Raw genomic sequence first — 144179 nt, 5'->3', positions numbered from 1 at the left:
AGCACCACCTATTCCAGGTGAACAGGTTGTGTGTGTGGACAGGAGGGGGGTTGGAGACAATAACTGAGTAAGAGCTTGAGTTAATTCTGCAGTGAAGACACATCTGTGTTATGTCCTTCATTTCCAACTTAGCTCAACCAATGGTCTTTACCGCATCACTCCCTTTATTTGCTTTTCTTTTCACTGCATAACTAAAATGACCTCCCTAACCCAGTGCACTATCACCCATCTTCTCTTCATTCAAATCACTCCTACCAACACACCTTCTTCCTCGAATCCCAGAGACACTAATCCATCTTGCTATTACACCATCACTTTCCCAGCTGTGTGGAGCAGCTGTTATTGCTGTGTAAGAATTGTGCAGGAGGGGTGGCTGTTGAGGCCAATGTCTATCCTCCATCAGTGCTCTGGACTGCAGGCATCAGGGAGCTTCAGGGTGAAATCTATGCTATGCTCTGGTTGTTGTTGGGTTAAAAACATGTTGTATTTAAATAAAGGAATTTAATTGTTAAATATAAGCTCCTGCTTTAATGAGAAGACCCATATATCATTAATCACACACACAAGTTCTAATTTACTCCCATATGGCCTCGCTTTCCCCTTCCCTGTCTTCTTCACCCTTCTCTTCACCCCCCCCTCCCCCGGCCCCCCGCATCTTGCTTCAATGATATTTGTCTTCCTTTTACAATGTAATCTTCTCAGACCAGGGACCCAGTATTTATACATGTCTGCAAGCTCAGTGTCTGCCATTTAACTAGCAATGAATAAATAAATAAATAATAGTGACAGATAAAAGGATTACTGGTATATTATTAAAAGGCTGTTCTAAAAGATTACCAAGAGCGAATTAATACATTGGTGTCCAAGCCTTGAAGTCAGAGGGTGATGTGTTGGCAGAAAGAGTCCAAGATAGAACACTGAAGGTCTGATCAGCACATCCAGCAGCTGATAGTTGCAGGCTATCGGGGGTAGGATGGACTGCCATACTTGGAAAGAAGTTAAAGGATTCAGAGGAGGAAGCCCATCTCAAGTGAAAGGGAGAAAGAATTGTTTGGGGAGTTGGTTGAAAGAGATTACGGAATAAGTAGAAATGAACTGACTTCTCCCTCATTTCTTTTTTCTTATTTGTATTGCAGTAGCACCACGGAGCTCCAGTCATGAGAGCCTGAATCAACCTTTAAACATTGGTAGAATCGTTCGGCCAAAAATGTCACCAACTTTAACTTTGTTTTGTTTTCTTATATTTTACTCTGCTAATAATGAAGTACAAAATAACAGAAGAGCCTAAAAAGGCATTCAAATGAGGCTGAAACATTTGTCTACACGTTGCTCTGATCACCGATTTGTATAAATAACACTGAACTATCGCCAAGAATTGTGACCCTATGTCACTGGGGAACAAATCATGACCTCTAGGCCCCAATTCAGCCAAGCAGTTAAGCATGTGCATAATTTAAAAGACGTGCTTAGGTCCTATTGAAATCGTTGGGTGTTATGCACATGCTTATGTGCTTTTCTGAATCAGGGCCTTAGCCCCTGGAGGGAGCAGGGGACATTGTCCCGTGAAAAGTTTAGGGAGATGCATTGTGTTTCACCTAAACATAATCCCTCTCCAAGTGGCCTGATGTGCAGGGAGATTATGCATTGTACTTTTGGATGGTGTACTCAGTCCCCTCTGTGGGCTTGGATAGGGGGAAAGGTCTATGGCTCTATATCCCCCATGCAAGGCAATGTGCCTTACAGGGGAAAACACTCCTTCAAGCATAAGGACTGCAAAGATGTTAGACCTTTACACAGACTGTGAAAAGGGGAGGAGGCTCCATCTTCACCTCATCTTCTAGATAGTACCTGAGTATAAGGTCCAGTCACACAATACAGACCTCCGCCTATCCGTATCATTTTCTTCTATTAATTAACATTGCTCCAAACTCTGTCTTAACAACAATTATTAAATTAAGTAATTTGCAATGAATCAGTGGACATTGAGCAGATTCCCATTAACATAAAAAAAGATTAATCAGCCAACAAAACGTACTTTGAAATCACATTGCTTATAAGTGCAATGAATTTTAGTATGCAGATGAAAGGACAGTATACAATGTTGATTATTCATTCTCCTGACCAATTTTAATCTTTTGAAAAAATGATCTGAAGTCTTACTTCTACCTCTGCCTTTGGAATTATGGGGACATCATCAATTATGCTTGTAAAGAATATTTTTCAGGGGATTTTTAAGGTTCTGATGAAAGCTCTTGATTCTTTATAACAGACAACAAAGACTTTCAAATATAGTTCTCAGCTTTTCCTGAATACAGGAGATCACCCTTAATTTTTAATCCAAATTGACCTCTGTCCCACACTAGTCTAGCCTTATTTTACATTTGTTGATAAATTACTGTCATAAAAAATTCTGCACTGTGAAACAGAGATTACAGAAAAAGTTATTTTTGCTAAAAGATATCCATGCATCATTTAAAGAAGTCTTCAAGAATTGTTTACTTGTGTACCTAATTTTTGTATTAGTTTATGTTTGGGTGGAGAGGTGGTGATCATTTTATTCCTAAAACTTTGAGCATGGAAATTTCTAAATTAAGGCTTAGATTTCGTAAGGAGCATAATGCAAATCTTACTGGGTACCTCACTCCTGTAGGATCCTTTGAAAATCCAAACTCAATATATTAGGCATGGCATTATTGGTGCAAAGGGCATTCCCTTAACAGAGAGTGGGAATACATCTACAACCAGTAACATTTAACATAATGGTAAACAGATAAAATAAAATGCTTTGATTGTGTTCATTGGTCTGCCGTACCTAACATAAACATAAGAACATATGAATGGGCCATATTGGGTCAGACCAATGGTTCATCTATCCTTGTATTCTGTCTTCTGACCATGGCCAGTGCCTGATCCTTCAGAGAGAATGAACAGAACAGGGCAATTATTGAATGATCCATCCCCTATCATCCAGTCCTAGCTCATGGCAGGCAGAGCTTTAGGGACACCAAGAGCATGGGGTTGCATCCCTAATAGCCATTGATGGATCTCTCCTCCATGAACTTCTCTAATTCTTTTTTGAACCCAGTTATAATTTTGGCCTTGAAACATCCCTTGGCAACAAGTTCCACAGGTTGACTGTGTGTTGCATGGAGAAGTACTTCCTTTTAAACATGCTTCCTATTAATTTCATTGGGTGACCTCAGGTTCTTGTGTTTTGTGAAGGGATAAGTAACACTTCCCTATTCTTTTTCTTCACTCCATTCATGATTTTATAGACTTCTGTCATATGTCACCTCAGTTGTCTCTTTTCTAAAATGAACAATTCCTGTTTTTTAATCTCTCCTCATATTGAAGCTGTTCCATACCCCTAATAATTTTTATTGCCCTACTCTGTACCTTTTCCAATTCTAGTAATTTTTTGAGCTAGGACGACCAGAACTGCATGCAATATTCAAGGTGTGGGTGTACCATGGATTTTTATATAGTGGCATTATGATATTTTCTGTCTTCTTATTTGTCCCTTTTCTAATAGTTTCTAACATTCTGATAGTTTTTTTCCTGCTGCTGCATTGAGCAAATGTTTCCAGAGAACTATCCACAATGATTCCAAGATATCTTTCTTGAGTAGTAACAGCTTATTTAGACAGCATTATTTTGTGTGTATATTTGGGATTATGTTTTCCAATGTGCATTACTTTTCACTTATCAACATTGAATTTCATCTGCCATTTTGTTGCCCAGTCATCCAGTTTTGTGAGATCCCTTTGTAACTGTTGGCAGTCAGAATTGGATTTAGCTGTCTTGACTAATTTTGTATAGTCTGAAAATTTGGCCACCTCATTGTTCACCCCTTTTTCCAGATCATTTATGAATCTGTTGAACAGCAGAGGTCCCAACACAGATTCCTGGGGGCTCTCACTATTTACCTTGCTCCATTGTTAAAGCTGACCATTTATTCCTGTCCTTTGTTTCCTATCTTTTAACCAGACACTGATCCATGAGAGGACCATCTCTCTTATCTCATGACTGCTTATTTTGCTTAAGAGCCTTTAATGTGAATGTATATGGCAGATTACTAGAGCTGGGCTCTATCTTCAAAGTTCTGATCTGAATCTAAACTTTTTCAAAGTTCTGGGCAATAGTGATCAAGTGTTTTGAATCAGGATCATGTCTATTATTTGTATCTTCAAAGCATTGTACATGTGAGCATGGTCTAATTTATTCTCACAAATAGCTATGGTCCTGACATTTTATATAGGCAAGTTTTTATTGTCTTAAAATCAACTCTGGTGTCAATGTCAATGGCTTTATACCATCACTGAATCTGGCCCACTATCTCCATTTTATAGATGTCAAAAATGATGAAGAGAAGGTAAGTGAATTGTCCAAGACCAGAGAGATGAGTCATTGTCAGAGATGGAACTTCTTATCTTGATCATGGACCACTAGACCAGCCTTGCTGCAGATATTAATATTATTAGTATTTGTCCTAACATTTTATGGTTTGGCTGCTCCTGTAAGAAGGTTCATTATGTAGTACAGTCAACTTCAGACATTCAAAAATTGCTAGTCGAGTCCTCCAAAATCATAACATGGCAACCAAAGTAAGCAGGGGCCTGTACAGGAATTTAGATTTGACCACGTTTGGAGGGGCATGTTCTGTGCCCCTGCCGCAGCCCTTTGGCTGGAGTTCTCTCTCCCTGCTGCAGCTCTGGGACCGGAGGAGCTTGCTCTCCCCACCACAGCTCTAGGGCCAGAGTTCTGTGCCCCTGCCAATTATTGGGGGCTCATGCCCCTGCTTACTCCCACTTGTGCACACCCTGAAAGTAAGAAGGTTTGGTAAAAAGTGTAAGTTTCCTTAAAACATGCACATTTGGATAGATTACAAGAGAAAGCACCTTCCCACTTAAAGGGCTATTAGTAGAACTCTGATATAACATAGGCAATATCTGTTGCTAAGATGTGGAATAAGATAGAAAGGATCAGTTGTAATGGGATTTATCTTGTAATATCAAGATTAATTAAAGGTGATTTAAATACATGGAAGATATATGAGGTTTGCTAATAATAGCAGTGATACTAACTATGGAGTTGTTTTTTCACGGCATCAGGATTGATTTTTTAAAAAATGTTTAATTCTATTCTTGAAAATTGGGATAAGGATGATTTATATTATAGATTCACAGTTAATGAACCTAATGAGGTATAACCTGGTATAGGATTTCTTCCTTTTCACATGAATAATTTCATATGAAATGTTAAAGCATATAAATGACAGATGTTTGGAGGTAACTGTTAAATTGTTTAATTGCATGTTGGAATAAATGTTGAATCCATGCCTTTTGGAAGAATGCAGCAGAGAATGTACGTCTATTGCCAACTCTTTGATCTTTCCAACACTTTTTATCCCTCAAGCTAATTACAAAGGAGGACAAAATGTTCATTGTGAACAATTTGTCCAAGAGATGCAGCCCTTTTTTTCTGATTATGAATTACCAGTGAATAGACTTTGATTTCCACAAATTTATCTGCTATTCAGAATTGTTCAATGAACACTTTATACAAGTGAATTACAGTAAAGGCTGTTCACAAGCTATTCATTTAGGGTGAAATTCACCTTTGTGCAGAGAGGCAGCACAAGCCTATGTATGTCTTAAGTTCCATTTGGGCCTTTAGTAAAACCTAAGTGAAGCATGGACCTTGTGCTGGCCCTCTGTACAGGGATGAAGTTCATCCTTAGACAATATTGGACTATTTGCTACTCATTATTTTATGGTTAATGATTGGTCACCAAGTCCCATTATATTGTTTCTACTCCTTGTTTGGATGACAGAGACCTTTATAAACAGGAGAAGGTTCACAGATAGATTCTTGAACCGAAGAAGTATGTCATTTATTCACTGCTTCAGTTGAATGATCAGTCCTCTGAAAGAGAGTACAGGTTAAATGTAAGCACACACCCACATTCAAGTGCTCCCCTTAAGTACATTGTTACAAAGTTATTCATTATATATTGTATAAACACTTTTTCTGCCTAACACTAAGATTAGTTTGCTGACTCTGTTGTTTCCCTGACTGGACTGCTGACCAAGATGTTCACCTGGTGGAACTGCTGACCCAGTTGTTCACCTGATCAGGTTTTCACCTGGCCATTCTTCCTACCTGATAGACAAGGAGGCATCTTTTCACATGTCCCAACACCTAAAATGTATATTCTACATATCACATCCTACAGAAGGAAAACCAAGGTTTGCTTCACAAACACGTTTACAAGAGTAAGTATTCATGAGATTTTTGCATTGTGTGAATAAAATATCATCCCTAGGAACTGAAAGTCTTTTTGTTCTGAGACTGTTAAGTTGTCAGTGTAATATGAATGGGTGGTCTTAGCATCTATACACAAAATGCACCAGCAGCATAGCTGGAACTGGTGGCTCCCTTATTGATACTTTCATAGATTGACAAGACGGTGGAAGCTGAGCTTAACTGTGATCCATATGAAGGGTCCATCCAAAACAGACCTGGAAGACTTGGGCAGGCCAGAAAGGGAAAACAAATACAGCTGTTGCCCATGCTATACTTCTATCAATCTGGCACTTTTCAAAATCACCAAATTCATTTTGGGAAAAAATAAGTTTCTGCATTGCTAAATGTTCTGCAACAGGTGAGCTGCCTAAAGCATACTCATGATTACTTATCATCCTGGCATCAACGTGAATTAGAAGTGCCCAGTATCCAGGTGGCACTATCACCCTCTGTGACTGCTATACCCCTTAAGTCTCATCTCAGCAAAGAAGAAAAGAAAGTGTGTTGGGGGGGAGGAGTTTTTACTACACTCTGTCCCAGAATTTCAGAGAAAACTATGCTTCTACAGAGAGAGATGTATGTATAGTCCCCTGCAGGAAAATATGGCAGTGTTCTTGCTTCATGCTACATGTAAACGCATGCAGAAACTGATAATATCTTTTAATCATGAAACAGTATTAACTAGATTCAGTGGGCTTGTTTCTCATTTATACTAAGGCTACTTCACACGCATTTTCAGGCCCCTTAACACTGCCAGAGCAATGTAAAGTATCCTTTCAAAAAATGAGAATCAGGTTCAGTATATCAATACAAAAATCAGAAGAACAAATCTATACTGACATACTTCTTTCAGTTTAATGTGATAAGTACTATATATTGAACACAATATTTGGCCATAAAACAGGGCATTTAAGCAGACTTTTTATATATTATGCCCTTTGGATTGCCAAACAATGTCCATTTAGTTAAGGCAAGATTATGCAACCTAAAACACTTTTGCACTTTTGCAATTAGTGGACACACCCACTCCTGCTATCTGCCCAGGCTTGGGAACAACTGAAGAAGAGGTTGTTCCACTTAAAAAACCCATCCCAAGCTTTTCAGTGAACCCAGTGCATATCAGGACAGGACTTAGCCAGGAAAGGAGTTTTGGGGTCAGATCCTTAGCTAATAGAAATCAGTATAGCTCTCTTCAAGCTATCAGCTTCTACCAGCTGAGGATCTGGTCCTTGGAGTTTAATGAGGCTAGTGTGGATAATCACATGGGGGCAAATCTAGTCCTTTCTCCATGGCTATGCAGGGCCCTTGTGCTGTGGATGAAGTATGGTTCCACTTTGCAAGGGTTTTCTGGATGGGGTGGGCAACATTTGGCTCTGCTCCGCAAAAGCCCCCTGTGATACCTCGGGGGAATAAACTTCTGTGAGGATCCTTCTGTCCCTATAAGTGCCCTATAAGCTCTGCAGCTGCTCCATAGCCTGCAGGGAAAGATTTTTTCTTCACTAGGCCATTGTACATCTCCCCAGTGTCCAGTCTGACTTCTCAGGCTGAGGGCTGTATTCTGGATTTGGTCCATGGTTCTATCACTCAGCCAGTATAGTTCACAGTCATGTGCATTACTATCAAGTCTCTTAGTGTATGTCTACACTGCAAAAAAAACAAAAAACAAAAAACAAAAAAACCCCTTCAGCTCTGAGTCTGAATCTGGGTCTACAGACTCGATCTCATAAAGCTTAAGCCTGGGTTCTGAAGTCTATTCTTCTCCCCAGTCTGCAGAGCCCAAGCTCAGAACTCCACATGGCTATTTTTAGTGCCATAGCACAAGCTCTTGATCCTGGTTCAGTAGACCATGGCTCTGAGCCTTTCTGCCATGTTTTTTGGTTTGGGTTTTTTTTTGTTTGTTTATTTGCAGTGTAGACATACAAAGTATTTATAGTACTTGAAATGCAACAAGAACCTCACTGTGCTTCAGCCACTTCTACTTCCTGCCCCGTTAGGCTTTCTGCAGAGGGGCTGTGAGGAGGGAGATGTAGGGAACCAGCAATACCAGCTCTATGCCACACTGGGGGTATCCCCAACCAAGGAGTTAGACAGTCTCCTGAGTAGCACAAAAGTAACAGAACAAGCCAATAAATCTGGTCCAAAGATTTTCCAGGGCTCAGAAATACTTTTTATTATTTTATTTTATTTTATTTTAGTAAGACAGTTACCCCTGAGCTTAGGGTCCAGCTGCAGGTCTAAACTTTGAGCCTCAGACCATTGCTTTTAAATACAAACATATAGTATATTTCTCTGGGGTAGATGTTGATGGCAACACTAGGCTGTTCTGTGTGACCCTCCAGGGGTTCCTTCCTATGATGGCTTTAACAACCAGAATGGTTATCTTTTCCCTTTCTACCTTGGTTTCTCTAGATTTATCTGTTGTCAGTGGCATGTGTTGTGTCAATGAGTTTTCCAATTTGCCACTGTTTGTGCAACACTCATATCTGGTCTATTGCATTGTAGGTGCTTAGATCTCATGGTGACAGCTGCTAGATAAGAAGACCAGAAGACAGCACCCTCTTGTTTCTTGATGCCCCATGCAAATCCCATTTAATGAGACTTCACCTCAACTATATGAATTTAATCTATTGCAAGTACTCTTCATGTTTCAATGAGTGACAGAAATATGAAAAATAAAAAATATATATTAGTGAGATATTAGTTATTAAAATATATATAACATTGCTTATGTTTGTGGAAAATGTTTCTTCATATGGGGATAAACTATGTTTCTCACAGTATGAAATTGTGATCAGTCAAGATTGAGAGAACACATCTTGTTATTACTTGACGGAAAAAGTTTACATACATCTATTGCATGTACAGTATTTACATTATTTTTTTCTTGAAGCAAAAATTAGGCATGATATATTTTACTGCTCATTGGAAACTTGTATCTCCTGAAATATATTGTATAATTCTATATTTTAAAGTGAACTAAGAAGTCAAAATTTAAATTGGTAGTTTTACAGTACCTTTACATAATAATCTCTTGAGTATGTGTAGATTTGAGGCTTGAGTGGATACGGTATTTAAGGAGAATAGCACAAGTCATTTTTTATAGTGGTTCCATATTTCCAGGGCTTGCAAAATTGTCTTCTGTGACACTGGATTATTATTGTCTGCAGCTGCAAATGTTTTATGCAACTTTAATGCAACACCCAAGGCCTGAGAAGCAGAAATTGCAACAACCTGAGAATGTGTATAATCACTGTCCAGAGTGAGATACTACAGTAAGACGGACCAAATTGAGAATCTGATACCAAAGCGTATAGAGCATCTTCAATTCACATTGAAGTGTGTTGTTAAAGTTCAGGAAACTTTTATTTCCATTATTTTTCATTCTTTACTTCTTGGTTACAGCTGAGTTCAGTAGTGAAACTGATAAGCTACAATGAAGGTGGCTTTGTTGGCAGTCATATTAGACATTGGTCATACAGAAACTCTCAAAAAAGAGCCCAGTTTCACTTTACTACTGACAGTGAGATCTCAGGCTGTGGAATTCTCTAGGGAAGTGATGGAATCCTGTCACCTGAGACTCTTAAAACTAGACAGGACAAAACACTAGAAAATGTTTTGTAGGATGGAAAAATGGACTAAATGATCGAATGTCTTTTTTCTATCTAGATTTCCAGAAATCAGTTTGGGTGCAGAGAGAAGTTTTCATAAGGATTAAAACTTTTGAATGCTTATCCATCCCCAACATCTAAATCTTTTGAATATAGCTCATCAAAACACAGAATTTCCTTTTGTGGAAAATTCCAACTTTTTCAAATTTGTTGTCAGACTGCATCAAAACAAAAAGAAAAACAAAAAAGTCAAAATTCCAGCGAAACAAAATTTAAAAAAAAAATCAGATAAAATCAAAATGTTTCATTTCAATTTTTTTTATTTTATATTGTAATCTATAATCCTAAAATAACATAAATTTCCAAATATAAAGCCATTCTAAGATGAAAAATCAAAATGTTCCATTTCCAAAAATGATAAAACACTCACAGTGAAGTCCCGGTCCATCATTGGGCCTTCCTGGCACTACACTTATACAAATAAGAAATTATAATTATTATAATGCTTCATTTTGTTTATTTTTTTCCAACACAAAATTTTGCCAAATCAACATGTTCCCGCAGAATGTTTTGATTTAATCAAAATATCATTTTCTGATGGAAAAATGTTTGCTTGGAAAATATTTGACCATCACTGCTTTTCAAATGAACCTAAGCTGAACCTGTTCAGCCTTCCTCTACTGTGTGCACTAGCCAGCTGCCAGTTCTTTGACCCAGTCTACACTAGAAAATTAGGTCGGTTTAGCTATGTTGGTCAGGGGTCTGAGCAATCCACACCCGCGAGCAGCATTGTTAAGCCGACACTAGTACGCATGTAGACAGCACTAGGGCAACGGAAGAATTCTTCTGTCAACCTAACTACTACCTCTAAGGGAGGTGGATTACCCATGCCAATAGAATAACCCCTCCTGTTGGCATAGGTAGTGGGGCATAGCTACAGGGGCACTTCTCCACCATTGCATTTTAAATGTAGACATATCCCCATTTGTCTGAGGAAGTCAGTGTATCTAGGCTAAGGACAGCATTATCAAGTGCTATATGTTGCCAATTGCACCTATGCAAACTGATGGCTTAGTTTTCATCAGTCCTTGACACAGCCTTGTGTATACATTTAAAACCTCTTTTTCTTCTTCACTAACTTTCTGTATAAGGTTTACAAATGTAAAACTTTCCATTTATTGCTTGCTCCTTCACTGGCAGGCTTTGGCCTGTGGGTGGTTTCTTAAGTGCTTCACTGCTTTTCAAAATGACTGTGGTTTAGTCTTACCATGGCAAGGGAATCTATAGAGAATAATAATGAGTTCTTTTCTGCATTAAGCAAAGGACTGAAACATGTTGATAACATACATTACAAGTATTCAGCATTTATAATGAAAGAGTTTAGGATGAATAACACATGCAGTGAGGCAACAATGCTAATTCTGCTCTTGATTTTCTGAAAGACTGATTTGAATACATGAGGCAACAGCTGCCTGGTCAAATACCTTCAAAAATCAGGCTAGTATTATTAATCAGAGCTTTCAATGAAGTGCATCATATTATAGCACCATGAAGCTGTCACCATTCCCCAGTGTATTACTCTAAATGCTGTTCAGACATGACTTGCTCCTGCGAAATTCTTCAGTTTCCTGCAGTAAAGAAAATGAAACCCAGGTGGGTAGTGTGAATGAGCTGGCAACTCTTTAAATCAGCTAGGCATGAACTACTTATAAGACCGGACATTCCTCCAGTTGCTGCCACAATTAAAAACAAAAGTTTTTGTTATAACGAGACACCCACATAATTTCTGGCTGTCAAGAAACTGACATATTTTGACAATTAAACTAAAATATATGCTTACAAGAAAAAAAATAAGAAAACTGAAACTTCTCTTGTCAAAGAACTGTTTTTCTCCTCAAAATGTATTATACCAAAAAACAGGCTGTACTGTGATAACTTTAATAGAAAATATTAGACTTGCTCAGAATGTAACAGCAATGATATTGTCTCTCCCCAAGGTACATAAAGCTGTGAAGGGACGGAAATACTCACCATCTGCTTTTTGCATATGCTTTGTTTAGTATGTAGATTGGTGATGGGAAAATCTCAGAAGGTTCCAGTGCCTTATTTTCATTTGTATTAACTATCCTAGGGTCATTGGAGGGACATGAGCACTGGTATCACCAGCATATGGCATTTTCATATTTAAATATATGAAGAAATTTTTCATCAGGTGAGAAGGTCATTAAGATTGGAAATGCATTGCACCACAGTGAGGAAGGGACAGGGAGGGTTGCAAAAATCTCATGTATTCACCTCAGTAGAGTTACTTGGGACGTTCATGGGCATATGGGAAATTTCTAGCTCCTATGCTGGGTCTTCTCTCTGATTATTGCCCTGAAGTATGGTTCTGGGTGGAAAAACATAGCACTACATTGTTGAAAGCTCCATCTTTTATTAAGCCAGCCCATCTCTTGGGATTTTCATGGTGAGATTTAAAATCTTATGGTACTTAAAAAAATAAAATAAAATAATTTAAAAACTAAAAAACAGGAATAGTCCTAGTGCTCTGGACAACATTCACTTTCTCAGGGAAACAGGGTGTATTATCCAAGGATGTGCTCATACCATTGTAACATACAAAGTGGCTGCTTTGTTCACCTACATAGTCCCTGCATGGACCATTTTCTAATTTACAAATTTGTGAAGTGTCCTGGAAAACCTAGGCCTTAAAAAGCATTGCACCAAAATAAAATTCCATTCCATTCTGGTGTTCATTGTTTGTGTGAGAGAAATGGTACTGCTACTATCCAAGCTATGACACACCATTCTAAATTAAAACACTGCAGATACCTCCTTTCGTGTTGTGAAGTCTGAGGTATCTCATCTGCATTGTTGTGGCCTCTGCTCAGCACTGATTGATTTGTAATCCAAAGGCTGGTGTCAGGACTCAAACAACAACATTAGTAAATTACTTCGGAGTCTAATAAGCCAGCGTGAATTTACCTGCATTATAGCAATCAGTAACCATGAATGTTAATAACCTAAACCTCAATGAATTTTGTTGTTGTCATAAATATAAAGGGAAGGGTAAACCCCTTTAAAATCCCTCCTGGCCAGAGGAAAACTCCTCTCACCTGTAAAGGGTTAAGAAGCTAAAGGTAACCTCGCTGGCACCTGACCAAAATGACCAATGAGGAGACAAGATACTTTCAAAAGCTGGGAGGAGGGAGAGAAACAAAGGGGTCTGTGTCTGTCTGTATGCTGCTTTTGCTGGGGATAGACCAGGAATAGAGTCTTAGAACTTTAGTAAGTAATCTAGCTAGGTATGTGTTAGATTATGATTTCTTTAAATGGCTGAGAAAAGAACTGTGCTGAATAGAATGACTATTCCTGTCTGTATGTCTTTTTTGTAACTTAAGGTTTTGCCTAGAGGGATTCTCTATGTTTTGAATCTAATTACCCTGTAAGGTATCTACCATCCTGATTTTACAGAGGTGATTTCTTTACTTCTATTTCTATTAAAAGTCTTCTTGTAAGAAAACTGAATGCTTTTTCATTGTTCTCAGATCCAAGGGTTTGGGTCTGTGGTCACCTATGCAAATGGGTGAGGATTTTTACCAAACCTTCCCCAGGAAGTGGGGTGCAAGGGTTGGGAGGATTTGGGGGGGAAAGGCGTGTCCAAACTATGTTTCCAAGTAAACCCAGTTAGAGCTTGGTGGTGGCAGTGGAGATCCAGGGACAAAGGATAAAATTAATTTGTACCTTGAGGAAGTTTTAACCTAAGCTGGTGAAAGTAAGCTTAGGAGGTTTTCATGCATTCTGTACCCTAGATCTCAGAGTGGGGGAGGAACTTTGACAGTTGTATACTAATGAATTTATTTACAGTGTTGTCAAAAAAATAGGAATGTTAGGCTGTGGGATTGCACTCTGTTCATGTAGAGACCTATCCGACAGCCCTTACACATGTGAATAGTTCCACTGAGGTAAGTGGGACTAGTCCTGTCGGTAAGAGCTGCAACATCAGTTCTATGATCCTGATCAACTTCGTGTGACTTTTCTGTCCTAGGATAGTATGATAATATATCTCAAATACTTGCAAGGGAATGTCATTGGGACTGCTGTGTTTCCTGTGTTGGTAACAGACAGAAAAGTTTACATTTGCTTTTAAAAGCAGGAAATCCAACCTCACAGACTTGGACTAGCAAAGGCAAGACTAAGTATGCAATAGACAGTGGAGAGCACAAACATAGCTCATCAGTTGAGGATAGCCTGTTGGAGACTATTAACTCCTGTAAATAAACTGGATTTAGTGCTGAGACACTGACATCTGGTAAAGATGAAATAATTCTGTTCTTATGCTTTACATTTATATGAACATTAAATAAATATGCAACTGTCAATTGTGAAAATAACAAAACAAGTAAAGTCTTGGCAAGCTAGGTTAGTAAGTGACTGTAGGTGGAATAGACCACTGAGAGAAGAATGATTTTGTTTTAGTGTTATTGTATGCTTCATTTCACATGGAATATTATTTTTTTAAAAAACAAACATTATTCTGCTATGACAAGTCAAATGTGCATTTAAAGCACATTAAAAAGCACCAAGCACCACTCTAAGGATAACATTTGTTAAGAAGCTTTACTTTTTCGTTCCTTAAATTATTGAATAATCTCATTCTGAGATAAAACTATTAATCAAACTCTGAGTCAGCAACTCCTCCATACTGCAAACTCCACAAGGACAACTCCGTGACAGCCTCAAGGTCAGCAAACTTGATTGTCTCCATCAGTCCGTTCGCTGCAACTCAGAAATGTCAATCTTCCCAAAGACTCATTTAACACATATCCCCGCACACTCACTGACTGCTTTTAATGTTCACAACATCTGTTGTCAACAATGAAAAATAAACGGAAATGAGTTTTGATTTGCATCCTTTTATAATAAGCCATTCCAAGCACGTTTTGTCTCTCCTCCCTATGCTGACGGCACTGGCATTTGGACATTTATTTGTTGTTTCTTTTTGTTCAACAAACCTGATTGTTCTCCTCCTTCCTACCCTTCTCTTTATGAGTTAGGTCCCCTAAATCTCTGAAAGTGATGTCTAAACACAACTTGTTAAAGATAGCAAACTGTGTGGTATCTCTTGAGGATACGGCAATGAGGTTTGCAAAAAGGGTGCTTCAGGTAACTATCTAGGGTAATAAACCTCAGCCTAAGTCATCTTTCTGAATTAGACACCGTTAAAGATGAGATAAGTGACTCTCCAGTAATATCAATTTCAGACTAGCAAAGTGGAAGACTGAGGAACATGTGGTGTAGTGCACTAGGAATCAGGCTTTCTTACAGCTGTGGGTCTGTAAAATAGAGATAATAATACATATCATACATGCAAGTCTTAATTCATGTTTGTAAAATGCTATGAAATTATTACTATTTATTATTTGTACTGAGGTAGCACAAGATCAGGGTTCTATCATGCTAGGTGCTGTGCATACATAACAAAAAAACAGTCCCTGCTGGGGAGAGCTTCCAAACGTAATTGTAAAACAAGATAAAACACGTGGATATAACAAACAGACGGGGAAGGGAGTACAAGGTAACAATGAGACAACGGTGGTCAACATGAAAAGCAAAGGACACACCACCACCATTGTCAAGGTTTCAGAGGCATTGAGGTAGAGGAGAGATTTCAGGAGGGAATTTAAAGACGATGAGTTGGCTTTGCGGTGTTTCCCGGGAGCTCCTCCCAAGCGCAAGGGGTGATATGGAAGAAAGCACAAATGTGCCTGTTTGACACTGTAGCAAATTTATGAAGGCCAGCATCACTGGCAGAGTGGTGGTGGGAGTTGAGGTCTTTTATTAAATCCCTTGATGACCCGTGCTAGAGAAGTATAAAGTGCTATTGTAAAGGTATAGGAACCTAGGTTGCTTGAATTCTGGCAAATTATTCTGAGGCTATGTCTACACTACCACTTATGTCAGCAAAACGTATGTCACTCAGGGGTGTGAAAAAAACACACCCCTGAGTGACAAAAGTTACACTGATATAAGTGCTGGTGTGGACAGTGCTATGTCAGTGGGAAAGCTTCTCCTGCCAGCATAGCAACTGCTGCTTGTTGCAGGTGGTTTAATTATGTCGAGAGCTCTCTCTTGTCAGTATAGAGCAGTTACATGGGAGATCTTACAGGGGCGCAGCTGCATCGGTACAGCTGTGCCACTGTAAGCTCGCTAGTGTAGACATGGCCTAAGTCTGACCCAGAAAAAAGAGTCCATAATTTCTAAATTACATCAGCAGCTTGCTATTATTGGGACCCATGCTAATTAAAAAAAAAACCTATATATGAATACCTCTTATACTCCTTGGGTGAAATTCTGGCTCCACTGGTAGCAAAACTCCCATTGACTTCCCTGGGACCAGAATTTTGCCCCATTTTATTTGTACTTCAGTTATGTTTTCATTTTGTGTGTACTGATATATTTTAATACTTGCATCTCTATGCTACTACCTAAAAATCATTTCATATTTTTTAAGGACTAGAGCTTCTGCTGCATTCCAAATTAAAATACCAGGGCAAGAATATGTTTCTTTCTTGTAGTTTGTAAAACTAAGTGTAGAGAGATCAAAGAAAAAACAGTAGTTCACATGTATTTCAAAATTTAGAGGAAATACTATGTGTAAGGATTAGAATTGAGATCATTACGGAAAACTTATGCAAGGGAATGTGTGTGTATTTATTATTTAAAATGGAAGCCAGATCAAGACATCTTGTCTCTGAAAGGAATTTGAATAATACAATATGTTCCTCAAATTCTTGGGAAGCTAGAGAGTGGCAGTTATCACTGATGTAGCATTTGTCATAATGCGCACAAGGCTTTCCTATTGTCACTTGGTTAGCATCATTTGTCCTTTCAGCTGCAGAGTATGCACTGCTATTCATATCTTTTCAGGTTCCTTTGGCACATCTGTAATTATAATCCTTATTAGGGTTGGTAATGAGCTTGAATCTCACTAATGACTTTGAAATGATCTGCCTAAGCTCCCAGCCCCCTCTCATCAGTTGCTAGATTTGGAAAGCTAACCCTCTCCCTTCTTCTCTGCACCACATGTCTGTACCAGAAGACAGCAAAGGGAGGTTGTGGGGAGATATGTGTGTTGGTGTGTGTTGAATTTAATTCCGTTGTCAATGGTGACAAAGAATTTTTGTTACTATGACACCAAGGTACCGAGTACTGAATCATTTAGTATAGATCACTCTAAAGAAGGGCTGGCATTCAAATACTAGATCCAGCCAGCAAACCAAAGAGACCCACCAGGTGCTTATTGCCTAATCCCAGTGCCTGTATTAATGTGGAAAACAGAGATGTAAGGCCAAATAAAGCTCCTTAGAAGGGGAGCTTTGCTGAATTGGGGAAAAGTATAGCACCCTACATGGGGTCCTGGAGAAATGATATCTGTAAGATCCATATGCTAGAAAGATGTCTCCAGGGGAACTGCAGGGTGCATGCTCACCGGTGGCCCTTCTGACATCTCTTCTAAAGAAGAGTGTTAGAGTGCTACAGTGGGGCCTTACCCCCATCCTAGCATACCTATCTATAACTCTGGCCAGAGCTCTGCCTGGTCTTCACCTTGGGCTCTTGTACACAAGCAACCAAATTCTGGCTGCTTCTTGTCCCAAAACTAAGCTTTGCACCTTCATTCTTTTGAAGAACCAGAACCACAGACAAAGGAAGGAAAAGGCATATTTAAGAACTTTTTATTTTATGCATAATCCTTGGGGTTTGGTGCTCTGGGAAGGCACAGAGGCAGTTAAATGGCAGAATTTCTCCATTTGTTTCTACTCATAGGGCCAAAATCAGTCCTGGTATAAAGAGATTAAATGCTCTGTTTTGAAATTGCACCTGCTTTGTATCAAAGGCTGTATTTAATTAACAGTTCTTTGCTTACCTGCCTCTCTGGGTTATTGTGATGCTTAGTTAATAAATATTTTAAAGCACTTTGATAGCTTTGGATGGAGTGCAAAGTATTATCTAAAGGTATAGGTACTTAAACTTTCACATTTACAATGGGCAGGATCAAAATGTATGAGATGTGCTAAACCCTCATTCTTCAGTGCATAAACCAACTGTCAGTTTGCTGGGGATAGGAAAAAATTTCCCTCATGGGCAGGTAAAATACTACATTATGAGGGTATTTACACCTCCATTGAAACTAATGATTCTGGCAGGTGTCAGAGACAAGATACCAGACCAGATGTACTAATGTGTTATGGAAATTCCTGCATTCCTATTTTTTATTATTCTAGCCCTGATAGCCAGTACAGAAATAGGCCTTTAAATAAAAAGTGTTTATAGACAATCATTCTCACATCCTCTCCACTGTCTTATTGCCTGCTATTTTCAGAAGGAATGCTGAGCACAGTGTATGACTATATCAGCTTCTTTCTTCCCCAGTAGTGTTTGGTGAATAAGTATGGCAGCATCAGAGGGTAATCCCCACAGATGAGCTACCTTTCCTGATTCTCTTGTATTGAATTAATTTTGAACACTATTTTAAATATTTTATAAAAATGGCTGACTCTCACTTTATGCTGTATCTGTTTTTATCAATTCTAATGAGAGGATTATAATTTTAATTTAATTTTCAGATCAGGAAATGCAAAACCATCCTGATAAATGACTCTTCAGTTTCTTTATTGGATTCAGAACTGAAAATCAAACTATTAGGAATGCAATCTGAACCACGCTAGCTTTAGGAAATGTAGATAGTGTCATTCTTCTAGCATCTTTCATCTCACAATCTCAAATAGCTTTATACACATTCATTTGACATCACAACTTCCTATGAGGTAGAATAAATATTACTGCTTCCATTTTGCAGCCGTGGAAACTGAGGCATAGAGCAGTTTAATTGACTTGCCAAAGGTGAGAAAGCAGTTAAGAGGCAAAGCAAAGCACAGAAGCTAAATCTCCTGATTATTAGAAACAATAAACACTTAGAGAATTCAGACAGGAAAAATGGGGTTAATTCCCCAGTGAGTTAGTATATTAATATTTCATACATTACATATCCTGAGTGAAAATATTAGAGATGGACTAACTCCACTAAGTTCAGAACTGGATCTTGCCAAACGTTACGCAAATTTAAGGCTGTTCAGCGCTGGGTATTTATTTCAGCTCATGACAGAGATGGGGCTCAGCCACAAATTACAAACAAAGAATTGGATTTCAATCCAAACTTCGGTGAAGTTTGGATCTGGAGTTTTGGTTGAGAGCCGTCTCTAGAAAATTCATTGTTACATTTAGAATAGTCCTTTCCATGACCTAGTGAACCTTACAGAAAAACATGACTCTATTTGACACAATCTACAGATTTTGCTTCCCCAAGACAAAGGAATGGAATTGTCAAGGTGAGCCTTAGGAAGCGTTTATTATAATCCTCATAGTTGGTACAAACAGACAAAGGCCTAAGCCCAGATCCTCAAAGATATTTAGGTGCCTTTCTCCCATTGAAATAAATCTGCACCTAAATACCTTTTGAGGATCTGGGCCCTAGTGTGGATTTAAACTATATTGGGCCAGGATCTATGAAAAATATAGAGCCCAATAGTGTCATGGCAAATCACAAATCTTGGAAACCCAGCAGAATATTGTGCATATCCCAGCTGAATAGGAGACATATGACTCCTGACTGCTGCTTGCAGTTCCCCACTTCCTTCAGGTCACATCATCACCTGAGAGGTTGACAACACCATACAACCAGCTTACCTCCTATGCTGTCAGGCAACTATCAACCATTCACTGTGTTGTCTGCTGCTAAGTGCTGTAATAGGACCCTCTCTGACTTAACCCCCCCCCCGCCCCGCTTTTATCATGATATCATTTTTTCTATCTAGAAAACTCCAGGCACACCTATGGTGTGATAGAAATATAATTCCATCATCATAATAATCATCCTTGTGCATCTTTCAGTACTACCCATTTCAATATCCACAGTGATGGTGCTTCGGCCACTTCCATTCCACTATCCAACTGCATTTATGCTTGAGAACTGCCTCCTGCTACCTAGCCTGATACCCATGGGCTTGATCCAAAGCCCACAAAAGTCAATAGGGGGGTTGGGATCAAGTCCTAGATGTGAAGGGAAATAGGAGAGGGAGAAAGGCCCTGCCCTTGCATCATGTCCACAAAAATATACTGGCTAAATGCCTCTTTATTTTTAATCATCACATTCACATTTTTTCTACAACTTTCTCAAAAGCACCTGCCTCCCATCCCACGCTGAGGAAAGCAAAAGGTAGGTGACATGTATTGCAGGTGGATAAATGCAGCATCAAGCACAGAGAAGCTTCACTCTGCTCTTCATGTCTGCTGCAGAATAAAAGTGGTCGCTGCAGATGGGCTAAGGAGAGAAATGTAACAGCTGATGGCTGTGGAAGAATGAAACGAGAAGCTGATTGAGATTACACGTTCCTGCAGCTGGTGCGGCAATTAGGTTATGCTGGTGGCTCTTTTTAATGGAGGTGGAAAATCTGCATGAACTACAGCTGCTGTTTCATCGGGTGCCATTGCAGTTTTGTGTGTACTGCTGCCATAAATGTAATAGCCACCCTGCCAAGGAGGCTTCCATGACTTCTGAAGCTCCTCTTATCTTTGTTGCTACTTCTGTCTTCCCCTATGTTCCCCAATTCTGTGTCTGTGACTGCAATGCTTGCTTCATTTTCATTCATATGCTGCAGGTACCATAAGTGCAGTATTTGCCGTCTTGATTGCAGCCCCTGATGTTGCCTCTGTAGCTTCCAGCCCTGCCATACCCAACTATGCCCCTATTGTTTCTATTTTGCAGCATTTCCCAGAGCTTACTTTGCTGTTTCATCTCTTAAACAGAAGGAAGTCTTTGGGGTGTACTGCTTTGTTATACCATGAGAAAGGAGGGTTCTTCTTTCCTTAGCTTGTATTTTCCCATACTGTGCATCTCCTTTGCACTTACTGAACATTTTGATGTTGTACAACTTACATCTGCAGTCTCTATACTTCATCCTCTTTTATATATGTGGTCAGATCTAGGATACTAACTGCTTTAACTGGGAATACGATATTATTCACTCTCTATTGCTAATTTGACTTTAATTTCCAATGAAGTCTTGAATAATAAACCTTTGACACATACTATTTCTTTTCCAAATTGCCAATACTCAAACATCCCCTGGCTACAGTTTCAGGGGGAAAAATTACATCATGCCTTTAAATATCTTGGCAGACAACGAAGATGTCAAAATCATATCAGTCACACTGTGTCATACAGTGCTTGAAACTATCCTTCATAATGGGTGACTATCGGGCCAAAGGAGGGGCTCGGATATACTCAATGAAGCCACACCAGGTGTATAAGTATAACCGGTTTTATTGCCAAAGTATAATAAGCTTCCTAGCCTTCACGCATTACTAAATATGTGCTTTCCAGCAACCAAGCAAGAATCAATGCTTATGCCCCTTCTGCTACAGACAGTCCTGGACCCTCCAGCCTTGTCCTTGAGGGCTCATAGCAGGCACTGCTCCAGCATGGGGAATTTCTGGGCACCCACAAGGCCAAGGTCTGCAGGTTAGACTGTTCGTCTAAAGCAATTCTCATAGCCGTTTTTATCATCATCTCTTTTTCAGGAGGTGTATACATCCACAAGCACTCTTGCTTTCTATTCCCACACTTAACACTCTTGGGCCCTGCTTATCTCTTCACTTGTTTATCCAGTTGGAGTGGTTGCAAGCCAGCCCAGCTTGTGGTCAAAGCCAGTTCACTATGAGCTCCACCTGAACCATTTTGTAACAACAGGCCAAGGTAACAGTGACGTAACTAAGATGAACTGGTTGAAGTAAAATTTTTTTCCCTGAAAATGGCTCATTGAAACTAAGGGCTATACCAGTGCAGCTGCGGTGCTGTAGCATTTTAGTGAAGACACTACTATGCCTACAGAAGAGTTTCTCCCATCAGTATAGTTAATCCACCTCTGGAAGAGGTGGCAGCTATGTCAACGGCAGACATCCTCCCATCAACATAGCGCTGTCTACACCTGGAGTTAGGTCATTATAACTATGTTGCTCAGGGATGTGGATTTTTCACATTAGTGAGTGATGTAATTATACTGATGTAAGTTTGTAGTGTAGACCTGGTCTCAGTCATGCCTTGTCCATATCCTGCACCCTGGACCAATAAGAATTGTCCAGTGTTTCCATATATACAACAGTTCTTTTTCTGATACAGTTTGAAATGGTTTGAGGAGCAGAATATCTGCCATTTCCTCAGTGAAACTCTTAGGAAATGTTTTTCTGATCCACTTTAAACTTACTCTGCCCGGCTTCTTCATTGCTTCTAATTATGCCTAGGATCATCCAAGACAATGCCTCTCCTCCCTTGGTTCTTAATCTTTCAAATACTTGCACTTAAAATAATCAAGTATTTTGGTTTCTGACAAAGATGGACTCTGGAAGAAGTCAGGCAGAGTCCACAGGGAGAGGGGTTTCAGAGGTGTAAAGCTCCTACAAAGCCTAGTCTCCTAGGGGCTCCCACAGCAGCCATCACTGCACCAAAACATGAGTGACACTGGCTAGGCAACTGAGGTCAGAGTATACAGGGACTATGCGGATTAGTTCATCTCCTGGGAAGACTCCACTGGCAGGAATCCTTTGAAAATCCAATCACCACACATTTTTTGAATGTGACTATATCTATTGGAATTGGCTGTGACATGCAAACTCTACTACCACACATCCAAGAACCAGGTGGGCCAGGCCATCTTAGAGGTAACATTTTCTGAGATACGAAACAGAGACATATTCTTACAATGGGCGTTGAGTATGTGTCAGGATTGGGCCCAAGAAACCAGAACTGGATGCAGAGGCTATAAGAGTTACAAAAAAGGACAAGTCATTTTGGGTGAGACAACAGGAGACACATTAAATGAACCTGTTTTTCAAAAAAGTGCTGGGTGTCCGCCTTCTAACAATCAGACTCTTTGAAGGGTCTCAAGTTGGACACTCAAAAAATTGAGATACTCAGTACCCCTGGTGTGACCCTAAGAGCATCCCAGTGACAGAGGGCAAAGGGCTCAGTGGTATCAGATAATAAGTTTCAGGTGGTCTGACCAGTTCTGTGTACCCCAATTCATTTATGCCATAATCTGTACCTAATCGGTGTAATGTAAGGTATCATTGGAAAACCAAAAACACACTAATCATTAGTATTCTTGTATGGTATACGTGTGGCAAATGCCAACATGACCGTACAAATATGGAGGAAATATGGCACTAAAATGTGTTTGAACCAGAGGAGTCTGGGGGGTGGTAAACAGTCCGATGAAGTGAGCTGTAGCTCACGAAAGCTTATGCTCAAATAAATTGGTTAGTCTCTAAGGTGCCACAAGTACTCCTGTTCTGTTTGCGGATACAGATTAACCCGGCTGCTACTCTGAAACCTGTCCTTTTCCAGACAAAGGAAAGGCTGATGCCTGTTCAGGTGCCATTACGGATGCTTGGCAATCACAGTCAAGTGTCTATTCATTGGCATATTGGAGGCTGCAGGGACAGATCAATTTACAGTGTAGAAAGCACCAACAGGGAAGAACCCAGCATGGAACCTTCTCCATCAGACTCCATAGCACCTTTCCTCACAGCAGGGGCACTGGACTTTGAGAAGGATACATTTCAAAAATTCACTGGACTGTAAAAGAGAGGGGCAAAGAAGCCCAGGTTATCTTTCACCTAAGAAGACAAAGGAACTGAGCAGTTTGGACTTTGTGGGAGATCCTGATCAAAGATGTGGTCAGTCATCTTGCTGGAAGGATGTGTAGTAAGAATCTTATCTTGAACCTAGATTTCAGGTTAACCACGAGAAAGCATTTTTCAGTTTTAGTTGCTTGTAACCACTTCTGACTTTATCCCTCACAACTGAACTCCCTTAAAATCCACATTCTTTTTGTAAATAAACTCGTTTTACTTTTGATCTAAACCAACCCAGTTCTGGCTTTGAATTGAAGTGATTGTTAACTCCAATTAAACCACAAACTGCTGTGTTTTTGTCTCTTTAAAGGCACAACAGACCTTATAACTTCCCTAAATGTTCCAGTAGAGGCAGACAGTTTTGGGGAAATTCAGGACTAGGGGTGTGTTGGGGCCGTTTGTCTGGTAGTAACCAAGTCTGGTGGAGACCAGAGTGTCGCTGTGTTGTAACAAACAGGCTTCTGGAGTCAGAGTTGCTGAACCAGGGCTGCTTATCACACAGACAATCAGTGCACGCTTGTATGCTGGCCAGGAAGCTACAACAGCAGGGCATTTTAAGGCACACAAGGTTACAGGGCAAGCAGTGGCCCAACCTCTCAATGGTCTGGCTTGCACCCCAAAATGTAACAACTGGTCACTTTTTAAAATCTTGGCCAGTTGGATTTTGAGTGGAGACCAGATAGAGAAGCTGCTGCTTGATGAAGGTATTGAACTGGTAGCTGGAGTCCTGAAAGAGGAATTATCTTCATAATGCTTTGCTGTGGCTCTGCTGCCTTTATTCAAGAGCAGGGATTGGTAACCTTTGGCACACAGCCCGCCAGGGTAAGCCCCCTGGAGGGCTCGGCCAGTTTGTAAGCCCCCTGGAGGGCTCGGACAGCATCTGCAGGTTTGGACGATCGCAGCTCCCACTGGCCGCGGTTCGCCACTCCAGGCCAATGGGGACTACGGGAAGCAGCACGGGCCGAGGATGTGTTGGCTGCTGCTTCCCACAGCCCCTATTGGCCTAGAGCAGTGAACTTCAGCCAGTGGGAGCTGCAATCGGCTAAACCTGCGGATGTGGCAAGTAAACAAACCGGCCCGGCCCGCCAGGGGGCTTACCCTGGAGGGCCATGTGCCAAAGGTTGCCGATCCCAGCTTTAGAATGAAAAGCAATCTGTCCCTCTCTGGACACCTCCCTCTCCCCACAAAATCAACCCAACTGCTGATTCCTCTCTCTCTCTCTTCCTAACAAGTCCTCTTCTTACAATCTCTTTTTACCTCCTAAACTACCAAATCCTTTTTATTCAAAAGATCAAATGGAAAATATTCCTAGAAATCTCCATGCACCAAATGAGAATACAATATGCTCCAAACAAGTTTAACTTGTACTAGGTATTGGGAAGCAACAAATCTAAATAAGACCACAGAAGGCCACATAAAATGTCTGACAAGGACTAAAGAAACCAAAGGTAAAAAGTTATATGATTTTCAACAGAAAAATCATCATTATAAAACTATAAGCTTTTCTGCTTTGATTAAATCTTAATGCAACTAAGATAATTATATTCCTCTGTTGAAAAAATAAAACACGGTTGAGAAATTAACAGAGTGCATTTGAATGTGAACATATATTAGACTTAGTCTGATCCAAGAGCTTATTTGTTCTCTGTCTTTCTTGCATTTTATTATGAAATGTAATTATCTGCTGGTCATCCTTGTATTTGATTAATCGTCTACGTTTTGAAGAAAAGTGCTTTCTGACAAACAAAAGTAAAATCTGGCATTCAGTGAACCTTTGTATTCTTGAAAGAGAGTCTATGATATATAATGAGATCACTGAAGTCTGTAACTTAAAGCATGACGAAGGGCAGAAAAGGGACCATAGAAATGGACATTTTGGTGTTCCTTCATTATTCCTGAGCAATCAAATCTCCATCCTATCCTCATAATTAACACCACATGTAATATAATATTTCTTTCTAATTACCACACCACCATGTACGTTATTCCATAGGTGGCTATCTACATTATGAGATTCTAATATTTGTCTTCCTCTGAAATATCAGATATTGACCACTGCTAAAGGGAGGAAGCTAGAATACCTAAATGAGCAGTGTTGTCCTGTATTGCAAAACTAAAGCAGTGCTCCTAAAGCATTAAGGAAACCTAAGTAACTCATACCTATTCCTGAAATATCTCCAAAAAATGGAGCAGAATGAAAAGTCCCATCACTTCCCTTCCTGGTGGTAAAATACCAGAAAATCTATGGTTAAATGGACATAATGCTAACTATCTTTTATGCCTTTTTGCAAGGATGCTAAGAGTAACACATACTAAAAATGTGCTTATTGTACCAGCTTATTATAATGGGAGAGGCTGGATGCTCTTATAAGGGTATTTTAGAGAACTGTGCTTATTCTGAACAAGCAAAGTTGTTCCTTACAAGGTGCTTGAGACCAGAGGAAACAGAGGGTGGTAAAACATACAGTATCTCCATACTGGCAGGCATTCATAATGGATTCCTAAGAATATGTATTTTAGAAACCACTTATGAGACAAAAGTGCAATTTAAAACAATTGTCTTATTTTTATGCATTTATGAGTTGAAAAAGGAGAGTACATCCTGTATTGTAGCCTCACATAGTTGCTACATAACGCCAACTAGTTAGGAGAACACAGCTGGAAATATCAGTGGCATTTTGCTCTTATCAAAAGTATATTATCTTGTAATAAATATCCTTAGAGAAGTGATTGTTCACTTCCTTAGGGGAGTCTTGTTGTTAATAAGAGAAAGTCCCTTTTAAACTGTGTCTGGAAAGAACATTTGGTTAATTCCCTTTGGTGCTAAGAGAACTTACAGTTAATTTGCAGGAGGTAAAACAAAATGAAAATAAAATGGTTAAACACACAACTAATTACATAAAATGAGCTAACTTTGCTGTTGTTGATATAGCTCCCCCTAGTCAAACTCCCTGACTGCCTCTCACATGCTGAGGAACAAATGATAACATAAGGTCAAGAAAGCAACATCTTTTTGCAGACAGATAAACTCACTTTTTTCTCATGCCATTAAACTAACTGAAAGGATGTGGCATGACACTTCACAATTGTTAAAAGCCAGGTCATTTGTGCAGTGGATCATCTGCTGAAAAGAAGTTTTCAAAGCACTAATTTATTATTTCCACCCCGCACTTCTTTCTGACTAAAAGCTAGTCCGATTATTTAGGGGTCCTCATTGTAAATCTTAGCAGCTAATAACAGTCCGTGTTGCCTTCCTGAGGTTCTCTGCACTGATCTGCCTGTGGGAATCCGCCATTTCTGTCATTTTGCCGCCTCACTTTCCAAAAGCAAGGCATTAAGAAAAGCAAAAACAGTCTATCGGTCATTTGTAAAATTAATTGTAACATTCAAAGGGATACATTTCCCAAGTTCATACATATATATATACTGTGAACAAAGACACTTAGCAGTTCATGACATAGGAAAAACTGGATGCCTGGGTGCCTTCCCCAACAGTTGTCAAATGCAGCTGCCACGGTAACCCTGCTAGTGCTTCAACAAAAACCGCTCAAGGGGAGGCCAAATAGCTAGAGCTGGGGCTTACAAGACATGTTTACAAGGGTTTTTTTTCAACTGACCCCTGCAGGGGACCCTGCAGGTAAGATGCCTCCTACCCGCACTGATATATATACAGGCAAGTCATCACAAAGCCAGATAATGCAGTGATGTCTCTAACTTAATCCCAGCAGACTTTATCAGAATCAGAGCAAGGTGGCATGCCAAACTGGGAGGCAATTAGGTGCAGCTGAGCCTTGTTAGCCTCAGAACCTTTAAAAGCCTGAGCTGGCATTAAGGAAGAGAAAGTTAGTTGTCTATAAGCCAGGACAGGGAGACAGAAAAGTGCTTTGTTTATTGATTTGTGTTTATAGATAGTTGGCGGTTGGGTTGGTTGTTTTGTTTCAAATTAATGTTTAAGGAATGGGTCAGAGACAGTGACTGGTTTTGAGTCATTTTAGTTGCACTAGACTAATTTAAAATAAACCTAAAAACCCATAGAGGGGTTTTCTGCTTAACCTAGGTCTCCTGTGAAGTTTTCCTTCAAACAGACCTTATCCCTGCAACCAAGCTAAATGACTGAGAATTCATGATGGAGGAGATGAAAATTAGGGGGAACAACAAAACAAACATTAATTAGCTCCAGAGCCTAACTGAAATAAAGAACTACTCCTCAGTTCTACCCCTAACAGTATGATCTGGGGACTTATTATTCCCCCTCCCAGGATAATAATCCATTAATATTTTCTATTCCATCCAGATCATATTTGTAATATTTATTGTCACCCCATGGTGACCAATCTAAATAAAGCATATTTAAAAAACAGCATATTTAATACAAAATTAAATGCTCATTATCATAAAATGACTTTGTTTGTTTTTGTGCTTTGAGTAAGCCAACAGCCCAAATGCCATGGTTTGAGATTTATATGAAAATACTCTGGTCTGTGGACTGTCTGTATCAGCTTTATTTCTGAGTACTCCAAGCCTTATTACAACGTTTCCCTTCACAAGCATTTCCTATTGTTTGGTCTATGGGGGACATAACATAAAATTAGCTTTTACCAAATTGTCGATCTAATTAGACTGCAATAAAAATTCCCTCAGGGAGAAGCAGAGGAGCTGAACAAACTGCACAAAAAAGTTCCCACAATGAAACCACATGAGACAGAAATAGTCTTCCACAGACAGCGTTTACTTCGTTGGTGTAAGACGAGTTCCAGTATATCATTGTTCAAATTGTTTCCCAGTCAGCACTTAGAGAGAAAGTATTGTGTTTTGCCATGTCCTTCGCAAAGCTAGTCTGATCTTGATCTTTAGATGGTGGTAACACTAATAAAACAAGAATCTAACCATAACAGAGAATTAAAAGGCTAGCAGACTCTTAAGGTTCTCATAGAATATCAGGGTTAGAAGGGACCTCAGGAGGTCAACTAGTTCAACCCCCTGCTCAAAGCAGGGCCAATCTCCACTTTCTGCTCCAGATCCCTAAAGGGCTCTCTCAAGGATTGAACTCACAAGCCTGGGTTTAGCAGGCCAATGCTCAAATCCAGGGGAGGGATAGTTCAGTGGTTTGAGCATTGGCCTGCTAAACCCAGGGTTGTGAGTTTAATCCTTGAGGGGGCTATTTAGGGATCTGGGGCAGAAGTGGGGATTGGTCCTGCTTTGAGCAGGGGGTTGGACTAGATAACCTCCTGAGGTCCCTTCCAACCGTGATATGCTATGAATCCCTTTATGTTGTTCATAGTGTTGGAATACCCTCTTTAATCTCTTTGAACTTTTGTCCCTGATATACAGAGAATATATGAGTTAATTGTTTTTGACTGCCCAGTTTTTCCAGTCAGACAGTAGTTAGCTGTCACAAGCGTTGAAAACACATATGCTGACCTCCAATATACACATTCCTGTGATTTTAACAGATCCCCTATGACCCATTGTTCTTTACCATTATGGAGTTCATTTTGGAGTTATGGAGTTCAGGAAGTGGATATTGTCCGTCTCCCCAACAGCAGCTCCAGGACCAATGGAATATTATAGGAATTGCCCACTAGGGATAAGTGAACTTTGCAAATGTCTAATACTAACTATCATCCCAGCTGATCCCAAAGTATATGACAAATTCGACATCCATGTGTGCCATTGCAACTGCTACTGCAATGTAGCCAGCTTTGGGGTGATATGAGGTCAGGTGTCAAATAACTCACCTCAATACTACACAACAGGTGAAGAATATTTATTTTATCGGGGGGCGGGGTGTGTGTGTATGTGAGAGAGAGAGAGAGAGGGGGTTGTTATGATTTTTTTAAAAAATGAGCTATAGTTGAATAGTACCATATCCAACTGAAACTGCAGGGAGAATTTAGGTAGACAGAATACAATTACCCAAATTAGAATTTTGCAAGAACACTAAAGTGAAATCCCCATCTTACCTAAAGGCCACAGCCTCCAGCAGTACAGTGATCCTAAACATTATTCCTGGGGCATTTGGTTCAGAAAAAAGTGCCAGCTACTGAACCACCAGCACCATTTTCTGCAGCACAAAGGTTTAACAACAGTTGCTGCCCCAACAAGCTTATAGTCTAAATAGTCTTTATCATATTTGGACTTATTTGAAGACAGCAGCCTAGCATAGAAGAGAAAAATGAAAGGTCATCAGTCACATGGTCTTACACAGTACTTAAGCGGTCCCTTCTGCATAAGTCTCATTTGCCATTTAGAAAATATAACTTTTAGAAAATAAATTCAGTTTTGTGGCTAATATGCAATGTATCTTGTATGAGATTTGATTGCAGCGCAAGTGTGGCACAAGTCAGACTTAATACAAAGTGTTCTATTCAGCTAAAATAATTTCTAAACAGAGAAAAAGAATCACATTCAAAGTTTGATGGCACATAAAAATGTAATCAATAGATGTTTAAATGAGTGTGCCATTACACATGAACAGTCAGATGGCTTTGGGGTTTTTTTTTTTAAACAAAAACCTGTTTAAGGACGTAACTTTAATATAAGTCTATTCTTTATATTAGACATGGACTAGTCTGGAATATCTGGCCCCATCAGGTATGTCACACTACTCTAGACTGTCATGTCACTCACCTCTACAGTAAATCTGAGACTGAGTGACTTCAAGGTGGTGGCACCCACTGATTCTTAAGAGGTTGCGGTGCTCAACATCTCTAACTTGCGAACAATGCTCTTGATACCCCCATGTTTGAAGGTACCTTTCTAGTTTATCTATCCCAGTTGAACAGTTATTTCCTTTATAATAAGATTACGCTTTCAGAGGTATCTTCTGAAGGTTTTCCTCAGTTACCTGCTGAACTCATAACATAGATGTGAATGCAGCAACATTGTGTATAGAGACTTGGATGCATCCCAACTTATTTTGATTATTTATTGTACTTTGTGGGGAGGAGAAAAATCAAATCATCTGTCTTTCTTTCATGTAAGATAGAGGGGAAAGGAACCACAAAAGGTGGACCCCACTAGCTTCCTCTACTGTATATAGAATGTGAAATAAGATAGTCCTCAGATACTATCATGCTGGGCCCCTTAGAAATAGACGGATGGATAGAGAGACAGATATTTACTGTTTGTAACTGTTGAATTTTCCATGGGGGTCACTTTATTTATAATATTATGGAAAAGTGGAAAGCTCCTTTCATCCATGTGACAGCCCACATTTGTACTCCTTATTAATGCATACATTCATTAAATAAATAAAAGTTTTTACAATATGCCAACTCCTTGTTCTTACTGCCATTGAATTCTGTGAGTAAAAACTGTGTCATTGTGTTGATTTTTAATACAATAATGATGAGTGAGTAATTGGGCAACTGAATTAATTATGCTTTAATAGGCTAGTCACAGTGATGAAGCATCCAAACACATAAACTGCGTCTCTGAAGAAGGATCATCATTTGGATTACTCCATGTAGTCTATTAAACATATTACCTCTTTCCTGATAGTTCAAAAGTCATCTTTAGCAACCATACAGCTAACAGGTTTCAGAGTAGCAGCCGTGTTAGTCTGTATCCGTAAAAAGAAAAGGAGTACTTGTGGCACCTTAGAGATGAACAAATTTATTAGAGCATAAGCTTTCGTGAGCTACAGCTCACTTCATCAGTACTTCTATATTCTTGGCAATTGCATTCCTGGTGATTTGATGTGGAGTCCTGTTTAGTATTGCTCTGTAGGCCTGATCCAAAACCCACTGAAGTAAATTATATCAGACCCTTAATACATTTCTTCTTCACAAAGAGGATACCAATTCCTTTGAATTATATGGGGTTCTTATTCCCTGCTGCCTTTGTTGCTTACAGTGTGCTACCAGGATAATGAAAAGGGGTACTTGTGGCACCTTAGAGACTAACCAATTTATTTGAGCATAAGCTTTCGTGAGCTACAGCTCACTTCATCGGATGCGACATCCGATGAAGTGAGCTGTAGCTCACGAAAGCTCATGCTCAAATAAATTGGTTAGTCTCTAAGGTGCCACAAGTACTCCTTTTCTTTTTGCGAATACAGACTAACACGGCTGCTACTCTAAAACCTACCAGGATAATGTTAAGGATATTTAGATTAGACTTTGGGCTGTCTTTGAAACATTTTCCCTGGCCCTTTTGGGAGTGTTTTCCTTGGTTCACTTGTTCACAAAGTATTCTCTTAGGCAATCTCTCACTAACCTTGCAGATTTTGTGGCTCATCTCACTGTCAATAGAACCCTTCTGGGTAGTAAAAGAATCTCATACTTTCCTCTTATGGTGAGTACACTTGGGATTTTATTCACAGATTCCGTTACAGAAAGGACATGCCTCATGATCTGTGAGGCTGCAATCCAAAGGGAAATTTACAAATCCAGTATTAGACTAACACTCTACCATTCCCAAGACATCCAGACTCGAGACAGAGCAACTAAGATGACAGAACCACAAGGCTACTGTAGGTGTTCTTAGGTGGAGAGTAGTTGTGAGGGGTACAATTTAAAAAAAAACATTTAACAGATTTATTGTTGTTTAAATGTTTGTATTGCTTCTGCTTCTCCTACATCCAGCCCAGGAAGAAAGTGAAATTGTCCAAAGACAGTAACTCATAACACAGATCAAAAGTATCAGGCAATGCAAGAGAGAGATTGTTCTCATGAGATTCCCAGCATTGGGAATTGGGTTCTAATATGGTTCAATTTAAACATATTGAATATTTAACAGAAACAAACTCTCACACTTTTGAGCATAGCACAATCTAGGTTGGTAGCAGCAGATATAACAGCTTGTGGTCTCAGTACTTATCCAGACCCAAAATTGTTTGGCTAAAATCCCCAAAGAAGAACAAACTTAGTTATTCAACAGAACATTTTTAATATAGTGTGTGTGTAGTAAGATCCTTAAAAGAAGCTATGTCTACATGGCCCCACAGTTCAGTCTATGCGGGTGTGAATTGCAGCTTGCACTAGCATGCTACACTGTAACTCCCCCAAGTGGATGCTGCATGCACAAACTAGGTACCCCTAGTTCATGTTAATATAGTCCTCTTTAAACAGGACTGTGCTAATGCAAACTAGGTACTTTTTAGTTTGCACCCATAGGGTCCATGTGGGGGAGTTGCAGCTCAGCACACTAGTGCAGACACTGCAATTTACACACCTGTAGTCCAAACTGCAAAGCTGTGTAGAAAAGCCCAGGGACTACAAAGGGAATATAAATAAGAGTCCAGGCAGGCCTTTCAGTAATTGTATGCAGATTTATTAGCCTGGAGCCACTCCTGGTACCACCTACCACTTTCTCCACAGAGGAAAATGACTAATGAGCAAACACAGTGATTCAAGGCTGAGGAACCAGACTTCTCCTTAACATTCATTCATATGAATTCAGGTTCACCATAATGCACACCTGGTCATTAAAATGTGCACTCCATGGGCTTAGACTATCTGGTGTGCCTAAGCTCTGCTCAGCATATCTGATGCAGGGGGCAGGGAGAGCATAGGCTTTCTGCCACAATTTGCTCCCATGACCAAAGGAGACAGAACAGAGGCAGCCCTCAGCATAAGTTAGAGTATTAGCCTAGGCCTAGGATTACCAGACTGCAGCACTACCCCTCCCAACCAGGCATGCCCCATAAAACACACTATGTCAGGGGTGGGCAACCTGTGGCTCCGGAGCAACATATGGCTTTTCAGAAGTTAATATGCAGCTCCTTGTATAGGCACCAACTCCAGGGCTGGAGCTGCAGGTGCCAACTTTCCAGTGTGCCAGGGGTTGCTCAGTGCTCAACCCTCAGCTCTGCCCCAGGCTCTGCCCCCACTCCACCCCTTCCTGCCCCCTCCCCTGAGCCTGCATTGCCCTTGCTCCTCCCCCCTCCCTCCCAGAGCCTCCTGCACACCACGAAACAGCTGATTGGGAGGTGCGGGAAGGGAGGGAGGGGGAGGCGCTGATTGGCAGGGCTGCCGGTGATGGGAGGCACTGGGAGCAGGGTGGGGGAGCTGATGTATTACTGTGGCTCTTTGGCAATGTACATTAGTAAACTCTTGCTCCTTCTCAGGCTCAGGTTGGCCACTCCTGCACTAGGAGGATAGGATGGAGATTTGTTAGTCTCTCAGGTGCCACAAGCACTCCTTGTTCTTTTATTAAGGAAATTGGTAATTGTGCCCAGACAAGCATAGGGACGAAGGGGGGCATTCCTTAAACCCAATGACCCTGAAAGAGAGAGAAAGAGTGAGCCAGACTGGATTGCTAGGAGAATAGAAACAGATTCTGTTCTGTTTGAAAGAGAGAGACTATCCAATTTAGCTTGTAATGAAGGAGAAGATTAGCTAAGACTAAAGACAGGCCTACACTACAAACTTTTGTCAGCATAGCTCTGTATACAGAAGGTCATCAATGCACCAATGTTTATCACGCATCAATTTCCTGTGTGAGAAGTACATAAACAGGGGGAATAGATTTAAAAGAAGAACAAGCTTGCAAGGAACTGTTCATCTCTAACAGAGTTCATTGTTATCAGTGCTTTTATAATAGGAAATATTTATTTTGAGTAGCAGTGAGTTCTTTTATTGCCTCACCAAAGCAATATAAAAGCATTAAAGATAGGCCCAAAACAGCAAAGTTTGATTCCAGATATAAATTATACCCACATTTGAGGATACTCATATCTCTAAAATGTCTTGGACCATGTTTGTGGACCATGATATATGAAGCAATATTTACAATGCAATGCAATATTGATCAGAATATAACCCACTTTGGAGGAGACAATTCATGCCCCCTTAGCTGATAAAACAAAACATTCTTAATGCCAACATCTAATACAGCCTGGTTAGAAGGCATTTTCTGGGCTTCAGTCATTAAGCACAGCTAATAATGTTATTTAGTGTACTAATAATACTTACCACCTTTCGTCAAAAGATCTCAAAGCACTTTAAAAAGATGGGTAAGTACCATTATCCCCATTTTGCAAATGGAGTCCAGGGAGGTAAAGTGCCTTACTGAAAACCACAAAACATGTCACTAGCAGAGTCAGGCCTTGATTCCGGTCTCATGAATCCCAGAGCTACACACTTTTCAGAGTAACAGCCGTGTTAGTCTGTATTCGCAAAAAGAAAAGGAGTACTTCTGGCACCTTAGAGACTAACCAATTTATTTGAGAATGAGCTTTCGTGAGCTACAGCTCACTTCATCGGATGCATACTCCTGTTCCCACTGTCTCCTCAACAAACAGTTCTCTTTTATTTCCTGATATTTACATTATCTTTAGAAAAACAAATAAAAATAAATAAAGCTCTGAAAAGACCATGCAAACGTTCCTGGGATACAATGGCTACTAAGATTGCAGAAGGTCAAAGTAGATGATCAATGGTCCATTCTGGCCTTGGAATCTATATGGAGGCTGCTTTACTCTAATGGGAAACAAGAACCCAAAACTGAAAAAAAAAGAAATCCATTCAGACATTTGTAGAACCAGTCATTTTGTGGAGTTCTGTAAATGCAGCCTCATCATAACTGGTTAGGTAATACAGCACCTGGTGGTGATGATTTGCTAATTATATTTCAGTTGTGAAAAATTATATATAATTAGCAGGAAAGTATTCACCATAATTGCAGTGTCAACTGCATAGTCTTGATGCCTGTCCCAGAAAAGCTAAATGTAGTGATGAATTTTCACAGAACAGCTTTCCAGATTTCTGCAACAAGCCATCTAACATGCTTACAGGTGTAATGAGCAACCAAATAATTGCAATGATTTGAAATTTGTTAACATGGCATCTGCTGAGATCACTCTCTGTTTCTAATTGCAATTAGCAAGCCTTTTTTTGACTTAGTCAGTTTCCAGTTCCAATGGGTTACTTGCTCTAATCTTTCATTGTTATTGCTCTTCCTTTTTCAGATTCATTTCTTTTGAATTTGATCCTTGGGATAATTGATTGAGGCTGTCCGCTCACTTGAAAGATGGTTAATTTTAAAGGCTGCTAGGCAGTCTGTCTAGAAGAAAAGCCTGGAGTCCAGATTCAAAGCCTCTGTTCCTAGCATCACTGCTGATTTGTTTCTTAGTTCACCCATCAGTTCAACCGTCTCTAAAAGGTGTTAATACTTCCTTGTCCCACAGGGGCTCTGTGAATCTTAATAGTGGTCAAATTTCTTTATGGCACTTGCATGACATAGAAAGTATTATTGTGCTTGTTGACTGACAGGGGTACGTTTCATACCTCATATCATGTTCTTCATTGGATGGTTAGACATTGAAGACCAGCACAGTAAGGTCATATCTACACTAGAAACTTTACCAGTAGCAACTTTAGTGGCATACAGCTGCCAGCACTGCAATGTCACTAGAGCATATACACACTTGGCTGCCTTTACTGCGTCTCCTAGATGCAAGAGATTCTGTTAGTGAAAAGGACATGGCACATAGGTAGGCTGAGGGTTGGCATCCAACTATACCTCATTGCTTTTGGGGATATTTTGGAAGTCCATTGCAGGATCCAGCACTCCTCTCAGGGAACTGTGGGAGTTTGACTCCCATGGTTCCTCACACTTGTTTTCAACCTTTTTAAACCATCTCATTGGTAGAAGCCTGGATGCCAAAGAGATCACAGAATTTTTGTGTCTGTTCTACAGACAACGCACCTGACCTTCTGTATTTGCAGAACTTCAGCAACTCTAACAGCGTCTGGGCATGCAACAATGAAAATGAGAAAACTGAGGAAGAGTGGGATGGTGGCAAGGAATGAAAATCGCCAGGTGCTGATGACATTCACTGACCAGCTCTATATAGTGGAATGGCATTTCTGGGCCAATGAAACAAGCAACAAGTGGTGTGACCAGATTGTGATACAAATGTGGGATGACCAACAGTAGCTGCAGAACATTTGCATATGGGAGACCACATTCCTGAAGTTGTGTCCCGAGCTCATCCCAGCCCCCAGTGCAGAGACACCAAACCGAGACAGTGAAGAAACAGCTGGCGGATATGCTGTGACAACTTGCAAAACCAGATTGCTATCAGTCAGTGGCAATCTGTTTGGTGTTGGGAAGTCTCCAGTGGAAGTTGTCATCATCCAGGTATGCAAGGTCATTAAGTATGTCCTGCTGCAGAGAAATGTGATTCTGAGCAATCTGTAGCAAATAATTAATGTGTTAGATGCAATAGGCTTCTTGAACTATGGTGTGGCAATAGACAGTCCACACATCCTGATTCTGGTCTCCTCCCCACCTAACACACACACACACACCTTGCTCTGGAGTATATAAACAAAAATGGATACTTTTGTGTGGTTATGCAAGTGTTTGTGTATCACCAGAGAGATGGCATTTATTTTCTCTCACAAAATTGTGGGGACTGATAATGAGAGGATGGATTGAAGATCAATCTCAACATCAGGTTGCTGTCTTTTAAATGAAAGAGAACTGTGCTGCCTCATCCATTATCATTCTGTACATGCCCTTTTTGGAGTGTATGTGAAGCAAAGCTTTTAGAGCAAATTCGCCAATAAGCATTAAGCATGTGTATTTGGATTTAATATAAGAACACAAAGAAAGCTTGATTGCTAATGGAAACAAGCTGATTATAAACTCAGAATTCATTTCTCGGCAGTTGATGACAGTGTGATATCACTAATCTAGGGCACTGTGTACCTGCAAAGTTCTTCAGGGTAATTATTCACTTATTAATGAAAGGCACAGCTTACTTTTTAAGAAGTAATTTGATTCAAATCTCACAACTCACAATCATTTGAATAGCGGCAAAAGCAACATTATAAGGTATTTCCACGTGAAATCCATTTGGATCTCAATAAAGTAATAAAGAGACTATTTTACAGAAAAGCTAGAGCTGCTGCTGATACTAAAACAAATCCCCTTGTTAGCACAGACTAGTCAAAGGGTACCCTTCAAAGTTTATTTAAAGCTATTTCCACTTATGTTATCAAAGCACACACAATATCTGCATTAAATAACCCAAATCCATGTTTACGTGGTATTTAGAAATAAATGGGGTGTTTTTCTTCTTTCTTACGTTACATGTTCAGATCCTGTCCTATCGGGAAGGCTCTATGATGGCTCGATGATACTATTACAAGTATCAAAAGAGTGAAAACTGAGCAGTTGAAAGGGGAAACAAGTTTTTAGTCATACAGTTTAAATCTCTATATTTTAATTTGTTTTTTTGTTAACGGCTATTAATTTAAATAACTAATTAACTCTTTGGTGAATTGATGTGCTTGTCAGCAACCTCATATTTCAATCTGGGTGTGAAAGTTTATAATATATGTTTTCTGATATCCCCAAACAAGACTTTCTAGCAAAACCAGGAAATATCAGCACTGGCATTCCTGGTATTTCAATGATAAAACCAAGAAAGAAAGAAAAACCTTTGCAGAAACTCCTTTCTGGTGCTTTTTATATAAGGTTATGTTGAAAGTAGGGAATGGCTGCCATCAAGGGGTTTGGATTTTAGATTCACAATCAATCATAGTTCTCATTAAAGTCAATGGTTGTGCTAAGCATTCTTTCCAGACCGTCAGAAGGTGCAATTAAGCCCCCCGTATGTAATAAAAATGGCTGCAAAAAAATGGAAATTACTGCCCAAGACACTAGGTCTCATGGCAGGTCAGGACAAGACAGTGTGGATTGAGCAGGTTCCCTGGTCGCAAATGCAGGGGGATAGAAAAATGGGTTGCAGTTTGTGTGTGTGGAGGGAGAAAGCCTCCAGAGGAGTTGTGAGTGTGATCCAGAGAGGAAGCAAGGAAACAAAGCTTTATTGGGCAAGGAGCTTGTTGGAGTTGCAGATTTGGTGATTTCTGTCCAGAGTTGTTTGTTTCTTCTGTGTTCAGGGAAACAGGATTTGAATACATATTTGTAAATAAACAAGACTTTACCAAGGATTTTCCTGACTTGCATCCCTGATTTCTCCTCCTAGTGGAAAAAACCCTGCAAGGCTCCAAATATTGGGCCAACCACATAGGCTAAAGGGGCAACAATGTCATGAAGAATTTCAAAAAGTCACAAGCCCAATATTTTTAGAAATACTTTGGTCTGCGTCTGACATGGTCATTTCTTTTACCTTAATGGTGGCCTCCAATGTCCCAATCTTGTGCTAATCCTGACTCTAGAAGGGATCTAGATATTATGTGTAGGTGAAAGACCACCCTTATAATGTTGAGGGAAATAATTTCCCGATCTCAACTGGGGAGCAGTATGAAGATAAATAGACGTCGTGATTTTGTTCTTGAACTTGTAACTCTTTTTGCACAGAAGTGCTTAATGAAACTAAGAATTAAAAATTGTTAAACAGGGAATGTTTTCTGATAGTGAAATATGTTTGGCAGTGGAACCCTATCCTTAGGAACTTTTAAAACAAGATTAGAGAAAACACTAGAATGTGTGCAGTAGGGAATGATTCTGCATTGGCAAAGGCATTGACTGGGAGATCTAGATTTTGACCCAGTAGGGTCAAAACCTCTGGCAGGTACTGCACTTACACAGACATCTACAGGCAGGGACATATGCAACTGAGTTACATGAATGCTTTTGCAGCCACTCATGAACCAACAATAGAGAGGATCCAGTCAATTCCCCCCCAGCTCCCCAGTCTTGTATCCCAGAACTGTACTCTCTTGCACTGGTCAGAAGCCTGTCCAGTATAAATTCATTACACTGTCTGCCCCTCCCTCAATCTGAAGAGATTACACACTAGCCTTTGTAAACTGAGCTGAGATTTCCCAAACAAACACACTTTTAAGTAAAACATAAAACAGATTTATTGACTATAGAAATATAGATTTTAATTAATTATAAGTAGCAGGCTTGGAATCAGAGTTGGTTACTTAAGAAACAAAAATAAATTCATAGTCTGAGTTCTACAAACTAAACAGGATTTGAATCAAGAGTGTCTCACCCTGACAGATGGTACAAACAGATCACAGATCCTCAATAACAGGCTGGAACCTGTTATTGTCTCAGGCCACCCTCCCCCAGTTCAAAGTCTTTGTCCTCCAGACATGTTTCCAGGTGTTGAGTTGTGGGGGGAGTGAGGCCAAGTGATGATGATACTTCCTCTCTTTTATAGTTTTTTCCAGCTTGTTGGAAAGATCTTTACTGTGAGATGGGTTAGTCATTATCCACTGGTCAAACAGTCTCTGTTGTCTACATGTTCTCTCTGAGAAGTCTCCATTGTATGCAGTTCCTAAGATAGAAGATTATTTTGTTGATGGGTGTTGATGCTCCATTGATGTACCTGTTCCCAACCTCACAACATATTACAGTAAAACACACACATAGCAAGACTTAATAACTTCACATACAATGATAGCACATACAATCCAACAGGATATTAATGTTCAAAAGATCAAGACTTTTAAAATGATACCTAATAAGGCATACTTTGTAGAAAACATATCATAATTGTATTATATTCTTTGCCAGAAGCTGGGAATGGGTGACAGGGGATGGATCACTTGATGATTACCTGTTCTGTTCATTCCCTCTGGGGCACCTGGCATTGGCCACTGTTGGAAGACAGGATACTGGGCTAGATGTACCTTTAGTCTGACCCATAATGGCGATTCTTATGTTCTTATGACAGTGGTGAATATGGGTGTTCCAGGGTGCTCCTTGGAGGTACGGAGTGTCACAGTCCCCATTAGGCTCCTCTGACAATCTCAGTCTATTTGGAAACAACATTGAAAACATATGTTTCTCCCTTTGTGTATGAGGGGGTTTGGTTCTGCTTTGTTTTAGTTTTATTGCTAAAGATATTTGCATGAAGACGGGATTTATATTTCTTGGTTCATTTCCTCTTGCTGCTTATTCCACACTTGAAGTCATAATCTTCTGAACATGCTATCCCAGTCATGTCTGCAACTAACTGTGATGTTGCAAGCAGAGGATTATGGCTTCAAGGGAGGAATAAGCAGACAGAACAGATAAAAGCTTACAAAACAAAGATCCTGGTTACATGAAAACATATCTTGTGTGTGTGTTTTAATAAAGCAAGGGAAGAGAAACACAAAAGGGGCAAGAGGCCCATCTCATCAGAGATGGGATGTGATCATGGTCTTAATAGTCATTGGGTTAGAGAAGAAGAGAGTGAGAATGATTCTGTAGTCCAGTGGTTCGGGCATCATAGGAGATGCAAGGTCCAGTCCCCCTGTTCCAATCACTCTTTCATCATTTATCCACAGTGGAACAGCTTCAACAGGAGAGACTGAGAGAGCCCCACATCAGAATATCCCATTGCTCAGTGGTTAGAGCACTCTCATGAGAGACCCCTTTGTTCAAATCCTTTGTCTCCCTCTGGCAGCAAGAGGGGAATTGAACCTGAGTCTCACACTTTCCGGCTAAGTGCTTTAACTGCTGGGGTAAAAGTTAGAATGTGGGCACATCCTCTTCCTCTGGCTGGCTTTTGAATGGGATTCAATGTGGTAGGTGCCCTCTGAGCATGCTTACCAGATTGGGCCCCACATGCGATTTAGGCAACCACACACCTGCCTTTCCTGGTTTGTGGATTGCTGTGGGAGGGAGATGGGCATCCAGGAGCCAAGAGGGAGGCAGTAGTGTGCATGCCCAAATGCAGAAACATAGATGCCTAGGGAACTTTTACCTTGAAAAACCTAGGCACCTACAGAATTTGGTGGGAGTTTTGTGGAATACAGTAGAGCCAAAACTGGGATTTAGGTGCCTAAATTTGAGGCTTACGTGACTACATATTTTTGTTGATCTCACCCAGAGTCCCTGTCTAAGCTTCTCAGGGCAACAGGATGGTGAGAGTTTGGAGAGGGGAAGGGGATGTTCTGCCCCAGGTTGCCCCAATACAGAATATTTAGGCCATAATTCCCAAATTAATTTAATTTAATCCACCACCCTAATTACAAATAATACAGGCCACCCACCAAAATATTAATTTAGGACAGCCCTTCCTCTCTCCAGAGCTGAACAACTGTTGTCCCCAGGATGGTCCCATCTATTGCTGCTCCAAGAGTAGCTCTGGGACCAACCCTGTTCCTCTGTGCTCAGAGAGGAAGTTCAGATGCCCAGGAGCTGACTTGTTTTCCATGAGAGGAGAGTGGAGTCAGAGGGAGTAGGCTAAGCAGCCATATTTTTCACAAGAGAGAAGGGGGTGGAGTATTTCAGTCTGAGTGGGATTCAACTGCTCAGGGCTTCCTTCACTGCTACTATTCCTTCCCCTCTGTGAAAATAAAGTGGACCCATCTGCTCCTTCTCTCCTCACCCCCTTCCCGCCTCAAAATCCTGTCAGTCCCTGGACTCCCTCCCTGTGATGGTTCTCTCTCCTCCTTGGAGAGGCAGTGCAGAAGAGAGCGGGGAACCCAGAGCTGATGGAGAAGGGTCTCCTCCTTTCCTCAACCTCCCAGCCAGCTGCTGCCCCATGTAGTGAAAAACACCCTGCCTTAATATGTGGGGCAACAGCACAGGGAGGCGGAGTCAGCTCTAACACAAACTGCATGAGGCAGAACATAGAGAAGTCTGATTTACAGACTGGTGAATTAGTGTATGCTGGTGTACTTTACAGCCACAGGGCTGGAATCACTCTTTGCCCAAAGCTGAGCACAGGATTAGAGGCAAAAGCTAGGTCTGGCTGTCAACAGCCCCACTGCACCATTTTAGCAGTCAGGAATACCTGGAACATAGAAATGACCCAACAATACCACAATGACCAAAAACAGTCCTGCCATGTTCCCTGTACCTGGGGTTCCTGTGCGGGTGGCAAAAAGCCAACTACGCTGGCCACACAATGCCTATCAGGGCCTTCCCTTATGTCAGGAGAATGTATTGGGGGACTGTTATAGCTTTTTTATGCTGGCTCAAGAAAGTAATCTTGGGACATTGATAAATCAGTCCCAAAGCACCTGATTTTCTTTTCACTCATACTGGGTTTTAATGTGTATCATTCCTTTGACCTCTGCGGAGTTACTCCTGCTTTTAAGTGAGATCAGTGGGGACAGGGGCAGAAGCCTGGATTGTAGCAAGAAAAATAGCAGGAGGGTGTATGATAAAGCAGCTCCACCATCACAACATTGCACACCTTACATTCTCCTTTTGGATGGTTCTCCTGTTATACTTTAGCCTTTTGACCCCTCAGAGTTAATGTTACAGCAGCTACTATTCATTCCCACTAACTTACTGATATGTAACTTACATCACCTCTGAACTTGGCCTAGAAACTGGAAGGCATCAGCAGCTCTTTAATATTATTTAGACTGTCAGCTCTTCAGGTGAAGGACTGTCTTTTGTTGTGTGTTTGTACAGCCCCTAACACAACTGTGCCCCGATCCTTGACTGGGGTTCTTAGGTGCTACTGCAAAACAAATAATATAATATCAACAATGCAAAAAAAAATCCTCATTTTTCTGTTTTAAAAATTTAGCCTAAGGGAAGGTTGTAGCATGCCACTTACAAACCCTAGCTTTGCCTCATTCAGGATATTCTCTTAGCTGAAATTTCAGCGTGACTTGTTCCTTGCAATGTTTATTTTTGCTCATCATCTCTCTACAACAATTTTGGCATATGCAAGCAACTCCTACAAAAAACCAGGTGCATGGACTGGCAGCTTTCCTGCTAAAAGGGATTCAGTCAGATGTTTCTGCCACTTGTGAACTGGCTGCCCAATCTCAGCCAGTTCCTATGAATGTACTTATCATGCTCTATTTCAAAAAGCCAAAACAAAATAGTTCAAGTTGATTGTGTCTAAAAATTCTGATGCCATCATTTTTCTTCCCCTGCTAGGCACCATTATGAATGTCATGATTTCTCTGGCTCTCCATTTTACATTGACTCAAGGGGCTAGATTCAGGTCTCAGTTACTTTGGTGTAAATTTGGAGTAACTCCTTCAATCTTATTCTACAGAAACTGAGTTCAACGTCTGTCCCATAAAGTCTGAAATGCAAATAGGTAACTATTAATTTATGATTTTTTATCTATGACATATTGTATTTCCTACACATTGAAGTTCTCCTCCTGCTCCCTGAAGTGTGTTTCAGAGGTAGCCACTTATGGAGACTACATGGATGTATAGCTTCTTCCATGTGCCATGGGAGAAGGTTTCCAGGATGAACTGACTCCATAGATCAGTCTGAGAGGCCCTCCTCAGTTGTGAGGAGCAAACGCATTTCCTGAAAGGACTGTAAACACCAGTCCTTACCCCTAGGTTGTACCCTTGTGCCTAGATGTTCCATTGCAGAGGACTTTGCCTTTCATTCATTCTGTTAGCCACTTCTTCAGCTACAATGGTCAGTTTGAGCCAGTTCCTTCTCTTCATTGCCTTACTGGCTCTTCTGTGCTTCAGCCCTCTGGCTAAGTCATGCACAGTTGAGCCCCTTCCAGGGTTTAGTCCTGAAAAGCTCCTTTGCCTCTCCTGGGCTCAGCTTCACACCCACAAGGTCTTTCACCCCTCCTGTGCTCAACTCCAAACAGTAAGTCCTTTGCTTCTCCTGGGCTTGACTCCGATCCTTCCCCCTTTGTCAGGGTGCCAGCCACCCAGGCTTTTCCCTGCAGGGAGTCTTAAGTATGCTTTAACCTTACTTTCCACCCCTCATGGGCTTCTATCTCATTCCCTAGTTTTCATAGACCTTATTAGCACAGGGATCCCTACCACTCTAGAATCTGCACCACAGGAGATAACCCTACTCCTGTAACTCTATCCTGGCTCAGCCAGACCCAACTTGTCAGATCTTCCTCCAGATCCTTTATCAGGGAGAGAAAACTCTCCTTAGCTACTTTCTCCTGGCTCTCCTCCTGAACTACTATTAATAATTCTTCCTCTTCTTGGGTTTTGTAGAGTAATAGACTCACTTCCAGAGTCTATGACCACCATGCACAGAACTTCTAATCTTGTTCATGGTTTAGAATCTCACATCTTTTCTGGTATACTTAAATAATTGCAGAAGAATTTTTTTTTTACTGGGCCCCATTCCTTTGTATTCTTGATAGAAGTTGCAAGGAAACTTTTATTATTTTAAGACCTCCGAGTTTCCTCCTGAACTGGGTTCTCTCTCAGCTCCTTATACTATCTAGCTCTTTCTCTGCTGGCTAGAAGGCATTCAGTTAATCATATCCCAGCTATAAAGCATCCCTAATTAATTTTTCTCTCTTGCATTACAGGTGATGAGGATTAGGCCCTTTCACGGGGACAAAACAAAGAAGACTCATGGAGCTTGTAGAAGGATTGGTCCTGTTCCACTGGTTCCTCCAGAGAAAAGGACCATAGTCTGATGAGAAAAGACCTATTAAAAATGTGAAAAGATTCAAAAATGAAATAAAATGCCATACTGAATGAAATCAGAAAGCTAAAAATGAGATTCATCACATTTCATCTTTATTTCCTTTCCTTCTAAACTTAATTGGACACATTCTAAACATAATTGGATTGGAGCTCATAATTTCACACATTTAACAACTAGACAAATATCACTCAATCCCACTGCATTGAATGAGAGCACTTGAGTACAAGATGGAAAGGGTCAGGTGTGGCATTTGCAGCAGCCTGCACACAAAAGCATTCAAATTGGGAGCAGAGAAAAACAGCAACCCCACATGAGCTCATACAGACACTATAGACTGCAGTTCTGGACTGATTAGGTGGGATCAGGTTCTTCTAAATTCATAGCTTGAGATTCCAAAGCTAGAAGGGACCATTGTGATCATCTAGTCTGACCGTCCATGTAACACAAGCCACAGAACTTCCCCCAAATAATTCCTAGACCATATTTTTTAGAAAAACATCCAATCTTGATTTTTAAAATTGCCAGTGATAGAGAATCTACCTTGGTAAATTGTTCTCATGGTTAATTAACCTCATACATTTAAAAATGCATATATTTTTTTTCCAGACTGAATTTGCCTAGCTTCAACTTCCAGCCATTGGATTGTATGATACCTTTTTCTGTTAGATTGAAAAGCCAATTATCAAATGTTTGTTTCCCATGTAGGTGCTTATAGACTGTAATGAAGTCATCCCTGACCCTTGGTTTTGTTAAGCTAAATAATGAGCTCCCTGAATCTATCACTGTAAGGCAGTGGTTTGCAAACTGTGGGTCGCAACCCAGTACCGGGTCACAGAATGTAAGGCACTGGGTCGCGGCGGCTCTGGTCAGCACCGCTAACTGGTCCATTAAAATTCCTATCGGCGGTGCTGCCTGGCTAAGGCAGACTAGTCACTACCTGTTCCGACACCGCTCTGCGCCCTGGAAGTGGCCAGCAGCAGGTCCGGCTCCAAGGCAGGGGGCCCAGAGGGCTCTGCGCACTGTCCCTACCCTGAGCACTGGCTGGCGGGGCAGTGCCTGCAGGCGAGAGCTGGGCTGAGCCACTTGTACACCTCTGCCTAGAAGCCAGACCTGCTGCTGGCTGCTTCCAGGGCGCAGCATGGACTGTGGTGCCAGGAAAGGCAGGAAGCCTGCCTTAGCACCCCTGCTGCACTGCTGACTGGGAGCCGCCTGAGGTAAGCCCACACCCCAATCCCCTACCCCAGTCCTGAACCTCCCAAACCTGGAGCACCCTCCTGCACCCTGAACCTTTCATCCCCACCCCCAGCCCAGAGCCCTTATCCCCTCCCACACTACAATCCCCTGCTGCAGTCCAAAGCCCCCCTCTCACATCCTCAACCCTTCATTCCCAGCCCTACCCTGCAGCCCTCACCCCTGCTCCCCAACCCTCTGCCCCGAGCCCCTCCCACACCCCTCATCCCCAGCTCTGTTGGGTCATGGGCATCAACAATTTTCTTTAACTGTGTCACCAGAAAAAAAGTTTGAAAACCACGGCTGTGTAAGGCATGTTTTCTAATCCTTTAATATTTTTGTGGTTCTTCTCTGAACCCTCTCCAGTTTTTCAGCATCTTTCTTAAATTGTGGACATCAAAACTAGACACAATATTCCAGCAGTTGTCAGACCAGTGCTAAATTCAGAGACAAAATAACCTCTATATTACTTGAAAGTCCCCTCTGTATGCATTTGCTCTGTCACAATAGGAGCTCATGTTCAGAGGATTATCCACCATGACCGCAAAATCTTTTTCAGAATCACTACTTCCTGAATAGGCTCCCTGCTCCTGTAAGAACGGATTACTTGACACAGATTAGATTACCCTACTTTAATTGTTTTATGTAGAGGCTGATACGGGCCAATAAACAGTAAAACAATAATGTGCCCAGGATTGATCTCAGACTGACAGGCCTATGATTATCTGTGTCATCTCCTTTACCCTTTTTAAATATTAGCATAATGTTAGCCTTCTTCCAATCTACTGAAATTTCCTCAGTGTTCCAAGATTTATTGAACCTTAACAGTCCAGTGAGTTAGTCAGCCAGCTCTTTTAAAACTCTTGTATTCAAGTGAGCTATACCTGCTAATATTAATATGACTACTAGTGGAATGGAAAGAGTTTTATTCTCAAAACATGAGATAACTACATCATTTGTTTTTCCCCAAATACAGAACAGAAATATGTATTGAACACTTCTGCCATTTCTGAATTATTACTGGTAATTCTACAATTTTCATCTAATAATAAACAAATAAAATTGTTGGTATTCATTTTGCTCCTAATATACTTTTTAAAATCCACCTCATAGTCCTTAACTCTGCTGGTTATAGATTTCTTTTCCTTGTGTCCTGTGCTCCTAGCTTCATAACGATAATTGTTTTATATCTGATAGTATATTATATCTGCCTTCACTTCCCCCTCTAAATCAGGTCATTTTTTTAACCAATTGTGAGACTGTGGCTTTTAGGGCATCTAGTAAGTGTTCTTAAACCATTCCCAATTATCATTCACATTTTTCTTATTAAATTCTTCCTCCCAGCTGATTTGGCTTATTATTGTTTACAGCTTTATTAAACTGAGCTTTTTAAGGCATCAAGTTTGTGTGTGTATATATATGTGTGTATATATACTGTTCTAGACTTTTTTCTGTTTTCTCACAACAAATGTGATCAAGTCATAATCACTTGTTCCTAAGCTACCATAAATGTTTAGTTCTGTGATGGTTCCTTTTTATCTGCCAAGATTAGGAGTAATACAGAAGCCCCCTGTGTTAGTTGTAACATGTTTTGAACTAGTAAATTGTCATCTATATTAATATTTAGAAATTCCAAGGATGTTTTAATATAGGCAGCATAAGACCTCCAGCATACATCCTTCTGATTAAAGTCACCCATGATCATGAAGCTTTTTTCCCCCTGCATTTTATAGATAGATGTATAAGTAAGCTGTCATCCTATTTCCGAGTGTGATTTGGTGGTCTGTAGCAGACACCAACTAATACACCATCTTGTGTTTTATCTGTTAGGACATTGATCTGTAAGCATCAAGATCATTTTCTTCAAGTTACCAGTGATTCGGAAACAGGTAATGCAGCTTTGACATAGAATGCCATTCCCCCACCCCTTTTCCCCACTGAATCCTTCCTAAATAGGTTATAACCATTGATTCTTAACATTTCAACCATGCCAATTATCCTACTAGGTGTCAGTTATATCAACTAGATAAAATGTTTGCTCAGTACTGAGTGATTCCATTTCCTATTGTGTGTTACCTAGTATTTTTATATAGGCTCCTACTATTTGTATATAGGCAATTAAAGAATTTCTTTTTTTCACCTCCTTTGGTTTCCTGATTAATTTTGTTCTCAATCTCTCAATTTTGTGTTAAATGATTGCTCCTGTCTTCCTTGTTTTTACCCTTCATTTCTGTTATTAGTTTAAAACCCTCCTGACTACTTTAACTATCCTGTACCCAAAAAGATTGGTTCCCTTTCTACTGTGGCATAGGCCATCCAAACTATACAGCCCCATTTTCCCACAGAAGATGGACCAATGTTCCAAAAAGCCAAAACACTACATCCTATATCAGTTACCTAGCAAGCAGTATACTTACCAGATTTTCTGCTTTCTGTCTTCTTTCAGTTTTGGAACAGGAATGATGTTAGAGATGATCTCTTGGACAATCTTCTTCTTCTTCAGCACACTTATGCATTCTTTGAAGTTCCCTATTATCTGTAAGATATCCTGTGCCTCAGTGTCATTAATGCTAATATTGAACCATCACCAAAGCATGCTTGCTCATCGACTTCAGAAGTCTATCCAGTCTTAGAGTGATGTCTTGTGTCTTAGCTCTGGGAAGACAGCTCACCATCTCGTTGTCCACCTGTCCCTTACAGAATGTTCTTTTGATTCTTTGGAGTGTTGAATGACCAACAAGGATCATCTATCTTCCTAGATCAGTTGGACAACTCTTTGTGGGCAAATCTGATTTTCTTACAGGTTGTGCCAAGCTTCCATCCATAGGTACATCTCTCCAGTCTCTTGGAACAGCTCGATCTTGAGAGGTATCTTCCATAGTTTCCACAATAAGGACATGGTACTGATTGGAAACTTCTAACTGTGTGGAATTTCTACTGGTCCTCTTCTATCTGGTGGTCACAGCCTGCCCATTCTCATCTGTCTCTAGCCATGTAGAATGCTGTCATGACCTCTTGTCTCTGGTGGTTATGAACTGTCAGCCCTCTTTTCTTCTTTTTCAGTGCTTACCCAGATAGTCGGCCGTAGTGATCATTCGCCATTTAGTCAGTTCCTGCATAATCACAAAGGCTTGACGGCCTGAGAGTCCAACATCGGAACAGACTCAATGAACCCATGTAATAGGGGGTCTAACCTTCCTAGTCCTACATGATATTTCCTATTTATAACTCCAAAGTTCATATTAGCCCTTTGGGTGACAGTGTGGCACTGGTGCTCATGTTCAGCTGATTGTTCACCATAACCCCAAAGTCTTTTACAGAGTTCCTGCTTCGTAGGATAGAGTCCCCCATCCTGCAGGTGTTGCCTACATTCTTTGTTCCTGGATGTATGATCTTACATATAGTTGTATTAGAAAACATAACCTTTGCTTGTGTCCTGTTTCCCAAGCAATCCAGATTGCTCTGTATCAGTGATCTGTCCTCTTCTTTATTTACTGCTTCCCCCAGATTTTGCATCATATGCAAGCTTTATCAGTAATGATTTTATGTTTTATTCTAGATAATTGATAAAAATATTAATTAGCATATAACCAAGAACAAATCCCGATATGGGATTCCACTAGAAGCACACTCACTTGAATGACAATTCCCTGTTTACCATTATATTTTGAGGCAATATTTGAGACCATTTATTATTGGTCTAGTTTCTTAATCAAAATGTCATATGATATCAAGTCAAATGCCTTCCAGACGTTTAAGTATATTATATCACCACTATTACCTTTATTAATGGACCTTGTAATCTCACCAAAAAAATCAAGTTAGTTTGACAAGATCTATTTTCTATAAATCCATGTTGATTTTACCTTGATTACAGGTTATGCAGACATCACTAAGAGAGCAACACAGAAGCAGTCCACGTGGAGAAAAGCAGAGTAGATCATTATCGTGCGCGCAGCATACCTTTTATGGGGTAGCGGTGGCAAAATGATGTGGTCCTAGGTGAGCAAAGGAGGAAAAGGGACTTTACTGCAAAGTGACATCACTTGAGAAATATTAGTTGTAGCCTGTGCCCACAATCCAGCGTGGAATGGTGAGAAGACAACAATAACCTTATTTTTGAATCTGTTCTGTTCTGTACACTCTGCTCTTTGCCATGAACCAGCAGGTCAGTGCAACTGCTGTGATTACAGTTCAGAACAGAGAGATAAAGTCCAAAGAAACTAATGAAGTACTAAGGCTATGTCTGCTGCCTCATCTCCAGTGCAACAAAAGAAGGTTCAGGGTAGCAACAGATGTTATTGCATTGGAAATAAGGATTGTGATTGTGATTACGGCATCGGACTGGGATTTGGCGATCAAATACTTTCCCAATTCTGATACATATTGTGTGACCTTGGACAAGCATGTAACCTCCCAGTGTTTCAGTTTCCTCATGCATAAAATTAGGTTAACGATATTTAACTATATTACAGGGACATTGTGGTACAACACTAATAATTTGTTTTAAATCACATTGGTATCCTTTGATGGTAACTGCTACACATGGGCAAAACTATTATGTTCATCTGGTCAACTGAGAGTATTCCTGGTTAAACCACCTTTTTCCTCCCCCACAAAGATAAATTAAAAAATTTAAAAAGTTAGAGACTTATTAACAGTGCCTCATCCTCTGTGGAGAAAAACAGCAGAAGCAGCTAAAGTTAAAAGACTAGTAACAGAGCTGGTTGAATAACTCATTGTGAATTTTTTCTTGTCATGAAAAATTTGTTAATTGCTGCTGTTTCTGCTAATATATTTGTTATTCATAAGTATTCATCCAATAATTGGCATGGACAAATGTCTTATTGGTGAACTGTTCACTTTGACCATTCACTATGTGACTGGTTACCTAATCACTTGGTGTCACTCTCTGACTGAATGATTGAAATCTTTTAAACAAATAAATAACTAATCATTAATCATAAATAGTGAATAATGCACATGTTGGTATGTATTATTTCAATCATGATGCTAAACTTTTTGAAACTTTTTGGAAATAACTAACATGTCTATGAATACTTTGTGTCCATCCCAATCCTTGCAGACAACAAATAATATGACATCATAAACGACTGTGAACCCAACATACTGCTTTTATTCAACAAAATATTCACAAATATCTTGCTGATATTATTCAAGCAGCTCCAGTTAGTAGCCTACTACTGTTGAATTATCAGTGCTCCTGTCTGAAGTTTTCCTATACACTAGTGTTTACAGCTGATGGAGATTCTCTTGCAATCTAAGTGGTAGGGCAGCTGCTTTTGAGTCCCTTGTTCAGGCCCCAGCAGCTAGTATCAGCTGAAGTAGGCTCTTACCAAATTGTCAAGCAATAAAAACAGGGGTAATATGCTGGCTCCATTGACATTAATAGCAAAATTCCCATTGGTTTCAATGGGACCAGGATTTCACCCCAAAGGTATTCAGCCAGCAGGGGTTTGGCTGGTCATATTAATACAAAGGGCATAAAGCAAACAAAGTCATTTGTGCCATTCTCTTATCTGGATTGGTGGAATTTATCCTGTCTAAGAATCAAAAAGGACTACTATAACAGCACATTTGAAAATAAAAATAACCACAGCTTTAACATTACAAATAGAATAATTGAAATGTAGGGCTGGAAGGGACCTTGAGACGGCATCAAGTCCAGCCCACTGTACAGACCTAGACCATTCCTGGCAGGTGTCTGTCCAACCCATTCTTAAAAACCTCCAGCGATGGGGATTCCACAATCTTCTTTGGAAGCCTATCCCAGAGTTTACCTACAGTTATAGTTAGAATTTTGTTCCTAATATCTAATCTAAATCTCCCTTGCTGAAGATTAAGCCCATTACTTCTTGTCCTACTTTCAGTGGACATGGAGGACAATTGATCAGCATCCCCTCTATAACAGCTCTTAACATATTTGAAACCATTACCAGGTCCCCCTCAGTCTTCTCTTCACGAGACTAAACATGCCCAGGTTTTTTCACCTTTCCTCATAAGTCAGATAATTGTATGTGATTTGCACTGGATATTTGCAAGTGCTTTCCAGTCTGAAAAGAGAGGGTTAATAAGAGCACTCAAGCTTAAAATCATTATAATTTACAGTAAAACATGTTTCTTTATTATAGCCTACAGAAACTATCTTGCAAGTTATTGTCATAAATTCTGACTGTACTAAATTGATATTGTCTGCTCTTGACTTTTTTATATATAATTAAAGAGAAAGAAAACACATTTGGAGACATTTGATGGCTCTTATTAGATTTTAAACCAGTTCGGCAGCTGATGTAAATCAGCCTAACTTCACTGGAATCAGTGTAACTGAATTTATTTACACCAGTTGAGCATCTAACTATGACTGGAAAAAGGCTAATGTAGTGCCAATCTTTAAAAAAGGGAAGAAGGAGGATCCTGGGAACTACAGGCCAGTCAGCCTCACCTCAGTCCCTGGAAAAATCATGGAGCAGGTCCTCAAAGAATCAATCCTGAAGCACTTACATGAGAGGAAAGTGATCAGGAACAGTCAGCATGGATTCACCAAGGGAAGGTCATGCCTGACTAATCTAATCGCCTTTTATGATGAGATTACTGGTTCTGTGGATGAAGGGAAAGCAGTGGATGTATTGTTTCTTGACTTTAGCAAAGCTTTTGACACTGTCTCCCACAGTATTCTTGTCAGCAAGTTAAGGAAGTATGGGCTAGATGAATGCACTATAAGGTGGGTAGAAAGCTGGCTAGATTGTCGGGCTCAACGGGTAGTGATCAATGGCTCCATGTCTAGTTGGCAGCCGGTGTCAAGTGGAGTGCCCCAGGGGTCGGTCCTGGGGCCGGTTTTGTTCAATATCTTCATAAATGATCTGGAGGATGGTGTGGATTGCACTCTCAGCAAATTTGCAGATGATACTAAACTGGGAGGAGTGGTAGATACGCTGGAGGGGAGGGATAGGATACAGAAGGACCTAGACAAATTGGAGGATTGGGCCAAAAGAAATCTGATGAGGTTCAATAAGGATAAGTGCAGGGTCCTGCACTTAGGATGGAAGAATCCAATGCACCGCTACAGACTAGGGACCGAATGGCTAGGCAGCAGTTCTGCGGAAAAGGACCTAGGGGTGACAGTGGACGAGAAGCTGGATATGAGTCAACAGTGTGCCCTTGTTGCCAAGAAGGCCAATGGCATTTTGGGATGTATAAGTAGGGGCATAGCGAGCAGATCGAGGGACGTGATCGTTCCCCTCTATTCGACACTGGTGAGGCCTCATCTGGAGTACTGTGTCCAGTTTTGGGCCCCACACTACAAGAAGGATGTGGATAAATTGGAGAGAGTCCAGCGAAGGGCAACAAAAATGATTAGGGGTCTAGAGCACATGACTTATGAGGAGAGGCTGAGGGAGCTGGGATTGTTTAGTCTGCAGAAGAGAAGAATGAGGGGGGATTTGATAGCTGCTTTCAACTACCTGAATGGGGGTTCCAAAGAGGATGGCTCTAGACTGTTCTCAATGGTAGCAGATGACAGAACAAGGAGTAATGGTCTCAAGTTGCAGTGGGGGCGGTTTAGGTTGGATATTAGGAAAAACTTTTTCACTAAGAGGGTGGTGAAACACTGGAATGCGTTACCTAGGGAGGTGGTAGAATCTCCTTCCTTAGAGGTTTTTAAGGTCAGGCTTGACAAAGCCCTGGCTGGGATGATTTAACTGGGAATTGGTCCTGCTTCGAGCAGGGGGTTGGACTAGATGACCTTCTGGGGTCCCTTCCAACCCTGATATTCTATGATTCTATGATATTCCAGGGTGAAATCCAGACCTGTGAGGGATTGTTTCACCCCTGCCCAGCACCTTGGGTGCCTCATAAGCTTTGCCGCTATAGCTCCCACCTGGGATGCTCACAAACAGACTCCCAGCATGCAGGTCACACCTTGCATATCTGTGTATAGCCAAAGCCTGGTCCAGCAACTCTGACCCCAACATCCTGTCAGTAACACACCAGCCATACCTTGACTTCCAGCACCATTGGTTACTACTTGCAGGGTGACCCCAACATACTCCCAGTCATAACTTTTCCCCCAAAATTATGTGTTCTTCACTGTCTAGCCCTCTCCTGGACAGTTTAGGTATTTTAGGTCTGTTGACCTATGACGAAACAATATCCAACAGTTTGCCACTTTAAATGGAGTTTCCATGCAGCCCATTTCAACCGCAGCACTGGATTAGTTTTAATTAAAGAATAAAGTAAGTTTCTTGAACTACGAAGAGAGAGATTTTAAGTGAATACAAGTATAAGACAAAGTCAGAAATGGTTACAAGAGAAATAAAGATTAAACTCTTCTTAGTATGAAAACTTAACAAACTAGACTTGGTTCAAGGTGAAATCCCTTACCACATGTTCCCAGTAACACAGCTGACCAAATTCTCAGGCCAGGATCTGCTCCTGAAGTCCAAAGGCTGGGGTTTTTGTTGAGGGGTTTTGTTGTTTTGTTTTTTTGGTTAGGTGAAAGAGAGAGGGATGGGTAGGGCTTCCCTTCATATTTTAAATCCAGTCTCCCTTTGAAATGGGGTCTCCTAAGGCTTACCTATCACAGCAAAGTTTATTCAATCAGTAAAGAAGGTGTCATTTAGTCTGGGGGTGAAGGTGCCCCATTGTCTTTCTTCTCCTCTGTGTATACTTTCATTAATTGATCATGCAAAAACCATAGCGTAGGATGATGAGGAATCACAAAGGTAAGTACATAGCTGAACATTTCCATGACACACTGACATAGATTTAGCTATAGACTCTGAAGTGTCTTGTCTCCCTCTTGCTGTCTCAAGGACCTTGTTTACTATTTATATATAAATGGAGATAAACGTTGTTTAAGATAGACCTGCTTGACCACTTCTGCCTACTCAGAGCTATGTGGGTTTCAAAATGTGCTACCAACATCATTCATGGGAAATTCACAGCTTTACATATAATGTCGCTATATACATTTCACCATGATATAGTTGACCAGTGAGTCATTAGTTTTCAAATGATACCTCATGGCATATTTTGTACAAAGATGATTACAGTAGTGTGTAGGATGAGAATACAGAGGTGTATATTGTCACACTAACCCAATAATGTGTTTTCACCAGCAGAACACTGGGACCTCTTTGTTCCCTAACGTCTGTTTTGAAGATGGGCTAATGTCCAGTTTAATCCACTGACTGCCAAGAATATCCTGCACAGCAGCCCACAATACATGAAATACTTTGCACCAAGCTGGATTGCACTGCAGTCTATCAGTGTGTTATTCCCTGTGTTTGCCCCTACTATCCTCTTTGTGCAAAAACAAACAGAATTTATGAACTGTAGTTTCTTATTTTTAATTGGTTGGTATTAACAACTGTTCCATTGAATGCATGTGAAATGTAAGTAGACATTTATGAGTTTTGTTTTAAAATCCATTTAAAACTGTAGACTAATTTAAACAGCACTTAACCATAGAGCGCCCACACATTTTCTCTCTAGATTATGAGTATTGTTAAACAGAAAAGTTCAAGATACAAATAATATGTCTATATCTAACAATGATATTTGAACTCCTCTAAGGTCATCCATCTGAAGATCTTGATGTCTTTTACAATCCATAATTAATTTAGTTTCACAATACCGCTAAGACAGGCTAGATATAATTTAGCTCCATTTTACAAAGAGGGAAATGAAGATAGAGTGGGCAAGATTATGTCTCTGGTTATGCAGCCATGCCAGAGTGGAAGACACAGTTTCTCTGTACTGAGTTCTACAGCTTCTTTTCTGGTGCAATGAAGCTGTCTTGATTGAACAAGTCCAGCTTCTTGTGTTACATATAACTAAGAAGGGGTTTTGACTTCTCAATCTGTCTTCCCAGCCTTGAGGTACTCAGACATTATAGGGTTTAAAATACCCCGATAGAATCAAAGTTCCCAATCCTGGAATCCACATGCAATCAAAACTCTCAGTCAAGAAAACAATAGTTTTGCCTGTGGAAGGTATAGAGCTGGGCAAATCATTTTTGACAAATAATTTATTCAACAAGTTTATACTCTTTTTCTGTTTGTGAATTGTTGACAAACGCTGTGACTTCTTTATTTTTTGAGAGCTTCAAAATTATTTGCCAATCATTTTCTGGATAATTCTTAGTTTGCAGCTTGTTTGTAAGCAGTTTACTGAATTATTTGACATTTGAAATTCAAGCAGTGTTTATTAGACCAATGCCAGTTTGTCACATGGTATGTATCTCTTCCCTGATTGGATGAGCATAATTATTAGAATCAGGTTTCCGGAGCACATGCTCATCATTACATATTCTAAATTTGCTTTCTGTTCATATTCTGCAATGTTTGCTTAAAAATCAGTATTTCAACAAACATTACATCCAGCAATCTCATTCACTAATATACACAGACAATTAACACAGAAAAGTTGGAGACCTAAAGAAAGTGAATTCACAGACAAATATTGTTTGCCATATCCACCCAGCTCTAGAAATGAGTATGGAATTAGAGTCTAAATCAGTACAGTGAATTGATCAGAAATCAGTCAGTCATGTGGGTTTCCAATATGCAAATATTCAGCCATCTTATACCCACGCAAAAATCATCTTTGCTTCTTCTACATTCTTTCATGGATTCTACTGATAGAATCATTTTTACCCAATATGTACATCCCTCTTCTTTGAACGATGTAGTTATCTGGAATATCAGTTCAAGTCTTTGGTCTTTCACTCTTGATGTTTACCACCCACTTTCTGTCAGTAATTGAGACCTGTCTGTTTCCAGAATGAATTAACTTTTATAAATAAAATAAAGATGTACTGATATTTTTTCATGGTCCACTTGATGGCATGGAGCCATAGAAACCAAGGAAAGCAAGACTGAATCCAGCCTCTGATTGTATTTATTTGACCCACAGCTCAAAAGGGCCGTCCTGAAAAAATAAGCAGTAAGGCAGTGCAAGGACTGTGCTTTGGTTGATGACTATGGTGATAATAAGTTTCCCAGCTGTTTCAGACCAGAATGTAAATGTAAAAAGAAAAAACTATCAATCCCCATCCAGGTGTGCCTGTCATAAACTAAAGCACAAGCAACACATCTACAGCTGGCATATTGGGTGGTATCTTTTCAAATGCCAGGCTCCTACTGGAGCTGGCCATTTATGTGGTGTTGCTCAGATGGGAAGAAGCCCTGGATGCTGCAATTTTGGGCAGTTGTGCTCCAAACAACATTAAGCTAACCAGCCACCCCCCACTCCATCTTACCTGATATATTATGCATGCTGATAAACTAACATTACGGTCCTATGTTACCACCACTACCACCTGGAATAAATTTTAGTCATCTTAATAAGTTCAAGTTAACAAGGCCAAAACCACTGCCCAGCAATGTGTGTGTTTGTTTTTCCCCAGCAATACAGCGTTTTAGAGCTGTCCAGAGTATTCCACACTGAAAGAAATAACTGTTGAATTTCACCCTCTTGATGATTTTAAGCCAGGCCAACACATTGTGGAGGAAGAGGGTCCTGAATCATTACTGGCAGTGTGTAAATCATAGCCCTTGTTTTGCTTACTTCAGACCTGACTTGAAAATTGTGATCTGTTAATTTTGTTACTTCAGTGTGTGGCTACGGCTCAGCTAATAGTCTATTGATTCTATTACATGTGCAGCATTTGGAATGGGTTATTACATGGCGTTTGGCCTTTGATATGCTAGTTCATCATTGGGATTTACTTCTGATTGACGGGATCTCTGAATTCAGTGTTCATGCTTGGGCTTTCAAGTCTTGTTTTTATCAGCTTGGAGTGGTGACAGTGACATATAAAATGGAAATGAATTATTGTCACTTGTGTGCTGTTTTATTCCTACTCATTAAACTCTCCATGTTTTAATGTGTTTATTAAGGCTGCAGCCATCAGTAATAAAATTCACATTGCACACTTACTTAAAGATGGCCTTGTCCACCAACATTGGGCCAAATTCCGCCTCCACTTACTCTTGATTTACATTGGTATAACTCCCTTGGCCCACTCTCTTTTAAAAACTGCACCACAGGCTTAAATGGAGTTACTCCAACTATCCTCTGATGTACCGTGAGTCAAATTTGGCTCCAGAGACTAAATTATGCTGTGGTGTAAATAGTGATGTAATTTCCATGTTTAGTGTAAATTAGAAAATAGGATATAGTTCCAAAATAGTTGTACCAATTTGGAATGGTGCAGTAGTGCCTACTTTAGTTAGGTGCTCAAAAGCTGGTAGGGAGACATAGCTGGAAATCATGGTGTGGTCTATCAAAAAGAGGTCATACCAGTGGCTTATCAGTGGAATCCTGCAGTGATGCAACCTGTCAAAAGGTGACTAACAGTAGGGAGTAAGATAAAGCAATCCTGACACACATACTTTGGGGGTAATTCTGCCATTTGTTTCAGAGGTGTAATTCATATTTGGTCTGAATCTTTAGATTTTACACAGCTGTAACTCCACTGCCTTACTGGGAGGAATCAAGCCTACTGATATCAGTAGATAATGCAACTTAGGGAGGAACTGGGCCCTTGTAGTTAAATCTGAATTGTGGCAGCATTCCAACTCTTCCAACAGTGCACATAAAGTATTACATAGGCCTCCAGTGATCCTGTGTAACGCAGTTTTGTTCTCTACGGGGTTCCTTTAAATGGTAACGCTTGAATAGTTGTAATAGTTGATTTTTTTTCTCTCTCTCTCTTTTTACCTTGTTTCCTCTGGATTCAGCTGCTTTGCCAGGAGTACCATGAACGGTGTCATTTTTGCTGCTGTTGTAGGTTGTTGTTGTTTTCCAGATAACCAATTATTGAGCCATCTCATACCCACAAATAGAAAATTTCCCTTTGTTTCCTCTCTATTCTTTCATGTATTCCACTCATTGACGTTAGACAATATCACACCTATGAATGTGTACATGCCTTTTCTTTAGAGTATGTAATTATTTGGAATATCAGTTGATTGCCTTGGCTTTTCACCTCCAATGTTTGCAGTCTACTTTCTCTTAGTAATTGAACCTTGTCTGTTTCCAGTGTATATTAGTTTTTAAAAATGAAAGCGTAGAGAGACATTGATATTTGTGCATGGACTATTTGTTGGCATGTGAGGAGATGAACCATAGCATTTGAGGAAAGCAAAACTGATGGCCTATCCCAGGGCATAAAGAGAGTTCTTAGCTAGGCAACACAAGTGATATCCCTTAAAGATATCCCAGAATGCATCATTCTGTGCCATCACTGATAGCATAGTTTGCTGAGTTTACATTTTACAAAATATATTATGAATAGAAATATTTTCATGGGTTCGTTTAATTGCAATAAAAATTATAATGATGATGATGTAAAGCTTACACCGCAGGATTGGAAACCTGAACACAGCAGCCTTATGTTAGCCAAGAAATTGTAAGGTGAAATGGGAAAATTATAATATTACAGCAAGAGAAATGTTAAATTTTTGTGTTAAATGTTTGAAGTTAACTGTTGGTTAGGAACCTTTTGTACTTGAAGGGGGTTAATTATTACAATACTGTTAATTATTAGGATACTAGTCTGGGGTGGGGGGGTATTTACTTATTTGTATCCCACCTCCTACCCCCCTCAGGCCAGTGTACTAATTATATATAGCTGTAGCATATTGTGCACGATTTCTTCAGATAAAGTTTCCAATTTAACCTACTTCTGAGTTCTTGGTTAGGTACAGAGTCTGTTAATTGAATTGCTGTAGTTTAATGATGTCCCCTGATGGGATGAGAGAAACCACAGTAAGGTCTGCAGCAGCTGTAGGGTTTTCTTTACATGCATCTACTCCATGCTGTAGGAACATGTACTTTAGATTTATAATCTCATTCTTTCCCACGGGAAAGAAAAAGACTTGAACACTGGGGACATCAAGTATCAGGAAAAGGCTTCTTAAAGGAAAGGGCCAACATTTTCAAGAGTCACTAGTAAATTTGATTGAAAACCACTGTTTCTCTCCCTGCTGAGTGTAATTTTAAGATAGAAATATACACTGAGGTGTGTTCCTAGTAGAAGAGTGTAACAGGGTGGCTCGCCCTGTGGGCTGGAGAGGGTGGGGCTAAACCAAGCCTGATTCCAGGATGAGCCCCACCTGAGAGGAATCAGGTGATGTCAGTGTGAAAAGGAGCAGGAAGCTGCAGTGAAAGGGGAAAAGATCAGGAAGTTGTGGCAGAGTTTGCAGACAGTAAGGAAAGCTCTCTAGATAGAGAAGCCTTGGAGAGAGCCTGACCAAGTAGCAGAGGGACTGCAAAGGTTCCAGACAGGAGGAGGAGAAACCTTGAGTTTTATGGACTTATGAATGGACTTTGCATTGGTGTTTTAGTTAGTTTATTTTATATTAATAAACCTAGTCTCTAAGGAGGGGTATCTTTTGACCAAGAAAAAGTCTGAAGTGAAGTTTATTTGAATGGTCCAAGAGGGGAAACTGAGGGGGGCTACCTGTAGCATGACTTATGCAATGGCAACGGTGCATGGGCGATAGCTGGACCAGTTGCAAAGAACATAAGTAGAAAGTGCTTTGCCTGTTCGTTCTCATGCTGTATTGTTTCATGGTACATTTAGAAATCCTTTTTCAATCATTGGGTGTGAGTCACTTTTCCTACGTATTTACTAGCCTGTACTACTTTGATTTGCCATGTGAGTCAGCATATGTTTATGTAAGCAGAGAGCTTTTTTCATTATACCCCTTCCAGAGTGTAATGTGCTTCTTAAAAAACAAAGATTATAGAATCATCGGGAAGGGACCTTGAAAGGTCATCTAGTCCAGCTACCCAGGCTGAGGCAGTACCACATATACTTAGATCATCTCTGACAGGTGTTTGTCTAACCTGTTCTTAAAAGCCTCTGAGAGGATTCCACAACCTCCCTTGCAAGCCTATTCCAGTACTTAACTATCCTTTTGGTTAGAAAGTTTATCTTAAGACCTAATTTAAATCCCTTTGCTGCAGATTAAGTCAATTACTTCTTGTCCTACTTTCAGGGACGTGGAGAACAATTGATCACGGTCCTCTTATAATAGTCGTAAACATACCTGAAGACTCTAATCAGGTCCTCCCTCCATCTTCTTTTCTAAAGATTAAACATGCCCAATTTTTTTAACCTTTCCTCAGAGGTTAGGTTTTTTTAAACCTTTTAACATTATGGTTGCTCTCCTCTGAACTTTGTCCAATTTATCCATGTCTTTCTGACACAGTACTCCATCTGAGCCCTCACCTATGCTAAGTAGAGTGGGACTATTACATCCTGTGCTTTACATGCAACACTCCTGTTAATACACTCCAGAATATAGGTTGCTTTCACACCTGCACCACATAGTTAGCTCATATCTAACTTCTGATATTTATAATCCCCACATCTTTTTCAGCCATATTACTGCTGAGCCAGTTACTCTGCATTTTGTATTTTTGCATTTGATTTTTCTTTCCTAAGTTTAGTACTTTGCACAGGTCTATATTGATGACTAATTGTTTATTGTCTGCAACACTAATATGGAACAAAACTAGGATGTTCATTTTATTGATAACTTAAAAAAAACCCTAAAATATCCACTAATAATATCTGGACCTCTTCTTACCACTTTGTATTTTATTTCAGTCCTAAATACATTTGTCCTTACATATTTCCCCATGGGGAATGTCATACTAGCTTGAGAGTAGAGTTAGCTGAAAAATTCTATACTAAGCTTTATCCATTGGAACTGAAATGTTTCATAGAAATGTGGCAGGTTCAATGGAATTTTCCTCTGAAAGGTTTCTCAGGACCAGGATGGAATATATGAGAGAGAGAGAGAGAGAGAACCTAGAATAGCCAACAGTCCAGTGATTAGGGCACTGACTTGAGATCTGGGAGACCCAGTTCAAGTCCCTTCACCAAATCAGGGGACCTTCCAGACTAGTGCCCTAACCACCAGACCAATAGCTATTCTCATGTGGTAGTGGCGAGTTTCTTTCTCTCTCCATCCCTGTTTTTTACAAAAAAAATTCAAAAGATCTTGGCTTCCTTCTGCACCAGAATGAACCCAAATTCTGCAACTTGAATTTTTTCACCAAACTCAGTTATTGTTTTCCAGTGAGCCCTGCAGTCCTACTTGATAGGCCAGTGCAATATATTAGATTGTTGCAGAAGTGCTATATAAATTAGAGATGCATACATATGTAAAAAGTTAGATAATAGATAAGGTGCCAGTAGATGATACTCAAGAATATGTGGCATGTCTTCTGGGTTTTTTTGGGACTAATAGAACTTCGTTTTGTGCCCTGCAAAAAGCTTATTTTGTGTAGCTATTTAGATGGAGCTCTTAACACAGATAAGTTAGCTTAAGTCAAGTGATACTGCTGTTCTAAGTTTTCTAATCTTGTGTATGCAATAAAGTGACTATTCTTCGTGCTCTGTTTGGTAATTTCATCCAGAATAGCTGCTATTCATAGTCAAGAGTTACTCCACACTCAAGGTAGATCTTGCGGTGCCTTCTACTGGACCATCCAGTTAGCTTTTCTAACTGCTTGATAATAACTTCAATTGTTCCTATTTATTAATTCCATTTTAAGAAGGGAAAATATTGTAGCTCAAAACTTTGAGGGCTCCCATATTTTTATCATATACTGGATTGCCAGACGTGGTTAACGCAAACAAGTGAAGCCATGCAAATCAGCACCTGGTCAGCCACCTTTTAGAGACTCTCCAAAGACCGATTCTATACCCTGTTTTATATCAACTTGCAGGAAAGCAAGGAAGTTTTTAATGCTTCAGTTGGCAGCAGACTAACTGCTTAGAGCAGCAAAGACTCCTGTGGCACCTTATAGACTAACAGATGTATTGGAGCATAAGTTTTCATTTGTGAATACCCACTTCGTCAGATGCATGTATTCACCCACAAAAGCTTATGCTGCAATACATCTGTTAGTCTATAAGGTGCCACAGGACTCTTAGTCTGGATCTGTAAAAGCGGCAAACACGGCTACCCCTCTGATACTTAACTGCTTAGAGTAACAATAACTAATTATTTGTGTATGATACTCTAGGAAGAGGATGAAAGAAAATATTATTTAACAAATGGTTAAAATTAAGCTTCAGGTTTTGCAACCTTTCAAAAGGATTCAAAAAGTCATTTTCATTTACAAGTCTTATCTCCCTCCCAGAAACGTAAACCTATATGATTAATAAGGGTGATTTGGGGCCATACCAAGGGTTACAATGTGCTAATTTATACTGGCTCCCAATAGCACTAAAGCAGCCATTACAGCAGCTTGTGGTTCAGATGGGTATAAGGGAGCAACAACCATGCCCATACATTAGCTTTTGGAAGGAAGGATGACATAGGAGCTGCTATGGTGGCTCGATGCCATTCAAGGATTCTCCTATGGTAGGGAAATACTCCAGAGTCCAGTTATAACAGCATTAAGGCAGCTTTTTGGGATGGCACAAAGCTACTCCAATGTATAAAAGAATCAGGCCCATTTATTCTGAAATTGTTTTAGAATATTTTCAATTGCCTTGTTGTTTTAATTTGTAGAACAATGAAGTCTGAGCATGATCCCTCTCCCACTGGAATCAATGAGAGTCTTGCCATAGACTTCATGGAAGTCTTCAGTGTCAGACTTTGTGTTCAAATATTCAACAAGGATTCAACACATGATAAATCTGTCTACTTACAGTATACCAGGAATAGCGGCCTTTTCTTATTCAGGCTGATAAAATTCAGCACAATGCAAAGCTTCTTAAGTACCAGTCTTATTTCTTCCACTACAAAGAAATAAATTTCAGCCAAAACAGGCATCAAAAAGTAATTCTTTTGGTATTTCTTGAATAAAAGACGATTTCTAATCAGAGGAAAGTGCAGTCATCCATGTGCAGAGTGAGACGGCTAAGGAATTAAATTAAAGGAGGCCCACCATGCAAATGTTTTTCCCTTTAGGCAGTGTTGTCACATCCCAGGGGGAGAAGGTGTGAGGCACAGATCCACATGAAAGCGAAGGACATTTCTGATACGCAGCTATAAATCTTCAATAGTTATAAAACGTGTGTAAGATCTGTAAACACAAGCACATCAGAAGAATAGGAAAAAGCCCCCACTAGATCCATTCAAATCTGAGGATTTTTAGACTATGCATTTACTAAATCAATATGCAGTATCTGGTTAATAGCCAGTATTATGGACTGTTGGCGATTAATATGGGGACTGTCTGCCTTCTGCCAATTCTGAGCAGTTCATTATTAATGTGTGTTTTTAAAACAATTGTAAATGTGCCCAGAGGCTTATGCACATGTTTTGTACATGCAGGTATCATAAAGAATTATGATAATCTTTCATAATAATACATTTTAGTGCACTATTGTAAAAAGACTTTATTTTGGTCATTGGCTAAACATCTACTGAACAACAAACATCCGTTTCTGCAGCACCGACATTTCCCTTGAAGGCCTCCCACTCCAGAACTGACCCGTCTACTTCCCACTTAGCAATCTATTAGAAATCTGATAACTAACACAACCTACTTGGTAACAGGATGGTTCTAAGGCAATATTTCAGACAACTGGGCACATTAAATACTATGCTGTGCCTATTTATCAAGTAGGTACAGAGAAAATCCTTAGGAAAATTGTATTTCATTTTATCGTTTTATTAGTATTTATTAGCTTAGCCACATCGCGGATAAGATCTTTGTGGCAAAGACCATGTCTACCTAGGTGTTTATATAGCACCTAGCACAATGAGATCCTTATCCTCACTGGGGCTTTTCAGCACAACCACAATACAAATAATGAATATTAACCCTGACTCAATCACTTGCTGAATGTGAATCTTGAAATACAAACTTTTTTGGTGTTAATATATATGCCTGAACTCCCCATCCACTGAATATTTTTAGAATAAGTAACAAATATTGGATTAGGCAAATGAGTCAGGATTGCTCATAAGAGTTAGCGTTTGTGGATCAGGATGCTAAGTATTTTCACACTAAGAAATAAAGTCAGTTTTATAAAGCATATGCCAACTCTATTTTATTTGCTCATCCATATGTTTGTTTTGTTTTTCTTCTGTACTAGCTGCCATGATATTATTTATGTTAAATACACCCATGGGTTTGCTTTGTATTTCTCCGCCTACTACTGCAATAGAAAGTCATTTTTCTAGCTCGTCAGACACCTGGTTAGTTATACTGCTGGGGTTTCCTAGTTAATTTTATTGTAACTTAAACTTTTATTTAAACGATTACAAGCTTAACTACGCCTTGCCCTCTGCAAGCATTCAGAGGGACAAGACAGGGCATGAGGAATCTTCCTCCCTTACACCCCGCACAATGGTGGGGCATAATTGGAGTCCTTGAAGTCAGAGAGCACAGCGTCTGTCCTTGTCTGGTACTGCATCTTGTGTTAGACTTCCCTGGGGGATGGGGGAGACCATATACTTGTTATGCTTATAAGAAGCACACAGGATCTTTTTCAGGGCAAAAGGCAATACACCACATTTATTGGAAATACAACAATTAGCATATACATTCAATCTCACACACACACACACACACACAGAGTTGATGTTATAGTTACCAGCCCAGAGTCCGGATCAATCTAGTGGCCAGCTAGGTTGATCACGGGTAGGTAGGAGCCAGGTTCTGTCGGTCGCGACTTGATGCTCTGGGAAAGTCTTGGAAGGACAAACCCAAAGTTTAATGGCAAAACACCCTGTTTATATAGTGATCTTCCTTCACCGGGACTGATGAGTTTTGCACTGTCATGCTGTAATCAATTGCCATTTGAAGAGTGTTTGTTCTTCTCATCCTTTATCTTGTTCTTTCATCAGTCTCTCAGGGAATTACCCCATGCTAGTTTTGACTACAGCTATCTTGTCCCCATTGATGGGTGCCTGCCACAGATTTTAGAGTCCTCAATCTGCCCTCCTCTGACATCTCAAGAGGGGCGTGTTGCAATCTCCTGGCGCCTTTACATCCATCCTCGATTCCTCCCTAGAACTTCTGGTCAGGTGATGGTCTTCACACTTATCTCCTAACACACACATTCCTCATTCACACACAGAACAGGATTGATTTACACAGAGCATTTGAACAGGAACATCAAATTGCAATGCAGGAAAAAACAATAATTGCATTCTCTTACTTATTTCAAAAATGCTAAACCTACAACAAAGTGGTGACACTAAAGTTCTGTGACTGCCTTGAAATCAGCATCAGACAAAAGATTCTGGCTGACGCATCTTTACCAGTGGCACACTAGGCCATTCCTGTCTGCTTTCAGAAAGGGTGGCTGGCAGGAAATGATTAAATCATACATCAACACATTTAATGCATGGTACATTGTTATTCTTTCTCCTTCATTCTAAATTACACAAAATACAAACATAAAATCCTTCTACTACATACTGACCCATATCAAAGACAGACTCTATATCCCTGCTCCCCCTGTGCCTCTGGAGGTGTTGGACCAGACTCTCCTCTCATTTGTACTGGAGAAACCCCACTGAAGTCAGTGACATTCCACTGCTAAAAAAAGAGACTGAGATCAGAATCCATGTGGTACAATGGGCCAGATATTTCCCTCTACTGGTGCTGAGACTGGCAAAGGGACTGAGAAGGGAGACAGTGCACCTCCCCTATTCCAGGGCAGTTTGGCTGCCAGCACAGATTAAAGGAGCCTGGAAAGCTGACCTAAATATCACCCCAACTGCAAAACTCTCCACAGGGAGTTGCACCACTGCAGAAGAGTAGAGTAAAATCCTTTCAATGTCCACTCCACCCCAGCATGCCCCCTGTACAGGGAATATTTCCTGGAGACCAACAGCTGGTTCATGGCCCCTTTTCGCCAGTGCATACAGGGCAGGGATGAATTCCCCAATGTCTCTGGGAGATTCCTGGGGTGGTGTGACACAGTGGCCCTGCCTTCCTACGCAGGATTATTCCTTAAAGACAAAATAGCTCCATGGCTTTCCTACCTTCTCATGTTCTCTCTCTCTCTTTCTCTCTCTCTCTCATATATGTAATATAAAATCAATTCCAAAAGCCTAACCATAAATTTCTACCTATTGCTCTGATGACAAACACTTCACACATAGAAAAGGAGTACTTGTGGCACCTTAGGGACTAACCAATTTATTTGAGCATAAGCTTTCGTGAGCTACAGCTTACTTCATCAGATGCATAAAAGTGGAAAATGCAGTGAGGATATTTTTATACACACAGACCATGAAAAAATGGGTGTTTATCACTTCAAAAGGTTTTCTCTCTCCCCACCCCACTCTCCTGCTGGTAATAGCATCCGATGAAGTGAGCTGTAGCTCACGAAAGCTTATGCTCAGATAAATTGGTTAGTCTCTAAGGTGCCACAAGTCCTCCTTTTTTTGTGTGTGAATACAGACTAATACGGTTGCTACTCTGAAACTTCACAAATAAACACCCTGTCTTGCATTGTTGCCCGGTGTTAGTTATTTCGGGACCAGTATTAAATGTTAACAACAGCTAGAAAATATATATCCTTGGCTTTGTGGGGAATAACAGAGGTTAAAGGACTGTAGTAATTATGGACAGGGAGAAAGAAATCCAAATTACAAGTTTCTGTAAATCACCTCTGTGAAATATTGTTTTTCTGCACGCAGTCTCCTAATAATATATCCATTGACATTGCCAAGCTGTGTAAAGCTTTGTGCCCTAATTTTTCTTGACTACAAGATTATCTGCAGTAAATTGCAAGAATCATTGTATAACCATTTAGCTATAAATCTTTTTCAAGGTTTATAGATTAATCACAATCCTTTTCGGCGTTGGGATCAAAATGGGGTTTGTAACGTGGGAAGAAATGTAATGATGATGATTTATTATGAACTATTATTTGAAATGCATCACAGTTTGTTAAAAGCAGATGTATCCCCAGGTCATTTCACACCACTGCATGAAAACTTGTGGGAGGAGTACATATAGGAGGAATCCTCAGAGGTTGTCACGGTGGATGATGCAGATCTGCATCTGCTATAGATCAAACTCAATCCCCCTTACCCTTTGCTCATCCCTCCTTACACATAGATCTTCATGGGTCTATGGATTGGGGCACATCCACATGAAGGAAGAATCCCTGTGCATGCAGACCTATGGGGCAAGATATGGTCCTTTATTAAGGCCTGATCCAACATCCACTAAAGTCCATACAAGGTTTTCCATTGATTTCAATGGGCTTTAGATCAGTTCCTTAGGTTATGTCTACACAGCAAAGAAAAACCTGCAGCTGGCCCATGCCAGCTGACTTGAGCTCACAGGTGCGCAGGCTGCAGGGACATTCCATTGCTGTGTAGAATTCCAAGCTGGAGCCTGGGCTCTAGGGCCCTGCAGGGTGGGAGGGTCTTTGCTATGTAGACATACCCTTAGTTACCAGTCACCCTGTTCACTAGCACTGGGTAACAATGGAATTATCTCCTCCCATTAAGTCTGTGGAAGCTTAGTATTTGTGTTCCATGGTAGTAGGACTTGACACTGGATGACCAGGCAATCTAAATGCTAATACTACAGACCCTATTCTGTTGGGACAGGAATCCAAACATTCTGATGCTTATCTGAACTATCCAAATGACTTGGGGCTGCAAAATTGAACTGGGAGTCTCATGAGAACAGTCTTTTTGCAGTATTTTTGCTCTTCTGCTTATGATCCCAACCTAGATCCAAGAGTGGGAAATTTGGGGAAAAACAAATTTTAAAAAAGTTCAATTTTTTTCAAACTGAAAAAAATGGTCAATTCAGTTTGTGTTGAGGGCAAAAATTTAAGATGGTTCTCATTTTATTCGAACTTGGGTCTAATCCTGTACCCCTTACTTAGCTCAAAGATTCACCTAAGTCTCGGGTGCAGGATCAAGTTGATCCATCCCCTGCTGCTGATGTATACAAAATGGTCTGGATTCGAAATTTTCAGAAAGAATGGGTTGCCACTCTGTTGTTTCCCATTGCTTTTTATTTGTGTCACAAAAAACAACATATAAAATTAGTTGGTGATACATAGATTAAGTCCTTTGTTTTGAAAGCTACAGTGGATTTTATATGTACAGAGAGAGAGAAAGGGAGAAAGCATAGATGAGGCAAATAATCAATTGAAAGCACACACCAGGAGAATTCAAATTTAAAAGTCTTAGTATCCAATATTAAACTAGTTTTATGCTAGTGTAAAGCCACTTATTTCAATAATGCTGGTGTAAAACTGGAGTAATAGGGAAGCGAAGCAGTCTTTGCACCTGATTTTGCACTGCCTTCATTTTGTGTTGTCACTTATACTTGTGCAAAGTAAGTGTAAAATCCCTGTTAAGTGTTAACATTGTGTAAAACAGAAGCTACCTTATCAGAATGGTAGCTTTTTTCCCTGTGTACTGGTGTAAATAATGACAAAAAGTGTAAGGTAATGAAGAATCAGGCTCGTAGACACTAGAAAATTTTGTATTTATTTAATTTCTTTTAACCTAAAGCTTCTTTCCCTTGAACTGAAGGGTAATATATTTCACATATTGTGAATTACAGCAACATTACTGTAGTGAAAATTGCACAACATTAATCCATTCCTTGGCAACAATCACAGCAAGAATGAGAAACTGTGCTGTAAACATATGTAACTCATTCCTGTTACAAACTGAAGAATGTCTCCTCAGGGTCCTCCTCAGGTGGCACAATCCAAAGACACTTCAGTGGTTCTGTTTTATGAAAGACTGCAGGAGAAAAAAACTCAAACAAAGTATTTCCATACTTAACTTTTAATTATGCCAGTTATTGCATTGCTACTGTTACTCCAAATGATTTGACTAGTAGGAGAACAACAAAGCTTAGTTTAGGCATGCAGTCTGGAAATAGCTGTACGATTGCACACAATGTGGCATATCAGAAGATTGTTTTCAAAATGAAGTACTAGCCTTGATTATTTTGCTTTTACTTCAGTACCTATAATGAGACACTGGCTAGGGCAGAGGACTGGGAATCAAGACTCTGTCACTCTATTTCCAACTCTGCACTATCTACCTGTGTTATGCTCTCTGTGTGACTGTGGCAAGACACAAAAGGTGAAATCCTTGTGTCAGTGACAAAACTCCCCTTGATTTCAATGAGGCCAGATTTTCGCCCAACCTTTGTTTACATACAGGTGATCACAATATTTATGGGTTGATACCTTTTCAGCAAATACTTCTGAGTAGCAAATTCTGAATCACAGACATCAGGATTGTTCCAAGAATGATTTTCTAACAAATGCATATACTTAACTTTAAACATGTAAGTCGTCCCACTGACTTCACTGGACTATTCAGGTGCTTACAATTAAACATATGTTTAAGTGCTGTGTTGGCTTAGGGCCTAAATGTCTCTACTATTTTAAATACCTTTTATGTTACAAAACCCAATATATTAAACTTATTTAGCTCAGTTTATTTTTTTAACGTTAAGCCATGTTACCTACAGTTAACATTAAAAGCATCTAAATATATGTCTATGTTATACTGATATTCTCTTTTTAAGCTAATAGATTTAAATACTTTAGAAAAATTCTAATAAATAATAATATTTAATCATATTAAAAATAATTCACATTTGGGCTGATGTGAATAACAAGCTCAAGCTCAAGCCTAATTTAATTTAATTAATGGAAAAGCCAGCTAAACCTTAATTATAATGTTCTTAGAGTATTCTAAAACATAAATTAAGTGATACTAATGATAAAAATATAGTACAAGTTTATTTATTACATTTTCTTTATTTCAATCTTCTTTTAAGTGGAATTTAATTTAATTTTAGCAAAATAGATAATTTTTTTTTCAAATAAATATCCCCTTTAAGAACAATAACTTTTAAATTGCTAATTAACTGGCAGTATTCTTTTTTGACAGACCCCAGAATTAAGACTGGAAGATAACGAAGAATTCTACCTGCATTAGCAGTCCAATTATACTGTCTAGAGTTTTGAGATTCTAAATGATGAGACAGAAGTTGTTCACTGCAAGTGACTTTGACTAATGTCAGCCTTGGGACATATTTCTTCACCACTGTTCTGTATGAATAGCGTCTCAGAGGTTTTGTTGCTATTCCAAGTTCTGCAACTAGCCTCACTAAAAGGGTCAAGGCAGGTAAATGTGACCCTCATAACAACATGGCAATTTCTATACTAATGCCAGTGGTTATCTTCTTTCCATGTTGGTGTTTTTTCGAGTCAGGGAGGGAGAATCTGTTTTCCTTTTAATGAAGAAAAGACTTACATATAAATCCCTATTCACACAAGTGGAAGGAATGCATATAAATGTTCTGAAGGGTGATGTGAACCATTTAGAGATTTATGACAGCATTATTATTTGTATTATGTTACAGTTAGGAGTCCCAGACAAGATCAAGGACCCATTGTGCTAGACGCTGTAAAAACAAATAATGCCACAAAGAATTTACAGTCTAAATAAACAAGACAGACAAAGGGTGAGAGGGGAAACCAAGGCACAGAGAGGTGAAGTGATTTGCCCAAGGTCACACAACTGATCAGTGACTGAGCCAGTAATAGAATGCAGGTCACCTGACCTCTAAGCCAGCACCCAATCCACTGTTAGACCTTGTTGCCCTTGGAATCCTGTACTTATTAAAATCAGTGGCACTTACTATAGATTTACCCTGGTGCAACTGGAAGAATTTAGCATCCCCATTAAAATATGATTCTCATGTTATTTAGCTCTTGATAATACCTGTAGGCAGCAGTAAAGTAAGCTGCATGTATATGATATTTCTTGAGTATCATATATAATATTGTACATGCAACATTTTCCTGATGAATTAAAGAAAGAGTCTTTCGTTTACTAAATTTCATTTAAAATTAGGATGATCAGAGATTTTGAGGACTCTAACCTAATACATATTATTCCACAGGTAATAAGATCCCATAACTCGCTGATAACAGAGGATGGTGAGGTATTTCCTGTATGAAATCAAACAGACTACTACAGTCGTATTTTCTAAAAGTGCCTGGTGAATTGAGCATGGATCTCACTGGAATTTATGGGTAAATCCATCCAGGCTACTGTAAATTGGGAGTAACTCCATTTACTTCAAGCCAGTGAAGTTACAGCAATATGAAGCTTCTGTAAAATCAGAATCTGGCATCTAACCTTTAGATATTAACCCAGTCCATGAAGCCTGCAGCACAAGTGTCACTTATTAATGAATATAATTTTGTTTTCAATGGACTCTGTAGTGGGATTTTTGTACCCTACTACTCCCACCCACATGCCAAATACACACACGCTTCATTTCTCACTTCACATTTTTGTTTCAGAAGAAGGAAGGTGAAAGAAAGGAAGTCTTTCTAAAAGACATGGCAAGTTCAACAACAAGTTTTTAGGCATGATGCAGAAGTCACTGGGTAAAATCCTATGGCCTGTGATAAACGCAAGGTCAGACTAGAGATCACAGTTGGTCCCTTGTGTCCTTAAACTCTACAAATCTATGAACGTGTTCTATGTGGGTCTCAGTTTGTGGCTTACAGCCTGATTCTCTTCTCACATGATGTCCATGAGATCAGAACAGTGCCCTTAGAGTTTGGGTAGCAATGGTTAGCAGTCTATTAGCCTCCTGCCTTTGTTCAGAGTCATGAAGAGCAGCGTTTCGATAAGTGGGTGGGTAAAGAAGAATGCCTGATACGGGAAAATCTTTTGAAGTTATTTCAGGATGAAATGGCACTTAAATAGGTCACCTTCTGCCAGCTGAGACTGCTGTCATTCAGTTTTTGGATTATGCCTGCAAGGTTATTTCTTGAGGCAGATGGAAACAGCTGGCAGGAGCTGGAATATTGCATCTTTTTATTTTTCTGTGACTGCTAGGTGTCAAAGTTTGACTCAGACTCATAATTTATCAGACCACTCTGTTTTATTAGCAAAGCTGCTCTGCTAATACATTTAAAAGGGAGCCCCCCGAGTGGGGCTTGTGTCTCTTAATTTATACAGTTTTTTGGAGAACAAGTTACAGAGAAGTTACAGACAAAAGAAGAAAAAGATTTTAGTCACCACCCTTCGAGATCCCTGAGACCAGTCACGTATCTTCAATTACCTGCCACCTTTAACAATCTCCTTTAACAGCTTCCAGTTAACTTAACTAATTGCCCTTCACACCTTCCATTCTGATGCCTGCTTCTTAGACGTGCTGGCTCTATCTTAATTGCTTCTCCATTCAAAAGCTAACTGTCCCTACGTGTGCTCCCTCAGATACTTTGTAACATGTTTTGGCATGCCCTCTCATATACAATGTATCCAGCATGTCCCCTTATACAACCTTATACTTATACAATGTTATACTTCCACATAGGAAAACATGAGAGCGAGACCTCTAGGTATGGAAACTGTTCCCAGAGCAATACAATGGGGTATCATCATAAGGATACAGCATACACAGAAGGAAGGGGGTTTTAGCATCTGTTTCAGAGGCTCATAGTGTACAAGCCAAGAGTCTTGGATGCTGGTAATCAAGTATAAAAATGGATATCAGTTGCTAGCATCAGTTTTGATTGGAGGACACCATCTGAATAGTAATCAAGTTTTGTTTCCTTCCAGCAATAAGGTGGTGTAAAAAATCAATGAATTGGCAGTTATTACATTTGACCTTGGTGCATGAAATAATGAGGGCTCTTTTACTTTGTTTAACTTGAAATTTTCACATAACAGTGTGGTGTAGAGGTTAACTCTGCAATGTGATACAGGAGACCTGTGTTCTATTCATCTCATTTCATCTTTCTGTGCCTCAGTTCCCTATGAATGTTTGTGAGGCACAAAGATACTATGGAAATCAGTACCATATAAACACATACATAAATAAACCTAAATCTCATCTCAAACTGGTGTAAACCAGAAGTGACTCAATTGAAGTCAATGTAGTTATACTTGTGTCAAAGCAGTGTGACAACAGAATCAGATCCTTTTCTTTGTAATGTTATTTAAGATCCTCAGATGGAAGCTCTACAAAATCACACTAAGACATATACACAGTTTAGTACAAGGAGATGGATTATATGGGTATTAATATATTGCTATAAGTTAGTCAATTTTCCTCTGTTTTAGACCTTATTTGTAATTGCATTGAAATCCATGGGACGGCACCAGTGCACAGTGAATTATCTCTGAGGAGCATTTGACCCATTGTACTTGCACACCAAACTCATGGAGTGGAAAGGAGTGGACAGTACCAGTTCCAGGCTACATGGGAGTTTGCATGCAGTGTTGTAGCTGTATTGGTCCCAGAATATTACTGATACAAGGTGAATGAAGTAATATCTTATATTAGATCAACTTCTGTTGGTGAGGGATCTCGAAAGCTTGTCTCTCTCACCAACAGAAGTTGGTCCAATAAAAGATATTACCTCACCCACCTCGTCTTTCTCCATGGGAGTTTGGCAGTTAAGTGCCCTTAGCAGTCTGTGATTCACAGCAGATTTCAGGCACATACAAATAGTTCAAAAACATTTGCTAGAAGGGCAGATTGTGTGGATTTTGGAGACTGAACAAGCAATGGTCCTTTTAACTAGAGCTGCTTGATTAATAGTTATTAAAGTCTATTGGCACTTAAATAATTCGTTATTCTGTTTGGAATGAGATAAAGGTCAGAGGACTAGGAACAAGGAAGGAGTTGAGTCGAGGTGTCTTCCAACATCCATTGCACTGCAGACAAAATTACCCTGGCTTCTAGCAAGATGCACTCTGTGCTCAAACTCCTATGAAGTGGGAATTATCCATCCTGATGCTGGAATGGTAAAGACATGTTGAGTTCATCAGTGCATATGCAAACTGGTGTGTTAGCAGAAAAACACTTCAGTTAGGAGAGATGCTTGCTTGCATATTTCAAGCTACAGCTAGAAATTCTCCACAGCATGCACTTTTAATTATTATGTGCTTTATTAATTGTTACTGTTATTGATCAAGTTGTTGCCGGTAAATCCGGCTGCTTTATAAAGTACCAACCTTCTGCAGTTGAGATGTGTTGGCATCAATTAATGGATGCCTGGAGTAAAGATGTAATTTTACAAGAGATGTCACTTACGGGGACTGATTGCATATGATTATCTCCTGCTGCTCTTCGGTTCAAAAATAGCAAGAAAAGCTGATTTCCTTATAACATTCAGAGATGTGTTGTTATCGGCTAATGATTCAGAATTCAATAGAACCCGTTGTGTTCCTCCAAGAGACATTAGGGACGCAAAGATGAAGTCTATTCTTGCATCAATTTTCTGATAAAAGGCAGATTCAAAAACCAAATAAAAATAACAAATGAATATAAAGAAAGAATGAAAGAAAATTGAATGATTAACACATAGCTGCAGACCTAGTAACTTCAAAATAGGATTAGAGATTTTTATGAGATCTACGATTTTCAAGAAAATTATTAGCAATTAGACAATGCAGCAAGTTGCCAAATTAATCCAGTTACTTCACTGATTTAGACATTACATTAAAAATAAATAAACAGGATTTACAATTTAGTTGGACAACAATAAATTTATAACATTCAAAGTAACAGAATCTTTGAGATACCCACAGCTCCCAGTAAGAATCAATCTATCAACTTTTAGCACTTTGTCACTGCCTGAGCTTCTTAATTCTCTTGTGTCAAATTTTTATTTTGTTTCAATACCACAGGAGTTGGGACTATTAAGTTACATCTTTGACTGTGCTATTGTCTTGCTTAGAGGCCTTGGCCCACTTCATTTCTCTCTGCCTCAATTTCCCTGTCTATAACATATATATAATCCTTACCTATCTAAAATGAATGGGCTTTTGTAAGGTGCTTTGAGATCCTCAGATGAAAGGCACTGTAGAAGTGCAAAATATTATTAGGGAAGGATAGAATTTCTACAGTGTCCCCAAGCATCATCATCAGAGCATCCCAAATGAATGAAATTCTCCCAACATGAACCTCACCCAACTCAGAGCTACAGTGGGCACATTTAAAATATTTATTTCCGGTGTTGAGATCTTATTGTTCCAGTGGTATTCAACATTGACGTATAGTCACTATTGTTGAAATAGGGAACATCTCTAATACAGGAATTAATTTCTTAAGTGTGCCCATTGTAAATACAGTATCCAGCTCCCACAATATTACCCAAGCTTCCATACTTTATCTAAAAAAGCCCAAGCCTGCTTCTTGTCAACAGGAGAGAGAGAGAGAGAGATCATTGCTGTCATTTCTATTTGTGGGAGATGCTCAGATACAAGAGTGATTGATCCGTAAGAACCTAGATAAAGACTAAGCCAAAGAAAACATCAAATAAAATATTACACTTCAAAGTGAAACACAACGTACAGCTGAAAGACCAGATGATGAAAACAACAATACAGTCTCAAAAGTACTATAGCTGTCATGTTGGATAAAGACCATCATAATTCAGAATAACTGGGCTACATCAACAATGGGCCATATAAATGCTCAGAGAAAACATAGGAATCCTAAACCCTTAACAAACCACAATGGTAACTGCACTACCATGGAGTCCATCTGAAACTAGATTCTGTTACCCTTCAAAACTTACATCCCACTCACAAAGTTGGTAACATATTTTGACTGGTAGAAAAATAACTCCAATTATATGTCCTTTCATGGTAAGGACCTGATTGTAAACCCCTTATTCTCATTGGTGAGATGTTTCTTACATGAGTCATCACACTGATTTCAAGTGAAAGGAGGTTAAGAGGGTTTAGTTACCTGACAAGTGTGATGTTAGGTAACTAAACACATGTTAGGTAACATCAGAGTTGGCAGCAGCAAGGGCTGGGTTCAATATCTAGGGGATCCATTCCAATAACACAATGCAAACCGGCTCGAGCCCCCACCCAGTGACCTGGGACAAATATATACCACCCCCCGCTGGGCACCTTCAAGAGGCAATACTTCCCCTCTCGCAAGCACATAGTCTGAGTGTAGCAAAAAGCCTTTTAATAACAGAGAGAAACAATGTGGCATTATGTTGGGGAGACACCACCAACAGGATTCATAACACAACCCATGAGCAAAAAAAACCCACCCCAAGCAGATTGGGGCATGCCCCTTTCCCTCGGGTTCTTGAGTCCCAGCACCCAAACGTCTCTTGAGTCCAGCAATCCACAAATCACCCAAAGTCCAAAAAGTCCAGCCCCAGAGTTCAAAAGTTCATCTGCATAGTGTTACTCCCCAGTCTGGCTAAAATGTGCCTGTGTGTGGGGGAAAGGGGTAAGGGGCACCTTACGTGTCCTGAAGCTGGCTGCCCCACAGGGCTCTGCTCTGCTACGCTGTCTCCTGAACGGCTCTGCTCCACCACGACCGGCTCCGCTCTGCACAGCTCGCCGTCTCACGAACAGCTCTGCTCAGCTCGCCGTCTCACGAACGGCTCCGCTCCACCACGACCGGCTCTGCTCTGCACAGCTCGCTGTCTCACGAACAGCTCTGCTCAGCTTGCTGTCTCATGAACGGCTCCGCTCTGCACAGCTCGCCGTCTCACGAACACACCACTGTCTCACGAACGGCTCCACTCCACCACGACCGGCTCTGCTCTGCACAGCTCGCTGTCTCACGAACAGCTCTGCTCAGCTCACTGTCTCACGAACGGCTCTGCTCAGCTAGCCGTCTCACGAACACACCGCTGTCTCACGAACAGCTCCGCTCTGCCAGCCTATCCACAAACAGCACCACTGCACTCTAGATCTTCCAGCTCCCCACTACTTGACATAGTGCTCAGTGATTTCAGCTCTTAGTGATTTCAGCTCATAGTAGTGGGGGCCTTAGTGCTGGTGCACCATAAGGCCAAAGTGAATGCAGCACAGTACCTGTAGCAAGACTCTTAATAGACCCAAAATTAGCTCTGACATTCCACAGTGGAGAGAGACAGAGGTGCAATTGGTGCTTCAGGCCCTCATAAAGGGGCCCACACCACCAGGTACTAATACCTGTCTCAAGTCTCTCTCCCTTCACAGAGTTTTGGAACCCATGTCCCTTGCCTAGCGAGTGCTACTCAGTTGATGGTGAGTCCCTCCATCATAACAAAAGGCCAAGTACAGTTCCAAGCACAGTTCCCATAATCAGGGTAATAACAATTTACTCTTCCTGCCCCAATAACAAAGACACTGGGGATCCCACAACAGCCAAAGTGACCATTTGGGCAGTTATGGCCTCATTCAAACCCAATCTGAAAATCACTTCACCTATTTCCATTTTTAAGTATTTTCCTTATCAGAATAATCAGAGAAGAAGGAAGGAGAGATTGAAAACATGCACCAACACACCATAGAATGTGATCCTAGAGCAATAAACCTCTGTTATTGCTTGGCTCTCAGGGCCTTTTTCCAACATACTTTTGTTGCCTGTTTGATGCTCTCCTATCATGTATAGAAACCCCACTCCATATCCTAACACCAACATATGCAACAGTGATAGCCGCCAACAAAGTCATCACAACATCATGCTTAAGTTTATCTTCTTTAAACAAGAAAGCTGAGTCCTAAAGACTGGCTGCTTTTGTTTTCTTAAATGATGTCAGTGTTGCTGCATCAGTTTACACCAGGAGGAAACGTAGCCCTTTTTTAATTAGTTAACATTTGACACTGAAGACATTAGCCAGGTCACATTTTTTTTTCATTTACAATTGTGCGCCCAAAATTAATTGTACTCATATGTTTTTGTGGTTAATCAATTGGCAGAGATTTTATTGGATGCTAAAGAACTTGTCTCGTGCATGTTGCTCTAGTAATTGCAACAATGCAGTCAGCTAGCATAATGAAGTCATTATAGTGCATATACTGTACTATAGTTATCATTAATTGTACTTTACATCAGATGGTCCACGGAAATTCTGACTCACAAAGGTGGATGCTTTCTTTCTATCTTTGAAAATGTTGTCTTGTGTCATAATCCAAACAATTTCTCACTTCTTACTGGAAATTTCAGAATTCCTTTTCTTACTTTTCTATAAATTGAAAAATGCAGTTGCTGACATAGGGAATATGCAAAGCATTTATTCACAGAGCTCAGAATTAGTTTTATGTGTGTTATGCAAAGTGCCTTCTTTTGCAATTTAGCATTTTGACTGTGTGGCCTACATAACCAAATGTGTCATTTGTTATATTGTGTTTTACATATTAACTACTGACGATCCAGATTAGAGGAAAAACAAGAGTATCATGTAGGTCTTGTTCAAGTCCTCAATCACATTGGCAGTTTACATCCAGTTAGTGGCCAAATTCTGTTGGGTTTTCTTCCACAACATTTTGAAGATTCAAACTTTCTATTCTATCCTGACAGATAACAGTCTTGCCAATCTCTGATCATCTCCAATCTTGATCACTACAACCACTTTTCTGTCTGACCTCCCTGATGCACATAATGCTTGATTGCTTCTAAGTCCCTCTAATCCATCCAAACGGTGGGCCACTAAAACAATCTTCTTAGTCTGCTGATCTGACTACCATCAACTCCTCTTTGTAAATCTCCACTAGGACTGATTGTGAGAATTGTGAGTAGCTACAACTCCAATTTACTTCACTGGCAGTCACAAGAGGCTCAGCAACTCTGCAGATCAGGCCCAAGGTGCCTCATATTGCACACTCAAAAACTGAGAAACCCAAGATTAGAGGATGCTTATGAAAATATATGTCTTATCCCTACTATGTCTCAATTTCACGTTCTGTAAAATTGGCAGTATAATATTTTCATATCTCACAGTCATATTCTGAAACAGAATTAGTATCTGTTAAGTGTTTTGGCATCTTTGGATACAAAGTATTATTTGCAAAGTATTTAAATCAAGAATTAACTATACGCAAACGGTATGCAAAAGTGAGGTGTAATGTTAGACTCTTTCTCCAGACAAAGCCCTGGTCTACACTGCGTGGGGGAATCCATCTAAATTACGCAACTTCGGGTATGTGAATAACGTAGGTGAAGTTGACGTACTTAGATTGACTTACCGTGGTGTCTTCACCGCAGTGAGTCGACTGCTGCCCCTCCCCCGTCAACTCCGCTTGCGTGTCTCGCAGCACTGGAGTACAGGAGTTGATGGGAGACCACTCGGGGGTCAATTTATCGCTTGTGATCTAGATGCAATAAATCAATCCCCGCTGGATCGATCGCTGCCCGCCAATCCGGCAGGCAGTGAAGACATACCCTGAGATACTCTAGTCTTACATAATGAGCAGTGGCACATAGTTCCACAAGCATAATTTGCTGTACTATTCAAAAACAAATATTGCATACAGCTTCACATAACATATACACTTATTCATCTCTTACGAAAGCCCCAGAGGAAATCCTTCATGTTTAACATTAATATTATTCACAAGAATGTAATAAGTTAGCAAAGAACATAATGAGAAGTGTAAGCCAGAAGTGAAACAGGAAAAAAGCATGGGGTTAGGGTGGGCTAGATAAACTACAGTAGAACTGGGTCTCTTATTTTTATTTCTCTCTCTCTGGGATGCTTTTAGAACAGACAATTCATTAAGCTTTCCCTCTTATAACTCTCATCACAGTTAATACACCAGCAATCTCAAAGGAAAGAAATGTATTATATAGCATAAGTGTACAAGTGCCCTTAAGGTCAAAGTTTTTTAAAATCACTACTCTATGTTCTTGGAGCCTGCTTTGTTCTCAGAATTCAAAGGTATTCCTACTCCAGATTAGGGTTGGCCAGAAAACAAGAATTCTGATTCATGAAAAATGTTGAGGTGTCAACATTTGGTTTCATTCTGCGTCAGAATAAAAATTTGACCTTTTGAAATTTTTAATGAGAAAGAGAGTCCCTATCCAGAATAGTCTGATTGGGAGTAGGTATTTGAGCCTGGGTCTCTCACATCCCAAGTGAGATCCTGGGTCTCTCACATCCCTAACCACCAGGCTATTAGATATTCTTGGGTATCTTGCTCTTTCTCCTTCAATCCTCTACCCAAGAAAACCTCCTAATGAAAATTTCATCAAAACTCATTTGTTTTCATAAAAAGTTTCAGTTTTGACAAACTGGCATTTTCTGATTGAAAACAAGTTTTATCAAAAAAATTTCCAACCAGCTCCACTCCAGATGCTTCTCATTTATCCATTTCAGACTCCTGCCTTCCTCTTTACTGAGTAATGCTGCTGTTTTGATATTGATCCTATGTCTACGAAAAGATCTTCTGCCTAAACTACTTATGTCTGACCTATAGTTGTGGTCAAACCTAAAAAGGAGGGTGAAATTATGACCTGTTAAAATCAATGGCATCAGGATAGGATTTCACCTGAGGTACATATTTAGCCAAATGCTCAGCTGATGTATATTTCCGTAGCTCCACCTGCTGAGGATCTGGCCCAATGTTGTTTGCTGAACAGAAAATCAAGCAACCAGGCTGTCTTTGGTCAACAGTGTTTATGGGAAAATAGGAGCTTCTTGCCATAGCCAGTATCTAGGGTGACCAGATAGCACGTGTGAAAAATAGGAACCGGGGAGAAGTAATAGGCAACTATATAAGACAAAAGCCTGAATATCCAGACTGTCCCTATAAAATCAGGACATCTGGTCACCCTACCAGTATCATAACAGTCAGTCAAGACAACTAGCATGAGTCACATTCCTTGATCTTTACCTCTAGAAATATAGACACATTTTTCCATTGTTCCCTTTTTATGCATGTATGTGATTTTCCACATATGGTACTAGGAGCTAAAATTTCTCAAAGATAACCTTTAATCTCTAACATAAACCTATCCTAATAAGATGGAGGGATGGTCTTCTGGTTTAGACATAAGACCAGGAAGTCAGGAGATCTGGAGTCTATATCTGGCTCTTCCACACACACTACCTGTGTGATCTTGCTCAGATTATTTCATCTCTTTGTGAACTTGAAGCTAATAGTCTCCCACCCAACAGGGCTGTTGTGAGGCTTAATACATCAGTTTTTTCAGGGTGTTCCTATCCAATAGAGATGAGTATCATAGGAAATGAAGTGGGTTGACTGCACTGAAAATAAATAATCATCCATGTGCGAAAAACCAAACAAATGCTTCTAGCAGTGATAATTAGAAGCCATAAAGTATTTATCAAGATCCAATTGTTCCCAGAGTTGAGGGAGTTTGAATCTAGGGGTGTTCATTCAGGTCTGATTTTCAATTTTAACACTCCAGCAGCACTAGGGCTCCCTTCCCGTGAATGTCTTATGTACCTAAAAGTTCACGCTACAGGGTTTCAGCCTGCCACATGAAGGGGTTGTGAAGGGATTCCCCTCTCCCCCTCAATGTATTCTTGGGTTTCTTCATTTGCTTGCTTTTGATCTCCTTTGTGTCAAGCATAAGGGATGGCCACAGCTGGAGATGGGACATTGGGTTGGGAAGGCCATGGCTCTGAAGTGGCACTGAACATTCTCTCTTTCAGGTGGTTGGCTGCTAGTTCTTGCTCATGTGCTTAGGTCCTAACTGATCACCATATGTGGTGTAGAGAGAATTCCCCTCTCTTCCCGCAAGTCAGATTGGCAGGGACTTTGGGCTTTTTTTTTAATCTTCCTCTACAATGTATGCATCCAGGTGACTTGCCAAGATTATCTGTGTATATCTCTCTCAATCATTTCCCTGCTGTTCTGAGGCCTTGGCACCAATGCACCACAGTCCCGCCAGTTCTCTGCCTGTGGAACATAATAGTCTAGTCTCCCGAGGGCTGTAATACTTAGGCCTAATTTTGGTTGTGGGGCTAAGTGTTCAGGTGCTGGGTGGTGTTTTTGGCACGTGGCATGCAGGAAATCAGACTAGACAATGTCATTTCCAGTTGTTTTCCAAGCTCTCCAAAGCATATCTGGCTCAATTTTTTCTATTTGTTTTCCAAGTCCATTTTGATCACTTTAAAAACAGTGGCCTAGATGCCGAGTTGTGCCTGACTAGTGCTCAGCACAATTTGAATCAGGATGTAAGGGGGGATCCAATCAATCTTTATACTCTCCTAGTTCTTGGTCAATCTGTCTTGGGAAGCAGCAAGCTTCTGACTCTGATGTGGGTTTTGTGGTGGATAATCAGCTGAACATGAGCTCCCAGGATAATGCTGTGACCAAAAGTGCTAATGAGGTTAACACAGGAATATCAAGTATTTATTATTTGTATTATTGTAGTGCCTCGGTGCCCCAGTCCTGTTATTGGTGGTTGTTCTTTAGGAAGTTCCAGTCATCCAATCAGGGAGCAAATGTAATCCACACACCTTCTGGGAGTGGTGTTCTGTCCCATCTAGTGGCACTGAGAGCACTTAAAGAGAGAGATAAAATGAGTTTGCTCTACAGTCTTAGCTAACAGCCAGTTGGCTTTTACCTAATGCAGTAGAGGCTCATGAACTAAGCTCCAGAGGTCCCCGGTTCCATCCTGCCTGCCAACGACCGGGGTCTGTTGGCATTACACAAACACAATGCCATGTTACTTTAGATGGCCAATTACATGCCAGGAATTACAAAGTGCAAATAAGTGAAATGAATATACACGCCCTTTCTGTTGAAATTGTTTACATAAATTACCCGTGAATATTTAGGAATATTTCTGCAAATGTAAGGGCTGCTTCAGAAACAAATAACTGACCAACTCCAGAATTAGCATTTGCAGATAGCAGCACAACAATAAGGAATGAGCTATAAGGTCCAGTTTTCCAATGTGGAGGCCTTAAGTGAATTTATATTTACATATCATAATCACCCCTAATATAGTCCCTATTCTAGCTTCCTCTTCTGAAAGCCTCCTACTGAAAATAACTTGATGCTCTTTATGTAAAAGTAAACTGCTCCGGAGGCAGAGGCCAACAGTCAGGATAGGTATGTGGATTTACATATTCTGCTTACTCTGATCCAGCAACTGCAAAGAAATTCAGCAGACAGGCATGGTGTCTCTGCCTATCTGTCTCTGCTTGACCCGAGTTTGACTTTGGAGCTGCAGCAGGCCAAAGTAAAGAGGTATTAACAGCTGGAACAGGTAGTGCAGAAAGAATTAGAAAGAAAATGACTGATTAAACTATTGATCAGCCTCTCTGTTTAAACTAATATACTGCTACATGTAGAATTAAACCACAGAAACTGAATTCCAATGAGGTGAAAGGTCCAATTCAAACACACAGTAACCAAGGAGATTTAGAGTTCAGGAAGATCAGGGTCAGGGAAGAGAAACTTGAGGCCAAGCTTGGAAGTACGGGATTGTGAAATTGGAGAAGGATCTGTTTGTAGTGGGAGGAGATGGGGCATGTGAAATGTTCAGACACATTTCTGATATACCTTTTCTATATTCTGGAGTTCTCCCTTCACTAGAAATCATAAGCAGATTCAGTAGAATTAGGAGTGCTGGGACACCCAGCATTTCCACTGTGGCTTGTACTTATAAAGCAGATATGTTGATGGTCCTAAGCCTTTATATAGTTAATCCCCATTCTGGTTCCACAGCTCATCTTTCCTGTCTATATTCAAATACTTCTTAAAGGCTCACTTCTTTTGCGATGCCCACAAGAAATAAGTTAATGTTCTTTTTTAAAATGCCAAGTTACTACTACTACTGGGTTTCCCACTGTCTCCTGACTTTTCTGCATCTGTCTTTTAGACAGTAAGCTCTTTAAGCCTGGGGCTCCCTTGAATCTAGTACAGTGTAAAGCACATTGTTGACAAATAAATAATAAGACTTAATAATCCCTCCCTGCTGACAACCATTAGCGTACTGAGTTCTACTATTCCACAGGCTCTCAAACTTTTTCATAGTGTGCACCACCTCTTAAACAGAGAAATCCCATTCACAGTTGTGAAGATCCTCTTCCAATCACGCTCAAATAAAAACAATTGCTTATATGGAAAAGTAACATTCGAAAAGCATTAAATTTACTCTAGCTATCCTTTAAGGTACTTCAGGAGCTGAAACTGGAATAGAACTAGCACCTTATGACTAGTGAGTTCACCACAGACTGCCAGGAAGGGGTCTATGGACTACAGCTGGCAACCAGTGTACTACTGCACATGATTAATAATTTATCTGAGGAGAGTTCTGAGACAAGTCCTTTATTTTCCCTACACCTCCACCCATTATCTATCCATCTAGCCTACAGAGTTGAAGACTGCAGGATACTCTAGAAATCACAAAACCATATTGCTGCTGTAGCACATGGATGTTGTTCATCTTTATAATTTTGCTAAACAGTTAATATTGAAGTTGGTCCTCATTAGGTGGAAAAACTCAGGAAGAATCACTTTCTATAAATATGAATCTAACCTTACTGAGTACATTTCTTAATTAATGTTACATTAACTGGTTGATGATATCTGGTCAACTAAATTAGCTGATCTGAATGTAATTAAAACTTCAGTAGGTGGTGGGCTCCCATTTACTGTCATGACCTGTTTCCTGTGGAAAAAAACAACAACAATGCAAAACAAAATATATTTCAGACTTACCTCTGTGTTCTTTCAATTGGTGCTCACTTTAATTAATGGAAGGTTAAAATAATACAGCAATGATCAGTTTATTTGATTTTTAAGCATGTGACATAGAGTCTTTGTTCATTATGAGGATACTTATTAAAGCAGTTTGATAATAATTCTTTTTGTGCAGAGGACTCAGCAGAGCACTCTGTCATCTATATCATGAAAGACAGAACAAACAGGAACCAGGAATCTTGGGAGAGGAGGGGAACTTTGTTTAAATTCCAGGGGCTTCCTGTTTTCTGTTGGGTCATAAATATGGTGATCAGAGACACTCTCAAACCCCATTTATGTGAAACTCTCAATACAAACAAACTAAAGCAAAAGTATTCAAACTTTTTTGGAACCAAGCATAATTTTGGTTTGGTTCTTAGTGTTTTTATCTAATTTAACTAATTCGTCCTCTCTGTTTTAAATACCACTGGTGTTTTGTCCTTGTTGACTCTGCGGATCTAACTCTTTCACTATTTGACATTAAAAGTTCCATTTGTAATAGAAGTAAAATTCACACCAGAATCTGGAGGTGATTACTGCATTTTGAGTGACCACAGTGATACAGAAACACTCTGCTTTTCTTGTCTTGTCTTGTAACATATGATCTGTTTAGTGCCATATGATCTAAATGCAGTGCAGACATAAGCGCTGCCCTCAAGAAGTTTACAGTCTAAACAACAAATAAAACAACAGGGCAATCAGAGATATCAAGGGCCTGATGCAAAGTTTACCAAGTCAGTGGAAAGACTCCCATTACCTTTGGTGAGCAATGAGCAGATCTACACTAGAAGCGCTACAGCAGTGCAGCTGCTCTGTGTCTGGTGAAGACACTCTATACCAACAGGAGAGTGCTCTCCCATCAGCATAATTACACCACCTCCACAAGAGGCAGAAGCTATGTTGATGGGAGATCACCGGTGTGGACAGCACTTAGGTTGCTTAACTTGTGCCACTTCGGGGGGGAAGAGGGGTGTCTGTGTGTCTTTTTCACACCCTGACCAACGTAAGTTAGATCAACTTAAGCGGTAGTGTAGACCTGCCCTTTGACTCAGAGTCTAAAAGTTGACCTGAGTGAATGCTGCAAACAATTTTCTGTGAATATTAACTTGATTTTAAGTGAATTTGTTCCAAATATTTATTCCCCTTTAGTGGTTACTGTCTGCAAATATGGTAGCCAATATGGTTACAAAACATTACAAAAGAATATTCACAGAAGGAAAATTTTGAAATCATCATAAGAATGAGGACTTGCACCAGCAGCCTGATTCTCACAGATTCACCCATCCAATCAGGAAAAAGAAACATACCATGTATGCCATGTGTCTAGTCAAACAGCTTGCATTTTGAATATCAAATGTTCATGCTCATCTGCTTGTAAATAAGCTACAGATCAACAATTATTTGGTGAATCATTTTAAATAATAAATCTGTGAACAATCATGATCTGGCTGTGTATAATTTGCAAATAGAACAGGAGGGGTATTTGTTGAGAACATCATTTGTTGTGTAAATTATTTGTTGTTTATTTACCCTACTTTACTTAGGACTTTGTTAAATAGGGTCTGCTCCTGTCAAGTGCTGTGCGTAAATTGCTGAGTACCCTCTAGCTGTTGAGAATTGAATGGTTTTGATGTATGTCTATCTATCTATAGGTTTCAGAGTAACAGCCGTGTTAGTCTGTATTCGCAAAAAGAAAAGGAGTACTTGTGGCACCTTAGAGACTAACCAATTTATTTGAGCATGAGCTTTCGTGAGCTACAGCTCACTTCATCGGATGCATACTGTGGAAACTGCAGAAGACATTATATACGCAGAGACCATGAAACAATACCTCCTCCCACCCCACTCTCCGGCTGGTAATAGCTTATCTAAAGTGATCATCAAGTTGGGCCATTTCCAGCACAAATCCAGGTTTTCTCACCCTCCGCCCCTCCCCCCACACACACACAAACTCACTCTCCTGCTGGCAATAGCCCATCCAAAGTGACCACTCTCTTCACAATGTGTATGATAATCAAGGTGGACCATTTCCTGCACAAATCCAGGTTCTCTCACCCCCCTCCAAAAACACACACACACACAAACTCACTCTCCTGTTGGTAATAGCTTATCCAAAGTGACCACTCTCCCTACAATGTGCATGATAATCAAGGTGGGCCATTTCCAGCACAAATCCAGGTTTTCTCACCCCCCCACCCCCATACACACACAAGCTCACTCTCCTGCTGGTAATAGCTCATCCAAAGTGACCACTCTCCCTACATGATTTCCATGATTTCAACATTTTCCATCCCACCATCAACCTCAGCCTGGTCCAGTCCACACAAGAGATCCACTTCCTAGACACTACAGTGCTAATAAACAATGGTCACATCAACACCACCCTATACCGGAAACCTACTGACCGCTATTCCTACCTACATGCCTCCAGCTTTCACCCTGACCACACCACACGATCCATCGTCTACAGCCAAGCTCTGCGATACAACCGCATTTGCTCCAACCCCTCAGACAGAGACAAACACCTACAAGATCTCTATCAAGCATTCTTACAACTATAATACCCACCTGCGGAAGTGAAGAAACAGATTGATAGAGCCAAAAGAGTTCCCAGAAGTCACCTACTACAGGACAGGCCTAACAAAGAAAATAACAGAACGCCACTAGCCGTCACCTTCAGCCCCCAACTAAAACCCCTCCAACGCATTATTAAGGATCTACAACCTATCCTGAAGGATGACCCAACACTCTCACAAATCTTGGGAGACAGGCCAGTCCTTGCCTACAGACAGCCCCCCAACCTGAAGCAAATACTCACCAACAACCACATACCACACAACAGAACCAGTAACCCAGGAACCTATCCTTGCAACAAAGCCCGTTGCCAACTGTGCCCACATATCTATTCAGGGGACACCATCACAGGGCCTAATAACATCAGCCACACTATCAGAGGCTCGTTCACCTGCACATCCACCAATGTGATATATGCCATCATGTGCCAGCAATGCCCCTCTGCCATGTACATTGGTCAAACTGGACAGTCTCTACGTAAAAGAATAAATGGACACAAATCAGACGTCAAGAATTATAACATTCATAAACCAGTCGGAGAACACTTCAATCTCTCTGGTCACGCAAGCACAGACATGAAGGTCGCTATCTTGCAACAAAAAAGCTTCAAATCCAGACTCCAGCGAGAAACTGCTGAACTGGAATTCATTTGCAAATTGGATACTATTAATTTAGGCTTAAATAGAGACTGGGAGTGGCTAAGTCATTATGCAAGGTAGCCTATTTCCCCTTGTTTTTTCCTAACCCCCCCCCCCAGACGTTCTGGTTAAACTTGGATTTATGCTGGAAATGGCCCACCTTGATTGTCATGCACATTGTGGGGAGAGTGGTCAGTTTGGATGGGCTATTACCAGCAGGAGAGTGAGTTTGGGGGGGGGGGGGGGCGGAGGGTGAGAAAACCTGGATTTGTGCTGGAAATGGCCCAACTTGATGATCACTTTAGATAAGCTATTACCAGCCGGAGAGTGGGGTGGGAGGAGGTATTGTTTCATGGTCTCTGTGTATATAATGTCTTCTGCAGTTTCCACAGTATGCATCCGATGAAGTGAGCTGTAGCTCATGAAAGCTTATGCTCAAATAAATTGGTTAGTCTCTAAGGTGCCACAAGTACTCCTTTTCTTTTTATCTATCTATAGTATTTAAGGAGTGTTATTCTCCCTAGCATCCAGTTGTCATCTAAAACTATGGGTCCCTGATTTGCTTGTATTTGGTAGATATAACTGGGCTATATGGTTATAAGAGAGGTTGTTTTCTTTCTTTTTGTATGTTGGAGAAAGGCACAAGTGAACCTAGGTCCTGATCCAATATCCACTGAAGCCAATGGAAAGATTTCCATTGACTTCATTGAGTGTTGGATCAGGACCCTGGCCATAAAGTGGCTGGGTATGGAGAAATGTAGGTGCCTCCAGACATGTTAGTCTCCATGTTAGTGCCTCCAGAATTGCTAACCTCTTCAAAAGGGATGGGGTGATGTGGCCTGAGGGTGAGGTGCAGTGAGGCCAGTGGAGCTAGGGAAGCGTGGGAAAGGAGAGCAAGGGCTACCTTTCCCTAAAGTGACAGGGCTATTGCTAAAGCACGGCCCATCTGCACATGCCACAGGGCCTGATCCTAAGCTCATTAAGGTAAATGGAAAGGCTCCTATTTCATTAAGTGGGTTTCGGATCAAACTTATAATGTAGTCCTGTGTCTGTCCTGTAACTGGACCCATATGTTCCCAAACACCCAGAGAAACTGAACTGTATTCTGTATAGAAGACAATAGGTCTGTACCAGCTTCTCGCATAAGAAGCGCTGGTCCTTAGCTTATTAACTAACCCATCAGTAAACAATGTTAAAGGTCTTTTTTCCAAGATCACTGAGTGTATCTCTTAAATAAAATTGCTGGCTTTTTTATTCCAATGCACTAAATCAGGGATCGGCAACCTTTGGCACGCAGCCCAGCAGGGAAATCCACTGGTGGGCCTGGCCGGTTTGTTTACCTGCAGCGTCCGCAGGTTTGACCAATCACAGCTCCCACTGGCAGCGGTTCACCGTTCCAGGCCAATGGGAGCTACAGGAAGCGGCGCGGGCGAGGGACGCATGCCAAACATTGCCAATCCCTGCACTAAACTATAAGATCAGTTTAAAGTGTGATGCTCATGCACTGTATCTTGCCAGACAGAAGTTTATTATTAAAATATTATCCCAAAAGATATTAGGAATTATGTATATTTTCATTTATAAATGGTGTTTCCCGCTAAAGATAATTTAAAATGTATCTGTGAGTGAGTGAGCGAACGAACGAAAGAAATTGCAAAAACAGTTTGTTCAAGAAACATGGGTAAAATACTGTAAATCACTTTCTTAATAACCATTATTTCCAGAGAACAATCATAACTTGGCTGACCATAGCACACCATAGTGCCCTGTGTTTGTCTCTTCAAGCACATGTAGGTTAAGCCAGAGATCTCAAAAATACTAGGTTATGGGACAGTGGTTCTCGAAATTATAGCTTTTTAAATTAACATTCCTTTGGCCTTAAAATTCCATTTACTGCCCTGCAAGATGAACACTATTGAATTACATTCAGTTCCTGCAGCAAAGACATTCTTTTTCTGAAAGACTGGTGGAATTTTAAGGCTCCCAGATTATAGCTAAGAAAATAAATCATGCATAAATGTTCCATTTTGTAACATTCTGTCTAAAGCTGTCTGTATACTCAGTGATTGGTCAATATGAGTGGATCATAGCAGATCCAATTATTAACCGAAAATACAGAGAGTGTGTAACAGGATGGCTTGCCCCTATCATGGTCTGGGGCCACCCAACCCTGTTCAATTATCAGACCCAACTGGAAAATGGGCAGGTGTTTTCTATAAAGGATGGAGAGAGCACTGTTAGGAGGAGAGCTGCAGGAGCCAGGTTGATTCTTGTGACTGCCCTGGAGTAAAAAGAATGGTAGAGAGTGAAAGGCCCCGTGTCCCTGCAGCCTGTGTTGACTGGGGAATAAGCATTCAGGTATTGCTATTCCACCTGAAATAGCACCCACAATTTGACATTCATTCCACATTATCAAAGCTCTTTAAACATAAAATATTAAGAATTCCATACAATGAAAACAACATGGACCCCATTTCCATGGAAGAGGCAGGTATTCCAACTTTTGGAGGCTCGCCACCTCAAAATCCCATCTTTTATAGTCAGTTGTATCATTGATCACCTTCGCAATAATCGTTTAGTTTGAGTTATAGGTTATCTTCCACACGAGCAAATAAAAGGAACTTAGTGTAATAAACTGACTAGTGTGAAAGGCCACTGTCCTTTACTGGAAACATTAAGAACTGCTTGGTTGTGTTTCACAGAACCTGTATTGCTAGTTGCTGACAGTTTCTCCTTTAGCTAACATTATAAGGATCCATGCTTTCCTTGCAGTAAGATCTGAGTTCCATCCCTTCTGCTGCCGTGAAGTTCTGCGTAGCTATAATGTGCAGCATAGTGACAACTATGAAGTGGTAGAGGGCCATGGACTTGTTACAATATGCTGGTGCCAGAGTACAAACACATTTATACAAAATAGTAAACTTAGGTCAGAAACTGAATGTTGCTGCCTTTGTGTGGCAGAGCCTTAACTCATTTGTCCTGCTGTAAGGGTCACTGCACTGTGCTCTCAATTTACAAGGGAGTACAAACCTACACAATTTCTCAAAATGACAGAAGGAATTGTTACACCAGAAGGATTAAGTACTGAAGTTTTGTAACTGTCTACAGAAGGAAGAAAATGGAATCACTGCATTCTTCCCTGTATGCACTTTATGATAACTCATTTGTAGGTACCTGATGACTAAAAGTATAAATATATTAGCCAGTTCTTCATATTAAATCCTTTTAAAGCCACTATACACTATGTGGCTTTTCAAATGAATTATCCTGAGCCATGGCCATAGTCATGTTCTAAGAGTCACAGATTTCTGAGTTTACACCAGGGAGAGCTACTTGCTGGCAAATTAGAAGCATCCTTACGTGTTTTCGCTTTCTTGTTTCTTTCTCAGTTTGGGCACGATGTCTTCCCAGCATTATTGATGGGCTGTGTGACTGACATCTGCTGAGGAAATCAACGGAGACTTGCTTCCTATAAATGACAGGTAAGCACATCAAAAGCTCTGATTGGGCCAAACTCAGCTGTCAGAGGGAAACAAACTCCCACAGTGAATTGTAAACTAAACATGATAGATTTCTGCAGACATTTTTAATCCAAACTGCTACTACTTTGACTCTGTAACCAAACAGATTCAGATTTTGATATGAAAACCAGAACAACTAGAGGTGTGTGTGTGTGTTTGTGTTTGTGTGTGTGTGTCTTTCTCCTCCACTGGCATTGTCAAGCTGTACAAAAATTATGAGCCATATTGTGGAATGCACAGAGCACAGATCTGCGGGATGGTATATGCAAAAACTGGCTTAAAACTCTTCTTTACACTCCATTGATCTCAGAGCAACCTCTGTTCAAACCTGTCCTCCCTCACTCCCTCCCTGGGCAATTAAAGCAGATGAATTACAATAGCTACAAAAAGCCACAAGAAACTGAAAACACATCTGAAGTTTGGCATGATAAACAGGCATTCTGGCCACACTTTCTTTTCTCCAGCCACAATCCCCTTTCTCTGCTATAGCAATAGGGAGGTAGAGTGGCATAAAAGCCTGTACACTGGGCTGTATGTTACCAAAGGATCACACTTTACCTTGAGGTGGGTTGATCTTGTAACAAACATTAAAAAATCAGTCAGGCTCTCCAAATTAATGAAACTGCTTTCCAAAATAACACGAGATTTTAAAAATAACATGCTTTAGTTTGTGGTTGTTATTATTTATTATTTAAGCCTCTAGTTTCTGGAACTTCAGGGTATACTCAGGTTTTTCTCTGCACCCATGAGGGCTAGAAACTCACTTTTAAAAAAATGTAAGCTGAAATTCTCATGCAATCAGTTGCCTCCAGGAGCTGGGGCTTTAAGAAAAACATGAACTAGCATGACACTTATGATAAAATCATGAGAGTTACCCACACTGTTGTTTCAGAACCACGTAAGCCAACTTTAAGACTACATGAATGTGGTCTGCTGCAAATCAGCCTTCCTGCACCAGAGGCTCAGAGCTTTGGGGTTTCTTCATTATGTTTACTTCCTCCATGCCATAAATTTGCAGGCAATGACTAGGTCACTTCCCCATGGAGTGACTCCCCCTCACATTCAGTCTCAGAGACTGGCAGATTCCTCAACAAAGACGTTGATACAATAGTCACACAACAGTGTGAGGGACAGAGGCAAGTTGCAAACAGATGCACTGACATTGTTATCCAATAGAAAATGAGCCAAATTCATCCCTATTGTTAACTCCACTGTGCGGATCATTTTGAAGAGGAGTAAATATGTTGTTTTCTTACCCCTATATTCCTGCTTTTTGAAGAATGGAGGATGATTTCCAAGTTGCCATGTATTCTTGAATCTGGTATATGCTGTGCTCTTAGGAAGTTGTTCTAAGTGGTATGGAGTTTATTGTGTTAGAAAGCAAGCAAGTTGTGACAGCTGCCAAATGAAAATTTTCGCTGGTGCTCACAGGGTTCACATGTCCAGTCAGTTTCATGCACTGTTTAACACAACAGGCAAGCCCAGCAAGGCAGAGAATATCTGAAAATCACTTACCAACTCTCCCAGACATGGATTTAGATTTCCTGCTTAACATGACATCTTTGTTTGGGAAATAAAGTCTGAAAATAAAAAGAAAATTTTCAGTATAGGCTAAGGGTCTGATCCTGTAAACACTTAATAACAGACATTGAGCCAGATCCTCAGTTGGTGTAAATCAGTATAGTTCCATTGGAGTAAATAGAGCTATGGCAGTTTACACTAGCTGAGGATTTGCCCCAGAATTCTTGCTACTGCAAATAGTCTACATTGAGGCCAATCGGAGCTATGGGTTCTCAGCATGTCTGAAAATCAGGCCGTTCCATTCATACCTAAGTGCCCAACTATATACTTAGACACCCACATTTGAAGATTATGTCTTTGGTGATTAGACAGATTGGTCATGAGTAATGAGGGCCTAACAGGGCTATCCCACCTGTTAAATCTCCTCTCCTTTACTTCTTTAAACAGACAAAACTTCAGTCTGACAGCTACCTTTCTTTCCCCTCTTCTCTCAGGCTGCACAATGGAGAAAACGGCAGGGATGAGCAGAAGGAAGAAAGGGAGGAAGGGGCAGAGGCATCTAGTTTCTTCAGTGCTGCAAGATAGACTGCAGCCAAGGGAGGGAGAGAGCAGGAGTGTCTGGCACCTTCAGTACAGCAGCATCACAGAGTACAGGCAGGGAAAAGGAGCAGGTGAGTTTGGTAGCCTCCAGCCCATAAGAAACCTTCTCCTTTCATTGAAAGTATAGAGCAGCCCTGAGATCACTGCATACTCACAGGCTGCTTTCAGTCCTCTTTGAAGCTAAAGAAAGTTAATGCCAGAGTATGAGCACAGGAGGAGCCTCAATGCAGAACTCAGTCCCCTCCTCAAGTGGAGCCCAACTGGGGGATAGTAAAGGCAGAGGAGTGAGGAGCTGGCCAGGGAGGCAACAGTTACAGGCCTGTGACCTGGAGAAAGGATGGGAAAGGAAAAGCGGGAAGCAGAGCTCAGGGGCAGGGGCCTTCTGCTTTTCAGGAGAAGCAGGGGGAGCAATGTGGAAGCTATAGTAGAGAAGGATTGTGGGGATGGCCCTAGATCAGCTAGCATGGTGGCTGATTTTGTTGGAAGATCTTTTTGTGTGGGAAGGAGCGTAAAAAGAAAAAGTGTAGTGGAGTATCTAATTATCTATTTGCTAATCCCAGGCCCAACACTTATTTGGGGCATCAGCCATTGCTGTGACCAGGATACATTTAGCAAATTCAAGAAAGTAGGCAAAGATTTACTGGCGTGTCACAGGGGAAATGTTCAAAAACTAAGTCTATGAACTAATGTCAGGAAGATGTAGGGAAACCCCAGCACCAGCTCCAAATAAATTATTATGTGAGCATTCTGCAATTTAGCCAGTTGGCTCTCAGAGCATGACTGGAAGCAGAATCAGATTAAGATGCTCTAGGCGTGTATATTTCAAGGACCCCAGCTTCTGGAGACATGATTATTTTACATTAAAATAACAGCTTTTATTTTTAAGAAGTAAGTTTCTATGCCTGATCTTTGGGAAGAAAAGCCTTAAAATATGACCCATGTGTAACCACTACAGTGACGGTTGCCTGATACAATAGCTCTGAGTGGAACTGCCCCATACATCTCAATGGGGTGTTAACTCTAAGACCCACTACTTTGGGATCCTCACCAGTACCACCCGCAGAGGATTCTATGTAGCCAGAGGAGAAGAGTGCATTGGGTCTGTCCCACCCACCCAAACAGATACAGTCTAGCTACTTGGGGGAGTGGGGAGGAGGCGAGAGGCATCCCTGCCTTTCTGAGGCTCTCTGCTGCCACCTCTGCAACTGCTAATGGGAAGAGAGGCCCCTGGTTTCACTTCTGGGGAAAGAAAGGGGCCTTTGCCTCCACCTCTGCTTCTCTGTCAAGAGAAAGCAGGCCCACTGCCACCACCTCTTCAAATAGCACATGGGGTCATGGCACAGTAGGGCACCCTGTGTCTTGGTATGCACAGGGCCCCAGATTGCCTTCATAGTAGGGGAGAAATGATTCTAGTATGCCTTTGTAGACTCCTGTTCTTCATCTGATTCAATACCAGGTGGGTCTCCTCTCACAGATTATAATAGCTTTAAGGTTGCTCTAAACTGCACCATCTACAACTGTCCCATGGCCCATTCTAATGGCTTGAGTCACTGGGGTACAGGAAAGCACCAGACTTTTCTCCAGACAATACCCCCTTCGTGTTGGGCAAAGAGGAGAGGTGGTATAGGAGTCCTAATCCTAAATACACAAGGATTCTCCTACCCAGGAAGTTTCCTTCATCAGCTGGACCACCACAAGAGACCTAAAATCTCCAATGGAGAAAGGAATCTGGCCTTTGATTTTCAGTGTGTTTGGGGTGGACTGTTAAAAAAATTAGGTTGCTTTCTTAATGCTCTCTCATACAATTGTCATGAAATGTATTATAAAATGAAGATATAGGGACAGATCCTTAGCTGGGGAAAACCAGCTGGGTGAAGCAGTGCCAGTGTGCAACATCTGACCTATATTCCCATCTTGGGAGACAAGAAAAGACATTTCACCAGGAGAATAACCATCTCAAAGTAGCAGACATTCTTCTTGGCTTTCTAAATGGATTGCAGTCCCTCCTCAGCTTGACTGGATTTAGATAGCACACTCCCTCTCTGTTAATGGCGGTCTTGGCTCCTTAACTCCATGCTAGGGATGTACAGTACAAGAGTACACCAAAATAATCCACTTAGCATTCACCAGCCCACTGCAATTATGCCATTGCTTTGCTAATTATGCTGGCAGAGAGCTTGCTAATGTCTCCTCCATCTCTATTTGAGTATTTAAACATTTTAATGAATATGTTATTTAGTGTAATAAAGCCAGAGTTTCGTATTAAATTAATAGAGCAGTGCAACCAAGAATCCCATAAAAGCAATTTACTCTTGCTTTCCATGCAACTGATCTCCTAGTACCACCGGTTTGGCCATTTGAATTCTACACTGTCCCATGGACACTATATAAATACTATTCAATTACAAATGGCTATCATATTCAAGTGAATTTGATTTTTTTCCCTTCTTTCAGCCAATCACTTCAAACAGCAGTTGGTACTTGGATCTCTGTTGATTTCATTCCTGGATTTGTTTTCCTTGAGGTTATTACTTTTCATTTTTTAATACAGATACAAGATGTATCAATGTGTTTTCAGTGCTACTGTAAATAATCTTATCAGGCAGCCAAGTGCTTTCCCAAGTGCTAAGCTTGGGTAAACAGGCTTACACTGTTTCTCCAAGGGGCATGGAATCCTCCCCACTGGGCTGTGAAGAGTCTAAAATTCAGCTGTTAATAGTAGCCTCCCATGCACCTGCTCCAACCACCATAACATTCCTCTGAGCTGATGCAAATAGAATCCTGGGGATGATCCTGCAAGTTGCCGAGAATCTGAGTGAAGTCTATGGGAATGGTGGGTATTGATCCTGTCCCAGGAGATACTGCACACCTTGCAGGATCAGGTCTCTGCATAGCACATGTGTGAACTCATGATATGTACCCCTGCATGCTGTCCTCTATCCTATCACAATGGAATTGCACCATTTCACTGCTTCTTTGGCATTCTCACCTATGCAAGAAGAGACAAAAGTTTCCACCGTAGGAAAAGAAATAAAACAACTCCCTCTTCCCCCAGTGTTGTGTATAACTGGTGAAAAGTTCACATGAAAATTTGTACCATTTTGTTTCTGTTGATTTTGTGCCCTATAGATTTCACTTTTCACTATAAAATGAAATGGCTATTTTCAAACTGCAAAGATGGACAAATGCAAATGCTGAATTTCAAATGAGAGATTCTGAAGCCCTGTTTTGCTCAGAATTGGCTGGGCTTTCACTGGGAAAGATGTGTGCGTGGAAAAGGAGCGGTCATCTTCAAAGCAAAGAATTTAAGAAACATAGCAAAATTCTCAGAAAATTGACTCATATTTGAGTTTTTAAATAATGAAAAATGCCTCCACTTTTGGGGGGGAAGGTAATTTTTGTGTTTAAACACTTACTGCATCTCCACTGAGAACTGATAATACCAACTCTGCAATAGCTTTCAAAGCTTTCACAGCTCTGTGGTGACATAAAAATCAATGTTATGTCTGGAGTCCAGGGATCTGGAATAGATCTGAAGTCTTTGGCCCAGATGCATCCTCAAGGCTGGCTTTTGTCTAAACAGATCCTGCTGGAAAGTCAGCTGGCATGAGGAAGATGCTGTGAAGAAAAGCAAACACACCCTCTTTTATGGCACGTATGGGGGGGTCCTAACTACATCTAAGGGGAGTGATGTAATTGTTGGTATCTTATTATAATTGAAAGTTGCTTCACCAGTGGAAATCCTAAAGAAGATCAGGTGGCTGCAACACCCCTGCTGAGTGTATCTGAAAAGCAGATTACTTTTATTTTGGTGATTAAATATGGATATTGGTACCTAAAGTTAGGTCCCAAATTTGGAAATTGTTGGCCTTATTCGATTCTGCTTACTGTGGTGTCATGAGAGTTTTTCTACCTACAACTCTGCTGAAATAGTTTTGTGATCTGGAGAAATTATCCCTAAGGTCTAGACAGAGAACAAGTGTTTAATTCTCTTCCCTGTGCAAAGCTCTGAGAACATGGTAACTTTTCCAGGGAATTCCACAGAAAGGGAGGGACAGAATCGTACTCTCCTCTAAGCTATAGGCTGCTGTCAGAACCAATCCATGGCAGCGGTAGCCTCCACAGCTGCCACACACCTCTAACCCAGGAGAGTGTTTGTCTAGTGGATACGCTGTGTTCCAGCCCCACTGGCTATGTCCCCACCTTATCGTTGGTATTCTGCTCCGCAGCATGCGGATAGTTCAACTACCTCAGGAGTGGGTTTTCCACACCTTGTTGTTCACATGCAGCAGAAATCCTCCAGCTCCTCCGCTTTCAGGCCGCTCTACAGACCTCATTTTGTGCTGGAAGATTTTCCCCCAAGATTGGACCTAACTTCACTTGTGCTGCAGATCAGATTTGAATGCTTAGTGCCACTCTCTGAGAAGAAGGTAGAACCCAGAGGTAGTTTCCACTTCAAACAACTAAATTTGGTTTCTTCTATTGTTGGGTACAGCATTAGCTGTCTGAAATGGAAACTCTTCGACATGAACAAAAAGGAAGTAAAACTTAAAAATCTACTTCCTGAGCCAATGCGAGAAACAAAAAGCTATATGTTTCACCTTGCATATTGCTGTTACGCTGTGAGTACCTTTCCCAGGCCTGAAGAAGAGCTCTATGTGGCTTGAAAGCTTGCCTTGCTCACCAACAGAAGTTGGTCCAATAAAAAATATTTCCTCACCCACCTTGCCTCTCTAATATCCTGGGTCTGACAGGGCTAAAATTACACTGCATACATATCTACTAGTATGTAAGCTGTTTGGGATAGGGACTGTGTTTGTATAATGTGTTACAGACATGGTCGTCCCTAGGGTGGTGCAGGGCCTGGGACGATGCCCCACCTGCCACCGGCCCAGGTTCAGCCCCCACTCCACCCCTTCCCCCAAACCGCCGCCTCCCCTCTTCTTGCCCTGCCCTGCCCTGCCCCCCCGCTCCACCCCCATTCCACCCCTTTCCCCAAGCCCCACCCCGTCTCTTTCCGGCTTCCACCCCCTCCCCCAAGTGACTCTGAAAGCCAGCAGGTCACGCTCATTGCTGCTGGCACCAGCCTCCTGCTAACCTGCCAGGCCTCCCAGGACCCCACGTCCCAAAACACAGGGCACCCCAAAGTGCAGGGCCTGGGGCGGTTGCCCCAGTCCGTCCTATGGACAGGACAGTTCTGATAACAGAACAGGGTCCTGTTCCATGACTGGGGCTCCTAAGCACTACAATAATACAAATAATAATTCCACATAGAAACAAAATCCTCTTTCATTTACTTCATTCAAGCTTTGGGTCCCATAATCAGTCCCGGCACCAACTATGCATTAGCCAAGGGGAAAGGGATAGATGGAAGAAGTTAGGCAGCTCGTGTGCTAAAACCACGTATCATGCCCTCCAGGGCTAGTCTACATTTAAAAGTTTGGTGGCATAGCTATGTCAGTTAGGCATGTGAAAAAATCACATCCTTAAACAACATAATGATGTGGACAAAAGCCTTGGTGTAGATGCAGTTATACTTGGGTGGGGTGGGGGAGTCCTTTGCTGATATTGTTTATTTCATTTGGTATAAGCTGCATCTCCAATAGAAGAGTTTGCCAGTATAGCTTTACCGGCAAACCCTCTCTAGTGTAGATAAGACCTAACATTATTTCATTATTTCCTTGCATGACCACATCTGTCTGTCTGTGCCACATGTTGTCTCTTGTCTTATACTTGTAATCTCTTTGAGGGCAGAGACCATTTGTTTGTTCTGTGTCCAAGTCACTACCACAATATAAAAAAATTATTATAATTCTAGTTTCTATGATTCCAGCTTTCTACCCTGAATGAACAAATGCAATGAACAAAACTCTGACTTAAACCCTCATTTACTCACTGGCATACTTGTGAAGCGTGTGTGTCTATGCACATTTGAAATAGAGTCCCTGGTGGATGATTTACAAAAAGTGCGTCCATATACATAAATTTTACTATCATCTGAATCAATATGCAATCCAGTCTACTGCTAAATCCTTTCCACTTTTATTTTGTATGAATTTATTACTCTTCACACAGTGCTCTGAAGTTTAAGTCAGGGGCTGCATCTTGATTACTCTAATTACTCTGCATTCTGAAAGCGGTGTACTCGCACCAACTGAGCTAAACGTGCGTCAGTTACTATCCTAAATCCCCCTACTTTAAGGGGTTTACAGACACTATCCCATCATAACCTGCTCCTAGCTGATTTTCAATAAACAGGAGGACTGCTTTTCCACCTCATTTCTCTTCCATTAATACTCAGTGACTTCAATGGGAATATTAGACATGCAAGGAATGCAGGATCACCCTGAGGCATCAACCTGAGAATGATTTTTTTTCAGTGAGTTTGAAGGTTTTTGTTTTGTTTTTCCTTTGCTTTTTAAAGTTACAAGGCTGCAAATAAAACCAGGTGTTTAGATGTTTTCTCCACCCCTCTGGAGACGAAGGCAAGTGATTAATTCAAAACATAACAATATCTTATATTTCTATAGCACCTTTCATTGCAAAAAGCACCAATCCCAAAGCACTTAACAACCTAAATAAAGTAGGCATCATTACAATTCAGTATTTGCCATTCATCAGGGATTGTAATACTATAGCTCCAGTTTTAACTATAGGATAATTATTGCAGATACCTAGAGTAATGAATGTTGAGTTTTCAATGACAGACTGTTTGTGGGTGTGCAGAATGTGAACCAATTGTCCCAAAGCTAAAACGTAGCCACCTGGGGTGGAACACATCATCTGTTCAACAGCACACAGGAAAACTATGCAACAGTTGAAAAGAGGCATTGAAAATTACCACATCCATTTGCAACTGAAAGATAAATTTTAGGTGTCTGAACTGGAACTAGGCCAGAAATGCTGACATTAACAACCTCTTCTCTAATGAAAAGTGATATGGGTTCTTTAATAGTTGCAAATAATCAGGACTTTTGTTTTAAATATCATCTGAAAAAATGATTTTGTCCAGTGCCCCTTCTGGTACCCTACCAGGGCACTGACTCCAATCTGGGTCAATGGATTCAGTACCCCTTAATAAGTCACTAAAGCAACACCTTCAGTTATCTTTAGAGATTTCCATCTCCTAGTACTGACAGGTCAGCTCCTGCTTAGTTTCGCGAGATCTAACGAGACCACAGTCCATGGTACTGCTGCCAAGGATATTAGAATCATTTGGTGTTTCTAGAAAAAGTGAGTTTGCTGAGGTAGGCAAAGTTTCTTAAAAGTTATAGTAAGTTCTTGCCAAAGACATTTATCAGAGCTTGTAAAAATGGATAAATGTGCATTTACACAATGGAGTGAAATACAGTAGCTTCAGAAAGAATAATTGTCTTGAACAGTGCCTTAAAAATTGTCTGAAAATGCATATACTTACCTGAGAGACTAGAATAACATTTTAGAAATCTGCAGCAATATATCTATGCACTAATGCTCAAATGTAAAGGGGGAGTACATTGAACTTGAGTGTGACTCTAGCACAATGATGCACAGTGGGTCCATGACAAAAACCCTAAGAGCTAGTTGACCACAACTTCCGAGACATCCTTCTCTTTCTCTCATTGCCGGAGCTTAGAGAAGCAAGAACAGTAACTGCCTGAATGATCAACTAGCATCGGCAGTGAAAGATAAAAATCTGTTAACTGTTTTAACCATGAAAGATTCATTCATACTGTGATAATGTTTAGGTGGGATTACAATGCAGAACAAAAAGATGGGAGAAGAGGTCCAGTTGCAGCTATCTTGTCAGTATTATTAAGCATCAAATATTCATGCTAGCTGTCCCTCTTTATTTTTCTAGGCTGCAAGTGGATGCTGTCATCTAGCATCCCTACTCATAGAACATTTGATCCTTCACATCAGGCTACTCTAAATGGCTGCTAACTTCTGCTGTTTGTTCTGCAGGACAAATTTATTGTGATGTAAGTCTCTGGGTCAGATTCTTAGATACACACACAGTGCAGGTCAGGGAGTGCCATGATAATGGTGCTGCTTGGTTTCTTCCATCATGCACAATGCATTAGAACAGTTTCAGGGCTCCTTCCAAGTCACGTCACAAGACACTGAATAACCAGCCCAGGATCAGGGAAGCACGATGCCATCTCAACCACATCAGCTTCCCCTCTACACTGGCAGCAAGGATGTAGGTGACATATGACTCCCTGTATGTCACTGAATGATCATGCTTCTTTAGTGATCTTTCCATGGCCTCTTAGCAAGTGTTTGTAGCCATAACACACTGGCAGTGTGGCACATAGTGATCATGGTATGACATCACATGACACCAATGTGATGCTGAAGCGTTTTATTTTATTTAAAGTGGATTTAGTAATGTTTTATTACAACACCATGGGTTCAGCTCTGGTGGCTGCAGTTTAAAGCTCAACAGAATTAAAGTCACCTCCCCTTCTTGCTTCAGTTTAAGAGCCTCTAGGAACACACGGAGACTAAGGATATTGACCACACATACATTTACAAGTACAAGATCTAGTCTGTTTTATAAGTTTTATTAAAGTTATAATTCAAGTTATGATTACCCATGCATACAGAAATCCTATAAAGACCTATGCACAAGTTACAAATATTGTCATACTCACATCCTTAATAATATTCTTAGGGTCTGATGGATGCTTTACCAATTGATCATCAGTAGAGGGTGGGTTTCTGCTGGAGTTTTCCCATAGGGAACTCATTTTACTCAGTCTGGGAGCCATCTTTTATCTTGTGATTCTGACTACACCTAACACTCTGCGCATGTATGGGAAGGTATCCACCCTCTTTTTCCTTATTTGTATTGTGTCCCGCAAGAATATTGTGGTACCCCATTATTCATAGGTTGCGTGTAGTTCCTTTTATTCTCATTAACATTGACACACAACCTGTACTCTGTGGTTAAGGCATGTGTTAGAAAAAAAAGTGTCTCCAGGGCATTTTGTGATAAAAAAAAATAATCTTTTGCAATACCACCCATTGGTATATCTTTTCCCGTAATCTTGTGGCATGAGGTTATCCTTTGGTCACTTACTTATTTCAAGCATTTCTTAACTCAAAGGCCTAGTATGGCTAAGCTAAAATCTTACAGACCTCAGCCTGTAAGATATTTAATGCATACTTCGATATTTACTTAGATATTTAATGCAAACCTATTCCTTCTAACTACTGATCAATCTTATACTTCAATAATCCTACAATTTAAATCTATTCAACACACAATGATTATGTCTGACATGACATATTAGTTAATAATAACATCCCACAATAAATGAATTATAAAATGAAATAATTGGCTACAATGCCAACACTTTCTGGTCATGACTCCACATCAAGTTGTGGTGGCAATGCACAAGCCTCAAGTAATTTTGGGGATACCAATGTCCCAGCAAACCAAACAATAATGCAGCTTGAAAACTGGGATTTTTTTTTTTGTGTGAAAAAGTTATCTTGTTTTTCATGAAAATTTTGAAATTCAGAAAATTTCTGCCAGCTCTAAAGCTGGTTGAAAAACACCCATTTGCTTTAACTATGTCAACCTATGCAATGATGTATTTAGCACTGAAAATATGGCATACTTTGTTTGCCTCGCTCTTATAATAATTTATGCCCTGTAACAAATTTTAATAGGTTTGAGGGTAAAATGGGTGGGAATTAGAGAAAGTCTGGTGCTTCATAAATGAATAATGCAATTTGCACAAAATACCAACTTTGGCCAAAATAAGGAATGCACATTTTTAGTGAAGTGGAGGGAAAAAATAGCAATTAGCAGTCCAATTATTAATCATAGCTACATTAATCATCCTTCCAGTAGAGCAAGCAAGAAATGAATAAGATGAATTACTGATTGTAACATATGAAATGTGTTAATATCTGTTTGGTTGAGTTTGGAGCTTAAACCTTAATTCCACCAGCCAGGCCAAATTCTGACAGTCATTGGTGTAATGAATTACCATGCAGATTGGCTGTTATAATTCTTGCTTAATGTTCAGTAGATGTTTTAATAAAGGCTGGAAAACTGCCAAAAATTCTCTGGAGTTGGGTTAAAAAAAAAATCTGAATCAACAAGGAATTATTTCAAATACACTTGAATTGAAATACTGCAGCTTGTTGGGAGAAAATGCTTTGCTCACACCTAAACTCAGTGACAACAGACCCATAGCCTGGAAAGAAATCTGTTTAGTGGTCTTTCTCTAAGCACTTGAAAACCTCTTTGCTCTTTTGTCTTGACTCCTGTTTTCAGAAATAAGGTTACAGAGAAGAAAGATTAATACATTCACATGATCTTTGGCTCTGGTTTTAGAAAACTCAAAAAGAATAAATCTTCGTCATTAATAGAGCAAACAAAAGATTAAAGGTAAGCTGATTATTGCTGCTGCAAATGAGATATTCTTTTGTTTCACCAAATTCTTAAAGGAGCACAGATAAGCCTCTTCCTGTGCTGAAAGGTCAGTGTAACAAGATATCTTGTTTACCTCGCAGAGTGGTGAAAGCTGGTGCTTGGATGTAGTAATTTGTTTTGAGAAAGATGGTGTGTACTGATATTCAAAACATAATTGAGAATTTTAATAGTGCAGGAAGCACTGACTTCTCTGTTTAGTAAACAATCAGATTGCATCTGAAATTTATGAGAACAAAAGGAAATGTGCCACCTTCTAATGACACCCCTGCTTGTCTCATTACTCCTTGGTTACCCAGTCTGCAAAATTAGCACTGATATGGGTCATGCCTCCAGGCAAACATAGTACACTCCATCAACTATTCTTCACAAGAGTATAGTAGTTAAGTGGATGTATCATGCTGGGCACCCTTCTGAGTTCTAGAATAATCGTAGAGAGGTTTCTAATTTGGTTTCTCTGGATTCCATTAGGATACAGCCCTTTACAGTTTTGTTTGGTGAAGTACTTCACAAGGTTGTTTGCTCCGCATTCCTTACAAATAGAAAAACAATTGTTTCCCTGTCAGTGGCTAGAGTAGAGAATGTTGCCATAATATTTCACACACACACACATTTATAGTTTCATTACATTTTGAGAATGTTCATTTATCCAATTTCTACATGTGTCTGGATTTGTGTGTTTTAAATAACAGCTTGTCAGTTATGACTTCCCTGACTAAAGAACAGATAACACAGTATTTATTTGAGATGTTAATTGGACCCTGCCAAATAGTTGGGCTTGAAATTTGATCTATTGTACCATAAGGCTCAAATCCTGTATTGATTTACACTTTACTGCGTGCATGGTGTGTAAAACATGGCAAAAATAGGCCATAAACTGTTAAAATTATGTGAGACATGTCTCTTGCATTCTAAACATCTTTTTTTAATTGACCATTTTTCTACTTAGAAATGTTTTAAACTTAGCAACAACTGGCACCTGCAATCCAGAACTATAGCCTTGCAATATTTTTTGTCATTAGGATTGGAATATAGCTAGTGAGCAGAAGGAGCAGAAGGTGACTAAAAAAACATAACATCCAGATATGTGTTGATACAACTAATAATGACATTTAAAGAGGCAATGCATAGATGTAAGGCAAGTATTTATTAAATCATCTATTCTGAGCTCTGTATAACACAGCTCATTGAATTTCAGCCTGGCTGAATTGAGCCGAATAACTTGGCTGAAGCATATCATCCATGAAAGCATCTGCACAAAGGTACAAAAAATGTATCCTTACCTGGTGAATAATTGCTTTGTGAATTAATAACAATTAAAGAAATTTTAAAATCTTCTCTAAACTACTAAGCTTTGTTCTGATTCTTTGCTGCACTTCACTCAACTTGGACAGTTAAAGTAGATTGATCCTTTTTGCTTTTATTTCTAGTCAGCTTCACTTTCTCAATATCGTTAGTTGGACCATGTTATTGTGTTTGGGTTGCAGAGACTGAAGAGAAATCTTTGTTATTTAAATCTATTGACATTTTTAAAACATTCATGAAAACCTCCTTTTGTTTTTTGTTTTTTACTAGATTTGTAAAATCATTATTTCTAACAAAAACAAACAAACCTCCACTACATTTTGGACTCAGTCTAAGTTGACATTTTGTCCCTTTAATGAAGCTTTTCTGAAACAAGGCAATAAACAGTCTTTTGCCAGGTTGACATTTTTTTCCCAAAATAGAAGAGGTGGGAGGGAAATAAGTATTTGCAGAATTACAAAGGACAAAACTGGTTTGGAAAGAAATGTTACTTCCAAGCTTTTTAGAGAGTGTTACAAACATCGGAGAGAAAAAAATATATTCTATCAAAATGTTCTTAACAATGTCCTGTTACACTGGCTCACGCTGAAGACAATTAGCTACACTGTTGGCCTGGCAATACCTGCATACAGCCAGGTGGGTTGTCCATGTGGCTTTGTTCAACTCCTGGGCCCAATCTCCTACTCCGAAGGGTGGTATGGAAACAGTGGGGAGATTCTGCTTTTAGTTACACAGGTGTAAATCTGGAGTAACTCGACTGAATTTGTTGGATTTACTCCACATTTAGCCTGATGTCACTGAGTTTGGATTTGGTCCCGTGTACTCAGCCTGTAGGAGCCAGAGAGCAAAAGGATTGCCTTCAAGGTCCAGGCTGAGGTGGGGAATATTGGCTATTTGGAGGTCTATGATTTTTGATGGCCTATCAAGGTGTGTCCTTTCTGAGAGTGGTCTGCCTAGGACAGGGGTTATAGAGCAATGAACTACAAGTCATGGGTATACATGAGTAACTCTCTGCAATCAGAAGCCTTAAGTCAACAAAGCATTTAAGCACACACTTAATTCCTCTCCCCCTCCCCCCACACCCTCCTGGACTGCCCTGGGTGACTGCATAGGGGAAGGCAGCCAAGCTTTGTGTGGTTCTCACTTAGACTCAGGAGGAAGCAGTCGAGCTCCTATCCTTCTTGCTCTGCAGCAGGGAAGCTGGCAAAGGAGAAACCAGAGCCACTCTGTCCTCCCACCCCTGCGTTGCAGCAGGCAGCCAGTAGAGTTGCTGATGATGAGCTGCAGAAGGGAAGGAACAGCAGCAACTGCTCAAAGCATTCCTGGCTCAGACCAAAGCTACTCCTGGGGCTTCTGGGGAAGCTGTGGGAAGTACTGGGGCAAGGAAGTGCCCTTTGCCTCCTCCCTGTTGCAATGAGGCTGAATCAAACACTCTGTTTAAAAATTGTAGGTTCAGGAAGTAGGTTCAGGAAGCTTATTTTCAATTCATAATCAAATACAGATGTTCTTCTTAAATGATTTGTCCCTGAGGACCACCATTTAGAACCTTGAGGGCCTCAAGCAGATTGGACACCACTGTTCTATTCATTGCTGTGTTACGCTATACGGTTCTAAATCATCACATACTTGAGATCTCTTTGCAGGTTACAAATTCCCAAATGTCACTACTTTAAATTTCAGCATATGAATAGTCTTAGTGCTAAATCCAACTTTTAAAAAGAGAGAAAAAATCAACACCTATATCCCATTCCCTCTCTGACAACTTCTGTCAGGTTGTTATATTTGCTACATGTTGTTCAAGACTGATCACAGCATAGACCGGTAGGAAATATCTGTCTATCTGTCTGTCTGATTCTATCTGTGTGTGTTTATGTTGCATTAATCACTGTTGCAATGCACATACAGCCACGTCCACAGGGACTAGCAGCGGGAGGCAGCTCATCCATCAGAACACACCAATGCAATATTGAAAGCTATCCTGTTGTAAATTGGTGCCACACATAAACTGAATTAAAACCTGTAGGCATGGGGTCTGCTATTACTGATCTAAAGATATACAAAAAACAGACATACAACTTTGTTGCAACAAAAGCACCTGCAACTAAGGTACTTACTGATCATGGAAACTCTATACTCTAAGAACCAGATCTTCAGCCTCTTTGTACTACCTCAGCAGATGACAATTCCTCCCACAGCTGGGGAATTCTCAAATCTCATCAGCTGCCCCTGCCTCGCAACATAGGGGTAAAAACAAGTAGGAAAGGAGCTCCGCTTTGCTCCAATGTGCCAGTTTTCATCCAATGTGCGGTCTCAAAGAGACCATAGCCAGCTCTCATAAATTAGAGCACCCCTGTGTTTATGGATGTCAATAAGCTGCATTTCTAAACACAGACAATGAGATGGTCAGTGGTCCACATTACCATGTTAGGGAATGTCTATCTGGTCAAGAATTTAAACATTTGAAATGAAGTTAATTTAACACCCAAAGACCAGCTTTCCCACAGTGGACAATCATGGGAAAGTCACCAATGGCACATTTACAGACATTTAGGACCAAATTCTTTTTGGGTGTAAAGGGGAGCAGCACCATTTCAATGAAGTATTTTCTATTTATACTAATAAAGAATTTGGCCTATATTGTGTTTGTATACATTCAAAAGACTAGTTGGGGGCTAGAGTGTGGGAGGAAAGTTCTAGAAATGGGGGAGGATAATTATCACTGTATATAGAAGAGAAAAAAGAAAAGGAGTACTTGTGGCACCTTAGAGACTAACCAATTTATTTGAGCTACATGCATCCGATGAAGTGAGCTGTAGCTCACGAAAGCTAAAGTTCAAATAAATTGGTTAGTCTCTAAGGTGCCACAAGTACTCCTTTTCTTTTTGCGAATACAGACTAACACGGCTGCTACTCTGAAACCTGTCATAGAAGAGAAACTATTTTATACATATGATCCAGTGGTACTTTGTTGAAAGGCAGATGTAGCTTCCTGCTTTGTGACAATGGACTCACATACCTTCAAGATGAAACAAAGTACAGAGGATAATGTAGGCTATGATGTGGAAGTTCCCTGGGCCCAAATCTTTAAAGGTATCTGGGCACCTAACTCCCACTGAAATCAATGAGAATCTGGGCAAAGATCCTTGAAGCACAGCGGGGAATAGGTGTTTCAGGCTGCTTGGCAAAGAGGGTCGAAGAGGAATCCTGGATTTCTAGAAATGGAAAGTATTTCTTTTTTTTATTTTACACTGGAATTAAGCAGAGGTTCTTTATCTAGATTAGTTTCTGCAATGTTTAAAAGTAGATACATTATTCAAACGATTTCTTTTGTTTAAATCATCTTTTAATGAGACTGTTGAATTCTTAAAACTATTGTTTGGATTGTTTCTCAAATGACACTCCAAAGAGAGAAAATAACTCTCAGAAGTTAGAGCCCCATGAATGATCTTCTCCCAGAAGTGTGTCGTGTATAGGATTATGATTTGAACAATTGCATGAGAGATACATAAGGGCCATAAAGGAGACATGAATTTAAGGGGATGCAGGTGACACCAACATCATCCTACATTATCATGCACAAACTATCATCTGAAAGGGCAAATTGGGTATATAGATACCTCATTGTATTTGTAATTATCCAATTTGTGCTTGCTAAATGTGTGGGTTGGCTACATAATGAATATTTTGAGATTTTAGTAATATTACTGGTTGTGACAGGGTCTATCAGGCCTTCTCTGCCCCCGACTGGAGGTGTCAACTCCCGGACACCCCATCCTGAGGGGAACCTCTTTAAGACCAGGGTACCAACAAAATTTAGTCCTCCAAGAAGGGAAGAGACAACCAGTCAGATTCAGGAGCCAGCAGGCCAGTTGAAAAGACTTGCCTGATTCATCTCTGAAGGAGCGCTGGGTGAAGCTAGGTCAGAAGAGGAGCTCCTCAGTCCTAGCCCAGAGCCCTGGGGCTGGGTTAAGGCTTGTGCTTAGGTACTTCAACCATGTAGTTACTTTGTTTTGTGTTTATTTGCAAATTTCAAGGCACAGAGAGTGAAATTTTGAGTTCAACCTTAATCAATCCTTAAAGAACTGGCAGTGCTTGCTGCATAAGTTGCCTTGCTATGGACAGGTTGTTGTACTGATATTTAAAAATTCCAATTCAAGGATCTCAAAATGTTTTGTAAATAATTAATTAACACTCCCTGTGAAGTAGACAAGTTCCCATATTACAGATGAGGAATCTCAGAAATGGGTGAGTAAAAGTGACTTGCCCAAAGTTACACAGGAAGTTTGTGGCACAGGCAGGAATAGAACCCAAATCACCTGACTCCCAGACCTCTCCTTTGGCTAATAGACAGTGCTTCCTCTCGTTTTGCTCAGTATTTGAAAATGTGTTTGTATCAATGGGAATTACAGACATGTAACAATGGGTCAATTCCATTGTAATATCAATATTCCTAAAGTGCATGGACATTGTAATAGCTAATTGGCATGATCTGCTAGTAAGAAGAGTAGTTAATTCTATTATCATGAGAGACTTAGTTGACATTTCACATCATGTACACATTCTTCACATTTCAAAATGACGAAATTAGCATGCAGGTTGGATGACTTAATATTTTCTGCAGTGACACAAACCATCAGGACCCTGAAATAGTCACCCAACTGTATTTCTGCTAATGGCTCTGCAGTGTCTGCATTAAAAATGCAAGTTATTAAAACACATATGCATTAATGGAGACCACTGTGTAAACTGCAAAGCTACATTTACCACAGAGTACAATTAGACTCCTATTTAATTCATTTACATCTCCCTCGTTCTGCACATCAAGCATTTTTGGAATTTAATTGGCATGAAAGGCAGAGTAAACTATGCACAACAAATTAAGTGTGAAACAATGTTAATTTAGATAATGCCCATTCTGCAAAAGTGCTATTTCAGCAATACAGTATTTGCAAAGTGACAAGAACAGAAGTCGCTGACTTTATTTTGATGTCATTGACTGTGCTGAGTCATAGCTGAGTTTTCATGAGTTATCAGGTTAGCGTTCAGCATTTTAACACCAGCTTTGTTTGCATTTATTTCCAAGTAGGTGCCAGTTCAAGTGCATCATGATATGAAAAGCCATCGGTTAAGCTACAAAAATATAATGTATACATTCCAAATTACTCTTGCCTGGAAAGAACAAGGTCCTCATTAGAGTGAGTTGTTAATAACACAGTGACTGAGGTATTAGAAAAACCACAAAAGCAGATGGCTTGCACTTAGCCTGAAAAAGTAGAGGGGCTGATTCTGATCATAAATAACAAGTGGCAAATGTTAAAAATTGCTTTTTATGAGAAAGAAATTTAAAATGGACGGTAAATCATGGCCTGGCTCAAAATCAGCAACATTGGTTCCCATTGATTTCAATCGACTTTAGGAGCCTAACTACCTTTTTGTGGAGCTGGGCCTATATGCCTAAATGGGTAAATAAGCACCTTTTAATGCAGAGTAGTACACACTTTAATGCACGGGAGTATAGAAAAACATATTTAACATAGAAATAATAAGTAATTCTGTGTTCTTTTGCAAATATTTTACGTAAGGATCTAAACAAATTCATTTGACTGAACTTCTAAAAAACTAGTCTGAAAGCAGCATTGGTGAAATCCTGGCCCTAATGAAGTCAATGACAATTTTGCCATTAACTTTTATGGGGCCAATATTTCATCCCGGATGTTTTAACTTAACATCATCTGGAAAAGAAGCTCCAGAGAACTGGAGAAAATGCAACAGTGTGCTGAAAATGGGAACTGTGATAAACTTTTTAACTTCATATGGAAGAAAGTCCTAAAAGCACTAGTGACTTGAGCAGAGTAGGCAAGGCAATAGATTCTGTAAATAATGTCACAAGTGGTAATAATGTAAGACGTACAATTATTTACACTTTATTATGGAGTAGAGGGAGCTGGCTCAGAAACAGTTAAGATATAGAAGCTAGCTTCTCATTATAAGGTTGGTGAGAGAAGTAAATAGGAAAGGATGCTAGTGAGTGATGAAGGATTACATGGCAGTAGAGAACCAGCTGGATCCCTTAACTGTTCATTTTTAGTGATTTTACAGGTTTTTTTTAAGGTACAGAATTTTTGTAAAGAAAATACAATATTGTGATTTGGATGTTAGCCGAAATCCATGTAAACACTTCCAACTGTAACTTACTTTTAGCAAAGGTTTTGTTCAAGCATATCTTATATGCCTCCCTCTATCTTTATATATACCTTACAGCATATTATTCAGAGAGCAAAATATGAAAATCAGGAAAGCCAACTTTTATGCATGACTATTGGAAATGTAGCCAAATGTATTTATTTCAGTCTAAAATTGGTACTATCATAGGCAGAATATTTGATATTGTCCTTCCAATGGATTTGAAGATATGCCTATTAGAAATAGCAATAGATAAGAAGATTACCAATGTTAGCCTGAAATGAATTACATTTGTGTTAGTCATAGATAAAATTGTATTTTAAACTACTCGACTGCAGAAGTTACCTCTCCATACACTATGTGGATCTTCATTATTAAACATCAACTTCTACTAGAACAAATTATAGTATACACTAGATTTCATAAGGCAAAGACATATTTGATGGTAAATCAATGCAAGTAATGAGACTGAAGACATTTTTGTCTTTGCACTATAGGAAAGAGAGAAAGGAAATGCATTCATAGTGTACACTATTTTATTGTTATTAATGTACTGAAATGTATCGGGTCAGATTACCTGGTATGCTCTAGCTGCTTTGTACTGTCCTGGAGATTTTTTTCCAGCTGGATGATGGATCTCAACTACATTGCAGCATCTCTGAGGAACTAAGTACAAATGGCTAAGGGTGTTGCAAAAAAAAATCCGTGGCTGTGAATCTCAGAGCCCGGGTCAGCTGGGTTGGGCTCATGCTACGGGGCTAAAAATAGAAGTATAGATGTTCCGGCTTGAGTTGGAGCCTGGGCTCCAAGACCCTCCCGCCTCACCAGGTTTCAGAGCTCAGGCTACATAACCTGAGCTGGGATGACTCTCCTTTATCATATGAGATCAAGTTAGCCAATCTGAGACACAGAAGAAATATCATGCACCTTCCATTGTATGATTTACTCCATAACATTTCTCCTAGTTAATGAGGTATTAGCTTGAACCATCATCTGATAAATGGCCAGATCCTGTGAGATACAGAGAACTTCCTGAAAGGTAATAAGAGTTCATATCACTGTAAAGGCTCAGGCCCAAAATTCCTGGATATCCAGATAGGGTCAAATGTTCCCCAAAAGCTACTAAAGATGGTTCATAGACCCTAACAATGAATGAGCAAATTACAGCTGGTTCACACATACAGTTTGAACTCAAACCAAAGCTGATTTTGAGTACTTTAATGCTTTGAGTCAATTTACACATTTTGTCCCCATCCTTTAATTCAGTAGTTGGTAGAACTCTGAAGGATTTCAGGCTGTAGTTGGTAGAAATTAAGTTCCTCTCATCTGTCACTGAAAGATTGTTTAGCAAGATGCTGCAGATGAATTAGTGTAATCCTTATCTCCTAATGTAGCCTGGCTTGATACCTTTCCTGGAATTAGTTCTCAGAATTAAGAAGCTTAAGAAATGTTTAGGAAGATAAATGTCAGCTATTTGCAACTGCAAAAAAATTTCTAATAGAGAAAAAAATATGAAGGAAATACCTTCTGTGTACAAGCAGAATCCTATGATTCCTGTCTGCAAAGCAAACGTCAGCCTCCAAATTTTAAATATAATGCAGAAAGTATATGCACTGGATTGTTTTCAACCCTGGTTTTGCTTTGGTGTAAGGTAATATGTTGTGGCAGAACCTTCTGTGTGTGTGTGTGTGTGTGTGTGTGTGAGAGAGAGAGAGAGAGAGAGAGAGAGAGAGAGAGAGAGAGAACAAGCTTTGGACTATGCCATGTGCCATCTGCTTTGAAACACTGATACTCTTTTTGAAGAAGTCGTGGTAAATCAGACTATCCAGAAAGGCATTAACTTCAAATGTTTGGCTTTCATTAAACTTTTAGACAAACTATAAAGTAGAAGCCTCTGGTTTCCAGTGGGGTTTTAAACTGTGCCGTATTTCATCTGCTGGAGATATGGGTTTGAGTGTGTCACACTGCGTATGTGCCTTCAAAAGATTTTGCTAATGTACTTTCCAAAAGATTACTTCTCAATTCAGAAATGTGAGGGATGTAAAGAACAGCCATGTCAAACTCAGAGTCAGGAGTGAAATGGGGTAGAAATAGATGTTTACAAAATTTTCCCTTTTTAGCTCACTGCTAAACAGGGCAGCTAATTCACAACCTTACTGTACTGAAAGAAAGAATAATATTAATTAACATGCAGGCTTTTGCTTTTTCTCTCCTCATATTTTGCACTTTGAAATTTTTTTTTCTCTCCTCTTTTTAATACCAGAATGAAAAGATGCATGCCAAAAGTGAACCTGATTTGTACATTGCTGGTAAAACTTGAAGGGTCATTGAAAGACTGAATCATAGCCCATTGGGAGTCTTTGAATTGACTTCAATGGGCTTTGGATCAGGCCTTATTGTAAGAGAGGGGATGGCTGAAAGGCCTCAGTATCATACGAACAAGCCATTCCAGTTCAGACTTGCTGTCTAACACATTGAGTTTCCTCTGTCTTTGACCAGCTGCTTCAGAGATATGTGCAGGAAACCCTGCTGTAGGCAGTTTTGGAATAACCTAATATGGGTGAAAATTCTTCCTTACCTCCATCACTTTACAACTGATTTATGCCATGAAGCATAAGAACATAAGAATGGCCATACTGGGTCAGACCAAAGTCCATCCTGCCCAGTATCCTGTCTGCTGACAGTGGCCAATGCCAGCTACCCCAGAGGGAGTGAACCTAACAGGTAATGATCAAGTGATCTCTCTCCACCCTCTGACAAACAGAGGCTAGGGACACAATTCCTTACCCATCCTGGCTAATAGCTATTAATGGACTTAACCTCCATGAATTTATCCAGTTCTCTTTTAAACCCGGTTATAGTCTTAGCCTTCACAACCTCCTCAGGCAAGGAGTTCCACAGGTTGACTGTGCGCTGTGTGAAGAAGAACTTCCTTTTATTTTTATTTTGTTTTAAACCTGCTGCCTATTAATTTCATTTGGTAGCCCCTAGTTCTTATATTATGGAAACAAGTAAATAACTTTTCCTTATTCACTTTCTCCACACCACTCATGATTTTATATACCTCTATCATATCCCTGCTTAGTCTCCTCTTTTCCAAGCTGAAAAGTCCTAGCCTTTCTAATCTCTCCTCATATGGGACCCGTTCCAAACCCCTAATCATTTTAGTTGCCCTTTTCTGAACCTTTTCTAATGCTAGTATATCTTTTTTGAGATGAGAGGACCACATCTGTACGCCTGAGGATTATATCCTTCTCTGAACTCGTGCATTGTTTTTGTTGTTGTTTTATTTTTAACCCTTACTATTCTTACTATTGAATGTTCTCAGTACCCCTATAAACATCCATTTTTATTTTTTAATCCAGTTAAACTCTTGTCACATTTTCAGACAACTACCAAACTGGTAGTGCCTGAGTCTCCTTTTACTGAACCAGGTTTACCCAGATGTAACTCCAGGGACTGTGGAAGAGGAAGAACTTCTGATTTACCCTGTCTGAGTGGGGAGATAGGCCCCAACCCATTTATAGTGTACTTGATAAAAAATATCATCAAGCTGTTCCAGGCATGAATGCCTGTATCTTCTTTCTTGCCTTCACAACTATTCACTGTCCTACTTAACTCTATGGCTGAGATTTTCAAAGTTTGGATCCAAAATATGAAATTTGTGGCTCAAGTCCATCTATGCGGTGGAATTTTCAAAAGCACTCAGCATAGGGAGTCAATGGGGAACTTTACTGTTGACTTTAGTGTCAATTAAGAATTAAGCCAACAATGATTATTTTTTTGAAAATTACACCCTCAGTTTTTAGTATAATTAATTATCTATTATTTTTTTATGTATTTCACCTGTATATTTGGATAGTCACTTTAAACTGAATTCCTTGCTGTATTTATTTTGTCAGTGTGCTATTTCATTCACATTTTCTTGGTACGCTTGTGGCCATTAGAAGTTTACATCAGCCTTGTTTTCGTGGTATCCTAGCAGGAACTCAGCTAGTGCAGACCTACTACCCAGCTGGATAATAGACAGCCGTGTGGAATCAGCGCTTCTTCTCCCGCAAGCAGTGGTTCTAGCTGCACACAGGGCAGGGACAGAGGTGAAGCAAGTAATGAATGGAGATAGCCTGGGGTCCTCCTGTTCGTGTTCAAAGGCAAGCAGCAAACAGTAGGAGAAAGTCCACCCACAACAAGCTTTGAGCTCAAGTTGGGTCTCTGTATTTATGCAGCTGGCAGAGTTACTGTATAGAAAGTTGTATGCAGTGTAGTTGTAGCTGTGTCGGTCCCTCTGTATGGAAAGTTGTGATGTATTAATTTTGAAGTATTGGTAGAACACAAAGCTCCTTATCAAGAGTAGAGGGATAGCCCCAGTAATAAAATGTGCTTAAAAGATTCAGTCCCCTTCCACGTCCACTCCCCAGACAGAATCTCTTGGAGTTTTGTCCCAGCAAGATGAGGACAGAAAAATACTAGCAATAGTGTCTGAGTGATACAGAGTGAAAGCATCTCTATTTTCTCAAATTAACAGTCAGACCAAAGAGTGCAGCATTAACAGGGAAGTTTATTTGCCCCCTGTCCTGTCCACTGTACCTGTGGTCTCTGAAGGACATCTCAAGTTGATTTTTCCCCTATCCCGTTAACCCAGTCTAATATGACTATATATCTGACCTAGTGTAATCTGCCTGAATTAGTAGTCCTTGTGTCCTCAATTTAGTGAAATGATTTTAATTATCCTGTGGTATGTTTACTTGGAGACATAGAAATAGGAGAGATTATAGCAAATATTTGAGCTCAACTATTTTCCATTTCCTCCTCTGTTTTTAGAGATGTGTCCACCTGCCTACAAGAGGCTTAGTACATAGACTCTAGAATGACAAAGAAGCACTGCAGTAAGTAGGGCATCCAGTCCATCTCTCTTCTGGTGCAAGATTGTTCCCTTTTTTACACATAACAGTATTTTGACCAGCCCATTTTTAAACCTGCCAGGCTATGGAGTTTACATTCCTTCCTGTGGGAGACTATTGCACAAGCTAATATATTTCCATATCAGGAGGGAACCATAACCATAACCAGTTTTGTAGATCTTCTGTGAACTCCTTTTAGTTTGTCAATAGCCTCCTGTTAATGAGATATTCAGAAAATAAACACAATATTCTAAGTGATCTCACACTTAGAGAGAAAGTGAATTCAGCATACAACTGTGTTAGCCTTTTTTTACGGAATGATCATATTTTAAATGCATGTCAGAACTAGCATTCAGAATTACTTTTAGGTCTCTTTCAGCATTCCTTTGTCCATTTCTCCATCCTAGTCAATTGGAAAACTCAAGCTCTCTCAAAGTAGAGCTGATTATGGGGTACTTAAGCTATTAATTTTCATGATTTTTTTCACAAGTGTAGTGGATATTTCTTTTACTAATTATCAAGAACCATAGCAAAACAAAACTATTCAATCTGGAATTTGGTCAAGTCATCTGCTTGATTGACCAAGGTGTTGAGAAAAATGCCATGAGATACTTCATAACTATAAATGATCAGGGTCTTGGTTTTGCTCCGGAAGCAGACCATCCACTAACACCAACCTAGGGCAAAGTTCGATACTGACTCAATGGGTTTTGTTTTTCTCATAGTGGTTATCCCCTACCTCTTGTTTACAGTCCACAATGAGATACAGCTACTTTTCAAAACCTTCATGCCTTACAGTTCAGTTTGCCCATATGCTTGCAGATTTGGGCTCAGAAAATTAACAGAAATGTTAAACTTGCGATAATATAACTCATTATTTATATATTTGGATTTTGTATGCCATAACCCTAAAAAGATATATAATAAGCATTTTAATTTTCAGATTATTCTACACTGAACACTTGCTATTTGCCTGGTGTATTCCAACATTCCTGCTGCCATAAGAGTTAATAAATGATTGGACATATTGTATTTTGGCTTAAGGGTTTGTTTGCTCGGTTTGATTAAAAAATCCTATTGGAAGTTTTATAATTGTATCTGTAAATTAAAAGATTTAGGCAGATAATATATGTTGATTGTATGTGGTCATAAGGATATGCAAATCACAAAAGGATTTATGTGGCACATGACACATCTCTGCTTGGAATAATTTTCCAAGTGAAATAAGCTCTGACCGTTAATTAATGGCTTCAGAGACACCTTCAGTACCTGCATAATCTCTCTGTGACTGTGAGTGAGGCATTAATTCTGAATGATGCTGCCAAGGCTTTGAATTGCTGGCATCAGAATAAGTAGAATCCTTGAGAGAAAAAGGTGGAAGTTGCTCCAAAATAGGGATGCTAGATTTCTGAGACCTTTCAAAGTGGAATATTGCTATCATCAGAGTAAGAGAGTTTGATATCCAATCTTATTTAATGCATGTATTTATTTATTTGTGCTGTCCTTAACTTATCTTATGTCAAGGTAACAATAATAATGAATCTGATCCTCAGCTGGTATAAATCAGCTTATCCCCATTGACTAATCTAAATCTAAATCAGGGGATCCACTAATTGGAATGATCATGTATATCATTCCTTTCTTCCAAGGACCCTCCAAAGCACAATAGATTGTGCATGTATATTGTACATATGAGCAAAAGGCAGCCACCAATTAACAGCACACAGCAACATTATATAACAATTGACAAATACCTAACTGATTAACAGGTATAAGTTTTGGTCAACAGAATAAATTATCCACTTGAAATTTGGTCAAGACATGGGGGACCATCTATACTTTTGTATAAAGTGCCTTCTGATCTTTAATAACCACAAGTAGTCTGGACTTAGTTTTTCATTTCAGCTGAAAGACAGTACCTCCAAATTCCCTAGCATTACCGTAGAATGTTGGTTCACCTCTATCTCAGAAAGAAGAATGTCACTTAATTTATTGACCACAACTCCTGAGAATATCTGAGTTTGCCTCAAATGTCTCTCATGAAAGTACCAGCAACTACCAATTTGCACTGATGAAATCACCTGCACCATATCAGCATACACTGTACTGAGTCCTAACGAAATAAGTAAAGAATGGAAGGAGATATGGAATTTCACTGTGTTTGTGGGTTGGTCAAAAAAAGCAAATTAAAATCCATATCGGTCTGATGCTGTTTTCAAGACCCATTCTTGGCATCAGAAATCAACTTCCATTCACTCAGGTTCACAGCTTCGCCCTCACTATGCCAGATAACACCAAGTTCACATTAGACTATTGCTCGTAAATCCTAACCTTAACCTCTTTTTGATGCTCTGTTTGCAGTGCAATTATCCCTTTGGCAGCATATGCTATTCTGTGCTTGTAATTATTGTGTCACAGCAGCCAGTTACTATAGCCTACCCAGTGCGTATGTCGTTATTCAGCAGGTCTGACTTATGTACAGTGACCTGTGCTGAAAGGGCATACCCCACGTTAATTCAACGTTCCATCCATTTTCTGTTCAATTTCTCGAGTTTAATTCCCTCGCTGTTGCACATTTGCCTTAATTCAATTGGATGCATGATCTCTCCATAGCAGGCTGCCACTGAATGACCGTGAGCCCCATTGCAATTATAAGTAATCCTAGAAAGAAATTAATAAAGACTCAATTATGGAGTGTGTTAAATGCAGGCTGCACTGTGGCTCTATTAATACATTACCCCCTACCAGGTCTATTCAATGAGATTGGGTTTTTAATATGAATTAGATTTCCACAAGCTCACTTAAGAGTTCATTTCCCCCCTTCAAACCCACTCCAGAGGCAATTATCTGTTTTTCCCCCCATTTAATTTAATTTATTTTAAATTCCTAGGTGTCTTTGCCAGTTTCTGTAGATTGCTCCTTGACAAACTGAAGAGGTCATTTTAGTTCCTGGCCTACGTATATTAGTAACATTTCATTTTTAAAGAAAATAAAATCCTGTCCACTGGTCTGAACTATACTCACTGGTAATTTGGATAGCAGTAACCATGATAGGGACTGGAATGTTGCAGCAGGTATTTTGGTTGGGACCAGTATGTAGATATCCCTATGTGACACATAAACTGGAGGAAAGAACTCAGATGCCACCCTCCTCCGCCTGCACTGGCTCCCCAGTCTGGAGAGGAAGGATGTTGTTTCTGGTTAAGACATTAGTCTAGACCTGTATTTAATTCCTTGTTCTGCAATACATTTTTTGTGTGACCTAGGGCCAACAAATCTATATAGATTCATAGATTCATAGATATTAAGGTCAGAAGGGACCATTATGATCATCTAGTCTGACCTCCTGCACAATGCAGGCCACCGAATCTCACCCACCCACTCTTGCAATAAACCTTTCACCTATGTTTGAGCTATTGAAGTCCTTAACTCATGGATTAAAGACTTCAAGGTGCAGAGAATCCTCCAGCAGGTGACCCTTGCCCCATGCTGCAGAGGAAGGTGAAAAACCCCTAGGGCCTCTTCCAATCTGCCCTGGAGGAAAATTCCTTCCCGACCCCAAATATGGCAATCAACTGAACCCTGAGCATGTGGGCAAGATTCACCAGCCAGATACCCATATAATGGGGACCAGAGGAGCATAGAACAACACAATGACTTGTGAATCTCGAGATGCACTCCCAGATAGCTTGTAGTGATCCCTCGCTCTCCAGTGGGGAGGAAGGCCACTCTGCCTCGTTGTATGGGGTGGTCGTCCTTGGGCTTGGGTCGCACTGGCAGGGCTGAGCCATAAGTAGTCTATAGTCCTGGGCCCTCTGACAGAGGCAAACAAACAACAATAGTCTGGAGCTCTTGTCCTCACCCTTGGGCAGGGCACCACACTGAGTAGTCTTTAGCTTGCAGCCGCTCAGCTGGGGCTGCCAGTAATTAACCGTCTGGGGCTCTCGCCCTCTGGGCAGAGCCTAGCTGGGAGCAGGCTGTAGCCTAAGTCTCCTGGCTAAGGCAGCCAGCAAATACACACAGTCTATGACTCTAGCCCTTGGGGCAGGGCAGAGCAGGGAGCAGGTTTTAACCTAAGCTTGTGGGCCAAGGCAGCCAGCAAACACATAGTCTAGGGGCTCTGGAAGGGATTAGCACCCACACAGTCTAACATCCTAGCTTGATGGACAGTAGATCCACAGCCCTCCTGGCCTATGGTGGGAGTTCAACTACCCCAGGGATGGATGGTGGGCTTAGGAGGACACAGGCCCACCCAACTCCACCACGACCCAGCTCAGGGCCCTAACAGTGGCAGAGTGCTCCGCCACTGGGTCAGCGGGGATCCAGCCACAACACACTGACTTAGAAGCAGCCCACCACATAGCCAGACCGTCATTGGCTGCCCCTGGGCTACTTGCTACCTCTCCATGGTTTGGTATCTCTGGAATCCACAGGTCCTCTTGCTCCTCTGGGTACACAGTGGACAGTAGTCCTGGTAATTCCCTTTCTGGGTCCATCTCTTCCAGGGGCAGGGTGCTGCAGGGTGCAGATTCAGCTTCCGGTTGCCACAGTAGCATGGAGGCATCCATCTCCTTCCCTGGCTCCCTCTCAGCTGAGCTACAGAACCCCCCTTTATACTTCCTGTCGCGCCCCAGTACTTCTGGAGAGGGGGGCGGGGTAGGTTTGGCTCCACCTACCAGGGAGAGTGTAGTGATCCCTCGCTCTTCCGTCAGGAGGGAGGCCACTCTGCCATAGATGTATTGCACTATTGTAATGTAAACAATCAGGGTAGCACTGGTATTGCCCTAAACTAGAGCTGCTGGCAACAACAGCCTCCTCAACAAGGATAGAGAAAAACTGTAAAAAATCCATTTTTTTCGATACTGTATTTTTTCAAAATTGCTACCAAAAAATGAAAAGTGCTTTTTAGGTGAAGATACGTTACTATGGCTGATATCACCTACCAAATTTCAGCCACATTCCAACTGAGCTGGGTGATTAATTCCACACGAATAATATATTCACCAAATATCACATCTTTTTCTGTTCATAAATTGTCTATGAACATGGCACAACTTATTTAACCTTGTTTATTATTTAAAAGTATTTGCTGCTAATTTGTCTTGGTCTGGAGCTCATTTGCAAGGTAAGTATTTGACATCTGAAGTACAAAATTTTCAGCTGTTTTGACTGGACACATAGATCACATGTCAAATTTATATTTTCTGATTGGTCATTTGTTTATGTTCTCAGTTTACTTTCATTAGAAGTAAGTTTCCAGTGCAAATACTCATTATTGCAAAACTGAAATTGAATTTCAGTGAATTTTCTGCAGTATTCACTTGTAACTCACTGTTGCATTGAGCAGTCTGGCCACTTGATTTGTGAACACAAACTAACCCCAAAAGCAGTTAAGATTTATTTGTTTTAAAATCCAAATCAATATTAGTGCACATTTTAATGTATTTTATTTTTTATGCATTTTTTTAAAAAAATGTGTTCGTCCTATTATATTTGCAAACAGTGTAGTTTTTTAAGTGCTAAAGCTTTTTTAAGTATTAAGTTTAAAAAATGAATGAGCCAGACCCTTAACTGGTGTAAATCTGAATAGCTTCATTGACATCAGTTGAGCTACATCAGTTTACACCGCTGAGTGCCTAGCCCACAGAATCATTCCACTTTTCTTCCCCCCTTTCATCTCGACTGAACTTACAAAAGTTTTGAGGTCAGGTTTCACTGGAGATTTTGTAGTTCGCTGGGATTAAAAGTGATTTATGAGTAGTATTTTTAATTCAAATGTGTTCTAGTCCTTTCCTTTATCAACTTCCAATACCGCCGCTCCATTTACAGAAGTAGATAATATTGTGACAGCAATTTCTATGCAAGTGGGAAAAAATGTTTATTGGATCTTGTCTTATAATCATGCTGAGATATGGGATAACAACTCCCTGGCAAGAAGTGTGTCATAAATATAAAGGGAAGGGTAACCACCTTTCTGTATAAAATCTCTCCTGGCCAGAGGCAACATCCTGTTACCTGTAAAGGGTTAAGAAGCTCAGCTAACCTGGCTGGCACCTGACCCAAAGGACCAATAAGGGGACAAGATACTTTCAAATCTTGGGGGGGATGGGGGGGAGGTTTTTGTTTGTGTTCTTTGTTTATGGGGTTGTTCTCTCTTGGGACTGAGAGAGGCCAGACAGAAATCCATCTTCTCCAACCCATCCTAATCCAAGTCTCCAATATTGCAACCAGTACAGGTAAACCAGGCAAGGCGGATTAGTTTATCTTTTGTTTTATGTGAATTTTCCCTGTGTTAAGAGGGAGGTTTATTCCTGTTTTCTGTAACTTTAAGGTTTTGCTTAGAGGGCGATCCTCTGTGTTTTGAATCTGAATACCCTGTAAAGTATTTTCCATCCTGATTTTACAGAGATGATTTTTACCTTTCTTTTTTTTTAAATAAAATCCTTCTTTTAAGAACCTGACTGATTTTTCCATTGTTCCAAGATCCAGGGGCTTGGGTCTTTGATGATTTTGTAACCAGTTGGTTAGGATATTATTCTCAAGCCTCCCCAGGAAAGGGGGTGTAGGGCTTGGGGGGATATTTTGGGGAAGACGTCTCCAAGTGGTCTCTTTCCCTGTTCTTTATTTAAAATGCTTGGTGGTGGCAGCATATGGTTCAAGGACCAGGCAAAGTTTGTACCTTGGGGAAGTTTTTAACCTAAGCTGGTAAGAATAAGCTTAGGGGGTCTTTCATGCAGGTCCCCACACCTGTACCCTAGAGTTTAGAGTGGGGAAGAAACCCTGACAAAGTGTTTCATTGTTTTCTGCCTAGAGTGCTCCCACTTGTCAAGTTGAGCTTGTCTTTATCTCTGAAAGAAACAAATGCAATATGTCCTTTAAAGATGTAGATCAAATGAAAGATATTATTAGTTTACAAAGATCCAAAATAGATTAAAATTTCTGTTTGACTTCCAAAGCTTTCTGGCCAAATCTTACTGAAGGATTTGTGCCACTCCTTTACCTTGGCACAAACCCTTCAGTAAGTTTATCCAGTAAAAAGGTTCACAAATGTTTTTTCTAGTGATGGAACGCTAGGAGTACTTTTCTACTAGGTTGCCTCATATAACATCCCAGAGCAATGGCCACTACCTTTTTTTTACAGCCATTCTCTTTTTGCAGTCCTTTTCTGCTTTTAGTTTTTTCCCCTTGTCTCTTATTTTTTTCCTGTTTCTTTTGCTGTTTTATAAGGCTGTATAAGGAACAGAAATTAATATAATATTGAAAATACTATTATTATCTAAATCAATAGCATGCCCTCACCTGGGATACTGTGTTCGTCTTTTTTTTTTTAAAGGCAGAAATAGAGGAAGGGGTCAGAGTTGAGAGACAAAGATTTTTAGAGGAATAGAAAGATTTCTGGATGAGGTAAGAGTGAAAGATTAGTTTAGTGTGGAGAAAAATAAGATGGGACATGAGAAAGGTGTAACAAATAATCAGTGACATAGCGAAAGTAGATCAGGTGCTCCTACTTACAATACAGGAATAGAAGGACATTCACTAAAATGAAACGCAACAAATTTAAAACGGATAAGATGCACTACTTTTGTACACAATACATAATGAGTCACAGTCTCAGGAAATAATTAAACTAAGATTATAAAAAAAAAAGATTTTTTAAAAAAGGATTAGACATTTATATGCATAATGGGAACATCCACAGTTACATTACATGGAAGGGTTATATTTAGAAAGGGGTAGAAAACCTCAGGATTGAGTATGTAAACCAATATCTAATTGACAGGGGCTAGGAACAAACTTTCTTCATGGGCAGATTATTCCATAATTGTCGAAAACTAGGTTTGTCTCATCTTTCTCTGAAGCATCTGGTACTGGCCACTATCAGAGACAGGATCCTGGACTTCACAGAATATTAGTCCAATTCAGTAAAGAAATTTTCTATGTGCAAAACACTAGACTAGACTTCCCTTACCTTCCGTTTGCGCTTCTGTAAAAATAGGCATAACACCATTTTCTTCTTGTGGTGTTATGCTTACTATTCTTACATCTGGGGTGAAATCCTGGCTCCACTGAAGTCAATGGGAGCGTTGCCATTAACTTCAGTGAGGCCAGGATTTCAGCCCTGAGATGAAAGATTGTATGGGGAAAATGTTTTATGAAATTGCCACTGAACAGTAATGTTTAAGCAATGAACAATCTTTAAGATGAGAATGATGGACAGTACCAGCAATTGAGAAACTCTAGCCACCTCCTGGTGGAGAATACTTAATTCCGTAAACGGAGAATATTATAAAGAAGATATAAATACTGCCATTATAGTAACTAAGTGCTTTGCATTGCCATATTTAATCTATGCAGCAGAAATAGCCCTTTTCAGATCTCTTTCTCATGCTGTATGTATCTTAAATACCAAAAAATAATTATTGACATCCAGTTAGATTAAATTTTGTCATTATTTTTTAAAAAGTAATTAACCTGAAACAGCCTCTGAAGCAAACATCCTAATTATTAATCAAGAATAAAATAGGTTAGTGAAATAAACCCACCGAAACAGAAACTGGGATTAGACGCAGTGTTTTGGCCATAAGGCTTTTTGTGAGCCAAGGAAGAAAGAGCAAGGCTATGTACTGCTAATTTTCTTCTACCACCAGAAGCCCTGACAGCTAAACATCATCTTTAATCTTTTATTTCTTGTGTTAACTTTAGTTAACCCCCTTTTAACTTTCAGCTCATGCATTCAAAGAGAATTAGCCAGTTATTCCAGCCAGTACTATTCAACAAAAGCTGCTGAAGCATAGGTGGAGTGGATGCTCCATTGTCAGGGTTCTTGGTTAGCTGCTGTTCCCACACTCTACTGCTCAGGACTTTTATCATGCTTTTTGCTACCCTTGAAACTTTCTACCTCCTCTTGGGCACCAAATGTCCATCATACCCACTTCCAAATCTCTTCTGAAGACACATTTTTGCATACCTAGAACCTGATCCTGCTGTGCCTCTTTCTGATTTAAGTAGTGTGTTCCAGCCAGTCAGGGAGGATGGACATCTCCCCCACGCAGGGCCTTCATGGGCAAGGCCCTTTCTGAGCTTTCGTTCTGTTAGTTCCCTTCTCCAGGGGTTTAGGTGAGTTGCTGGGTGGCAGCATGGTCTGAACACTGTCTGGGGACCCACAGTCCTGGATTCTCACACTCTCAGGTCTTGACTGACTACAGCTTTGCTCCTTTCATGGTCTGTATTCTGTCCATCCAGCTGAAATTGTAAACTACTTGAGTTATCTATTGAGTGGAGAGTTATCTATTCTAAACTAAGGCCTAATGCTCCTCTCACTTACAATACACTGGTGTAAATGAGGAATAACACCAATGCAGTTACACTGTAAAATTGTTGTGAGTTGACAATCAGGCTCCTTCATATTTTGAGAAGTCCTTTGTGCATCTTGCTGGCATATGAATAATAATATATATTCAGACCTGCATGAAGGTAAAACAAATTTCCACAAAATATTAGTTCAGTGAATATGAAATGGCATAATGGCATGTGTCCATAAGCGGCCACTCATTCAAAGCCCCATTGAAGTTAATGATGCTCTACCCAGGTTCAAAGGCCCATTCACACAGATCAGATTGGAGGAGTAGGCCCTACATAAACAGTACTTTGGTAGCACATTTAAATATTTGTCTACCAAATATCATGCAGAGTTTTCTGAATAGCGTTAGAGCCTTCATTAAGTTATATCAACAGAGTTTAGAAATTTCAATTTAACGATACAACCTTAAGTATATAAGTTAATGGAGGTAACATCAGCAGAGAATTTGGCCCAGTGCTGACTCACTTTAATGCCTTGCCCTTTTGTATCTCCTAGGTACCTGCTCTCAGAGGTGCAGTCTTCATGAATCTTCATGCATTTGTTAGTTTAGTGTCCTCCTTTTATTAATGCTGATTTTGTATGTGTATTGTCATCAATAAAATGTTCTCCTGGTTCAAGTAGTTACAAGCTTTGTACATTTGTGCATTTCATAAGAGTTTCATTAAAGGCAAAATGTTGTAAGCAGATGTTAAAAGTGTCTGTGAATAAATTTAAGTCCTTTTCATCACATCTCTTGGATCGTTTAGGCTATGTCTACACTACACAGCTTTTAGCAACTGGGCTGTGTTGCTACAGCCATATTGCTGAAAGGTGCACAGTGTACCTGCTGTTTGTCTGCTCTCCTGCCGACAAAAATCTTCCACCCACCAACAAGCAACATTAGCATTGTCATCAGGAGATCGCTCCTGCCGACAAAGAGCTGTTCACACCGGCGCTTGTAGGTGTTTAACAGCTCTGGAAGACAAAAGTTTTGTCATTCAGCTGCCAGTGTAGACATAATCCTAGAATCTCATTGCTAACAAACAGTTCCTTTTCCCTCCTTCAACCCCTGTACTTTTCACCTGAAAAACCCCTGAAAACAAACAACTGTTCACTTAGGATCACAAGGGCCCCAAATGTGGCCTGGCAGTTCACCCTCCTTTTGTGCAGCTACTTTGCAACACAAAGGAATCTAAACTGAAAGGATTTAGCTATCCACCTAGAGAGCACTCTACCCTCTAAATGTCCCTTTAATGACTGCCTGGGTATGGGCACTGCATGGTTACTTTAACACTTTTATAGAGAGTTTTATGCTACATCAGTGGCCCATAATGTGCATGATATTATCACCTGGTGCTATAACAATGTAAAGAAAATACTATATTTACCAAATGCTCTTTTTCCATCCCCCAGCCCAGCCCACCTCCCATTTGATCCTGAAACCAACTCACTTACAGGAATAAGCTCCATTTATGTTAGCAGCTTCCGGGGTCCTAACTTTACAAATTTTAGGGCCCGATCTGGATGTCAGTTTCTATTCTTTTCAATGGATGCTGAAGTTAAGGGAGCTCTGCCCCGACAGTGAACCTAAGTGTTCAGTATCTTGCAGAATCAGATGTTTAGTAAATGAAGGCCAGTCCAGTTAATAGAAATAGAATCAGATAAAAGAAATTGTGGTGTGAGAACAAGAAGCAGATTACAGGGGAACCAGTCAGACTTTAGGTTGACTGACTTGTACCCACTCCAGGCCCTCGGAGTTTCTAGAATCTCCCCACTGTATTTTCCACTGAATGCATCCAGTGAAGTGGGCTGTAGCTCACGAAAGCTTATGCTCAGATAAATGTGTTAGTTTCTGAGGTGCCACAAGTCCTCCTTTTCTTTTTGTAGAACCTTGTTGTTTACTGAGTGGTTCACATAACCATGTGGTCATTCTCACCACTTTGTAGCTCCCTTCCACTCACTGGGCCAGATTCTCAATGCACTAGAGGTCTGCTCAGCAAAACTGAGAGTAGGGAAAAACAAAAATGGCTTCACCATCTTTTAACTCTACTGATTTGGCTGTCTGCCAGACACTGGTTTGGAAGCCCTAGGATTACTCCAAGTGTAGTTCCCATGAGGGAATTGAAGTAGCTGGAATCGCCAGAGCATAACAGTGCTCTAACTATGCCTCCTTCAACTGACCTGCCTCTGACATTTCCCCAGTGCCAGAAGTTCTTGGATTGTATAGCATAAAATCTTCTATGGCCCTGTGTCAGCCAGTGACTCTCCACAGCAGGGTAATTATCTGTTGTAGGTCAACTGTCCAATCCCTTTGGACCACCAGAGTGGCGAAAGGGGCTGGAATGGCAGCCAGACTCTAATCTTTTGGTATGCACCATGGATTTTTCTTGAAAAATCTATGAAACTCTAATATGACAGATCAGATCTTTCTCCTAAGCAAACCCCTTTGTTTAGATTTTTCTGCTTTTTGCCTCAAGATGTGAAATATTTAGCATTTAGGTTCTGTGAGTTGTGTTGGGTAAATGGATTACAAGGCATCATCACACAACCTAATATGAAACTTCATATCAGACAGGGAGTTTGGAGAGCATAACAACCCAGTAGTTTGCCAAGAAATGTTGATGGAGAAGTTTCAGCACTGAAGAAATCTTACAATAATTTTGTTTTGTTTTACTTATAAAACTGAAAAGTCCAGTTTCCTTGCAAATATCTTTAGGACAGGAAGAAGAAGAATAGCTACTCAATAGAATGAATAACAATAAGAAAGAAGCGGCAATTATATATCATGTTCCAAATGAGGATCTCACAAAACTCTACAGATATTGAATGAAGCCTTAATATATATTATATACATTGTATCCAATAACTTATTTTTGTTTAACTGTTGCCTTAGGTAATTTCCATTTGGTGTTTTATAACCCAGTTCAACTTCTATTGAAGTCAACAGGAGGTTTTTTTCATTTACTTCAGTGGGAGCTGTACTGGATCCTTAGTACCATACATTGCATATACCATGCCAAATTGGGTCCTAACTCCTGGAATCTAGAAAGAAAACATTCTACTAAATCTAGAAGGACATTTTCCTGCAGGAACAAGACCCAAGAGGATAATGAATTGCAAAACTGGTCTCAGGAGAGGCTCAATATCCTTGTTTATTTTGTTTTGCTTGGTGACTTTTGATAACCCTGCAATTGGCACAGACATATCCACAGAGATGTGTTGGGGCTATTACAGTCTGGGTGGAGCTATCTAATTTAACAGCTGCAATTTCTATATGATAAATTTTGCTTTTGCATTAAATTCTTGCAGGGTGCATTGTGATATGCTCCACTTAGCACCTCATCACACAATTTCAGCTAATTGGGCTTCATTTCTGACAAAATAAGGCTGCTCTATTATAAATTATTACTGCACGCATTTTGCTATTTAAAACATCTAAGATCCTCTAATGATTTTAATTATTTAGAAACCTGGTGGTCCAAAATAGAGACTGTGTGGTTATTGTTCTTGAAGATGCATTGGAATAAATGCAGTTATTACCATCTGATACATGCACTTATACCATCACAGTTATCCAGAATTGATAAAGGTATATTACGAAAAACAAAAATGGCTCTGATCTTTCTTAGTGAGGATTGATAAGACAAAGAGGGCCTGATCAGAATCATCACTTCTTCTAAAGTTCTTGAATTGCATGGATAAAAGATAGAAAACAATGGGCTATATCCTCAGCTGTGGCCAAAATACGTTTAACACATCTGAGGAAAGGCCAAGGTGGCTCTAAGGGTATGTCTACACCACCATAAAGCACCCATGCCTGGCCCATCTCAGCTGACTTGGACTTGCAAGGCTCAGGCTCTGGTACTAAATATTGTGGTGTAAACTTTGGGGCTCAGGCTGGAGCCCAGGATCTGAAACCAGGCCAAAGGGGGTGGGTCTCAGACACAGGATCCAGCCTGAGCCCGAATGTTTACACTGCAATTTTTAGCCTGGCTTATTGCAGTGTAGACATACCCTAAATCATCTTTATTGTTCTCAACCTCTGGGGCTCAGTCTAGTTCCCATTGTAATTCAGAACAGTAATTCAGGGTTGCTTTAAATTATGCACTGCTGTCTAGCAGCTGGGGATTGCCAGCACATAGGGAAGTCTTTCTCCTAGCAGCAGGCTGAGAGGATCCTTCAGTATTCCACTTGAATATATATAAATTAACTAGGCAGGGACATCTGAACTATCTACCTAAAGTACACTGGCAGTTATACGTGCTCTTGCTATCATAGTCACAGGATATTGTTTTCTAATTATACTTTTATTATTCTGTTCAGAAGGTCTGATTCAGTTCTTAGTAATAATTAGTTAGGTATGTGATTTGTGTGTAGCAGTCTCCTCTTTACATTCAGCAAGCCATATTTGCTGGTGGAAACTACACTTCTAAAGGTGACTGACACTGGATTTGATTCTCCACTCTCCTTGTACCATGTATGGTCATTTATACTTGTGTAAAATGGGTCAAATGTTATCATTCTGAATTGTGGAGGGGGTCAAAATATTGGGGGCGAAAATGTTTTCCTGCTGAAAAATGGGGTTTATTCCAAAATCAACTTTTTTCACTGGGGAAATTGTGATTTTTGAGTTAATGTTTTAAGTTTTTAATGAGAAATGTCAAAATGAAACCAAATAAAACATTTCATTAGTTTCACTTAGGTCTATATATTTTCATTTTATTTTTCTAAACCCAAATTGAATCAAAATTAAAATTTAATTTCAAACTAAAATGAAACAAAATATTTTGATTTGGTTCATTTTGAAATTTTCCTACCAAAAAATGTGGTGGTGTAGCCCTGCCAGTCCCACGATATTAGCGAGACAAGGGGAGTGAGGTAATATCTTTTATTAGACCAACTTCTGATGGTGAGAGAGACAAGATTTTGAGCTTGCACAGAGTTCTTCACATCACAAGCTCTAACGCTTGTCTCTCTCACCAACAGAAGTTGGTCCAATAAAAGATATTACCTCACCTACCAATGTTCCCTCTAATTTTTGACAGGCCGTGTGCTCAAAAAATTTCTTCTGTGCAAATTTTTGAAGCAGAGTTCAAATTTGTACGCCATGAGGCAAATGCGCCCAAGCGAGTAAAATGATTATACATTTAAAAAGTTTTAATTTGCAATTTGTGTCAATTTATATGGGTTTTCAGATATAGACATCATAAGTAAAAAAAGAAAAACAAAAGTTTGTGTTTTAAATTTAAAATTTTCCTAAAAAATATCAATACATGATTATCAGCCAAGAATAGGATATGTAATTACAAATGCATTTCAATTTCCTTATTGGTCGAAATGTCAGACTGCTAAACTAACGTTACTGTTTTCCCCTGAGATCTTTTTCATTTGCCCATTCAATATAAACTCAGATCTATCAGTCCTCCATCCAGCTGGTAACTCTTAATGCACATCAGCATGTCCAAATGATCTACTTGTAAACGATTCCGTAGTTTGTTTTTTAGAGTGTTCATTAAACTAAAGCCACGCTCACAGCCTGCACTTGATGCTAGGAATGTTCCTCCAATATCCATCAGCTTTGCAAGATCCTGAAACTGTTCATTCTGGTGAGCAAATGTCACCATATCCAGGAAACTTAAAACCAATTGGCTTTTGAGTCTTTCGGCTACTGCAAACTTGAAGTCATTGTACTGACTGACTATAACAATCTCTTCAGCAAGAAAAAGTCTTTGTATTTTGAACATAGAGATTTGACCTGATGAATTCCAAAATTGAAGTCACACTTAACTATTGCTGCACAATCAAAAGCAGACCACTCCTGGACTTCATCCTCTGGAAACCTGTCTGCCAAATGTGCACACATGATGTTTGATACCAGCTCCATAATAACTTTCATAATTTCATTATTTTCTTGAGAGCTCATATCTAAGGGAGACTTAACTTTGTCACTCCGTAAGACTGAATCTCCAAGGTACTGTCTTCTGATCTTGTTCAGTTTACCGTGGGCAAGATGAAATGCTTCAAGAGGTGTAAAGGCCTCATTTCTTGAGCAGCTTGGATAGTGAAGCCAGCTCCGACAAAATATGATTCAAAACTTCTAATGTTATTTGGTATTCCATGGTATTCAGCTTTTTGTGGCAGTATTTAGAAACTGGATCAGTATCTTTGTCTTGCTCAAAATATTCCAGAAGAGGATTATAGTTGCGAATAATTGCTCAAAGTGCCTACATAACCAGTGCCCCTTAGTGAGTGGCCTGAAAGCCACTGACTCACATTCAGAATCATCCAATATTTCCTGAAATTTGCATTTTCTCCTGGATGACCGACAGAACATCGTGTAGATAGTTCTCATTAAGGTTTCGATGTCTCTCTTATCAGCTTGACCTCTTTCCATGCATCGGAAATCCCCAAGTCTTCCTGGTGTGCAAAGCAATGTTGCTGGACTAAGTGTGGAATATCACATTTCAGCTGAGCTGCCACGCCATTGAGTTTGCCCAACATCACGGAGGCACCATCAGATGTGAACATCACCATTTTCCTGAGATCAAGTTGGTGTTTTTTATAAAACTCTTTACTTGCAGACACTATTGAAACAGCCTCACATTCTTTCAATCGTAATAGTCCACCAAACGAAGTTTTATAGTCTGCAGAATTTATGGATCTATATTTAAAGTAGAGTATCCAGTATCTGTTAATGGATATATCAGTGCTTTCATCAACAGCTAGAGTATGAAACATTGCCAATGTTATTTCATGCATGAGGTCATTTTGGACAATGTAGCTGATAATTTCAAGAAATTCAAAAGTATAATTTTTACTTCTCCAGCCCGCTGGTATGCGCACATACTTTTCCATATGGTAATTAATATCCTGAACAGAAAGCACTGAGCTGTTCATTTTAATAACAACACATTGTCAATAAGTACCTTGATTTCTTCTGGGTTTGAGCGCTTGGGTTCAAGATTAATTTGCCTCCTCTACTTTTCAGCTGGACTTTCAAGAATCATGCTAAGCAATCCGCTCTGTAAGGAAGGGTTTTTTGTTTCTAAATCTTGTTACACCATCTATATGAGACTTATTTGACAGATGACGCTTTAAGAAATCCAACTTCCATACATCATTCCACATTCTTCCTCTTGAAAATTCTCCTGGAGCTCTGGCATCTTGACAATATACACAAACCACTCCATTGTCCTCATCCTATGTGAATATTTCATGAAGTTTAACAGGCACTACATTATGTGACTTCGGTGTTAACCGTCTCTAAAGTCTTATCCAGCCATCCAGATTTAAATGAAGTTGCTGTTCTGTTATGCTTTAGACCTCTAGACAGTGACATTTTGGGATTGATTTTTTACCAGATTGGTTTATTTAAAATTAATACTTTTATTATATGGCTACTATCTCAATGCGCTTAACAGTGTGATTCAACAACAGGGCAAACGGGAGATCATTCAGATCAGGATACCAAAAGTTTGTGCATAGCTCCAATCACGTCCATATATCTGCAGCAAAAAAATGGGGGAAATGGGATGAGTTTACTTTACATCATGAGTAAACGGATGAAGTCCATTGCCTTTGAAAGATTTCAATCATGAAAACAACACTTTGTTCATTTCTGGGAATTCTTTGCAGTTCCTTAGCAACTATGGCCAGGCATTTTGACTTATTCGCACGTACTTGAATTTGTACAAATGAACAGACTATGAATGAACAGACTACAAGAGATGTGTGGGTCCCCCACTCCCGACCGTCCCAACATGATCAACGTTCCGTGTTCTAAATGCTGGCGGGGAGGGGTATGATTCCTTGCCCTCCTTTCCCTTTCCCCCCTTGCCAGCTAGTAGAATCTGGCTGTGTTGATAGACGGCAGGCGAACAATGTCAAAAGTCACCTGTAAATAGGGTGACCAGATCGCAAGAGTGAAATATCAGGACACCTTGGGCGAGCGGGGGCGGGGGGGGGAGAAGAGAGCCACACAGCATCCCTGCCCTGCACCCCCTGAACCCACTATGCCCAGAGCCCCCCCACAAGCCTCCACATTTGACACAAATGCACAGTGCTGTGCCCAGCACACACCCCCCGCCCACAGCCCCACTACAGCTGCCCAGCACCCCACACAGAACCCCCAACTCGCTAGTTTCCCAATACACAGATTTCTCCTCTCTCCCTCTTTCTCTCCCAGTGCCCTTCCCCACAGCCCCACCACCACAACTAAACAGTGCCCCACACAGACCCCCACTGCCCAGTGTCCTGACACACACAGATCTCCCCACTGCCCAGCACCCCGCAACAGTCCCCCACTGCCTAACACTCCAAAACACACAAACCTCCCCCACTGCCCAGTGCCCTCCACAGCTTCACAGCCCAGCACCCCCCACACACCTCCCAGACACTCACTCCACCACACCCTGCCCCCTTCCCTGGCCTCACTCACCAGCCCTGCTAGGAGGTCTCTGGCTCCTAGGATCAGAGTGGCGAGGGGAGGTGTCTCCATTCTCCATGTGCTGTGCCCACCACAAGCACGAACTCCATGGCTCCTATTGGGCAGGAAAAGTGCCAATGGGAGCTGCTGTAGCCAGAGCCGCCCGGGGTGGGGGGGGGCAAGTGGGGCAATTTGCCCCAGGCCCCGGGGAAATGTACTATACTATAGTATTGCAACTTTTTTTTATGGAAGGGGCCCCCAAAATTGCTTTGCCCCAGGCCCCCTGAATCCTCTGGGCGGCATTGGCCGGAGCCGCAGAGCGGGGCTTGCAGGCGCCGGCAGCACACAGAGACCCTAAGAGCCAGCAGGTCCCTCTGGTTCTTAGGGTCGGATCTGGTTGGGTCGGGGGGGACTACCCCTGCAAGCCCCACCCCCGCAGCTCTGATTGAGCAGGAGGGAGCCGCCCGCACTGCCGGCTCCTGCCAGCAGGCGGGCACACCACCAGGAGCTGCCCCAGGAAGCACCGCCACGCCAGCCTCGGGACTTTGGCGGTGATGGTGAGCAGGCGTCCCGACCGATGTGCAGTCAGGACGCAGGACAAATGTGTGTGTGGTGTTTCCCCATGTGTGCGGGGTTTAGAATCTGTGTGCATGGGCACATGCGCACAGCTTAGAGGAAACAGTGTCACCCACCTTCTCTCTCTACAAAAAAAAAATATTGAAAACTAAGCAATTTTTGTTTATAATTTTTTAAAGCATCTATGCTGATTGTGGGAGATTCTAAGCCACTTTGCACTTACTTTGCTCAGGTGTAAATGACTACACAAGGTGCAAGGCAGGAGAGAATTAGGTTCACTGGCAGATGTGAAGCTCTTGTCTTTTGCTGTGATGAATGAACTATGAAGGATCTATGATAAGGTGCCTAATAGTCTATGGCAGATCACATGCCCCCAAGTGTATGCAGAAGGGTAGATCATGACTCAGGCCTTGTCTATACTGCCACTTTACAGCGCTGAAACTTTCTTGCTCAGGGGTGTGAAAAAACACACCCCTGAGCACTGCAAGTTTCAGCGCTGTAAAGTGGCAGTGTAGACAGTGCGCCAGCTTTGGGAGCCATGCTCCCAGCACTGGTAGTTACTCCCCTTGTGGGGGTGGATTTTTACAGCGCTGGGAGAGCTCTCTTCCAGCGCTGGTGCCACGACTACACAGCCAAGTTAAAGCATTGCTTGTGAAGACATACCCTAACACTGCACAGGTGTATGAGCTGAGGTAAAGACAACCTTCCCTCCCATAGAGGAGCTAGTCAAATTCACAGTCTTTGTGCTCCCTGCAAACTTGCAAAGGGTGCAATAGAGGATGTAACTCCCAAAGCCCCAAGAGGCATTATTCCCAACAGGCACATTAGGGGTTGTGCACTTCTCTGACCCCTATCACAGGAGTGCAGATTTAGAGCAACAATCTAGCCCATAACTTCTATCTTATTTCCTCAGATGTCTGCCTCAATGGTAATTGATGTGGGTTTAGGTGCAGCACAAGATTTAAGTTCCTCGCTCATTCTACCGTTTCGCAGGGGCCTGTGACTGTGATAACAGTGGTAAGACACGAAAAGGTTGAGATTATCTTGTTATGCTACACAGAAAAAAAAAGTATCCACTGCGGTACACAGCCTTTGCTGTGACAGGAGTCACACAGAGGCACAAAATAATTGAGGTGCATTGTTCTGTTCGCAATATCATGGGAAACACCTTGAAATTCTGCATGTAGCCCAAGAGCTATGTGCTGAGGTTCATCACTGTTTTGCTAAAACATTATGTTCACCACATTTAAGAACCACCTGGCAACCAAATGAGAATGGCGCCAAACTTAACTATCTGGAAACTACTACTGGAAGTCGGGGAGCCTGAAGCTCCTTTAGATTAGATTGGACAGGATATTTTTTTCCTTTCAAACACTTAGTAACTGTTTCTCTCTCATTGTTTAAAGGCGACTTACACATTCTGTTGCATTTATGCAGGCAGACAGGGAGAAAACAAAATCTGAGAGACAGCTTGGTGACAAAAGTTATGGTACTGGTAATAGTGCCTCTTTTAGAAGTATCTCCCTGCATCCAAATGTGTTTTATCAGAACAGGAGGAAGTTGGCCTTCTTGAAGAAATGTTGAATTGTAGTGTCTTGGATGAAGGTTTCCTGTACATATGATTTGTTTTAACACCATGTGCTTCATATGATGCAGAAAGGAAAGGACAAAGACTGCATACTGAGGGAACATATCAGACAAACAATGGTTTTCAAATATCCTCCTGTAAGAACAGTTACCCCCATCAAGCTTCCTGCTTATGGAAATGCTCAGGGAATTTAATAAATATTGTTACAATGTAAGCCCTGCAGCATACTATACACAGAACAAGAAAGACCTGGGAAAAACATGGCTACAACAACACTTCATATACAGTGCACAGAACTCTTTCTTTGTTGCCGTTTTATGTGTAAAAGCTTGATTTAAGTACAAAACTGAGCTTTAACCAAGGAGTTACAACCAGCGCCTCATAATGCATGCGACACATTTAAATTCAGAGGGGGACTGCCTTGTCCAAAACATTGGCAATAGAACTTACACATCTAGGCTGCCTCTTAAAATTTAGCCTAGATGTGTACTGACTAAAGTTGTCACTGTGTGATGGCTATTCAGCAGCCTGCTGCATGTGAGATGAGGTTCATTCTTGTCCCTAGCAGGCAGGTGCCCATCTAACAGAAAAGAAACACCTCAGTTGGCATTAAGTGGCACCTTGGTCAAGAATGGAGATGAAGGGCATGGACATTCACTCCCTTCTTATATCTACAGGCAGTTCCTTCAGGACAGAGTTGACCTTGAGAAATATGAGTGCAGCAGTGTGAGGAAGCTGTCAATGCTGCTACCTGCTTCGTGAATAAAGGATTTCAGACTCCAGGGCTGTCAACTCGATACCTTTCACAAACAGTAAATTCACTAAAAGAAGAAACAATAAGTTGAAAATCTTCAGAGTGCTGAGTTCTTCAGTCTTTTGTTATTTTCTTTGCTGTTCCCTTGTGACATTAGGAGCACCTCAATGCCTACTGACAAAGAGTTCACTTACATGTAACAGCAACTCCTATCAGGCCTGACAAACTCACTACACCTAACACATTGCTGTCACAGATTTTGTACAAGAATGTAGTATAAGATATCAAATGAAAACTTGCAATAAACTGGTCATTAATATCAATATGAAACATATGTATTACCACAGTGGTTCTCAACTGTGGTCCACCGCTTGTTCAGGGAAAGCCCCTGGCGCGCCGGGCTGGTTTGTTTACCTGCCGCATCCGCAGGTTCGGCCGATCGTGGCTCCCACTGGCCGTGGTTTGCCGCTTCAGGCCAATGGGGGCTGCAGGAAGGGCGGCCAGCACATTCCTCATCCCGCACTGCTTCCCGCAGCCTCCATTGGCCTGGAGCGGCGAACCGCGGCCAGTGGAGCTGCAATTGGCTGAATCTGCAGACGCAGCAGGTAAACAAACCGGCCCGGCGTGCCAGGGGCCTTCCCTGAACAAGCGGTGGACCACAGTTGAGAACCACTGTATTACCACAACAGGAGGAATTATGGATACTTACTGATATCATGCTTTAAAGTCTGTAACCAAACAAAGGGAGAACAGGTTTTCTTTCAGACAGGAGGGGAGGCAGTTATCTCCTTGTCTCGATTGTAACTTAGGCTGGGTTAGCCATATACAATGGGGACTATATTTGCATATTGAGGTAACAGGAAAAGAAATTAACAGAAGAACAATATAGACAGCTTGTTGACTACACCCCAAAGAACAAACGGTGTGGGAGAGGAATTTTGTCTGCTGGTACTCGTCAAAGGATAGGTTTCAAAGATCCGCTGGCCTATAAAGAGGGGGGGAAAGACATGGTGTTTATCTATTTATTGCAGAAATCCTTTGTAGGGTGTAGGGATGAAAATCTGGATTCTGGTACGACTGAATACCAGCAAGCTCTACAGTAAAGCTTTTAGGTGAGAAACTGTTTTAGATAAGAATAACTTGTTAGAGTTAAGTTCTGGTCTTGTAGGAGTGTGTTATCTTTTTATTTTATTTGTAACCCTATCTGTTTCTTAGTTTCTTCTATTATCTTTGCTTAGTATCACTTGATTCTCTAGTCTTCATTAATAAGCTTATTCCTGATTTTACTATAAATTCTTCTCGGTCTTATAATACTAAAGTGTGACTCCTCTGTTGATTTTAACAGGCTGGTGTGCATACTGTTTCTTTGGAGAAAGCAGACATGGTAATTTCTGTGAGTGTCCAATGACAGGGGCTGGATACGCAGGGGAATGATCTTCCAGAAAATTTGGGGATTGGGATATATCAAGTGTTATCTGCAAGGCAAACTTGGCAGTGCTTTGGAGGAGATTGGTTGGCTAACGGATTGGGGTGACAGGGAGCTGTCACCTAGTTTAGCCCTAGCAAATCTCTCATTTGCTCTGGCAGAGGGGTTGCAAGGTAGTTCTGGGTTCACCTAAAGTGTCACATCTTGTGGCATGTTTTTTTGATTCAGTAATGGAGATGGCATCCACAGCTACACTTTCTATTAGTGCTAGCAGCACATGGCTTGTTGCCATAGATTTGTACAGCCAAAGTGTCACATTGCAGGGTCCCGATACATGGCTGCACAGTCCTTCCTAAACTAACTCTGTAGTCTGCCAGGACTTGAAGTAGTTTGCTTTCAAGCCATCATAATTACGTTATGGTGACCACCATCACTCACACTTTTCCAAACAGCAATAAATGCTATTGAATTATCCTATTGATATTATGCTCCATAGGGCAGTTAGAGAAGAAGCCATGCTATAAGACTGTCAAATTATGTCTTGCAGGTGCTGGAAAATGGTAGGCACAGAGTGAGCCTATGGCTCTTCTAGAAAGCCTTTAAACAGCAGACATGGTTAGTATGGGAGGGTGGGGGGCAGTAAAGCAACAGGATGGGCAGTTTATAGGTAGAATTATAAGGACTATAAGTCACCCCCTTACGGGGAACACAGACAAGGCACTGCATGCCAGCAAACCACTGTAGTACTCCTGCATAGGGAACAGGCTGGGATACCAGCCGCACTGAAGCAATTATGCACCATGGAGGTGTGGTGAATGTCAGCCCTGAAGGAATGTAGAGAGGAGTAATTGGGGGGTGGACTGGGGAAGAGGTAACTGAATCCTTCTAGTTACACAGACCCAGTGGCTGGAAACTCCCACACAGAGAGTGAAGATGGCAACAGTGCCTGAGCTTCATAGCCTGGCACAGGCTGGGAAGCTGGATTTTGTTACCTTCAGCATAATTTGGCTTGCAACATGACTCTATTAATTTTTTTCTTAGTGCATGCCGTGGCAAAGTGAGTATAAATGAATAAAGCATCTGTCCTTGATGAATTAACATAATCATAAAAATACAGGGCTGGAAGGGACTTCAAGATGTCACATAATGCATGCAGTATATTTAGACCATCCCTGACAGGTATTTGTCTAACCTGTTCTTAAAAACCTCCAATGTGAAGACTCCACAAGCTCCCTTGTAAGCCTGTTCCAAAGCTTAACTATCCTTATACTTAGAATGTTTTTTCTTAATATCTAACCTAAATCTCTCTTGCTGCATATTATCTGATTACTTCTTCTCCTACTTTCAGTGGACATGGAGAACAACTGATCACCATCCTCTTTTTAGTAGCCCTTAACATATTCAAATAATATTTTCAGCTTTTCAGGTTCCTCCTTCATCTCCATTCTCGCTTTCTCAACACAAAACATACCCAGTGTTTTTAACTTTTCCTAACAACTCAGATTTTCTAAACCTATTATCATTTTGGTTGCTCTGCATTGACTCTCTCCAATTTGTCCATATCTTTCTAAAAGGGTGGTGCCCAAAACTGGACACAGTACTCCAGCTGAGGTCTCACCAGTGCTCAGTAGAGTGGAACAATTACTTCCTATGTTGTCTATATGTACCTTTTTTACAGCTTCATCACATTGTTGGCTCATGTTCAATTAGTGATCCACTACAACCTCCAGATCTTTTTCAGCAGTAATATCCCATAGGCAGTTATTTCCCATTTTGTAGTAATGCATTTCATTTTTCGTTCCTCAGTGAAGTATGTTTCACTTGCCTTTATTAAATGTCATCTTGTTGATTTAATACCAATTCTCCAATTTATCAAGGTCATTCTGAATTCTAAACCAAAGTCCTTGCAGCCTCTCCCAGGTTGCTGTCATCCACAAATTTTATAAGCATGCTTTCATTTCTGTTATCCAGGTCACCAGTGAAAATATTGAATACTACTGAATCCAGGACAGACCCCTGTGGGACCCCACTAGATACATTCTTCCTAGCTCACAAAAGCTTATGCTCAAATATATTTCTTAGTCTCTAAGGTGCCATAAGTACTCCTTTTCTTTGAGTACAGTTTTTCAACCAGTTGTATATCCACCTTATCGTATTTTACTCTACACCACATTTCCTTGCTTGCTTATGAGAATGTCATGTAGGACAGTGTCAAAAGCTTTACTGAAATCAAGATAAATCATGTCTACTGCTTTATCCCTGTCCACTGGCCCAGTAACCCTGTCAGAGAAGGAAATTAGGTTAATTTGGCAAATCCATGTTGGCTATTCTTTATAACACTATTATCCTATCCTAAACAGAGCATTTAATGATTTATTCTAGTATTTTCCGGGTATCAAAGTTAGGCTGACTGGTCCCAGGGCTGGCCTCACCATGAGGCAAACTGAGGCGGCCGCCTCAGGTGCCAGACTGTGGGGGGGCACCACTAGGACCCAGAGTGTAGAAAATTGTGTCTGCTGCTGGTGCATATGTATTCTCTCTGCTCTAGATGCACAGAGATGGTGGAGTGCTGTGCTGGAGGAAGGAGGGCACAAGAGACACAACAGGCAGGCAGGAGAAAAGGTGAGAGGGAATAACAGAAAGCAGCAGGAGCTACAGGGAGAGAGAGGAGGAAGAACCGCTTATATACCTCTCTAGCATCCCCAGGAGCCTGGACTGATTAACCCCAGCTTCTCAGGGAGCTTCCTGTTTCCTGCTGCTTCCCTGAACCCACTTGAGGAGAACAGGCAGTCAACTGAAGTACTAGGAGCCAGTTAGGCCCTTAAGACGCTAATGTCTTCCCTCACTCAGGCCCTGCTACCAGCCTGCTTATTTGTCCCCTTCAGCTCAGTGTTGAGAGCCACTATAGCTGGCACAGAAAGCAGTCATGAGTGAAAGAAGAAAACACCCCTCTGGGGCAGCATTCAGAAAAAGAAAGAAAGCAAAGGAAGCTTTTCTATCTAAGCAGGAAGGATCTCTCCTGAGATACATAGACACAAATGTTCACGGTGCGCCTTCCGGCCTCAGTGAGGATGTGAGTGGTGAGGACATGCCTGAGCTTCCAGTTAGTCAGAGTGCAGGTGACCTGGCAGCTATTTCCATCTCAAATGGATGTGACCATGCACATTCCTGAAGAAAAGTGTAGATCAGAGAAGAGTCTGGTGGAGGCGCAAGAAACAGCTGCTGCTGAGTTTAGTTCCTTAAGTCTAGATGATCTAGGACTGTGGACCCACTTGAATAGTAGCCTGAGGGACTTCCTTGTACTGCATGGGCCACAGCAAGTGAAAAACTTCATGTTCCCCAAAGACAATGAAAATAGAAGTTTACATCCAACAGGTGGAAAAGAGCTTGAGATGAGACTAAGGTTAAAGGCCACTATAGATGATCAGCATCAAGAGAAGATTGCATCAGAGTCTCCTTATTGGCAAAGTGTTCTGAAAAGGCTCATTGCCATTGTGAAAATGCTTGATACCCAAAACCTAGCACTGCGTGGCACTTCAGATCAGCTGTATGTGCCAAACAATGGAAACTTGCTTAAAATTGTGGAGCTGATGACTGAATTTGATGCTGTACTCCAGGAGCATCTAAGAAGAGTCACCACCCAAGAAATGTACACACTCCACTACCTTGGAAAAACAATTCAAAATGAGACCATACAATTACTTGCAACAAAAGTCAAACAGAAGATTGTGGCAGATCTGAAGTCAGCAAGGTATTACTCTGTTATTCTGGACTGCACACCTGACATCAGCTATATGGAACAAATGTCTTTAATGGTGCATTTTGTAACAACAACAGAACCTAGTGAAAATGTCCCTGCAATGGTGACTGTCCGAGCATTTTCTAGAAAGTATTGACATTGATGATACTACAGGAGCTGGTATGACAAATGTGCTTCTTAAAAAGCTGGGAAGATATGGGAATTGCAATAGCTGACATGAGAGGTCAGGGCTAGGATAATGGTGCCAACATGAGAGGAAAGAACAGAGGAGTGCAGACACGGATCCGAGCGTTAAACCCTCGAGCTTTTTTGGTCCCATGCAGTTCTCATTCAGTGAAGTTGGTGGTCAGTGATGCAGGATCAGCTTCTAGTGAGGCTGCTGAATTTTTTAATGTAATTCAAAGCATCTATGTATTTTTCTCTGCATCAACTTATTGATGGCAAATTTTGAAGCAACGTCTGGGAACATCCTCTCTGACACTGAAACCACTGAGTGCCACACAATGGGAAAGTCGAGTGGAGGCGATAAAGCCTATCAAACACCAAATTGGAAGATAGATGATGCCATAGTTGCCATTAAGGAGGATAATGCTATGTTCGTGGGAGAACAGTAAGAGAGGGAAATGGAATCACCAGAAACATACATAACGTCAAATTTCTGTGTGGCTTAGTGTTGTGGCATGACATACTGTTTGAAATAAATGTTGTAAGCAAGAGGCTCCAAGGTATTAACCTTGATATATCTGGAGCAATGGAAAAACTGGACAAAGCAAAGTCATACCTACAGTCTTGCCGGTTGATGAGGGATTTCAAAACATTCTGAAGAGTGCACAGAAGTTGGCAGAGGAACTTCACACTGAAGCTATTTTCTCACCCATTCAAGAATACAAGAGTCACTGAAGAAGACGACATTTTGATGACGAGACACACAATAATCCCATAAGAGACCCCAAACAACAATTCAAAGTTGAATTCTTTAACCAGGTGCTAGATTGTGCAATACAGTCAGTTGAAGAACGTTTCATGCAG

The 144179-nt window shown here is 40.5% G+C and overlaps 1 long non-coding RNA gene across 2 annotated transcripts; it reads right to left on the bottom strand.

Moving 5' to 3' along the window:
• Positions 1 to 39500: 39500 nt before the first annotated feature.
• LOC141990045 (uncharacterized) lies at positions 39501 to 93745 on the bottom strand. Of its 2 annotated transcripts, XR_012640058.1 has the most exons (5): positions 93599 to 93745; positions 92182 to 92290; positions 50027 to 50158; positions 40159 to 40356; positions 39501 to 39876 (listed from the first exon to the last, which is right to left on the bottom strand). It is a non-coding gene; the product is annotated as an uncharacterized LOC141990045 (long non-coding RNA). The 2 variants fall into 2 exon arrangements; XR_012640059.1 differs by lacking the exon at positions 50027 to 50158.
• Positions 93746 to 144179: the final 50434 nt, after the last annotated feature.

This window comes from Natator depressus, chromosome 6, assembly GCF_965152275.1.
Source record: "Natator depressus isolate rNatDep1 chromosome 6, rNatDep2.hap1, whole genome shotgun sequence".
Taxonomy (NCBI): domain Eukaryota; kingdom Metazoa; phylum Chordata; order Testudines; family Cheloniidae; genus Natator; species Natator depressus.
The sequence above is the reverse complement of the archived record's forward strand: the minus strand, read 5'-3'. Positions and strand labels throughout refer to the sequence as shown.